Genomic DNA, 144,179 nt, shown 5'->3' on the forward strand with positions numbered 1-144,179 from the left:
CTCTTTTATAGCTCTTAGCAGTTGCCTTATGTATTGAGGTGCTACTATGTTGTGTGCATATATATTTATAATTGTTATATCTTCTTCTTGGATTGATCCCCTGATCACTATTTAGTGTCCTTCCTTGTCTCTTGTAACATTCTTTATTTTAAAGCCTATTTTATCTGATATGAGAATTGCTACTCCAGCTTTCTTTTGATTTCCATTTGCATGGAATATCTTTTTCCATCCCCTCACTTTCAGTCTGTATGTGTCCCTAGGTCTGAAGTGGGTCTCTTGTAGACAGCATATATATGCGTCTTGTTTTTGTATCCATTCAGTGAGCCTGTGTCTTTTGGTTGGAGCATTTAATCCATTCACGTTTAAGGTAATTATCGATATGTATGTTCCTTTGACCATTTTCTTAATTGTTTTGGGTTTGTTTTTGTAGGTCACTTTCTTCTCTTGTGTTTCCCACTTAGAAAAGTTCCTTTAGCATTTGTTGTACATCTGGTTTCGTGGTGCTGAATTCCCTTAGCTTTTGCTTGTCTGTAAAGCTTTTGATTTCTCCATCGAATCTGAATGAGATCCTTGCCATGTAGAGTAATCTTGGTTGTAGTTTCTTTCCTTTCATCACTTTAAGTATATCATGCCACTCCCTTCTGGCTTGTAGAGTTTCTGCTGAGAAATCAGCTCTTAACCTTATTGGAGTTCCCTTGTATGTTATTTGTCATTTTTCCCTGCTGCTTTCAGTAATTTTTCTTTGTCTTAATTTTTGTCAATTTGATTACTATGTGTTTCGGCATGTTTCTCCTTGGGTTTATCCTGTATGGGACTTGCTGCGCTTCCTGGACTGGGTGGCTATTTCCTTTCCATGTTAGGGAAGTTTTTGACTATAATCTCTTCAAATATTTTCTTGGATCCTTTCTCTCTCTCTTCTCCTTCTGGGACCCATATAATGCGAATGTTCTTGCATTTAATGTTGTCCCAGAGGTCTCTTAGGCGGTCTTCATTTCTTTCCATTCTTTTTTCTTTATTCTGTTCCGCAGCATTGAATTCCACCATTGTGTCTTCCAGGTCACTTATCCATTCTTCTGCTTCAGTTATTCTGCTATTGATTCCTTCTAGTGTAGTTTTCATTTCAATTATTGTATTGTTCATCTGTTTTTTTGTTCTTTAATTCTTCTAGATCTTTGTTAAACATTTCTTGCATCTTCTCGATCTTTGCCTCCATTCTTTTTCTGAGGTCCTGGATCATCTTCATTATCATTATTCTGAATTCTCTTTCTGGAAGGTTACCTATCTCCACTTCATTTAGTTGTTTTTCTGGGGTTTTATCTTGTTCCTTCATCTGGTACATAGCTCTCTGCCTTTTCATATTGTCTGTCTTTCTGTGAATGTGGATTTTGTTCCACAGGCTGCAGGATTGTATTTCTTGCTTCTGTTGTCTGCCCTCTGGTGGATGAGGCTATCTAATAGGCTTGTGCAAGTTTCCTGATCGGAGGGACTGGCGGTGGTTAGAGCTGACTGTTGCTCTTCTGGGCAGAGCTCAGTAGAACTTTAATCCCCTTGACTGCTGATGGGTGGGGCTGGGTTCCCTGCCTCTTGGTTTTTTGGCCTGAGGCAACCCAACACTGGAGCCTACCTGGGCTCTTTGGTGGGGCTAGTGGCAGACTCTGGGAGGGCTCACGACAAGGAGTACTTCCCAGAACTTCTGCTGTCAGTGTCCTTGTCCCCGCCATGAGCCACAGCCACCCCCTGCCTCTGTGGGACACCCTCCAACACTAGCTGGTAGGTCTGGTTCAGTTTCCCCTGGGGTCACTGCTCCTTTCCCTGGGTCGTGATTCACACATTACTTTGTGTGTGCCCTCCAAGAGTGGAGTCTCTGTTTCCCCCAGTCCTGTCAAAGTCCTGCAATCAAATCCCACTAGCCTTCAAAGTCTGATTCTCTAGGAATTCCTCCTCTTGTTGCCGGACCCCCGGACCCCAGGTTGGGAAACCTGATGTGAGGCTCAGAACCTTCACTCCAGTGGGTGGACTTTTGTGGTATAAGTGTTCTCCAGTCTGTGAGTCACCCACCCAGGAGTTATGGGATTTGATTTTACTGTGATTGTGCCCCTCCTACTGTCTCACTGTAGCTTCTTTGTCTTTGGATGTGGGTATGTTTTTTGGTGAGTTCCAGTGTCTTCCTGTCGATGATTGTCCAGCAGCTAGTTATGATTCTGGTGTTCTCACAAGAGGGAGTGAGAGCACGTCCTTCTACTCTGCCATCTTGGTTCAGGGCTGATATCAACTTCATTGTGGTTTTGATTTGCATTTCGCTAGTGATGTTTGATTTCCCTAGTAATATTGAGCATCTTTGCATGTGCTAATTGGTCATTTGTATATCTTCTTTGGAGAAATGTCCATTCAAGTCCTTTGCCCATTTTTAAAATTGAGTTGGTTGGTTTTTATCTTTTACTGTTGTTTAGTTGTAGGCATTCTTTATATATTCTAGAAACTAACAACTTATCAGATATATGCTTTGAAAATATTTTCTCCTATTCTGTGGATTACTAATTCATAATCACGATAGTATACTTTGATGCACAAAATTTTTGATTGTTATGGCATCTAATGCATTTTTCCTTTTGTTCCCTGTACCTTTGGTGTTATATCCAAGAAACTGTTGCCAAAACCGCTATCATGAAGATTTCCCCTATGTTTTTTTCTAAGAGTTATATAGTTTGGGGTCTTATATTTAGGTCTTTGATCCATTTTGAACTAGTTTTTGTATATGGTGTAAAGTAAGGGTCCTACTTTATTCTTTTGTATGTGGACGTCTTATCCAGTTTTCCCAAAACCATTTGTTGAAGAGATTATCCTTTCCCCTATTGAATGGTCTTGGCACCCATTTGGAAAATCAACTGACCATATCAATTAATCTATGACAAAGGAGGCAAGAAAATACAGTGGAGAAAAGATAGTCTTTTCAATAAGTGGTGCTGGGAAAACTGGACAGCTGCATGTAAAAAAATGAAATTAGAACATTCTCTAACACCATATACAAAAATAAACTCAAAATGGATTAAAACTGGGGCTTCCCTGGTGGCGCAGTGGTTGAGAGTCCGCCTGCCGATGCAGGGGACGCGGGTTCGTGCCCCGGTCCGGGAAGATCCCACATGCCGCGGAGCGGCTGGGCCCGTGAGCCATGACCGCTGAGGCTGCGCGTCCGGAGCCTGTGCTCCGCAATGGGAGAGGCCACGGCAGTGAGAGGCCCGCGTACCGCAAAAAAAAAAAAAAAAAAAAAAAAAAAAAATTAAAAAGTACAAATAGTAAATGCTGGAGAGGGTGTGGAGAAATGGGAACCCTCTTGTACTGTTGATGGGAATGTAAGTTGGTGCAGTCACTATGGAGAACAGTATGGGGGTTCCTTTAAAAACTAAAAGTAGAGTTACCATATGATCCAGCAATCCCATTCCTGGATTTATATCCGGAAAAGACAAAAACTCTAATTTGAAAAGATACATGTACCCCTATGTTCATAGCAGCACTATTATAATAGTCAAGACATGGAAGCAACCTAAATGTCCACTGACTGATGAATAGATAAAGAAGATGTGAGAATATATATATATGTATAAAATGGAATATTATATATATAATGGAATGTTACTCAGCCATAAAAAAGAATGAAATAGTGCCATTTGCAGCAACATGGATGGACCTAGAGATTATCATACTAAGTGAAGTCAGAGAAAGATAAATATCTTGATATCACTTATATATGGACTCTAAAAAAAAATACAAAGGAATGTATTTACAAAACAGAAATAGACTCACACACATAGAAAGCAAATTTATAGTTACCAAAGGGCAAAGGGAGGGGGACCGATAAATTAGGAATCTGGGATTAACAGATACACCCTACTGTATGGAAAATAAATAAACAACAAGAAGCTACTGTATAACACAGGGAACTATATTCAATATCTTGTAATAACCTATAATGGAAAAGAAGCTGAAAAAGAATATATATATATATATAGCATAATACCCTCAAGGTCCATCCATGTTGTCACAAATGGCAGGATTTCAATTTTTTTATGAATGAATAGTATTCCATTGTACATATATATAACATCTTCCTTATCCACTCATACATTGGTGGACACTTAAGTTGTTTCCATATCTTGGATACTGTAAATAATGCTGCAATGAACATGGGGGTGCATATATCTTTTTGAATTCGTGTTTTTGTCCTATTTAGAAAATACCCAGAAGTGGAATAGCCGGGTCATATGGTAGTTGTGTTGGTATTTTCTTATATTTTCTATTTCTTTGTTGAGGGTCTTACTGTGTTTCTCCATTCTTTTCCCGAATTTGGTGAGCATCTTTATGTCCATTACTTTGAACTCTTTATCAGGTATATTGTTTATCTCCATTTTGTTTAGTGCTTTTTCTGAGGTTTTGTCATGTTCTTTTGATTGGAACAATCTGTTTCCTCTTTTGCCTAACTCTCTGCATTTGTTTCTGTGTATTAGGTAAATCAGTTACCTCTCCCAGTCTTGAAGGAATGGCCTTATGTAGGAGATGTCTGTGGGGTTTGGAAGTGCAATCCCACCTAGCCACCAGAGCCAGGCACTCAAGGAATGTCCCCTGTGTGGGTTGCTTGCACCCTCCTGTTGTGCCAGGGCTATGGCTGCACATGACCCCTTCAAGAGTGGGTTTTTCTGTTCCCTGTAGTTCTACAGTTTTCCTGGACTATTACTCATTGGTTTTCAAAGCCAGGTGTTTGAGGGTCTTTTATTTTCTGTGAAGGATCTAAGAATTGGGTGCCTGATGTGGAGCTTAAATCCCTTACTCCTCAGGAAAAATAAAGTGTTTCTGCCATTTTGCTACTTGTTTTCTATGTGTCTTATAGTTTTTTCGTCCCTCATTTCCCTTTGTGTTTAGTTGATTTTATGTAGTGACACATTTAGGTTCCCTTCTCATTTCCTTTTGTGTACATTCTATAGATATTTTCTTAGTGGTTACCATGGGGAAGACATTTAATATCCTATAGTTATAACAGTCTATTGGGTTGGCCAAAAAGTGCCTTCAGTTTTTAAGTAAAACTAAAAGACACATTTTTCATTTTCGCCAAGAACTTTATTGAACAATGTATTCACCCTTTTGTTCCACTACATTCTGCCATTTTTCAGGCAACTTCATAATTCCATCTTCCCAAAACTTTTAATTTTTTTTTAGCAAAGAACTCTTCCAGGTGCCTTTTACAGTCTTCCAAGGAATTGAAATCTTTTCCATTAAGAGAGTTTTGTAAAGACTTAAACAAATGGAAATCTGAAGGTGCAATGTCTGGTGAATACGGCAGATGAATCAGAATTTCCCAGCCAGGCTGTAACAGTTTTTTCCTGGTCATCAAAGAAACAAGCGGTCTTGCATTATCCTGATGGACAATTATGCGTTTTCTGCTGACTAATTCTGGACGCTTTTTGTCGAGTGCTGCTTTCAGTTGGTCTAATTGGGAGCCATACTTGTTGGAATTAATTGTTTGGTTTTCTGGAAGGAGCTCATAATAGAGGACTCCCTTCCAATCTGCCATATACACAACATCACCTTCTTTGGATGAAGACTGGCCTTTGGGGTGGTTGGTGGTGGTTCATTTCACTTGCCCCACGATTTCTTCCATTTCACATTATTGTACAATATCCACTTTTCATTGCCCATCACAATTTGTTTTAAAAACGGAACTTTTCAGTAAAAAAAGAACTTTTCAGTAAAAAAAGTAAAACGGAACTTATGTTTCAGTAGAGAATCGCATGTGGAAATATAGTCAAGATTCTTTTCACTTAACTTATGTGGAACCCAAACATCAAAGCTATTGACAAAACCAAGCTGGTGCAAATGATTTTCAGTGCTTGATTTGGATATTTTGAGTATGTTGGCTATCTCCCACGTGGTATAACATTGATTATTCTCAATTAATGTCTTGATTTGATCTCTATCAACTTCAACTGGTCTACCCGACCATGGAGCATCATCCAGCAAGAAATCTCCAGCACAAAACTTCACAAACCACTTTTGACACGTTTGATCAGTTACGGCACCTTCTCCATATACTGCACAAATCGTTTTTTGAGTTTCAATTGCATTTTTACCTTTCTTGAAATAATAAAGCATAACATGCTGAGAATGTTGCTTTTTCCCTTCCATCTTCAATATTAAAATGGCTACACAAAAATTCACCAATTTTGATAAGTCTTTTTTCAAATGCATGCTGATATGACAGCTGTCACATACAATCTAGCAAAATTGTTTCTAACGAAGTTAAGGACAACTAAGTGCTACTAGAGCCATCTAACAGAATAAAACCAAATGAAAATTTTGGCCAACCCAATAATTTGAATTGATATCAATAATTTAAATGGCATACAATAACCCTATGCCTGTGTAGCCCTTTCCCCCACTCTTTATGTTATTAATGTCACAAATTACACCTTTATATATTGTGTGTCCATTAACATAGATTTATAATTATTTTTAGGTATTTGTCTTTTAAATACTGTAGGAAAAGAAAAGAGGAGTTACAAACAAAAAATGCAGTAATACTGGCCTATACATTTACCTATGTAGCTATCTTTGTGTTGTTCATTATTTCTTCATATGGCTTTGAGTTATTGTCTAGTGTCCTTTCATTTCAGCCTGAAGGACCCCCTTTAACATTTCTTGCAGGGCAGGTCTACTAGTAACAAACTCCCTCAGTTTTTGTTTATCTGGGAATATCTTAATTTCTACTTTGTTTTTGAAGCATAGTTTTACTACATATAGGATTCTTGCTTGACAGTTTTTTTCTTTCAGCACTTTGAATATGTGACCCCATTGTCTTCTGGCCTCCATGGCTTCTGAAGAGAAATAGGCTGTTAATCTTATTGAGGCTCTCGTGTACATGATGAGTCACTTCTTCATTATTTCAAAATTCTCTCTTTGGCTTTGTATTTTGACCATTTGACTATAATGTGTCTCAGTGTGGATCTCTTGAATTTACACTGCTTGGAGGTTGTTAGCTTCTTCGTGTATACATAGGTTCATGTCTTTCATCAAATTTGGGAAGTTATCAGTTATTATTTCTTTAAATATTTTTTTTATTTTTTTATTTTGCGGTATGTGGGCCTCTCACTGTTGTGGCCTCTCCCGTTGCGGAGCACAGGCTCTGGATGCAGCCATGGCCCACAGGCCCAGCCGCTCCGCGGCATGTGGGATCTTCCCGGACTGGGACATGAACCCGCGTCCCCTGCATAGGCAGGCGGACTCTCAACCACTGCGCCACCAGGGAAGCCCCTATTTCTTTAAATATTTTTTATTCCCTTTTCTCTCTCTTCCATCCCTCCAGGAATCCCATTTGCATATGTTAGTATGATTGATAGTGTCTTATCAGTCTCTTAGGCTCTATTAATTTTTCTTTATTCCTTTTTCTTCCTGCTCCTCAGACCAGATAATATGGATTAATCTATCTTCAAGTTCATTGATTCTTTCCTCTCCTTGCTCAAACCTTGCTCAAAACTCTCTCCTCTAGTGAATTTTTTATTTCAGTTATTATACTTTTCAACCCCAGAATTTCTTTTTCATTCCTTTTTATAATTTATATCTCTTTATTGATATTCTCTGCTTGGTGTGATATTGTTCTACTCTCCTTTAGTTCTTTGTTCTTGGTTTCCTTTAGCTCTTTGGGCATATTTAAGACAGTTGATTTAAACTCTTTGTCTAGTAAAAACAATGTCTCAGCTTCTTTAGGGACAGTTTCTATTAATTTCTTTTTTTCCTGTGAATGTGCCATTCTTTCTCCTTTCTTTGGCTTCCTTTAATTTTTGTTGAAAACTGGATATTTTGAATGTTATAACATGGCAGCTTTTGAAATACGATTGTTCCTCTTCCTCAGGTTGTGTTTTGCTTCCTATTGTGGACTGTATTTGTTTAATAACTTTTCTAAACTATTTTTATAAAATCTCTACGGTAGTTCCCCCTTATTCTCAGTTTCACTTTCCATGGTTTCAGTTACCCACAGTCAACCATGGTCTGAAAATATTAAATGGAAAATTCCAGAAATAAATAATTCATAGGTTTTAAATTGTGTACTGTTCTGAGTAGCATGATGAAATCTCATTGTTCCACTCTGTCCCACTTGAGACATGAATCATCCCTTTGTCCAGCATATCCTGCCTGTTAGTCACTTAGTAGCCATCCTGCTTATTAGATCAACTGTCACAGTATTGCAGTGCTTGTGTTCAAATAACCCTTATTTTACTTAATAATGGCCCCAAAGCATAAGAGTAGTGATGCTAGCAATTCACATATGCCAAAGAGAAGCTTTAAAGTGCTTCCTTTAAATGAAAAGGTGAAAGTTCTTGACTTAATAAGGGAAGAAAAAAATTGTTTGCTGAGGTTGCTAAGATCTACAGTAAGAAAGAATCTTCTATCTGTGAAATCAGGAAGAAGGAAAAAGAAATTCATGATAGTTTTCCTGTTGCACCTCAAACTACAAGAGTTATGGCCACAGTGCATGATAAGTGTTTGGTTAGGATGGAAAAGGCATTAAGTTTGTACAATATGATATTTTGAGAGGGGGAGTGAAAGAGAGAGACCACATTCACGTTACTTTTATTACAGTATACTGTTATAATTGTTCAGTGTTATTGTTATTACTATTGTTAGTCTCTCACTGTGCCTAATTTATAAATTAAACTTTATCATAAGTATGTATGTATAGGAAAAAACACAGTATTCATATATATAGAATTTGGTACTATCTTCAGTTTCAGGTATCCACTGGAGGTCTTGGAACGTATCCCTCATAGATAAGGGGAGACTACTGTATTGTGTAATGTGGCCAGTTAGGTTTGTATTCCATTAGATTAGTGGTCAACTAGTATTTTGATGGAATTTTCTTAAATGCTTAGAGCCAAGAAAAGAAATACAGAAAGGAAAAAAGAGAAAGAGAAAAGTACTCTCCCAATGTTTGTAGATTGCCTCTGCGTTGGGGGACTCTGTAAATGCTTAGCCAGTTCCTTTACAACTCTGCCTTAACCTTCAGTTCCTGCTTGGACAAATCCTGAAGATCAGGCAGAGGTGAAAGCTTAAATCTTCTCAGGCCTTTTCTGAACATGAGTCTAGCTCTTGGCATGCATGTAGCTTTCTCAATTCCCTGGTATACATGAGAGCTGTTGGAAGGCTTCCTTTCCCAACTCCCTTTTTCCAGGGCTTTTCAGGCTGTCTATTTCTTGTCTCTACTGTTATCCCTTCCCCCAGGGTGCTCCAGACAATACTTTTGCTTTTAAATGCTTTTGGCAAAAGCCACTGAGGAAGCCCTGAGATTCCTCTAATTCAGGTGAAATAAAGGCAGGCCCTTATACCACTCCTTGAGGGAGCCACTAGTCAGTTTGAAAGAAACAATCACAATCCTTGGGAACAAGGTCTGTATTGCTCACTCTGGCAATATCAACCTGTGCCAGGAGTGCAGGATGTCATCTTCATGGCTGCCACTGACCTGGGGAGTGAGGAGTTGGTAGGTAGGTGATTAAAAACACCACAGCAGGGCTTCCCTGGTGGCGCAGTGGTTGAGAGTCCGCCTGCCGATGCAGGGGACGCGGGTTCGTGCCCCGGTCCGGGAAGATCCCACATGCCGCGCAGCAGCTGGGCCCGTGAGCCATGGCCACTGAGCCTGCGCGTCCGGAGTCTGTGCTCTGCAACGGGAGACACCACAACAGTGAGAGGCCCCAGTACCGCAAAAAAAAAAAAAACATCACAGCACTGCACTCTTTTACTTCAGTGTAGCCAATTTTTTCCTCATTAAACTTTCCACTGCTTGTATTTTTTAATTAGATTCCAGAATTCTGAAAAAATTGACAGTTTTTGACCACTTATTAGTTGTTTTCATGGAGATGGAACCCTGGAGTTCCCTACTCTGCCATTTTTGGTGATGTCACTCAACAAGTATAGTTGCTATAAACTTTTGATTTGTTTCCAGAGTTCTTATAAAGTTGATTTTGACAGTGTTTTCTTCATGGATCACAGACAGGTTTAGAATAAGCCAACAAGCATTCAGGGTTTCTCTTTTTCCCAGATATTTTCAGTAAAACCTCATTTCCGCCCATAATTACATGCACACTCACATACACAGTTACATAAGCATAGATACATATTTACTTACTTTTATATAATAAAAAATTATCTCAAGAGTATATTTCTGTCTCTGCCCTACATTCACATCCATTTCTGTGTGGCTAAGCAAAAGCAAATTTAACTTCAGCTCCTGTTGCCTTGGCCTAGAGTTACAGTTGAGTCTCACTTCTCAAGGCCTGCACTATAAGGAAGCAACTTCTTTTAAGGAAGGGAGGGAGGAAGTAAAAGAGAGATCTGTCCCAGTCTTTGCAGATGGGCTCTATGTTGGGGATGAAGCAACTTCGCTAGGAAAATTATCCAAATGATGGTGGCATCCTGGGAACAAATAACGTAAGGAGATGAGGATAAAGTTGATGTCAGATTCCAGAAATTGAGGCTGTCTGTGAGCTTTTCAATAAAATCCTGCCTTTTCGGTCTTCTGTTCTGGCAGAAGCACAGTTTTCTTAATCACAGTAAAATATAAATCAAATGCTTATCTGCTGCTCATTTCTCTGGAAACATGATGCATTTGCTCCTTATTTACCAGTCATTTGTGCACATTTACTGATACTTTAGTGGGTCATAACGTATTAGAAACTATCAACTTAAAAAAAAAACTATCAGGGGCTTCCCTGGTGGTGCAGTGGTTGAGAGTTCGCCTGCCGATGCAGGGGACACGGATTCGTGCCCCGGTCCGGGAAGATCCCACATGCCACAGAGCGGCTGGGCCCGTGAGCCTTGGCCACTGAGCCTGCGCGTCTGGAGCCTGTGCTCCGCAACGGGAGAGGCCACAACAGTGAGAGGCCCGCGTATCGCAACAAAAAACAAAAAACTATCAACCTTGGCTCACTGGAATAATGATAAAAATTACTAGGGCATCAGTAAGAACTGTCTTGTTTTATAGCTGCTGTGGGATTTATTTAGTCATGAGAAAAGGTAGTGCTGAACTGGAATTTGGTAGAAGTTCAGAGTTTATACAGCACAGTGGATGTATAAGAGCTTTTGATTCTTTACGTGGGCCGGACTTAACTAAGAAGTGTAGTATATGTAAAAATTAGTACAGATATGCCAAGTTTGGTTTATACGTACTCATGTTCCCTCATGTAACCATGAACTTTGTGTCTCCTTTGAAGTGGGAGTCAGAGAAGCTGCCAATTCTGTAGCCTGTGTCTTTGCCCTAGCAACCCTTGGGTGCATTGAAGGTATTAGGTAGGCAGAATGAAGGTGCTTTATCTGGGATGTCCATTGGTATCATCATAATTTTTACTCTATCTTTCTCATTTTTAATTGTTATACTCCCAAATTAGTTCTGATAGTATTTTACTTCTGCCAAAGATGGTCTTTTATTTCACTTGTCTCTTTATTTGGTAGAAGTTTTAATTTTTAGAGTATTTAGAAGATACTATATATTTCAGTGAATATTTGCCTGTATATAAAGCACACCAACTGTAACTTGGCTTAAATTGTTACTTCTGCAATCATTTTCTTTAGTTTAATTTATCTGTCTTACATGCCCCTTGCTGCCTCTTTACTTTGTTCCTGGGAACTGCCCACTAGATTTAAATTAATCAGCCAGTTTTTATTCCTATTGATACACTAGAAAAAAATCTATGTGGTAAAAGGAATAGTAATCAACTTGGTCATTTTTACCATTTTCCCAAGAACTGCCTAGTCTAAGTCTAGAGAAGGAATTTTAGGTTTATTTACCTTTTATCTGTTTTCCCCTAGTCCAATTCTATCTTCTTACCTTTTGAATAAGTAATTGAATATGCATGTGAAGATGGGCTGCATCCTAGGTGATCTGAGCTCTACAGAAATGGTGATCTATGCCCAACAGGGGGAGCATAGTTCTACCTTGTCACGGCGGAGAAACAGAAAGATCTAGGTACTCTTGAAGAAAATAGAGCTACTGTAGAGCACAGGGAACTCTGCTCAATATTCTGTAATAACCTAAATGGGAAAACAATCTGAAAAAGAATGGATATATGTACATGTATAACTGAATCACTTTTCTGTACACCTGAAACTAACACAACATTGTTAATCAACTATACTCCAATATAAAATAAAAATTTTAAAAAGAAATAACATAATTTCTAGTTAAAATCACATTAAATTTTTATTTTAAAATCATTTAATAACAAATTAGACTATGACTAAATATGGGTTATTCCAGGAATGAGAGTGGTTAGACATAAGAAAATCTATCATCATAATCCATTATACCACTAAGTTAAAGGAAAAAGCCCTATGATCACATAAATAAATAGTAAAAGTAATTTGATAAAATTCAGCAGGAATTCCTAATAAAAACTCTAAGTAAAATAAGAATAGAAAAAAGCCCTAAATATAACAGCCTGTTTACCAAAAACCAAGACAAAGAGTATCCTAAGTAGCAAAAGTTAAAACCATTTTGATTAAAAGCAGGGACTATAAAGACATACCTACTATTGTTATTATTTAACATTATTTTAGATAATATAGACCTGTGCTGTTTGATATGGTAGCTACTAGTCACGTGTAGCTATTTACATTTAAGTTAATTAAGATTAAATAAAAACTTAAATGTAGTTAATCTTAAGTGTTCTCACACACACACAAAAATAATAACTATGTGAAGTGAGGGATATGTTAATTAGTTTAATTGTGGTAATAATTTAACAATATATAGGTATATCAAAACATCACGTTGTATACCTTAAATATATACAATTTTTATTTATCAAGTATATATACCTCAATAAAGCTGGAAAAAACTTTTTCAAGAACCTATAAAATACTTTGGAATATATTTAGCCAGAAAGTCACAGGACCTATATGAAGAAACCTATAAAATTTCATTATAAATATTTTATAAATATAAGACAATCTCGTGAGCTAATGAAAAGGCACATGCAGTGTTCTTGAATGGGGAGACCTAATGGAAAAATGTCAGTTATCCCAGAATTAATATATAAATGTAAAGCAATTCCAAATAGAATCCCAACAAGATTTTTTAGGGAGAATTGGATAAAATGAGTAGTCAAGAAAAGTCTGAAAAATAAGAACACTGAAGGAGGATTTGTCTTGCTAGGTATTAGGAAATGCTATTAAGCCATTGTGATCAAATCAACATAATATTAATATAAGATTAGACAAAAAGATCAGTGTAACAGAAAAGTAAATCCAAAATGAGACACCAGGATATGTGAAAAGTTAATGTATGACCAAGACAATAGTTCAGTTCAGTGGGAAAAGTATAGATTATTTGATAATTGATACTGGCACAATTGGCTATCCATTTGGAAGAAAATAAAAATGTATTCTTATCTTATACATTTTTGAAAAATAAATTCCAGATAGTTTAATACTTAATATAAAAGTAAAATGGTAAACATGGAAAGTCTGGTAGACTGTGAGTACAGTGCAGGGGCAGAAGAAATCTTTCTAATAAAGGCTATATATCTGGAAGTTATATAAAAGAAGAGATAGATGTATTCAACTATAAAAACATTAAAAGTATATTTTTAGAAAGAGAAAAATAAATCAGTTCATCCTGATATTTTCAGCTCAAAATTGAAATTATAGAATTTGTTCTCAACTACTTTGATTTTATATTTGTGTCCCTTTTCTCATGCTGAAATCTCAGTTGCTAATGACATTAACATAATTATTTATTTACCCTATTCTACAATACATATCTTATAGTTTTAAAATAACAATTCCAGTACTATTGCTAACAAATACGGTTATTGAAAGTAATTTGATTTCTTTGTGATTTTTTTTCTCTTTTGGGTCTATCCCACCAGTTGAGTCAAATTACTGTGCCTTAAAGAAACGTGGAATAATTCTGTGTTGCTCTGCCAACAACTGATATATATGTAATTTGTTGTATTTATTTTGTTTTCAAATGTTAGGGAGTTTTTTGTTTAATTTTTATTGTAATTGTGAAAAACATTTACATGATTCCAAAGTCAAAACTAGTGACAGTCTATCTTTCATTCCTGACCCCCAATAGACTGTTCCTTCTTCTTCTTAGAGGTAACAATCTTTATTAGCTCTTAGTTTATACTTCCATTGTTTATTTTTGAAAACATAAACAAGCATGTATATGTTCTTATTTTCCCACTTTCTTTCATAATACTGTTGTGCGCCTTGCTTTTTCACTTAATGGAGATCACTCCATAGCAGTATATAGAAACTTTCTAATTTCTTTTAACAGCTGCATGGTATTCCATTGTTCCAGTGTGCCATATTTTACCCAGCAAATCTCCTATGATGGACATTTGGGTGGTTTATGAGCGGCAAAAATTTATTGCTGGTGGATATGGGGGAAAAAGAATATTGTGAAATAATAGAAAAATATATATATTGGTCTCTGTTCCCAGTTCCTGGCACAGAGCTCCTGAAACCCTTGTAAATTTCCTAAGTGATAAGAGCACCAGTAGCATCTTTTGTTCTAATATTTGGTCTTTGCCCCTGGTTGCTGACACAGAGCTCCTAAAGCCCCTGTAATTTCCTGGGCAATAGGAATGTCTTTTGTTCTAATGAGGCAACTCTTAGTGGGCTCCTGAATAACTTCAGGATGGGAACTCATCACCAGAAAGACCAAACCATGATTAGAAGTTTGGGAGGGTGCCGCATCCCAAATCCATGAGGACAGAAGCCCCTGGGCTCAGTGCCCTTCTGGACCATGCCCTATGTATCTCTTCATCTGGCTGTACATTCATATCCTTTATTATATCCTTTATCATAAACTGGTAAACATAAAGTTATCGATATTAAACCCAAGGAGGGGTCATCAGAACCCCGATTTTTAGCTGGTCAGTGAGAAGTACAGGTGACAAGCTGGGACTTTCAACTTGTGTCTGAAGTAGGGGGAGTCTTGTGGGACTGAACCCTTAATTTGTGAGATCTGATGCTAAGTAGATAGCGTTAGGACTGAATTGAATTGTAGGACACCCATCTGGTGTCAGAGAATTGCTTGATGTGTGGAAAAACCACACATCTGGTGTCAGAGATATTGTGTGGTAGTAGTGTGAGAGTAAAGGAGAAACACAGGAGAAAGAGTGCTTTTTCCCATACAGGTGTTCTTACACATTGATGGTAGAAATATTTAGTATTATAGTCATGGTAAACAATCTGGAAATATCTACTGATGTATATAATATGACTCCATTTTAAAAAATCAGTGACTGCTGCATAGCACAGGGAGATCAGCTCGATGCCTTGTGACCACCTAGAAGGGTAGGATAGGGAGGGTGGGAGAGAGGCTCAGGAGGAAGGGGATATGGGGATATACATATACATATAGCTGATTCACTTTGTTATACAGCAGCAACTAACACAACATTGTAAAGCAATTATACTCCAATCAAGATGTTAAAAATAAATAAAAGTACACAAAAAATCAATGACCAGAAAACATATTTACCTATCTATCATCTATCATCTACCTATCTATCTATCTATCTATCTATCTATCATCTATCATCTATCTATATCTATCTGTATAGATTTCTCTAAGTATGGGGAAAAGGGAAAGGTACATATTAGGTTATTAACATGTGTGGCAGGGGTAGAAGTGGAGAAGAGTTGGGGTAGCCAAGCAAAAAACAAAAGAAAAAAAAGGCTGTGATTAATAAATAAAGCATGTGTATAATTCACATTTATGCATTTAGGTAAAATTGAGTGGATATACATAAAAATATCTTTTAAATTATTTAGAAAATATAATGGAGGAAAAAGGATCCCATTTAATATAGCAGTATAAAATTTTAGATTGCCTAGGAATGAAATGTATGTAAGGGCCTATATGAAAACAACTTTGAATCTTTGATAAGAAACATGCAAGAAGACTTGAAAGAGGCATTCCATATTGCATGAGAAGACTCAATATTGCAAAAATGTCTGTCCTCAAATTATTTGTAACTGTAATGCAATCCCACTAGAATTTTTATTTTGGGATTTGGTAAAATACTCTGAATTTCATCTAGAAGGAGAAACAATCAATTTTTGGAGAGAACAGTGAGGGGTACTTGCTCTATTAGATATGAAGATGTATTATAAAGCAACAGTAAATAAGACAGCATAGCAATGGCACAAGAAAAGACAGTGGATATGTTGACCAACCACTCTATCCAATGGGGGGTTTGCCCAGGACTGAGGGGCTGCCCAGGACATGGGACTTTTGGTGCTAAAACTGAGACGGTCCTGAGCAAACTGGGATGATTGGTCATCCTAACAGTGGAAAAGAATAGACAGCCCAGAAACAAACCTTAATAGGTAATAGAGAATCACAAATCAGTGGGAAAAGAAAGGAATTTATAAGAGATGGTGCTCAGAGAAATGGTAACTATTTGGGAAAAAGTAAATTAGACTGCCTCCTTCATACCATATACCAAAATAAATTCCATGTGGACTAGTGAGTTAGATATAAATATAAAAGTGAAAGTATGAAACAATAAGAAATTATATAGGTAAACATTTTCCTCAATCTGATATGGGGAAGAACTTCCTAAGTATAAATACAGGAGAAGATATCACAGAAGAAAATACTGATATATTTGAATATACAATTTACTTTTTATATGCATCAGAAAAAAAACACATACATGAGAAAGGCAAATTATAAATTGGAAGTAAAAGATTTGCAAAAAAAAGTTTAACAGGCAAAAAAAGCCATAGCAAAAGGAGCCTAAGAAGACATGATGACTAAATGTACTGTGGTATCCTGGATGATAAAGGACATTAGGTTAAAAAAAAATAAGGAAACCTGAATAAAGTATGAACTTTAGTTAATAATGTATTGGTTCATTAGTTGTGACAACTGTACCATACTAATGTAAGGTGTAACAATAGAGGAAACTGGATGTGGAGTATATGAAAACTCTGTACTGTCTTCACAACTTTTCTGAAAGTCTAAAGCTATTCTACAATAAAAAGTTTATTAAAAATTTATATGATAAAACTGGCTAATATCCATACTATATAACTATAAAACATATAACTTAATATATATTATATATAACATGTAAATATATACATATAACATAAATGTATATACCATAACATAATATGTAACTATTTAGCATACAAACAAATTAGAAGAATGAACGTCTTTGAAGAAACATGGTCAAAGCATATAAATAGGTGGTCAATATATGAAAACATATTTAACCTTATTCTCATAAACTACCAAAGTTCTGGAAAGCAGTTTGCCAGCTTATGTTAAGAGCCTTAAAATGTTCATACTTAGTCTAAGTCCACTTCAGAATAACTACCCTAAGGGGTTTTTCTGAAGTTCACACAATATTTTATGGACAAAGATGTTCTTCACTGGGTTATTTGTAATAGGAAATGAGTGGAAAATATCTAAATGTGCAACATTTGGGGAATATTGTGATGAGCTTTATGATCTCTACATAGCATGAAGCCATTCAAATATATTGAAGAAGAAAGAGTGTAGCATGACAATCAAGAGTATAGGTTTTGGAGACATCTGAATTCAAGTTGAAGCACCATCACTGGCTATGTGATTTTGGGCAAATCACTTAATCTTTCTAAGCCCCACTTTTCTCATCTGTAAAATAGGTGCAATAACAGTTTTAACCCACAGGGATTTTGTGAGGATTAAATGAGATTATTCATGCATCTAGCACAGTGCCTGGCAGATAGCTTAGTTAATAGTAACTCGCAATAACTCTAGGATGTAGGTTCTTACAGATGAGAAAATGGGACCAGAGAGAGGATGAGTCACTTACCCAAGGTCACACAGCTAGTAAGTGGTGAGCTGGGATTCAAACACAGAAAGTTTGACTTCAAAACCCATGTTCATAACCACGACACTAAAATGTTAGCTGTTATTTGTGCCTTTGTTGCTGCTGCTGCTGCTTAATGACATAGGAAAATGCTTATGGAAAGATGTTGAGTAAAAAAATAGAATACAAAATTATATGTGTAGTATTATTCTTATTTGTCTTTGAAATTTTTGTATATGTACATAAACATGCATGGATAAAAGACTGGAAGAAAAATATACCAATATATTAAAATGATTATCTTTTGAGTAAAGTGTTGAGAACAATCCTGGCACACAGGAAATGTTAAGTATTATCATTATGATCATTTGTTTTGATGTTCTGAAGATACACCAAAATGGTCTAAATGTGAATTTAATTTGTATTTTTCCTGCTCAGGACTCATACTTCCTGAATCTGAGTATTCACATCTCTAATTCTTCAGTCCTGGAACATTCTCAGCCATTAGTTCTTTGAATATTACTTTTTTTTAATTTGTCCTCTATGTCTCTTTACCTCTCTTTCATATTTTAAATTCTTTATCTATCTCTCTGTGTTATATTTTGTATATGTATTCCAGTTTACCACTTTTTAGCTGTGCCCAATCTATGGTTTAATCTACCCATTGAGTTTTTAACATTAAAACTGTGTTTTTTAATTTCTAGAATTATCTTTCAAAACTACTTGGTCTCTTTAAAACAAATAGTGTCTTCTTTTTTTCTCATGTTTCACTTATGTCTTTAATCTTAAGCATAGTTATTTTACAGTGTGCATGAGATGATTCTATTATCTGAAGATTTGGGGTCTAATCCTGCTGTTGTATCTTGAGACACTGGCTTATGGTGGGGTGTTTCTTCATGTGTTTTATAATTTTTTATTGTAAGTCATGTTCAGTGTAGCTTTACCTGTGGGGATCTTGTGGAGGATTTGTCCCTTTAGAGCTGTTTTATGTTGCTTCTGCCAAGTAGTCTGAGGGATATCAACAGCTAGGACCCACTTTGTGCTAATTTTTAGATCTGGAGGATTCTTGGACTTTGCAAGAAGTATACATTTTGAATCTCAAACCCATGTGAAAGAAGGCTTGAGGATACAAATCCTCGTGGGAAGAACTTTTTTCCACCTTCCCAGATCCCAGGTTGTTTCTTGATACTAGTGAATGGATTTTTTTGTCTAGTTCACCCTTACTGAAGATGTAGTCCTTTGAAAGTTCCAACTTTCTACAGGTGTCCCAGCTCCAATTCTCTGCCTTACTTAGGCCCAAGGCTCTGTCTCCTGCCTCTACATGGGCATCAGAATCTAAGCACCCTACTTTGTGAGATAACCAAGCCACTTGCACCACACCATCAGAGCGGCTAAAACTTCAACATTCACTAAATGTTCTTGTGTTCGGTTTTCCACTTTGTGTTTCGACCCCTAGTGATTTCCTTTACTTACCTGTAAACTCAGCTATACATTTAAAAGGATGTTATACTTTATTCTGTATTTCCAAGTGTTTTGTAATGTGGTTGGACTTTCAGGTTATTTTGGCCACCGCATTACTGAAAATGGATATCAAAGATTATTTTTAAAGGTAAGTAATCCTAGGATGGCAGGCAGCATTGTCTTAGATGTTAGATACAAACTACTATGCATAAAATAGATAAGTAACAAGGATATATTGTACCACACAGGGAATTACAGCCTTTATCTTGTACTAACTTTTAATGGAGTATAATCTGTAAAAATACTGAATCACTGTGCTGTACACCTGAAACTAGTATAATATTGTAAATCAACTATACTTCAATTTTAAAAATTCTTATTTAAAAGGTCATCCTCCTTTCTTTCATGGAAGAATGTAAATGGATTTTTCTGCCCTATTTCATCATCTTTAAATATTTCTGCTTGCCTAAAAAAGAAAACAAAACTGTCAACCTACCAGTTATCTGAGGCCTGCTGCTTTTTTTCTTTTATCCTAATCTTGGCATATTTGGTAGAATACCAGATTTTGTGCCAGTTTCTTGAAAAGAACTTTGTTGAAAAGGACTATAGTGAGGGTGAGAAGGATACATTTCACATATGTCATATATATATATTATGGATGGGTCATTTGTAATATGAGAAAATTGACCAGATTAATGATCCTCAACTTTTTTGGTGAGTTCAGCTACAAAAATAAAAGGTGCTTGGCATGCTTCTTAGAAAGGAGAGAGTAATATATTTCCTTTCACACATTTCAAGAACAAATGTGTAATACGGATACACAACAGGTGGTAAATGGGCGAATCTTGAATGGTGGGTCATCCTCATTTTTTCCCTTTTGCTCCTCTTTTTTTTTTTTTGGCCACACCGCGCGGCATGTGGGATCTTAGTTCCCCGACCAGGGATCAAACCCGCGTCCCCTACGTGGAGTCTTAACCACTGGACCACCAGGGAAGTCCCTTGCTCCTCTTATTTAGTCATCAAAACTTACCCTAGCGGGCTTCCCTGGTGGCGCAGTGGTTGAGAGTCCGCCTGCCGATGCAGGGGACATGGGTTCGTGCCCCGGTCCGGGAAGAAAAAAAAAAAAAACTTACCCTATCTACCTTGGAATTACATTTCTGACTTAAAAATCTATCAGGTACCTACTGCCAGTCTTGTCCTTTTTCAGTCCTTGGCACTGGTGTGATTGTAATCTTCCTAAAACATGTGCTTGAAATACTTTAGAGGTTCACCATCACCTTCAAAATAAAATCTAAACTCCTTAACATGGCGTAACTAAATAGTACATGTCTACCTTGTGATCCTTATTTCCAGAGATTCTCCAATATCCACCTTGTATTATTTATTTATTTATTTTTATAAATTTATTTAATTTATTTTTAAAAAATTTTTGGCTGCGTTGGGTCTTGGTGCTGCGCGCGGGTTTCCTCTAGTTGCGGCAAGCGGGGGCTACTCTTCGTTGCTGTGCGCAGGCTTCTCATTGCGGTGGCTTCTCTTATTGCAGAGCATGGGCTCTAGGCACGCGGGCTTCAGTAGCTGTGGCACATGGGCTCAGCAGTTGTGGCTCGCGGGCTCCAGAGCGCAGGCTCAGCAGTCGTGGTGCACGGGCCCAGTTGCTCTGCTGCATGTGGGATCTTCCCCGACCAGGGCTCGAACCTGTGTCCCCTGCACTGGCGGGCGGATTCCCAACCACTGCACCAGGGAAGCCCCTACATTGCATATAAATCCCACTAGATTACTAGCACTTCCCCCAAATTCTATATATTCTTATTAGGCCTAAGAAAATATTTAATGAGACTATTATTGGTTTTAATGAAAATATTATTGATGAATTTGCTTCCATTAAAGGCAGGAAAGTAAAATTTAATTCTGCTTTTAATGTTGATAAAATATTTAAACTTAATGCTGTGAGTTGTAATGTGTCTACTTTTCAATTTTTCCAACATTTTTTCAACTGCTTTAATGTTCGGGAAAAAAATTAACCATTCAAGAATACACAAAAACACATATATGGGGCCCACATTTTTCCTTTTTCCTCACACTCCAGTATGGCTCAGTATGGCATTGTCTTTATTTAAAATTTTGACGTTTTGTTCATCATGAATTTTTGCACTAATTTTGATTTTTAAAATATTGCATTAAAGTATTTATCTTGATCACTGAGTTTTTTGGCATCCCCTTAAATTTTGCACACAAGGTGAATGCCTTACTCACTACCCCCCACTTATCCCATCCCTACTTGAGGTCCTTAGATATATAAATAATCTATTTGCAACTAGTGGGCATCTGAAATTACTGTAGCTGAGATATAGGATTTTTATTCCTGGAAGTGGTTTCCATCACCTCTCTGCTTCTTAGTACAGAGCTCAGAGTTCTGAAGTGGGGAGAAATTTTATTTTTAACATAATATTAATTTTTTAGAAGAGCGAATAGAAGAGTCAGGAAGATGACAAGGATGCTGACCAGCACTGCTTCTACTCACTATTGTACTGGAAGCCCGTGAATAAAGCAAAACAAACCAAAAAGTGTAAGGCTTAGAAAGAAACAAAAGCAATGTTGTTATAGATGATATGTTTTTTTTATTTTCTACTAGAAAAATCCAAGAGGATCTACAAACTACTGGGTACAAGAATATATAAAAATGAGAGTTTGATTTTTCTTCCAAAAAATAATATTAATTTTTGGATAAGTAATATAGTCACATGATTCAAAATTCAAAAGGCATAGAGAAAAGATATATAGTAAAAAGTCTTCCTCTCACTCCTACTCTCTAACCACCCAGTTCCTCTCCCTGCAATCAATGTTAACAATATCCTTCAAGAGATAATTTATGCTTATTCAAGCAAATGTGTACATGTATTTTAATCCCCCCCTTTTGCACAAATGGTAGCATATTGTGTCTTAAATACTGCTGTTTTAATTTAATTTAATATGTATTGGAGCTCATTCCATATCAGCATATAAAGAGGTTCCTCATTTTGTACATGTGAGTATATCTGCAGGATGAGTTTCTAGAAGTCAGATTTCTGGAATAGGTTTATACATCTATCAATTTGGTAGATATTGCTAAACTGCTGTCCATGGAGGTGGTACCAATTTACATTCTGACCAGTAAAGAGTACCTGCTTCCTTGCACCCACAAAGATGATATCTCAGTGCAGGTTTTAAAAATTTCTCTTAAATATAAACATCTTTTCATATGTTCAAGAGACATTTGCATTTCTATTTCTTTGTGCTGTCTCCTTATATCCTTTGCCCATCTATCGAGTGACTGTTCTTTTATTATTGACTTGTAGGAGCCCTTTATATAAGAAGTAAATTAGGTCCTTTGTAGAAAAGTTCCAAATATTTGTTCCCCATTTGTTTTTCTTTTAACTTTGCTTATGGAAGTTTTTGCTGTTCATAATTTTTTATGTAGACAAAATTAATAACCCTTTCTTTTTTCACTTCTGAGTTTTGTGTGAAGTGGGGAAGCTGAAAGCCCACTAAAGAATAAAGACCGAAGGAGATCTTGGTAATCACTGTATCAGTAAGGAAGGGAATATGAATCAGAGTTGATTGTTAGAAATTTGTAAAATTCTGTAACCTTTGTAACTTCCCTGTATTTATTCTGCATGTTGTCCCATGTCTATTCTCCCATGGTGATTCAAAGCAAAACCCTTACTATGCTAAGAGCCTATATGTTTGTCTTGTGGAGAATGGAGTGATTAGGAATTATAGTTAATCTGCTGGGAAGAACCTCAAAGTGTTGGCAGCTTCAAGAAAAGAAGAAAATAAAGCATCCCTGGGACCTGCCTAAGGGAAAGAAAAAAAAGAAAATGCTTGAAAAATGGGGATCAGCTCTTTCAACCTGGTGGTGTATGCTGCCACATAATGATGGATAGCTGTTGCAACTAAGCCGTGTTGATGTTTCCTTTGTAGTGACAAGGTACATCTAGCAATATCATGACCACCTGAGATTTTTAATTTGAACAATACTGGTTTAATATACAGGTCAGTCATGTTATGTAGCAAATGGTTTAAGCTTTAAGGAAATAACTATAGGTCTGAAGGACAGTTTAACAAATACAGTAGGCCCTCTGTATCCACAGGTTCCACATCTGTGGATTTAACCAACCGCATATTGAAAATATTTGGAAGAAAATCCAGAAAGTTCCAAAGAGCAAAACTTTTAATTTCCTGAACTCTGGCAACTATTTACATGGCACTTACATTATATTGTATTGGGCATTATATGTAATCTAGAGGTGATTTAAAATATACATACAGCAGGATGTAAGTTATATGCAAATACTACATTTTATATAAGGGACTCAAGCACCTGCATATTTTGGTATCTGCAGGGGTGGGGGGGATGTCCTGGAACCAATCCCCCTGTAGGGATGACTGTACTGCTGACTCCCTGCCTCCCCACTTTTTTTCCTTTTTGTCTTTCTACTCATTCCTCCTTGCTTCATCAGAATACAGTGTTAAAACTCAAATAATATTTTATCTTTTTTTTCCTCTTGGCTTGTTTCTAACTTTTCCCATGAAAAGTTAGAAACAAAGTTAGAAAAGTTTATAGAACATTGTGAGTAATCTTTTGACTTTGGTGATATGCTTATGTTCCTCAAATTGGAGGGCAGCAATAAATTCCAGGGGTTACCCATGGGGATGGCCATTTGTGTAACTTCCTCTCTGAAGCCTGTTCAACGTTATCAGTTGTGTTATCTCCCTCTCTTCCCAGTCACTTCTGCTGCCCTTTGAGTCCCAAGGCATGGTCTCACTGGCACATTATTCTATCCCCTACCTCTTTCCCTATAATGTCTTACTCCCTCTCCATTTTACTCCAGATTTCTCTCACAGCTCCCTCATATTCCTAACATGTCCCCTCCTGTCCATCCCCACTTCCACTGTCTGAATTCAATCCTCCACAGTCTCTTGCCTGAACTAACAAAATACCCTTACTATTCTCCTAGTCTTAATCAACTACCATATAGCTGTGAAAATGATCTTTCTAAATGCATATATGAGGGTAAGGGGAGGACTTTCATTTATCGTAAGCAATTCTATATTGTTTGAAAGTTTTAAAACATGCAGGTAGTACTTTTGTCATGAAACAAGTACAAATATTATATTATTCCACTTTAAAATTCTCCAACAGCTATCCATTGATTGCAACATAAAACTCAAACTTCTTAACATTACATGCTCCTTTAGCTCTGCCACTTTATCAACTAGTTAGCTTCATGAAGTGACTTCTTGCTTTTTTCTTGTTCTCCCAGACAACAACTCTGCCAGGATGATCAAAGATGCTCAGTTCTGAAAAATAATAATAAATGATAGCTACATTAAAGTACCTACAGTGTGCCAAGCACTTTACATGCACTCTCATTTTTCAACCCTGTGAGGCAGGCATTACCATCTAAGTTTTTTATAAAGAAACTGAGGATCAGAGGTTAAGTGACTTCCCTAATGTCACGCAGGTACTGGCCGAGTCAAGATTTGAACCCAGTTCTGCCTAACTCTAAAACTCCGGTTCTTTCCACTCTACGATGGCATCTCTAGAATGAAATGTTCCCATCATTCTGGCCCCACCTTCTAGAGTAACATTACTTCCTATCTTTAAACACTTTAGGAGGCAGTTTAGTATAGTATTTCAGCCCATGAGCTCTGGAGTCAAACTGCCTGGGCTCAAATCCTATTCCTATAACTTATTAGCTGTGTAACCTTGAATAATTTCTCCGAGCTTCAGCTTATCCATCTGTAAAATGAATATAATAGCTCCTCTCACACAGAATTGTTAATTTTTAAAGATGATCCAATGTAAAATACTTAGTACATTGTGTGGCAAGCAGTATGCATACCCTCAATAAAGCATAGCTATTATTATTATATTGCAGATACATCTCAAAATTCTGTTGGCCCATTTGCTCATCTGGAATTCCTGGTCAGTACCTCTGAATCCTGGTTTGCCATATCCTAATTATCCCTTCTATGTATTTCTGTGTAGCACAATTATATTGTATAGGCTTTGCCTTTTTGAGGGATTTTTCCAAGACATAGCTTTAGATGCACAACTTTTAATTCATAGATTAAACAGCTAATTGCTCAAATGCTGCTCACTTGTTAAGGTGTTAAGAATGTAATGATTTAATTGTCAAATAGCTTTAGCATTTCTTATATGAGCGCTAAAAATAGTAATTCAATTCTTTTATTGCAGGATTCATCTTTTTTGCCCTGTGTATTGTGATCAGTTCCACTTACTTGTCTTCATAGTGGGACCTTGGGATGACCACAGTAACCTCGGGTGTATATTCTCATCTGCTCTTCTGTTGGCTCACGTTCTGTGTCAGGTATCAAGTTTGGACACTGCCTTGAGCAGCTGTTTTAGGGAAGCCAATCACAAAACCAGCCCTGGGCTGGATACTCTTGATTTGCCTTGTGATTTGTGTAAGCATTCAGATAAACTATCTGAACAGGGCCTTGGATATTTTCAGTACTTATGCAGTCATTCCCATGTAGTATTTCCTTTTCCCTACTGCTGTCATGACCTGCTCTGCCATTCTTTTCAAGAAATGGCAGCATATGGCCCTCAACAATTTTAGTGGTACCTCCTGTGGTTTCCTTTCCATAGCTCTTGGCCATTTTTCCTCTATAGCTTTTGAGATATCCCTTTTGGTCCATACCTACTGTCATTTAACTTAAGATCAATAAATGTAAACAATACCCTTACTCCTCCATGGAATGAAAATGAAGGTTACCAGACTTTTCTCTATCAACCTCTTTTGAGTCCAGAAGATGCCAAAAACAAAAAAATGAGGCTGAGAGGGAGCATGAGGACTCTGAGCTAAAATCTCCCTAGGCCAAAATTTTGTACTAAGGTATTGATACAAGGAAAAATTGGTTTAAAAAGGACCATCAATTGTTTTCCATGTAAAGGCTATTTTACATGGGGTTTATTGACTTATGTTTTTTAATTCACACTCCTCTTGGAGATTTGTTAGCATAAATAAATATCAAGTTCTTGATTTCCTTGTATGCGTTACCCCTAATGTTCATTCATGGGCGGGGGCCTTAGGGATAGTCTGGTTCCAGTTTTCACAGTATGCTTGCATAAACCCTAGAGGTCCTGAGACAGTGCCTTAGGAACCAGGGGAGGTGGTGCATAGGGATGGGCAGGAGACAATAGCAAGCAGGCCTCCAGACACCTCCACCACCAGAGCAGCTTTGTATTTATATTTTATATCTTAGGCTTCTTTTCATTTCAGGAAGAGTCTGCTAATCCAATCCTTTCGTTTTATATTGAGTCTTGAATTTTCTACCCTGAATATTTGAAATGAGGACTTTGAATGTCATTAGGGCTGACAGTACCCTTTCTATCAAGGTTCTGAAAATAAATTTCTTAGGCTGACAAAACAAACGAGCTCAAATTGTTGCTCTGGTACGTAACCTCCAAGGGGATGCAGGCAAATGGTCTACCTTTTCATTCCCCTTGTCCTGTGTCTAGTAGAGTCGAAAATATACTTGGTGCTCAAGCGTATTACATGAATCTGACAGATCCTCTTTCTTATTATGTACGTTAGCTAAGCAAGCAATAATACTTTGTAAAACAGACATATCAGTTTGTGTCTAAAGGTAATGAGAATACTTTAACAGGTAATGAAGAATAAGAAATAATGATACAGTAAAAAATATAATAAGTAATATATAATAAAAAGGAATAAGTAAGAATATGGAAAAGACTAAAGGATCCTTCCTCTATGACTTGAGGTGTTACATGAACTCTTAAATTTTATAGGGGGGGCGGGAATCAACATGGACATATAGACACAAGGTATACACCAGATACTCATCCTAAAAGCCTGATTTCTCCTGGACTTCGAATGCCATTATTCCTACTACCCTGATGCTTCTACTACTACTTCTTTACCATGTACATGTTATCCAAACAGCAGCCAGGCACTGCTAAAACTTAAGTTATATCATGTCATATCACATCACTGTCTGCTAAAAACCCTCAAATGGCTCCCCATCTTGCTTGGTAAAAGCCAAGTCCTCACAATGGCCTATAACGCCCTACATGATCAGCACATCCCCACCCACCATCCCCCCATCTGTCTCTGACCATATTTCTTACTATTCTCCTACTCATTTTACTCCAGCCATACTGACCTTCGACTTTTCTTCTACACTGGTGTCACAGCATGCAGTTCCACCTTAGGGCCTTTGGACTTTGTGTCACCCCTACCTGAAACATTCTTCTTTCAGATACCTACATGACTTGGTCACTTAGTTCTTTCAGGTCTCTGCTGAAATGCCACCTCCCCAAAGAGACCTTCTCCAATCATCTTTAGCTAAAATAACAATGCCCCACAAACTTTCCCTGACACCCTTACTCTGCTTCTTCTCCTCGGCACTCATTATATTGACATATGGATGTGTTTGTTGCCTGTCTCCCCGTACTAAAACAGAAGCTCCACACAGGCAGGGACTGTTTCTGTGCACTGCTGAAATCCTGGCACCAAAAACAGTGTCCGGCAGAGTAGGTACTTAAATGTTTGGTGAATTGTGTTTTCATCAGGAGTTTTAAAAATTTCCTTGTAATGCCTATATGGTGGGAAGTTAAACAGGGACTTGAGGCTTCTAGAAATGTGTATTTCTCAACTTTCATGGGTTTGCACTAGAGGCTCCCAACAAGTAATTCCACTTTAGGTCTATACTCCAGTCCACTAGGATCTGAAGTAAGAGGAGGGGAATCCAGTCACTATAATCTCTTCTACTACACTCAGGGAACTAACCATCAGCACTGAATTCCTTCCCTCTCCATCTCATCTCTAGGTTCTCTTTTCTAACAAAAAGGTCAGCAGTCCCTGGAATACTGTACCATAATTTTCACAGAACAGGTACCCAGGCTGACTACATTTCAGCCTTGGAACCAGCCCACACCAAATCTCTCCTGGGTGTAGGTGATAACCAGAATAGAAAGCCTTCTCAATCAGACTTGAATCTTGTAGAAGCTTTTATTTCAGTGATTAAAAGAACGCAGTAAATGGAAACTATGCTGATTTACATTAGGCATGCACCTCTACCTGAAACTGCTGTTAGTTTTTGACTGGCCTAAATCTTTATAACTTATTTTTTCATTTAGGCACATCTTTAAATGTTTTTGGACTCTGACATACAGGGTAAGTTAACTTGTTCCTTGTGGCAGTTTAGTGTGAGAATTATGTTCGCTGGCTAGATTCCTTTAACTAAAGGCCTCTAGACTCTCAGGCTACCTGTACTAGCTCAAGACTGTACTTTACATATAGATATTTAAGTGAATCACAGTATAAGGGAGGGAGATAACCTAGAAAGGTGAAATGTACTGTATGAATAATCCATACATTTTTTTTCCAGCACTGATAATCAAACATTAGATAAGGAGGCCTACAGTCAAGTACCAAGTTACTCTTTCCCCCACTGCTGCCCTTTCTGAGAGACACAAAGATGTATATCGATCTCTCCAGAAATCTGAAAGGAATCCACACAAATAACAGATTATTACCTATGTGGTCCCACTATCAAATTATAGAGCAGTTCCACTATTAAAATTGTAGGAAGCAGTTAATGGGACTATGAGGAAAGCATCGTCCCACATACAGTAATATACATCTAGTAGAGTTTTCCATTCATCTGTCAATTGTTCTCCCAAGATTAGCATTAAAAAACACAACCCCAAACATATTTGACCCTCAAACCACCCCCACACACAAAAATTGGTCTTTGTTCATTCTCAGATGACAGGATGTCCCAAGAGTGACAAAGGTGGGAGCCGATCCCCCCACAGCCTTTTCTTCAACCATCCCATCAACTGCTCTTCATTTCTTGAACTACCTTCCTTTTCCAAAGAGGTAATACTCAGGTCAGTCAGAAAGGCTTTCTGAGAAGACTGGCTTGGATTTCTGGGTCTGTTCCAGTCGATTCAAGATGAATTGGCTTGTATCAATGAAGCGCTCAACGCAGTTCACAAAACAGGCCTCAGCCCGACTGTCCAACTTTGGCCCAGGCTTGTCCATGCACTTTTCCTGCTCAGGACAAGATACAGAATCACAAAGGGAACTTGGCAAAAAAAGGAAGGGGAGCTTCTTGTTGCTTAGAGGAAAAACTTCACCTAAAAACAGTATCTGATATGTTAATAATAGTTCACATTTGGCAGCTTACTTTGTGGCAATTTTCTACAGCCTTACATTAAATTCTCACAACCACCCTATGGAATAGATACTATTATTAATCTTCATTTTACAAAGACGGAAGTTGTGGCACAGAGATACTTTGTCCTAAGTCATGGGGCCAGAAAATGGTGGAGCTGAGATGTTACAAAGCAAGATAGGTAGCAAAATACAAGGGAAGTTAACCCTTCGCTGAATTTGGTTAGAACTCTACAATGCTGCTTGCATTAAATGCCTTTAAGACACACTAAAACCTACCAAAGGAAAAAAGAATATCTATGACTGTAGATTCTTTAACGTCTACGTAAGCCAGAGGCTCTTGAATCCTCTCTCAAGATGAATGGAAAATTGTATGAATTTTCCTAAAGGGCCCACAACTTTCAGATTCTTAAAGGAGTCCTTAACCACACCACCTGCTGGTCCAAACGTAATGAATCAGATTTTTAAAAAGAATCAAAGCACTCTGGTTCAAGGCAGACAGGAGTTTAGTAAGCATTTTTTAAGGGTCAGAGTCCAGCAATACCATAAGTTTATGGTTCAAATGAATTTCGTTCATTATTCTCTGTTGTGTACACAAGCCTCAGACTCTCCACTTCCAAGGAAAATTATCCCTGGCCTCTGAATTCTGTGAATTTTGTATGTCAAGGCAGGGCAGTTATGCTGTCTTTGGCTGCCAGAGAACACTTTGATCCCAAGCTGCAAATAAATGCCTTCTACCCTTTTGCCAAAGTCCCCTCACTGGGCATACTCAATTCCTCAACCTTCAGACCTGAAACGGCTTGGTATTACACAACAATCCAACAAGAAGGCAAAAAAGTGTGTATGTTGATAGAGATTACCCCACTTTTATAGTTAGTGGGCTAGAGCCACTCACTTCTCAGGAGGGACGCTTAGAGCAACTGAGTAATCAAGGCAAACTCTGAAGAGTGCAGGGACAGGAGATTCACTGATTCTCTGGGACTCAGGGTGCCAAAAATGAAATCCCAGTACTTGGGGCTCTCATCAGTCTTGGTGACCAGCACTGGCAGCTTCAACCTTAGGTGCCTAAAGTACTGGTTGGGACAACGGCATAAGTCTTCTATGATCTCCAATCCTCTGCACTAACAAAGCCGAGGTCCGGCGTGACAGCCCTCTGAGAAGCGGAGTCACTCTTTTTCCCTTCCGGCTCGACCTGAGGAACCTAAGGAAACCAAGGGATGCTGCTGGGTCCTCTCCCTTCCCCGAATCCCAGGCGTCGTGGCGAGTTGCGCGAGGCAAGGGCAGGAAAGTAGGTACAGTGGCCAGGTCCCAGCCCCAGGCTCCTCACCCAACAAAGTTCCGTCATCTGGTGCACCAGCTGCTGGAAGCGCTGCTTCTGAGTCTCCACCTCGATGAAATGCTGCAGCTGCGGGTCGACCGAGCCCAAACCCGCTGCGGAGGAAGACGAGGAGGACTCCATCCCAGCGCGGCCACGCGTGCCGAGACAAACTCCGCACCAACTCACCGACCTTCACGTGTCTCCGCGGCGGAACCGGAACCACAATCCACTGCCTCCGGGACTGCGCGGGGAGCGCACTGCGCCGGCGCGCGGCCCTACGCGCGGGCCCGCCCCCCGCTCTGGGCGCTCCTCCCAGCCGCCCGCGCGCCTCGCGCCTTCCCGCGCGCGACCCCGCGGCGGCGCCACAACTGACCCCTGAGGTCACAGGACTCGTCGCCCAGCGCCGTGGCGCTGTTGAGACCTTATTTCAAAAAGACAAGAAAGAAAGAAGGTAAAAAAAGGAAGTTACTTCAGACCATGTGGCCCGTTCCTGGCCGGCCCAACAGCCCCGCCCCTGCCGGCTTCCAAATTGACCCGCGCTTTCCCCACTGCCAAGCTAGTGCTCGGCCCGGACTGCTGGGCCCGTCACTTAGCTGTCCTGGGCCCCTGGCTGTAGTTCTTTAATGGAGTTTACCCCGCCTGAGGTAGGGGAAAGAGGATCTGGCAGAATTTGTCTCCAACTGTCAGATTCATTCCAATAGTATCTAATGCCTACCGAGTGTCAGGCAGTGTGCTTTGGTTTGTGATCACTGTCTCTGATTCAGAAGCAGAATTTTCCAAGAGCCAGAGGGGTTAAATGCGGAGAATCCTGTGGAGTTCTCCAAGTAGGAATATGACAGACGAGTGCCACACAGCAGTTTTATAGGGCGCTTCAGAGAGGCTGCATGATTAATCGAAAAAGCAAGAAACTTTCATGCTTTCCAGTAATTTTATTTTATCAAAACACCCTCCCATCCCATTTTTATGACACCATTTTATTCCTGCCAAATTCTCCCTCCCTCCCCGCAAGCTCTATTGCCTACCCAAAGAGCAGTTGGACCCACTGTGAGGCTATTTACATTCCCTCCCTCCCCAAAAATGTTTCCATCCCAAATTCAGTCTGTTTTAATACTCTTGGGAAATTTCCTCTCTGGGGGAAAATACCAGGCACAATAATTCCTTGGCCTTTGCTCGGAAGGTACTATCCAAGGGAAGAGATAGAAAGGCATTCCTAGATGTGGAGAGGGGCCTTTGTGTATTCAGCAAGAGCACAAAGGCTCCAGGGCCTGTAAGCCTGGGATTTCCTCAAAGAAAGTGAAATTGGGGCTTGTGGAGTAGAGGAGTAGAACCAAGAAGCTTATTGGTGAGCTCAGGATTCTTCATCCATGACATCTAGAATGTTGCTCAGAAGAATTTTGAAGGTGGGACGTTCATCTGCTTTCTAAAACCAAAGAAAAAATAGAGTGTTACAGTGGACTAGAGTCCAAAATTCAAGGGAAGCACAGTGAGTAAACAGCAAATGTTTATGAAGTTTATGCTATATGCCCAGTAGCATACCCTGTGGATTACCAAAAGAAAAAAAGGGGTGGGGGGAGAAATAGAAGTGCTCCATAAAGTCCTTGTGCACTTTAAATCTTTAGTAATTCGGGTGGTTAATGTGGTGAGGACAATGTGAAAATTCCACTGACAAACACTGATTAAAACTAAGGGCAAAATTCATTACATAATTGTGCACCAATGCATTCTTATTTTGGAACCTCAAGTGGCAACCAAAGAAGTTTAAGTGGTTGACAGAGCTGAAATCCTATAAGCTGTGATAATTTTTAGTTTGGTTTCAAACACTTGTTTTTACCATCCTGTAGCCAAAGTTAACAAAAGAATTAACATTTCAAGACCATGGGCTGCATCACTGGGTAGGGATCCTAAGCACCTGGGACCTCTTATTACCACCATCTGGCCTCCAGACTAAGGCCCTCTGTGATAGCCATTGGTCCATAAGCCCCTGAGGTATTTAGTGACTCAGGGCATATTCATGCAAGAAAGGTCTCAATCCATCAGAACCAAAAAGTCATCAATTTCTTGTTCCTTTGAATTTTCAAACCTAGCTGAGTATCAGAATTTCCTGGGAAGTTTAAAAAGACATACCCAAGTCCCACTCTAGACATACCTAATCAGAATCTCTGGAAATAAGGCCCAGTCATCTGCAGTTTCAAGAATTTCCCAGGGATTCTGATGTGAATCCAGTTTCATGACTACTGCTTTAAACAGGCTGTGGAGAAAGTGCCTGTCTGAAATACTTGACTAGCAGAGTGAGGATGTCCTAGTTGGGAGGGAGCATAGTCAATCACCCTTAATCCTGCTTGGCATGGGAGAGAGAAGGGAAATGGCTCCTAGGGGTTTTCCCTTTCTCCAAACTTTCTTTGTGACCTCAGTGATGTGTTAAGGGAAAGGAGCCATGTTCTGATCCAAATGCCCACTTTTCACCCCGCAGAGATGGCTCCAGGTTCACATATATGCTTGTTGGACACTGTCTGTCTTTCCCTGTTTCTAGTGGGGCAGAACTAAGAGCTGAGCACTTATTTCCTACTAGACATTTAGGTTGCCAAATTAAGGTTGCCAAGGATCTACTGAAAGTGGAGAAGGCACCCCTGGAAGAACCCAAGGTGAGAGCAGCAAAGCATTTTAATAGTGGGACAGGCTGTTTATTTTCAAAATACCACATCTACCCACATATCCCGTAATGCACTGTATTTAAAAAAAAAAACATGAGCACTACCCATTTTAGTTTCCTTTCAGGCCTTAGGGTTTTAAAAAAAAATCTCATTTAGGACCACAGCCAGAAAAGTTGTGCAGTTAGTAAAGTAGAAGAAATGACTCCCAAAGGAATGAACACAGATTTTAATGACTTTTCTTTTTTAATGTCCATACACTTGTCTGAGTGCCTTTGGCTGCCTGCTTATGCTAGGTGACATGGCCCTACAACACCCCTCTCCCTAAAGCCAAGTTGGTATTGGGGTCTGCTAATGATACTCTAGTGAGAATTGGAATGGGCCTGGAAAACCTTCTGGCCATGAAATGATTGGGATGTAGGCCAGGATCCAAGAATGTGCACAGCTGTCTGTCTGTGCCCAGCTGCTATGTGGCCCAGGAGAGTGGGGCTGGGGTGCTTGGCCAGCTAAATGGGAAAGTAGGTTCAAGGAAATAATTTGAGGTCCCAATAAAACACTTACCTCATGCCAGCAGCTGTACATTATGGTATATACCCTCTCGGAAGCAAGATGAGGCCGGTAGAGACGTAGGCCTTGGGCAATGTGTTCAGCTGTTTCACTGTTAGTAAATCTTTCATATGGCATCTTCCCCAGAGAGTAAATTTCCCACATCAGCACCCCTAGAAAATGAAAAAAAAATGTGTTGTTTCTGGGTAGTAGGGATCCTAGTCTTCCTAAATCAACCTCAAACATTACAATCTGGTTTCCCCCTCTGTGCTTTTTTTCATTTTGTTCAAACTTCTGCTATAGTACTGAGTACACTGGAGGGTTATCAGGGTTGCCCTTGACTATTAGTCCTTTAGGAGAGAGACAGCATCTTATTTGTCTTTATAGTTATAGGATCTGGCAGAGTCCCTGGTACATAATCAGTATTCAGAAGCTGTGGCATACTGAATGAATTGTTTGTTTCCCTCAATATATTCTAAGTTCTAAGAAGGCAGGGATCATGTCTAGTTTACTGTTTTTAATCCCCAGAAACCTCTGTGGTGCCTGACTCCCTAAGAATTAGATGAATGAAAACAAGAACAAATAACAGTCTCTCTGTGCAGGTTACAGAGTGTGAATTTCCTCCATTGCATTCCTTTTCCTTTGAGCTGTATAATCCATGTGATCTTATCCACTCACCAAAAGCCCAAATGTCAGATTTGCTGCTGAACTTGCTATACATAAGAACTTCTGGTGGAGACCACCGGACTGGAAATTTGGAGCCTACTGAGCTTGTGTATTCATCATCCAGAACATACCTGCAAAGGATTCAGGACTTGTTACTGTTAGAATTTGGAGAGCTTGATATTTGCTTAAATTTTCTTGGCACAGCCACAAGAGTTGCACAAATATACGCCTACAGGCCAACCAGTATCTTTTACAAATGTTATTTCTAACAGATTCCTGTTTTCATATCTGATTTAGCTTTCCTGGTTGACAATATGGTTACAGCAAGGATGAAGTGAAATAAGATCTAATAGGTACTCCCTTCCTCTTCTCTAGCCTTCTTTCCTTTCTCTTTTCTCATCCTTCCCTTCCTTCTATTCTGCAGTTGTCAGTGGGAATTAGACTGATTAGGAAAGAATGAGACATGGAGTAAAGTCAACAGGATTAACAGATCAACATAAAGTATTGGAGAAATTAGCTTTTAAAAAAAGAGCAAAGGAGAAAGGAGAAGAGAGGGATATAACAATAAAACAAGAGGTGGAAAGTGACTTAAACCATTCAGAGAAAGAAAAGGTATAGAAAGATGGTGGAAAAGACTAGAATTAGGGGGAAAAGGGAGAGGATTAAAAATTACAGTGTCACCTCATGTTTGTACCGTGCCATTTTTACTTTTAGAGGGAAAAATGAAAAAGGCACACTCACCTGGACAGGCCGAAGTCAGATACTTTAACAACTCCTTGATCGTTTACCAAACAGTTTCGGGCCGCCTGCAGTGCAACACATACCAGTGAGACTCTGTCCCTGGCACAGAGGTTAAAGGCACAAAACTTCTGCCCACCAAGGGAGTGAAGCCAGGGAAGCCTCATCTTCACATAGAGACACCTTCCCACCTAACAGGAGTCAGTTGATGCCACTGAGAAATTTTGATGCACTTCCACCACATATAGAGCAACCCCCGTAGTCATAAGTAAAGCACTGAGGACTTGCAGAATGATTTCACTCACATTGACAATTCCGCGACAACCCTTCCTGCATTGAAATGCTGAGAGTTAAGGGAGAACAGAAGGCAAGTGTGTTTTGTTTTCTGCTTTTCTACCAGTGGGACTAAGGCGATTTGAGCCTTGGCCTGGCTGAAATAAACAGGGGCCCAAACTCGGATGCCTCCAGAGGCCAGGCAGGTGAAGTGACAGAGTGAAGTGGGTGGGTGGAGGTGTCAGGAAAGTGTCTGGTCTAAAGGAGGCCAGCCACTTTCCTGTAATCAGTTAGACCATATTATAACACCAGGCCCACATTTTCATAGGTGTCAGCTCCAGCCAACTGTTAGCATGGCCTATGAGAATGTGGGCCTGGTGTTACAAGACGGTCTAGATTTTCAAGAGAAGCTGGAAATTCAGTTATTTAATGTGAAATGTTTTTAAGTGTTTGCTAACTAATATATAACATTAAAAAAAAACAAATGTACCAACAGACCCCCAGTTTGTGACTCTGATATAACCAAAATGATGCTTCTGTGCTAAGAGCAGTCCCATCAGGAAGCAGGGCTGCCCTTCTGCCCCTGAAGGACCCCACCATTTACTTGTCATGGTAGTGGGCTGGGAGTGAGTGCTCTAGCTCCCACCATGACAGAACCTGTGGTGTTGAGGCCAGAGATCTTTGACTGGCTGACCACTGGGGAAGAGGCTCACCAAACTTATAGTGTTTTCTAGATAAAACTGAAATGATGGCTCCAGCCACCCTCTTCAGCCATGTGTGATAGGTCTTCCTTTGCTACTTCCACCCCCTCAGCCCTTGGACCCAGGCCAATCCTTCTGAGGTCCTACCAGGTCTCGGTGGAGGAACTGCTTTGACTCCAGGTATTCCATGGCTTCACAGACATCCTTGCACATCTCCAGCAGCTGCTGAGTCTGGAAGCGGTGGCGCATCTCCCTCAGGTAGTTCAGGAGGCAGCCATTGGCCATGTACTCAGTGATGATGAAGATGGGGCGCTGTTTAGTGCAGACGCCGTACAACTGCACCAGTTTCTCATGGGACAGATTCCTACAGGAAAGGCAATGAACCAGTCCTCCCTTTCTGGCTCTGAATACTATTCAGAAAGGAGCTGAGGAGGAAAGGAGTTGGCCTGGGAGTAGAGTGTCAGATTAGGGACCAAAATAACAAGTTGATGCTCCTCCTTCCTACCCTAAACTCCAGAAGTGCCTAATATATGAGGGTGAGCCAGGATTTCGAGTCCATCAGTAGAACAGGAAACAAGCCCAGGGCTGAATGAACACTAAGGCTACATCAGAATGTCTTCCTTTTGAAAGTCTCATTTTCTACATTTACCCCCAAATGCTACTGAGATGGTACACGCCTATGATCAATACTACTCTCCACCAATATCTAAGAGAAATGACTACCTTAGCAGTTACTCCCACCAATCAAATTTTGACCTCAGGCCATGGTCCCAAATCTCTCTTACTATAAATCACCTTAAAACCCAGTGGGAACCATCCTGGTAATTCCTAGACTGGATGGAGAGTTGAGTTTGGACTGTAACTCACATCATGACTTTGGCTTCTTCAATGAACTCATCCTCAGACATGGAGCCTTCTTTGATCATCTTGACGGCCACGTCATACTGGCCCCTCCATTTCCCATACTTCACTACTCCAAATTGTCCAGTCCCCAGCTCCTTCAAGAAGGTCAGGTCCTTTGGATCAATTTCCCATGATCCTATAACAACAAAGCCTTGATGTGATTATTTGGGAGTCATGTATGTATAATTTCTACAATAGATAAGAATCCCTACTGGGGGTAGAAATAGACAAGCAGTAAAAGGGAAATTCTCAGGGGTACTAATCCATCTTTCCTCAGGTAAATCTCAGGGACAGGGGATTACTGATTGGAGGAGTCTGGGAATTTAAGTACAAGTCAGGCATAAAACAAGAAGATAAACTAGACATCCTCTTAAAATCCCTTTATGATTTTTTTCCCACAATTAAAAAATAAATCCCTTTATGAATCTGTGTTTTTGCAGTCCCAGTAGGAGCCACCAGAGGGAGGAAAATCATTAGATAACTTTGGTCTGGCTCCTTCTTAACCTTCCTCGCAGCAGCTGGGATAGAACAGTGTGCTGCAAGGATGATTGAGAGGCAAGGTCTGGTTGCGTCTGCCAGACGTAGTCCTTCCAACTGGCCGGTCCACCCTACCCTAGAGAAATAATCAGTTACCATAGCCAAGGCCTGCAGTGGAAGGTGCATTCTTGTTTTGTTGAGACACTGGATATTTGAGCCTAGATATGAGTCCTGAAACATACAAAGAGAGTCATGCTGCTGGTGCGGAGCAGGGGGTGAGATGCCTCACACACCCTCACTTAAAGCCTCATGCTTCCAGTGTTCATCTTTCTAGTACATTTTGAATCCCAGAAGATCTCCATCAACCCGAATTTTTCTGGAAGTTTCTCCTCTTACAGATGTTTTTCAGGGACAAGAAAGAGAGAATGCTAACTGAAATATACAACCCAGCTAAATATATCCCCACCTCCCAGCCTAGCCTTAACTCACATCCTACTTCTGCTTTTGATACTGAAAAGTGTATTTGGGACCACATAAAATGACAGCCTTGATACTGCCTTGCCTGGACATGGTAGACAGCAGCAAGCCTTCTTGATGAAGTTTTTCCCATGTATTCGTGCTCTCACCAATCTCCCAGTTTTTAGAATGTCTACACTGCTTAGAAACTCTTCTGATGTTTTTGAGCCTGTATGTCCTTTGAGGGCAGGGACTTCAACTAATAGTTTTCATGTGTTCTCTAGTAACAAGAAAATTGCTGAGTACACACCAGGAACACAATGAATATTGCTGATTGATTAATTACCAGTCCCCTTTATGTCTTTCCTTAGCACTGAGCATCAATCACCAAATAAGGAGTCAGTCCCTACTGGGCATAAGTTCTGCCTTTGACCACCTCTTCACTTGACCTCGACCCAGCATCACAGGGGTTTATTTTCACAGCTAATTCCCATTACCCTGTGAGGCTTATTCTTCCCCTAACCACCTTGTCCTAAATTGCTTCTCCTGGTACTTGTCACACCCTTCTTCTCTGGTTCCCCTGGTACTTACCTGCAGAGTTATGCTGATGGTAGTTAATGAGCTCAGGGATGGTGCTGAAAAGGTGCTTCTCAGCCAGGTAATACTGGCTCTGAGGTGTGGAACACACAACATAATGGCGTATCACCCCTTGAGGTTCCCTGAAGAAGTGGATGCTGAGTCAGCAACTTGGGAACAAGGGTCCAAAGGGCCCAAGAAGTGAAGTGAGATGAGTTTTGAGTTTAAGTGACAGAGGATGTGAGAGGAGCACTTCATTAAGGAACTGTTGGTTGGGCACCCCTGTCCTTTGTCCCCAGGGCCTTGAAACAGTAACACTTACCCTGTAGATTTGGCAAACACAGACACTGTATATTTTCCAGCTTTGCTGGAGTCTCTAACAATGAAGCCTCCTTCTTTCCCCTGAAACGATGAAAAAGAAGCTGACCGTCAGGAGGAAGTGGTGCTCACACCTGCATCCCACCTGCCCAAACCCGAGAGAAAATATTATAGAAGCCTTGATTTCACTGCCAAGTTCCATGTTTGAGCTGCAGCCTCATTGCTTTTGACAGCGAAAAGTATAATTGCGACCCCATAAAATGACAGCGTTGACACTGCTTTGCCTGGAGATTGCGGACAGCAGCAAGCCTGCAATTCAGGATCCTTGTTTGCTGTGCAAGGAGAATGCTATTTGCTTGTGGTCACATACTTACCTCTTGCTTTAGCAGTTGCTCAGCTTGACTCCGAGTCATGTGTTTGGAATACCACCTGTAAAGAGAGAGTGCTTGTGTGGCTCCTAGGCCATGGTGTAAGTGGCTATCTGTGGCTCATCCATGCCAGTGAGTCAGTCAATTCACTGAACCTCTATTTACTGAGTGTCTTATCATGTGCGTAGCATACTACATCCCTTTCCCAAAACGTGCTTGGCACTGAAGAATCATGGAAATGGAGAGTAGAGGGCAAAGGCAGGTGGCAGAAGGTTGCAGGGGAGGGATCAGGGACAGGGCCTTCAAGGACAACCCACTTCCATGATTAGGGAGAAAGCACATCCACAGAAGTTTGCCATTTTCACCTTTCAAATGTTTCCTATCAGGTTGTCTTAGTGTGGTTCTTCTGGATTTGGGGGGAGGAGGGGGTGTGGTGACCTCTCCAGCTTTCATCAACAGGGTGTTTGGGATGAGGGTAAGACAGAGGCACTAACTTGAGTGGCATCATTTGACCCAGTTGACACTGATTTTAATAGGTATCTTGAAATCAAAATTTTGTTGAAACTATAAAAAAGTTTATACTATATTTAGTTCCTCTGGGAAGATTGTGCGCTAGGAACATAAGCATACTCACTCATACATTTCTATGGAGTCCTCTGCCTCGGTTACATAGTTACTAGGGATGTAGCCTTCCTGCCTGTAGAGGAGACAACGTGATAGATCATCCAGCACTTCCCATCCTGGGTGAGAGAAAGATTTGGATGCCCTGTATCCTTGGGCTCAGAATCAATCTTGAATGGAGGTATATAAAATGCCCCTCCCTCAAAGAGAATCATGTTGCCAATGCATGGCTAGGCCAGTGAAGTGTGTAGCTTCTGCACATGTGGCATTGATTACATGTGCTCGGCAACATGTGGGCCAGACTCTACAGGCTCAGAGAGGTAGCCACGTGTAGAGCTGCCCTCTGAGAAGTACTTGGAGGGAGAGCATATTCCTTTTGGTGTGGGAAGAACAATTTCTGATCAGGATACTGAGTAGGGGAATTATGCCGCAGGATTTTGCGTGTGTATAGAGTAGGTGGGCACAAGGCTCGGGAAGGGCAGGCGTGGACTCACCCATTTTTATCCTGGGCTCGCCACCAGGGTAAGTTGCTCTCCTCCAGGATAAAATACTCGTCACCCTTCCGCAGCTGTAGATCATTTGCATTCATTGGCATGTAGTCATAAAGGGCTACAACTTTTTTCAGCTCACTTGTGGAGACAGGTGCTGCTGTTGGCTCAGGGGGCAGTGGCTTTTTTAAGATCTGTGTTGTTAAGAGGAAAAAGTAGGGGTGGGGTTGGCTAGATGTTGGCTAGATATGAAGCACTCTCCTGTTCTTCCCCAACTCTCTGGCTTACTGGAGACACTGTTCTAACCCAAATCAGGCAAAATAAAAGGTTTATTCAGCATTCATTCAACAACCAGTTTTAAGCACCCATGCAGGGGCTCTCAGCCTGGAATGTACATCAGAACCATCTAGCAGGAGGTTAACAATCCTGACACCTAAGCAGTTTCAAAGACCAATTATGTCAAAACCTCTGAGGGCTGGACCCAGGCATCAGTATTTTTAAACTTTCTGGACAAAAACCATGTACAGCCATAATCGGGAAAGCTTCTTGGCACTAAACTAGTACATGGACCTACTAAGTGGCTCTGAATCTTCTTTTCTTAGTTTGTAAAATGAGTATAATAATTCCTGCCTTGCTTACTTACAATATATGAGAAAGGGCTTTCTAGACCTCAAAAAATAACCCCCAAAATCAAGTTTTAAAGTAATATAATAGTGATAAAATCAAGATGTTGGGTATATGGGTATTCACTGTTAAAAATTTTCAGCTTTATGTTTGAAAATATTTTTCATTAAAAAAAATCAGGCTTTGTTTTGTTTTAAACAGGTGATTTGATTAAATGGTTGCCAAGAGCTTCCTACTAGCCCTCTATCTCTCCACTGAAGAGGAAGTCCTAATTAGAAGCACAAAGCCCCTGTCTCAGCAAGAATACCAATTTACACTGCCAAATCCCAGGGAGAATTCTAAGACTTTGGTCTGTTTTCAGGGTGTGATTGTAAGTTTCAATTTAAACAGTAGCAGCACCCAATTTCCCTGTATACCTGGTCCTCCTCAGGCGTGGGAGGAAGAGGCTTTTTTGTCTTTCTGTGCGAACTCCCAGGTTTTAAGCCTGCAAAGTGAGAAACCAGTGACGATGGATACAGAGTGCATCTTCAGAAAGGGCCCAAGGACAGGTTTGGTCAGGAAATTTACTCTTGTACTCATTGACGTTACGTAAGTTAGGAAAAGTCCGGAATGATACAGCCCAATGCTAGGTCACCCAGCTGGAAGAGCAGAGCACCAGCTGAATTTTGGCCCCCACTAATCTCCTCTCCCACCCTCCTTTGTGCACTGGCCAAAATGTACAAACCTGGGTTTGATAGAGCCCTGAGAAAGTGATGGATAGTCAAAGGAGGGAGAAATTATATTGATCAGATCTCTTACTTCCATTCCTGTTCTCCAAAATTTGGCAGCCCATAGCATTTTTGGCTGTCTGAGAGCAGCAGAGATACTGCCCATCGATCCAGAAGCAAGGGTGGTATTTCTGTACCAGATCACTGTTGTACCGGATTACTGTAACAGGAGAGAAGAGAGAGAGAGAGAGAGAGAGAGAGAGAAAGAGGTCACATCTGACATGTGGGAGAAGCCACCATAGGCATGTTTTCCTCCTTGAGTTTAGTAGTGAGCTTCAAACAACTGCCCCTTCCTCAGCCACCCTGAAGGGAAGCAGACACAGGACCAGTTGGCTCACATGTGAGCTTCAAACAACTGCCCCTTCCTCAGCCACCCTGAAGGGAAGCAGACACAGGACCAGTTGGCTCACATGCTTGGCCCCAGAGAGTTCCTGTGCAGTTCTCTTCAGTGGTCTGTTATGATGACTATCTCCCAACCGCTGACCAAAGTGATAAGAATATCTGATTCTCCAGAGCCCCAGAACAAAAATATGTTATCTATGTTTTTCCAGTAGCCATTACAATCTTCCTGTAAGGCAGGTGTTGACTATGGTGGTCTTTTCCAGATAAGGGAAACAACGTGACAAGCCAGACTTTCACTCTGGCTCTCAATATACCAATGTCCCAGCTCCTGGAGTGATCTTTTAGAGATATTTGTCTTTGTGAGAACTTCTGCCTCATGCTTTCTGTGTTCACAGAACAGTTAACAGAGCAGAGCTCAGGATCAAATGAAGGTGATTCTGCCTCTAGAATAAACAGTTCAGTCTTCCTAGGGCCCCTGAGGTAGGTTGAGCTCATTGTGGGAGACAAACACAGCAGTTCCATTTCCCTCACAGGGTTGTGAGGCCCAAAAGATCTCTCAGGATGAGAGATTTGCAGATAAGAGGAATTAGTTTTACAGTTTTTAATACTGTGGCATTGCAAGAATCTTAACCGGAAGTCAATTAGACAAGTCATCCTGGGATCATGTTGCCAGTTAACAGAAAAGCAAAGACAAATGAAATAATTGACAATAGCTAGCACTGGGGCAAAGACCTAGGCTGGTCTAAGAATATGCATATTTGAGGACATACACATTTCAGCATTTGATGCTAAAAAGAAACTCTGCATAAATTTTTTTAAAAGATAAAAACAAAAACAAAATAAAACCTTCCTCTGTAGAGACCAACTTAAGTCCTTAAGAGCTTGCTAGTCACACTCCACTCACTTAAGACCTTGGGGGAGGCCTAGAAGCTACTGGTGGCCAGATGTATTTTATAGGCAAATGAACAAAAAGTGCCATCTTTTTTTAAAGTGCTATCTTGATGCTTTTCTAAACATGGATTTGAAGGCTTCTAACCAGTCTATCCTGCCCACCCTCACCCCTCACTTTTTCAGCATACCCCTTCACCATTGCACCAAATGCAGGGCGGTGGGAGCTGTTCAGATGGGGTGCAGGCTATAGGTGGCTACATCGTCTGTAGAGAACTTTAAAATAATAAAAACCAAGCAAAAGTCTGTCTGACTTTTATTATTACCAGGCACTGGCAATTCTGAACAATGTGCCAGGTACTCCACCCAGCCAGAACTCATTGCTCCCACCCTCTGCCCTTCCCCCCCCCATGCCACTACCATCACCCAGGGATTTGAAGATTCTTGGGTGCAGGCTTGGGCACCAGTAGACATTTAAAAAATTCTTAATCAACAACTAGCTGCTCTGATAAATTAAGCTATGCTAATGAGAGACTATAGGGCTTCCTGCCCCCCTACCTCCAGCACACTCATTATGAACCCACCCTACATTCCCAAATAATTAAGAGGTCCCTCGAAGATGGCACCCCTTCTTTTGTTGGTTAACACAGCGCTGGTATTTCCAGCTACTTAGGAGAGAATTGCAAAATCAGAGTGTCTGTTACAAACTGAATGTTTGTGTCCCCCAAAATTCATATAATGAAGCCCCCGCAGTGCGATGATATTAGGAAGTGGGGCCTTAGGGAGGTAATTAGGTCATGAGAGTGGAGCCCTCATGATGGGATTAGTGCCCTTAGAAGAAGAGACTGGAGAGAAATTCTTTCTCTCTGCCATGTGAGAACACAGTGAGAAAGTGACCGGTCTGCAAGCCAGGTAGAGTGTTCTCACCAGGAACTAAATTGGCCAACACCCTGATCTTGGACTCCCCAGCTTCCAGAACTGTGAGAAATAAATGTTTGTTGTTTAAGTCATCTGGTCTATGATGTTTTGTTATGGTAGCCCAAGCTGACTATGACAGCGTCCTAGTGGGAGGACTAGGAGAAAACTGCTTACTTCACCAATGCATGGGGCCAGCCCTATCTGGGAATCACTAATGGTTGATGCACATTCCAAGTACTTGATGGGTTGATCTCTCATATTCATTTTATTCAGGATAATGGCTAAAATTCTGTTTGGGGAATGAATGAATGATTACTCTTCACATATGTCATTGGAGTTTCACCAATGCCACTCTTTCATTCATTTGGGTGAGGTCAGGTCATTTGCTTATTTTTGAAGCTGCAGTTAGGATAGGCTCTGTTGAGCTTGACCAAATGAAGAGTCTAGAGTGAATGTAGACAAATATCTGTGCTGCTGTAACATTAAAGTGCCCACTGCCATGTTCAAGGAAGTGGAAGGAGAGAGCCCAGGGCTAAGTCCTCAGGAATATAAACTTTGCATGGAAAGTACCACTGAAAAAAGATGGCAGCTCAATATGAGGTACCTGAGGCCCTACTTTTTAAATTGAAGTATAACTTACATATAATAAAATGTACAATCTAAGATATCCAGCTAACCACATTTGTGTACAACCATTTAACCACCACTCAGATCCAGCACCTCAGAAGGCTCCCTCATGCCTCTTCACAGCCAATACCACTACAGAGGTAGCCAGTATACCATGAGGTCCCCTTTCCATGTTAGTGATTTCCAATTGGTGCATTTTACCTCAGAGTGGGATAACATCACTAGAGTGGGCACTCAATAAATATTTGTTGGGCTAACCTACAACTGGTTTCTCCCTCAGCTAGTATGTCCCACCTTCCCCTATTTCCAAACTAAATCCTAGCTGTCCATCAGTGTGGATCCCAAGTTGGTGGTAGTTGTTTACTCTTGCAGAAAAATCAATTAACACACCTATTTGTTGGTCCCTTTCTGTGTGCAGGGCAATTTATGAGGCACAGTGGAGAGAACCAAAGAAGTACAAATATATATGCCCTCTAGAGCTCTGTGTATATTTCTCGGCCTTGGAGGTAGCATCTTGATTTAGAGCACAGACTCTAGAGCCTGAGTTCAAAGCCTGACCCTGCCACTTACTAAATGAGTGCCTTTGGGCCAGTTATTTAACCTCTCTATACCTCTGTTTTCTCATCTCTAAAATGGGGATGGTGAAAATAACTGCCTCATATGGTTGATATGAAGAAGAAATGAGCTAATATATGTAAAGAATTTAGAGAAGATCCTGGATCATAATAAGCATTACTGAAGTGTTTGCTCATTTTGTACCCCCAGGGCTAAAGCCAACCTCTTACTTCAAAACATGTCAAGAACTGAACTGTGTGGTGCAAGAGATCACCTATTTGTAATCTTCACATGGCCTTACTCTAAAATATCTTGCAGACAACTACAGGTGCAGTTTCTGGGCTTGAGAACCAAGCAGCACAAAAATATGCAATGAGTTTAGGCTTTGGGGTCAAACAGACCTAGGGGTGTAGTAAGAACCCAGGCTCCACCACTCACTAGCTATGTGCCCTTGAGCAACTTACTAAACCTCTTTGAGCTTCAGTTCCCTCATCTGTAAATAGGGGAATAATGCATCCTTAATAAGCTTATTGTGAGGATTAAATGTGCTAGTCCGTTTGAAGCACTTGGCACAGAGCCTGGTACAGAGTTAGTGCTCATTAAGTGTTAGTTGCTGTTTTTAGCCCAAGGTTGCTGTAAGAATTAAATGAGATAATAAATACAAGGTGTCTAGCTTGGTGTCTGGCACATAGAAAGAACTAAGTAAATGACACTTCTCTTTCTTTCTCCTCTCCTCTTTCAGCTTGAAAGATTTGATGATTTTTATGTTAGCCAGACTTACATTCAAGGGAGTGAACAAAGCTGGTGTAGTCAGCCACTGCATATCAGAGTCTAAATGTTTATTAAGACAAAGGGCTGTCACGCAATAACCCAACCATGCCATTATCAGTCTGCCATCCTTCCTGTTTCTCTAGGCAGCCTTTCCTGATGTCAACTCAACCAGTTAATCTCTCAGTCACTTGACATGTGGCTATATATACACACAAATATGTGCGCATGCATCCTGTGCTGTAAGCATTTACAGTCAAGTTTATCTGAGCACACTGTATGGTCTGTGTGAAATACTGAACTATATTCAAGTTGAGGTCCTCACAAAGCAAGGAACATGAAATAGTTCCTTGGAAAATATCCACAATGAAAAGATGTACAGTGCTTTACAGTTTTCCATGTGCTTTCACATACCTTACCTCATTTGATCCTTAGGACAACCCTGGAGGTAGGTACTGTAGGCACCATTATTATTCCTCTTTCAGAAGAAAAACCTGAGCCTCAAAGAAGCTTGTTGGCCTACTTGCCAGAGGTCACCCAGCTTATTAGTGGTAGAAGAGGACTTGGAACCAGGTTCTTTACTCTGACCCCAAGCACTCTCATAATCATGTATTTAATTTTTTTGGAACTACATATTTCATACCTAGGATTCAAAATATTGAAATAACCATTGAATGCCACACCATACCCCCCTTGTAATTGGTGTAAAGAATGGGACCTCTTTTATAATGGAAGGGCCTACAATTACAAAATTGCATTAGAGAGACAGTGGTAGAACTGAGTTGAAACTCTTAGTCTAGCATGTGATCTTTTATTCATATGATGGAATATTGAACACAATTGTATCATTAATATTGAAGAAAATGCAATATTTCTCCCCCCATTCTCTCTCTCTCCTCCCTTCTCTCTCTCCCTCCTTCCCTTCTCCCTCTCTTTCTTCTTTCTTTCACCTCCCTTCTTCCATCCGTTCTGTTTTCCTCTCTCCCTTTCTTCTTCTCTCCTTCCCTCCCTTTCCCTTTTTCTTTACTTCTTTCTTCCCTTTCTTTCCTTTTTCTTTCTCTTTCTTTCTTTCTCTTTTCTTTCTCTCTCCTTTCTCTTTTTCTCCCTCTCTCCCAACTTTTCTCTTTCCTTCCTCCTTCCTTCCTTTCCTTCTTTCTTTGGAAACTAGTTTATTTTCCAAATAATTCTCACCATTTTTGAGCTGGTGAATCCAACGCTTCCTCAGTTCTTCAGTTGGGGAGAAGACATAGAGAGGCCCTTCATCATATACAACCTGGGGCAATGGACACAGACTTCAGCAGTTAGGAGTCAGAAAATAAAAAGACCTTGAAGGAACTAATCTTAAGCTACAAATTTGTATAATGATACTGGAAAACAAAAACAAGGCAGGGTCTTCAGTGAGCAGTGGAGCTGGGGTTATGTGAACCATCTGAAGAATTCCTGAACAATTCATATCCAGGGATGTAGGACTTAGAAACTCTTTGCTTTGTGAATACTCCTGTGTCCTCTTGACTTGTATTTCAATTTGTGTGTAAACTTAGTTCATAATCTTCAGCCCTTGGTGGAGTCAAGATTTTTGTTTATCCAATGAAGGATATTTTATGATCTTATTAAACCTTGAGTTTGTATAGAATATAATTGAAGTAATGATTTATGTAACAAATCTTGATTAGTACATGTGGATTATACACTTCATCAATATGGAGCAAATTTTTAACTCTTGGATGATTTTCCCCCCACTGCCTAGTGGCCTCCCCTTGCCAATATTAGCCCAAATAAACCAAGTTTGGAACTACATACCTACTTCAAAAGAGTGAAATATATATTAAGCATTGTCATCAAATCAGTCAGTATTTTTTGAACACCACACATGTACAAGGCATTGTGCTAGGTGTTATTGAGATGTACAAAACATGTAAGATGTGGTTCCAACCCTTACAGACTTGAGAGACATCACAGTGGATTCTAAAGTCAAATATAAATTAATTTTGAATTATCTACTATTTACCAGTATTCACTAGCCCAGTCAAACATCAACTTATTGAAAGACAGTGGTAGTAAAAACTGTGTCTAAAACACCCCTCCTTCACAGGTTTTGTAAACTTTGTTACAGTCAGGGACATGAATAAGATCCTTTTACATTTTTCTTTTTGCTTGTTAGTCTTGCTGTGCTCATATATCCATGACAGAAAGCCCCCTCCCCTGAGACTTTCCACTTCCTTTTCTGGCTTTCACTGTTGCAGAGGCTGCTATATTCATGACATGTGGCCTCAGAGTTCTCAGGACATAAGCAAACCAAATCAGAGATTGAATCTGAAGCTCTTGCTCTCTTTTATGACTTACATTGCATCTACCAAACAGATGTCTATGTGGCTCTTCAGTTATTCCAGACTAGAATAGAATTTAAGTTTATATGTAAGTCTAATAAGCCTTCCCTACACCGAACTTCCTAATACTACTCCTTCCCTCCCCTCTTCTGTCTTTTCAACCCACATGACTGACCACCATTAGACAGATAGGCAGAACCAGAAGGAAGTGAAATGCTCACTTAACAAACAGAGCATCTTTCTCAATGCCATTGCCATAGACAAGACACACCATAATAGGATTAGTGCCATTATGGATTCTCTTTGAGGTGTAGAGACTAAAAGAAACTATGTTTGATTGGAAAAACAGAAAAGCAAACACTCACAGCCCATGCCATCCCTAACGATTATATTACAGGTCCCTTTGTGAGCTAGTGAGAGAAAATACCTTACCTGGAAGGGGTAAGGGAACCTTTCAATAATTGAAATCTGCTCCATTTCACTGCACTCTTCTCCCCTTCTCTGCAGTGACAGAAGAAATCATAGTTATTGGTTGATGCATTGCTCTTTTCTGGATTTCCCTAGGTACTGGGAGTCTTTTTCAGTGGTTCCAGAAGACTCTCCTGCATGGACAATGCTAATCCTTAGTGATTGCTTCCTATATCCCAGTAGGGAAACATATCCATAGGATCCAGCACATACTCATTCCAAAAAAAATCTCAGGTATCTCAAACTATTGAGAAAAGGGAGGTTAATCAATAAATGATGCTGGGACAAACATTTAACCACTAATATTGTCAGAGGTGGGGGGCGAGTAGTTAAGGTAGCTATTTCACACCATACACCAACGTAAGTTCTGGATGGATTCAAGAGCTTTATATAAAAAAATGAAACTATGACTAACAGAAAAAAACATAACTATTTACATAATTTTGTGAGAGGCAAGGCCTTTCTAATATAATGCTAAAAGTTAGAACCATTAAGAGAAAGATGAGCTAATTTGATGACATAGACTTTAAAACCCACTATGGTTAAAAAAGACAAGTATAAACAAAATTCAAAGATAAATGAAAAACTGGAAAAATATTTTCAACATATATTATAGTTAAAGTTAACATATCTAGATCTCTTAAAAAGTACTAGGAGTAAGGTAAACATTTCAATAGAAAAACCGGCCAAAAAATTAACAGGAATTCACAAATGGAAAAATATAAATGAGCTGTAGCCATATAATTGTCCAACGTTATGAGTAACAAAAAAATTGCAAAATAAGTCAGCAATGAAGTATCATTTTTCTTGGCTTTCAAATTAACAAATATTTAAAATATCTGGCGTTGGAAAGAATGTAGAGGAATAGATACTGTCATACAGAGCTTGTAGGTGTATATGATATTCAAATTCTACTTCTACAAAATTAAATAGAATAAAACTATAAAAATAATCAAAGCATACATATTTCATAAAGAAAAGAACAAAATATTACTCCTAGGAAGTTATTATAAAGAAAAGAATAACAGAAGTACGTAAAGATGTAAGCAAGAATGTTCCTTTCAACATGATTTATGATATCAAATAAATTGGAAACAAATGTCTAGTAATAGGAGATTGGTTAAACAAATTACAATATATCCATGATAGGGTATACTATACAGTCATTAAAATCATTTTATTAAAGAGTATCTATTGTTATGGGGAAAAGTTTATATTGTTAAATTGAAAATGTAGGTTGCAAAGTAAGATGTGTAGTATAATATGATTCTATGTTTTAAATATATAACATATATATTAGTGTGAGTGTATGTGTTGTTAATGGAGAAAAACATCTGTTAAGTCCACACACGAACATGTTAATAGTTGTTTCAGCTGAATAATGAGATTATGCATGATTTTATCTTTTTTGTGCTTTTTTGTATTTTGCAAAGTTTCTATAATAAATACGCATTACTCTTGACATCAGGAAAAAAATGATATTTAAAAAAATCAACTAGGAAATCAGTAGACGTTATGTCCTCGAGAGGCTCTGGGAAATGAGAGAAGAAACAGTGAGCTACTAAAGAATCTCATGACTCAGAGCCCTAGAGTTCTGGCTTTCAGACTAACTCAAGCTTGTAAATCTGATCCTGGTGACTGAGGGAGTAAAACGAATCATCTCTGATCAGTTTGAAAACTTGATGTGATATCATTTGAAGATTGGCGTTACAAGTTTTCCAGATTAAGTGAGTTGTTCTGCATCTGGGGAAAAGACGCTGAGACTCAGCATAACCAATATGTGGCAGAGTGAAGAACATATATGGGAGCTTTATGTGTCCCACACTGCACAGCATCACAGGTTTATTTACAGAGAATTGAAGTGTTCCAAGTTTCTTAACTGCAACCCTCCTGCCCCCCCCCCGCCCCCGTGCCCAGTTCTAACAATGGCCTCTTCTCACCGGAATCTGTCTTTCGGGGGGAGGATTTTTCTCAGGAACCACTGTTTCAACACAGGTGATCTTCTCAACATCTATTGAACCCTTCTTACTGCCTCTTCTCTGAGAAAGAGAATGAGGAAGAAAATGGAGAAAGATTAAGAGCGATTAAGCAACCAGATGATTAGATTTCGCTATCTCATCATTCAACACAGAGAGGTGACACCCACACTCTATATCAGGACCTGTCATTTTGAGAAAACGAACAAACAAACAAAACCCAAACAACTTCCAGATCTATTAACCTAACCTTTTTTGACTACCAGATGGAGGGCAAACACTATAGAAGAGTGGATGGCTTTGTGTTCCTTTAACATAAAAAATAAGGAAGCAATTTCCAAGTCTTGGATTTCATTCTCAACAATCATTTAATGAGTGCTCACCAACTGCAAGAATCCATGGTGAGATTTTCCCCATAGCTTCTTAGCACCTTTGAATTTTTGCTCCAGTATGTCTGTAGCTAGTTCTCGGCTAGGAAACATTTTGCTGAGTTTGAAGTATACTTGGGTCCCTTCCACCTACCCCCTCAAACCAAAAAGGATCTACCTCCCCCCAAGGCATATCTAAGGCCAAGTCCTTAAAACTCAGGTTTCACAGCACAGAAACTCACCCCACGTTCAAAGTCATACTCATAGTAGGAAAGTTTTTGCACGGTCAAGAGAAAGAGGCGCTTCTTGAAGTTTAAAGGTGATGTTTTCTTTTTCTGCTGGGATCGCTTCAGAAAGATGCTCTCCAATATCACTGCAGCCATAGCTTCTTCTTTCTGGAGCTCACTGGGTGCTGTTGATAATAAAAGTTCTTGAGGACCCAGCACATTGAACCTCATCCCTCCTGGTTCCCCCTCAGCCTAGCCACCTAGTTTCAAATGGAACAGAAATGTTCAAAGCTAACAAAGAACCTTCTTACTTTGACGTCCTCCTTCCATAGCACCCATTTCTGCCAGTTTTCAGGTATAATGGATGCACATCGAAGTGGGGTGATTGATTCTACATCATGAGTTCATATAAACTGTGTTCTTGTATAAGGCAATGGAATGCTCTGGATATCAAGTGGTATGTACCCATGTGCTTGGTAATGTCTAGAGGCAGCTCTACACTAACCACCCTTTTATGATACGTGCAGAATCTGTGAACAGTAAAAGTCTCTGCGCAGCTGTTGACCCTTATATCCCCAGAAGGGATAATGCAGGTGCCAGAACTCCACTGAGGCAGATATTGGACTTTCAGTTCCCAGTTTCCTAGACAGTGAGTGTAATTTTTCATACGTTGTCCCACTGGGGTCTGTAACCAAGGGGTCTAATAAGGATACAGAGGCTGCACCTGCAGTTATGGACATTTACTAACTGCCACCCAACTAATTTTGCCCATCACCCTCTGGCTGAGCTACAAAGGATAGAAGCTTTGTTCTAAAATTGAAAAACAATTTTTGAGAGGTAATTGTTTTATTTTGTTTTTGGTTTTCCCTTCCTTTTTGCTTAGATTAGTTCTTTCAGACAGCATCATGCAAAAGTGATGCAACTGTCTTAATCTTATAGATGCTCTCTCTGATCATTTATGAAAAGTAACTTGTTTAGCCTCTCCAAACTTACAGTACTTCAGAAAGATTCAGTTTAGGTAACTGAAATACAGAAAGGCAAAGAAAGTTACAAAAAGTCACCGTTGGTTTTTTTATTCACACAAAACACACAGTTATTCACTTAAATACACTATATTTTATTACCAACCCAAACCTTCGTTAGAAAGATAAAGTGAAAATATAAATACTGCCACAGAAATAGAGCACTAAAAAAAATACGAAAAAAATCACCAAATCACCAGCCCCTTCTCCCTCAAGTTTTGTTGGAGGTAAGTTTTTTCCTGAAGGGTGTAGGTTTTTTTTTTTTAACTAAATTCCTTATGGTTTTGGTGGCACCATGGAAGCAGAATAAAGTAAGTCGTTTTTTGTACTTGTCAAGCATAGGTTACTTCTCACACCAGGAAAGCAAGGGAATGGTTTCTTATCGAAGCCTGAGGCTATCCACACCATTATTTTGCTCTTTCCTGTGGTGTAAAATGTTCTATTATTGTACTGAGGAGACAAAAATAGGTTACAGGAACACCAGGGATGTTCAGAATGATCACTTTGTTATTTATTCATCATGTGGATGCCACTGTTTTCTGGTGGTAGACTTGTTCAATTTTTTATAAATGATCTTTTGAGAAAATTGGGCAAAGGAACAAACTTTTCCCTACACTCTCCACACTTAGCCTCTCCAAACTTACAGTACTTCAGAAAGATTCAGTTTAGGTAACTGAAAAAATTGGGCAAAGGAGCAAACTTTTCCCTACACTCTCCACACAGCTGCTCTCTTCCCTGACTCCCCAGTTTAAAAAGAGTCTCTCACAGGAGTGACAAACTGATAAGAGTTTGCAACCAACTAGAGTTCTATCTAGCATTCAGATTCAGCTCAAACCCCAAAAAGATTTCTTTTAACATTAAGGTTTTTCATTTACTCAGAAGTAGTGGTAACCAGGTAATAATAGTCTATTCTCAGGAACTGCCAACTCATCGAGATCCCTGTACTAATATCACATTTGTTCCCATGGTGAATTCCAATTAAGTACCTATTCACAACCAAAGACTCAACTTAGAGAAGACAAAATAATACCCTAAAGAAATTGAGTAGCATGACCAGTAAATTGGATCAGAAGCATCCAAACAAACCACGTCCAGTTGTTCCTCTTTTAGCTGAGTAAAGCACACCCATCGTTTTACCTTTAGTTTTGTTGCAAGCTCTTGGTGGATACACTCCCCTGTTCAGATCCAGCATCTGCTTCAGTCTTGGCGTCTGCTCTTATTTCCTATAAGACAGGTCCTTCTGGAAGCTGCCTCTGTTCTTTTTCTTTTTTAGAACAAATCCAGTTTGTACAGGAGGAAGCCTTCCTCTCTTTTAAGTGTCTGTGTTGGGGTAGGGTTTAGTGCTGGTCTAAGTATGAGGAAGTAAATAAGCCTCTCACTAGCCATTGCCCCTCTGAGCATGGGGTGAAATGGCCTCTACTTCTAGATCATTGAGCTGGAGGACTGCTGGGACTTCCATGGCCTGGTTGCTCCCTCTTTGATTGCTTTCCCCCATTCCTTGTGATCCACTCCAGGCACACACAGCCTGAAAATGTGGTAGTTCTTCCTTAGTCACCATTAGTCCATCCACCACTAATGTGAAAGGAGAGGCATCTGCTTTTATGTCTTCCTGAAGGTTGGTGTGTAATGGACACTCTGCTTTAGAGGATAGTTGCAGCTTCTTTGGGTACTTATTGTGAAAGGTCCTAATTTTTTTCTAACAATTTCAGCAGCCCACAGAGTCAATTTGACCACAAAAGATGCACAGTGAGGGCTGACCCTGCACCTCACTCAAGTGGTGGGGTTGGGGGTGGAAACGGAAGTGACATGAATATTACACACACACACACACACACACACACACACACACACACACACACACTTCACACAGAGAAAGAAAGAGGAGGAGAAAAAAGACTAGAGAGACACACACAGAGCTCTTCATTTAAAATATAAAGTTCCAGTGTTATAATGTTCTCTTTATTAAACTACAAATGCAAAGATTTTCACACGGCCACCTTTTGCAGCCTCACAGCTCTTTGTGGAGCAGTAGAATTCCAAAAAAGAATGCTTAGTAGTAAGAGTTCAGCCACTTTACAAACTGCACTATGTCAAGGAGTTAATGTAAATAGCACTTGCAGAATTGGTAAACTAAACCACCTTTGGCTCCTATCTTTGCTCATGCTAAGATAAAACACTATTAGGGGGACTTCCCTACTGGTGCAGTGGTTAAGAATCTGCCTGCCAATGCAGGGGACACAAGTTCGAGCCCTGGTCTGGGAAGATCCCACATGCCGTGGAGCAACTAAGCCCATGCGCCACAACTACAGAGCCTGCGAGTCACAACTACTGAGCCCGTGTGCCACAACTACTGAAGCCCGTGCGCCTAGAGCCCGTGCTCCACAACAAGGGAAGCCACCACAATGAGAAGCCTACGCACCGCAACAAAGAGTAGCCCCCACTCGCCGCAACTAAAGAAAGCCCGCATGCAGCAACAAAGACCCAACGCAGCCATAAATAAATAAATAAATAAATTTATTTTTAAAAAAATTAGCTATTATTAATAAAACAAAACAAAACACTATTAGGGACAACACCAGAGAAAAATCAGAAAATGACACAGCCTGTCTATGACTGGGAAGGGTCCAGGAGAAGCTAGTTAGAAATAGTCAGTCATGGTTCAAATAACTATTAAGCCAAAATATCCAATAAGCTGCGTTTTGTGTTTATTTCTCCTTTAAAGCATTACATAATTGTCCAGCAAGATTCTAGCCATTCCCAGGGGAATGGAAGGGAACTCATGCTTCTCCCAGTGCAGTCCATCCATCAGACATTTTACACACATTCTTTCATTTATTCCTCACGGCAAACAGATGAGGAAAATGAGACTCATGGAGGCTATGTGACTGGCCCAACCTTATCCATTTGTGACCTCACACCCTTGTTGTTTCTGTTGTACCTCATTGCCTCCCAGAGGGATTTTTTTTTTTTTTTTGCCTTCAACGAAGTGTGATGCCATCCACCTCAGCACCCTGTTATTCCCCATGGCTATCAGCAAAGAGCACTGGGGACAGACCCCTCTCCATCTTCTAAGAACATTTGGCAAAGGAGGAAATGGTGGTTAAGTACAGGGGCTAAGTGAGAGAGAATTCAGGATCCAGGGGCACTTTCCTCTGCAATATTCCTCTGGCTAGAAAGGATGATATGTCTCTCTTAACTGACAACAGTACTTTTTCCCACATGAGGATTCTTCTCAGTTCTGCCAATGTTTTATTACATTTTCCTTTAAATCCTTTATAAGGAGATCTTGTTTAACTGGTCGACTTCTAGAGTTGCCAGCTGCTTTTTCCTTCAGGATTTTTCGTTGTTAATGGGATGAAAGCAAAGTGTTTAGGTGGAACACCAACTCTTTATTCTAGGGTTGTTATTGCTTACTGTGAATATAAAAGTTTGCTTGAATGTACTGTCTTTTATATTGTGAAATATTGCAAATAGGCAGAAAGTAAAGAGAATAACATTACACTCATGTGCTCACCACTTAACTCTATAGAATCCTAACGTTGTGCCATTTTGTTTCTGGTGTTTTGTTAGAAATGAAATACTATCCATACAGTCAAAACACCCTTGTGTACTCTTCCACAATCTTAGTTCCCTCCCTCCATAGAGGTTACCAATATCTGGAATTTGGCATTTATCATTCCTAGGCATGTTTTTATATAATTACTACATATGTAAGTATCCAAAAAAGACATTTAGTATTGGTTTACATGTTTCACATTTTAATATGTGTTACATACTCTTCAGCATCTTACTTTTTTTCTCAATTTTTCTCATTTCTTATGATTTATTTATCTTGGCAGCTCTAGTTCATACATTTTAATTCATTTTGATATGTATCAGTATTCTATATGATGAATACATCACAATTTATTTATCCATTCTCCTACTGATGGATATTTAGGTTGTTTGTTTTCAATTATAAATAATGCTACCATGAACAATCTTGTACATGTGTTCATAGTTTTCCACTCTCAGAATGAATTCTCAGTTACTTAGACAACGTGGCAAACCCAGGTCCGGCTTATGTGTTGGACTATGCACTTCGTGTAATCCCTTGTTCCTTTTTTAGTCCCATCTTCCTGAGGCTTTACTATGAAATCTGGTAGACTTATCAGTGATCTCTCATTAGAGTAGAGTATAACTGATAGGCCTACTAAAAATCTCTTCTCAAGCCCAAGAAGCATCTCTCAGGTTTTGATTGAGATTTTGATTGAGAATTCCCCAGTCTTGGAATCAGAAGAGAAGTCGTCATTAAAATATCGTACCCATAGCAACAAAGAGCCATAATTACTCTTGCTAAGTTCCCAAAAGCTCTGTTCAGGCCCTAATGAAAGCTAATTATTTCATGATAAGTTTCAGGTTCAGTGCTACAGGTGCCCAAATTTGTGGTGAAGACTTCCAGCAAAATCAGTTTTCTGGCTGCTGGCTAACCAGGGAAATTCTCATCTACTGTAATCATTTCTAAGAGGTCTTGGTGCTCTGGTCTTCTTCAGCATTTCATGTTGTTAACATTTTACAATTTTCTTCTGTGGTTTTGGAAACTTCTGGGTCTGTCATCTCTTCTGCCCTGCACTAGAGACAATAGATTCTGGCCAAGTAATGATGAAAGGAGTGCCAGATAGCGAATCTGCAAGTTTACACTGAGCATCAGGTTGGTGATAATACTTTCAGCATTGTTCCTCTGCTCTGAGGGTGACTGCTGGGTTGTCCGTCTTTCACTCTGGACTTGTGTGACCCTTTGGCCTTCTTTTTCAATTTAGTTTTTGTTTTCCCTGGCTTAAACTTTTTATTTTTTTCCGTCAATATCACAATAACACATGTTCATTATAGAAAATGTTTTAAGTACAGGGATATTAAAAAGAAAACATCAATTATAAGCTCATTATCCAGAGACATTAATATTAGGCATATTTCCTTCCATTCATTTTCTCTGCATTTTTCTGACTATATTTGAGATCATATTGCACATACTATTTGTAGTTTGCTTATTTTTCTTAACATTATCTGTCTAAGTATCCATCTATCCATCCATCCATCCATCCAACACATATTGTCCTCAAAATATCTAAAGTTCTTGTTTAATGTTACTCCTGATTATTTTCCCATGATATTAGGATCTCTATATAAGCATCATTTACCAAGTCAAAAAGTTTGTACATTTTGAATTTTGAAATATATTGACAAAATAGTTTCCAGAAACACTGTAACCAATTTCCACTCCAAATAGCAGTTTTGGAGAGCCTGCTTTTCCCACACTTTTGTCTCTTTTCTGCTCCACTTCTAATCAGTTTTTTTTTTTACTGTTTCTATTACAGACAGATATGTAAGGATGAGTTAATAGACTATAGTTCATTTTCATTTCTGGGAGTCAAGGCAGTGAGTAGAGCTTCTCCTTGAAGTTCAGCTAACTGATGCTAACCCTAAGGCATGTGGCGATGGCTCTCCGAGAGGGAGGTGGAAAGCCTGGGATCAAGGCTTTTGTGTTTCGAATGCTCTCCCAACACCCTCAGTCAGTGCACAGGAATCTCCAGAGAAACTGAAAGTGACACGTGGCCCATTTGTTTCAGGGTCCTCAGAGGAGTTCTCTATCCCCCTCCCCTGATGGCTTCATTTGCATAACCCAGCAGCTTTAGAGTGAATTAGGTCAAGGTCTGTCTCTAGCTTCTTACTGAGCACTGCCTCACTGAAAATTCTAGCTCTCCCTTATTCGCAGGAGATAGAAATCGGATATCGGCATGGCATCCATGGGCAAAAAGCAGCAGGCATCTGATGACTCTTTGGAGAACACCCAAACTGGTTTTCAAAAGCCATATCTTCCCCTTATACCTAAGTCACTTCCTGGTATGGGTCTAGTCCACCGAAAGGAAACTCTCTATAGGAAATTTGCTCGAATGGAAATAGTAAATCATACTGATGATAATTTTACATTGCACCAAGACCCTAGAAGTGGATGGAAAGTTGCACTAGTTCTCAACATGAGGCGTTTACGAAAGATTCTAAACAAATACATCACTAGCCATAAGCCACAGGAATTTGGACTTTAATGCAAGCAGATAGTTTAAATATTCTGAATATAAAAGGGGTCAGAATAGACCAGACAGGGCTAACACTAAGGGATCCTGTTTCAGTAGAATGCATTAGATTGTTTAGGGTATTTGCATTTTGTGGCTTATTTGGTAGGTGACATGGTTTTATCAAATATCTGAGGCTCCAAGCAGCTGTAGCACCCTTGGTCAGGGGCTTGGCATGCAAAATGGGGGAAGGAGCAGAACCAGCACACAACTAACAGCACAGAAGATAACCCCTGAGCTGTATAGACCCCTGCCTCTGGGCTTTGCTGCTGCCCTGCCTCTGGAAACAAACAGCATGAGATAGAGACTTTGAGCTTGGAAAGCTGAGTGGCCAGGAAACTGGACAAGGATTCCATTTGGAGGTCCAGCAGCTCACCCAAGGATGTCTTGGTCAGGCCCAGCAATCCCTTTTATTTTAAATGCCACACTATTTATTCTAGGCAGGTCCTCTGGGGACCTTGGCAGGTCTCAGGCAGAATAATAATAATAGCAAACAGTGAGATAGGAGCACTGACTATTGCTGGGCCCTATTTTAACTACTTTACATAGATTAACACACTTACTGCTCACAACAATACTATGAGGAAGGCACTAGGCAAGTAGGGGGAAAGGGAAAAGGGAAAACAGGAGGGGAAGAAAGGGGCAAGAATAATTCAATGCAATTCCACAATTATTTATTAAGCACTGACTCTGTTTCAGGGATGGTAATGAACAAAATAAAGGAGGGGATAAAGAAGAGGGGATACAGGTAGAGGAAGGAGGAGGATAGAGAGGAGGAGAGGAGAGCAAAGGAGAGAAGAAAATGATGAAGCCTAGAGAAAAGAGAGCCGTGCACATGGCAGGCAATGGTAATAGGAAAAAGCTTCCCCGCGACCTCAGGGGTTGGCCACACTGTCTGGGCTGAGGCTGAAGCTGCTTTTTTCTGGCCCAGCCTCTTACCCACTGTTACCACGAGGTTGGCGTACACAGTCCTTCCAACAAGCCAGCTCTGATCCCAGCAATGTTGGCTCGATGCAGCCTGAGGCTTTACACCCTGGTTTCGCCTTTCCTTAGCTTACAGAGCTCAAAAGCCTATTGTGGCACGTGAGCTTTGACCATTTTCTCAGACAATCTACCTCTTAAAAATTCCTTCTTCTAAGGGTCTCATTGACACACATATCCATTTTGGGTCTTCCGGCAATATTTGACCAAAGGGCTTATTTTTATCCTGGCTTATTTTGCCACCGGCAATAAATCTTACTTTTCTGCCAAATTGTGCAGAGGTGCCTCTTTCCAACATCTGCTACCTGTTCAGATGGTCACCTCATAGCGCTTTTTTCTCTTCTAGTTCCCCCCACAACCTCCTCAGAGAGGACCCTTCCAGCCCCTTCTGATCATCTGAAGAGACTGTCAGGGCCTTGTGCTGATGACACTCCCACCCTCTGTCAGCCTCCTCCTCCAGCAGACTACATGGCACCAGCCACGCTTTCTATCTGGCCTTCAAGGGTCCCAAGGTCCCACGAAAGGTACTTGCTGCTGCTGCCCAGCCCTTGCCATGCCCCAGACCCACCTCAGTCCTGACTTTAATGCAGGTAGCTTCCCGGATGCATTGAGATGCCAGGACTTTGAAGGTGGGACTCGATCTCAGAAGACACTGGCCCTGGAGACATATTCTTACAGTCCAGAGAGGAAGGACAGTCTGAGCAAACCCCACCCTTTCACAGCCACTCAGTTCCCTTTTTTTGTTTCCTGACTTAAACCAATGTCTTTTTTTTTCTTCTTCTCAGCAGCATGGTATCTGGTTCCCTGCTGCTGTCCCTATTCCACTCCCCGCCCCAGCTGTCCCCGCCCTTCATTTGCTTGGGACTTCTTGAGTCTGCTCTGAACGAACCCTCCTCAACATTACTGGGGCCACTGAGACTCTAGACTGGGCTGGGTTGAGCAGACACGTCCTCAGGCCGACCTCCCCGAGGTAAAGGGCTAGCATCCCTAAAGGACAGTGGAGACTTACAGAAAAGAGGAGAAATGCAAACATGTGGAGACAAAACAAAGGGACTGGCGAGGAAGGGCGTCTTTAGCTTCTCATATCCTCTAAGGCAGAGACTCAAGGCCACACGGTTGAACTTGCTAGTGAAGGATGGAGAGTGTTCACGAAGGGACCCCAAAGTACAGATCCTGACAGAGGTAGAGACAAGACTTCCCCCTGCTGAGTCATTTTCTAAGAAAGCATTTTTTCTACAGATAAAAATGTCCGAATGTAAGCCCACATACTGACTTGTGTCCTTCCCGTTTTCTGTGGATGTTGATTTTCTCCATTTTAGATTCGGCCTCAAGGATTCACTCTTAATTTACAACTTTCTCTTTAATCTTGTAAAATAATAAACTAGACTAGGTGTGTTACTTGAAACCTAAATGTTTCATCAGCCACCTCCTAGCCTATGTTCTAGCAGCGATCTTCTCCCAGAGGACTCTCCTAGGAAATGCAGACAGTACTGGATGTAGACCAGGATGGCCACAGAGCCCCTGGTGACTGATCTGCTTGCCCATCTTGACACATCAGCCACGGCCATATTTACTTGCCCCAGGCGCTGTATGTAGGAACAGATCATAAATCCCACTAGAAGAAGTCCGTCAGAATTTTTAAGGGAACAGGATATATTTTTTAAAGTATTTTGTAGGATAGTAGACTAGTTAATCCTCACGTCCACACAAGATAAAGGGGCAGCAAGTGTTGTATGATCTCTCTATTTTATTGACAATTTATATCCTTTCACTAGTCACCTCTGAATAGCTGCTCCAGTGGCCTGCCTGAGAGTTGGTCACAGACATTTGCCTTCCCTCCCCTTTTCATCAGTCAGATGCTACTTTTTGTCACATGCCCTGTTCCTTCTCAAGGTCCTTCTGGGGGTGGAGACTCGGCGTTGATGGGGGATCTAGACAAGGGAGAGCAGGACAAGGGAGAGGGGAAAGTAAAACTAGGCGAGTCTTCACCCTCTGCCCATGTGCACTCTCCTCACAGACTTGTCCAGGTGATGGAAGGACTGCACCCAAATAGTGCCAATATCTAGACATAGGAAAGTGAACAACCACTTACTCTGCGAGGCCAGGCCACATGTAGAGTCCTGTGTTCAATTCTGAGTTCCTCATCTTAGGGGAAATCAATAAGCAGGAGCATGTCCAAACCAGAGACCAGGATTGGTGAAGGAATCTAAACCAAAGCCATGCCACATAAAGGTGTGATAGAAAGAACTAAGGTTGATTAGACTAAGAGGGGACATGTTCACTGTCTTCATATTTCCATGTTACTAACATCAAAAACCTCTAGAAACTCCTCAAAGCCCAGTAAGACGGTATAACAGCCTGGAGAGAAGAAGGAAATGGTCTGAGCCTACAGCCTGGCTGTTTGGCAAAGAAACTTTTAGGAAATGTAGCAGGCAGTGGTAATGTTTTTATTATCTCATTCCCAGAGACCGTCCAACAAAATAGAGCTGATCAGAGAGTCAGTTCTGAACCTATGGGTGTTTCTGGAGGGTTATGCAAGCAGGAGAGCCCAAGCTGTCATGGTTCCTTAGCCCTAATCCACTGACACCTCCTCCTGAGTCCTTGCCCAATTCTGACTCCTTATCATCCTCAACCCTGCAGATGCTCCTGCTTCCCTTGTGTGATTTGTGGTTAAGTGCAAGGCTGTGGTGTTAAACTACCTGGGATCAAATTCCAGCTCCACAAAATAACCACTGGTGTGACTTTGGGTAAGTGAATTTAAGGCCTCTCATGCCTCAGTTTTCTCGCCTGTTAAACACTAATAAATGTACATACCACTTGGGTTGTTAGGATTAAAAGAGGTAGTATGTAAGGTAGTTAGGAAAATACCTGGCATATAATAATTGTTCAATAATTGTTAGCTATTATAATTACCAGGCCACACAATCATATCATATAATGGTAAAGGAACCCAAGCTGTGGAGTCAGATCACCCGTGTTTGTATCCTGACTCCACTAAATACTAGCAGCATTGGGCAAATCGTTTAACACCCTATGGCCTCAATTTCCTCATCTGTAAAATGGGAATAATAGTATCACCTACCTCTTAGAATTACTGTGAGAATTTTATGGGACAATTCATTTAAAATGCTCAGTACCCTGCAGTCTTTCTCTGCTGGACTCTCTTGAAACCTAGCACATGCCTTCTGCCAGGTATGCAGGGAAGTGAAGAAATGCTGGATACTTCCTATCTTTTGGCCTGGTTATTGCTATTGTTGGAGCTGAACAATTTCATCCTCACTTTTCAGAACCTAGGTCAGCCAACTTGCTCCCTCAACAAAAGGGGGCTGTTTAATGCTGAGCATTGTTCCTTTCTGACAAAGTATTTAGTCTGTAATTATACATTTATGACATTGATTATTTAATTACTGTGTCCCTCCCCTAGAACAGTGGCCAACACAGAATAGGCATTCAATAAACATCTGTGGAATGCAACAACTAGCCATGTGATAGATAAACTAGAGCACTGGCTCCCTCCAAGCCTTCAGTGAACCAGCAGTTCACTGTGAAAGATGTTGTTCCCAGAGTCCTTGAAGTAGAACGGGAATGGGATATGGAGGTGGAGGGCTCCTCCACTTGACCGACCCTAGTCCTGGCTTCCCTCGGGAGGCACACGGAGGCCAGATGGTCTGGGAAGAGCACTGCTTCCTTCACTTAACGGTGCTACGCAGCAGTATCCACCAAAAGTGATGAAGTGAGGAAAAGTTGCAAAACTGGAGGGAGGCGGGTGGAAGTTGAAGAGAGTGGATCAGCCTCAGCCGGAGCCCTTCCTTAAGCCTGCGCCCACGATCCTGAATCGAGTCCTCTCAGCCGCCAGAGGGCGCGGCGCACAGAGCCTTAAACTCTATGGTCGTTCCCACCGACTCCCATGAGGAAGCGCGACCAGAAACCTCCTATATACTTCCGTTTCCGGCCAGGCCTCTCTCTTTCCGTGCCGATAGCGCTCTCGCAAACATGGTAGGAGCTTGGGGTGGCGGCCAGGCAACATCCAGTTTAATCTTTACTTCCCGGTTGATGGTTCCTTCCCGGGATGCGTCCAGGCTCCTACGTGGACTCGTTGTACCAAAGAAACTCAGTGTTGCCGCGGTCGAGCCCAAAGGGGCCGGGCTTCGGGGCCAGGAACTGAAGTGATGGGGTCAAAGAGGTAGACTTAGCCAGCGGTAGAGTGAATATGTTCTCGTTTTAGTTTGGGCTCGGCGGAGGCCGCTGTATTTGAAGCACATGGGGCCGGACCACCTTCCAGTCAACGTTGTGTGTTAGCGAGTTTGAGAGTTTAGTCCTCGTGGGATGCCTTAGCTTTAGCTGGGTCGGGTCGGGCGTTTTGTGCGGCTGGTCTGATAACGCTGCGCGTTCTGAACGGTTTATTTACTAGGTGAACGTTCCTAAAACCCGCCGGACTTTCTGTAAGAAGTGCGGCAAGCACCAACCCCACAAAGTGACACAGTACAAGAAGGGCAAGGATTCTCTGTATGCCCAGGGTAAGATGGGCATACGTGATTTGGTTTTAATGCGGCATTTGTGTTATATAATACGAGCCCAGTCCTCCCTCCCTTCCCCACTTGGGCATTGATATTTCTGCTGGAAAGCCCAAGATAAAACCGCTGAGAAGACTTTTCCACTTGTCGGTTGTGATTTGTTATGTTTGATAAACCCTGACAAATAATTTTCATTCTCCTAGGAAAACGGCGTTATGACAGGAAGCAGAGTGGCTATGGTGGGCAGACTAAGCCGATTTTCCGGAAAAAGGTTTGTAGTGGTCACTGTTTGATATGCTTCCCACTTACTGTGGCAGAGACTTCCCATTTGTTTTTTAGCCCACACATCTCTACAATATAGGTATGTGTTTTCATAGTTTCAGTGAAGTTATCTCAGTTACCTGCAGAGACATACATCTAGTAGGCAGTGGAGCTGGAAGTGCAATCCAGGTCTCACTCCAGTCTACAATACTGCACTGCCTCATTGTTTTATATTTTTTTGTCCTCTTTTTGAAGAGGCAAACATCAAGGAATGTGCCCTGCCTTCCTCAGGACTGAAGTTTGAGGACACCCGTAAATCCTTTTCACCCTCTTCCTTACCCGTTGCCATGTCCTAACGAATCCTTAGCTCATGCTTGCAGTAAGAATTGTTCTCTTATTTTGCTTCTCAGTTCAGAAGTCTACAGTCAGTCTGCTACCTAACTCATGAAGTCTTAAAGCTCTTTAAAATAGCTATTTAGGTCTTCCACTGGCTTCCTGAATTCCCTGTTGGTCTCAGGCTGAATTTCTGAGTTTCTGTTCTACCTCAGGTGATTTGTCTACCCCCTAAAGTATACAGTGCTTGGAGCATAGCCTTCCCACGAACATAGCATTTCTTTTGGCACTTAGGTCCTCATTCAGCCTGGTTACAGAAAGTATTCAGGAGTGATTTTAGTGTTCATTTAGGTGCAGTAAATGGTTTGATCACTAGGTGGTGATATGCCTTTTCACATTTGGGTAACTTGTTTAGGAGATAGGGACATTGTACTTAGGTTTCTGCTCTTTTGAGAACTTTAAAGAATAGAATTCTAACTACAGGAGCAGGCTTTAGAAGTTGAGTATTTGTGGGGAGTTAAATAATACAGTTGAATGCACATAAAACCTAGATGTAATTGTGGGTAGTCTCTGGAGAATAGATATTAAGTAGTATTTATTAACTCTTATTTAAATGGGTTGTGAAAGTTATGTTTATTTCATAGTTGCATGGACTCAGTTGACCCATTTTTGGGTGTGTGGAATACTTAACTACGTAGAGCTGAAAGGCCAGGGTGGTGTGATGAATGCCTATTTGATAAGAAGCCCTCTAGGATGTTTGATATGAATGGAGAACTTGATTTCAATTAGATAATCTGCCACCATTTTCTCTTAAATACACTGATTTTCACATTTCTGTTTTCTCCCTATAGCTGAAAACAGATTGTCACAACTCTTAAACTTTGCAGAGCTTTGCCTTAAGTAGTACTTGACCCAACAGTCATATTTTTGAAGAAAGATTTTCTGTAGTGATTTATGAATTTGACTTAATTTTATTTTCCAGGCTAAAACTACAAAGAAGATTGTGCTGAGGCTTGAATGTGTTGAGCCGAACTGCAGATCTAAGAGAATGCTGGCTATTAAGAGATGCAAGCATTTTGAGCTGGGAGGAGATAAGAAGAGAAAGGTAGATAATTATGGGGTGGAAGGTGCAATATTTTCTCTATGGCTTTATTATGTTGAGAGAGGTGAACATTTCTGCCTACTCATTTTTGTGGCATCAAGATCAGGGGCAATCCTCTGAAAATAACTAAACTAGATCCATAGCTCAAAGTATTTTGGTGTTGGTTTTGACATGAGTAGGAAGGGGAGAATGAGAAGACTGGCCTTAATAAAGGATGGTGATCCCTTTAGGAATAGACGCTGTTCTTGATGGAGTAAAGGTTCTATGCAAAATACAAAAACTCACCATTTTTCTTCCTGTTCTATTACAGGGCCAAGTGATCCAGTTCTGAGCTTCATATTTTGTTTTGTTATGAAGGCAATAAACATTTGAGATTGTTTACTTCGTTTAGTTTCAATTGTTTATTTTTTTGGAAGGGAAATTAACTAGTGCCATCAATAAAATTCTCCTTGGGAAATTTATGCTTGATGGTTCTAGATACTTATTAAGGGTTGAATCTGACTGGTTGAACTCACATCAGATGCTATGATGGTCTAATTTGCACTTTAATCACTTGGGACTTCATGGGATTCCTTTTGTTAAAAAGCAAAGGCTGTTATTGGTTATCATGGGACATAAGTAGAGACCTGAATTCAGGGCAAATAGAATGAGATCAGTAACTATTATATCCATAGTGAACATGAGGTTCACCAGGAGTGAAATAATTTGTCTCAAATAATGTTTACTACTAAAGTCACTGTATGAGGAATTTCAACCCGGCTCTCTAGGCACAGCATACTATATTATATATGTCATTAGACTTATTTTCATGCCCCCTAAGCATTTTTATATACTTCCTCACATTTTAAAGTAGATATAAATTATTTTCATCATGTTGAAATAATTGCAAAGGATAGAATTTCCAGTGAAATTCCCCAATGGAACCTATGGGGGATAACTGTCCATTTTGTAAAATGCCTAATAGTTGGAATCCTCTTTGTATGCTATTGTATGCTTCATTCTTGTGCTGCAAAACTCTGGATGTGAAGCAAATAAGCTACACATTTTGGTGACTGGAAGCACATCTCAATGAGAGCAGTTTTCTTCCAAGTTTCTGTGGTTGAATTGTCTGGATTTACCAATTCTATTCCAATTTTTATTAACTGACAATGCTTAGCCCTCCAATTTTATTGAAAATAATTGGTAATCACCTGACAGGCAAAGGGATTGTTACAACATGCACTTTGTATTTTGAGTGGGCCTTTTGTGCCCTGTTAGCTTTTGTACTGTCCTGCATTCTGGATGGGTGAGATGAATACACCCTTTTTTGCTTATGTGGGAGAAGGGTGATAGTACAAGGGGAGGTGGGGAAGGAGCAGGCCTGAAGCACTGACTGCAGGTTGGTCCTCAGGTAAACCAATTGGAGGAAAAGCAAGGAATTAGAGTATCTGGAAATTGCCTCAGTAACTCATTCCTCCATATGCCAGTTTGAAGTTCATTGCTTCATCACGGAACCTCAAGAGATAAGGCAATTCATCTTAAAGTGGAGGGGGTCTTCTGGCCAGAGGTTCAGTATTTTAGGTCATAATGTATCAACTATTGTTGGTGAAAGTAAGCCAATTGCACTTGTTGGATCTAGACTGCAAACAACTTGGATTTGGAAACCTAGGTGGTATGTTTCTTGGCAAGATTCTTCCATAAAAATTCAGTAATGTCTGTTGGGTTGCCTCTAAATTGTCCATTTATGAAGGTTATTCCTGTTGGGGTATTCTTTTGCCCTTCAACTGAGGAAGTAGTTTTTATCTTTAGGCCAAGATAATTAGTGCCATCCAATTATTAATACCTCAGTAGGTGGCAGTGTAAGGGTTAAAAGCCTGGGTTTAAATCCTGGCTGTAATTTACAGTGAATAAATACCTACATCAGGGTTGTTGGGAGGATAAAAATGAGTCACTACACCATATGCGTCTAGAATAGTGCCTGGCACATAGTTCCAATACAGGCAACAGATATTGCGGGTTTGGTTCCAATAAAGGTAGTCACCAAATTTTTGGTTTTTGCATATAAAACTTATGTTCAAACTATACTGTAATCTATTAAAGTTTGCGATAGCATTATGTCTAAAAAAAACAATGTATACACATTAATTTAAAAATACTTTATTGCTAGCCATCATCTAAGCCTTCAGAGAAACAATTTCTTTTTGCAGTAGTAACATTGCAATCACCATGATAAATATAATAATAATGAAAAAGTTTGAAATATTGCAGGAATTACCAAAATGTGACACAGAGACAAAATGAACAAATGCTGTTGGAAAAATAGGGCCAAACAGACTTGTGATACACGCAGGGTTGCCACAAACCTTCAATTTGTAAAAAAACCCCAAAACCAAAAAGACCCCACAGTATTTGTGAAGTGCAATGACAATGAGGTATGTCTGTAAATTATTATTTTACTTATTATATTATTAAGCTATTATTTTCTCAGCAGTTTACATTAGGTTCAAAGGCTTTTCCCCAAAAATGTTCTCCAGATAGCTTTAGAAGTGGTAATCATCACAAAGCTCAAGTGTAGGGGGCTTCCCTGGTGGCGCAGTGGTTGAGAGTCCGCCTGCCGATGCAGGGGACACGGGTTCGTGCCCCGGGCCGGGAAGATCCCACATGCCTGCGCGTCCGGAGCCTGTGCTCGGCAACGGGAGAGGCCACAGCAGTGAGAGGCCCGCGTACAGCAACAACAACAACAAAAAAGCTGAAGTGTAGAAACTTTTACTCAAAGAAATAAGAACAGCTGAAGGTGGACAAAAGTGGGGTAGTCACTTTGGCAACAAAATAATACATTTTAAAGGAAGCATTTTAATGCAGTCTAGCTTGCTCTTTCTAGCCTAAGCAAAACAGTACCTGTGGGATTTACTTGAGTTTTTAAACTTGAAGTCCATTCATAAAACCCAAGCTTCCTCTTCACAGGGAGGAGCTGCGTGATCAGACAGTCAGGATTACAGGCCAGTCCTTGACCCAGGGAAGTAACAGAGATGGTGTAAGAACGAGGTCCACCAATCTCCTGCAGGTTTACCATAGCCACAGCCCAGGCTAAGTTAGAGAGAGGGCGTTCCCACACCTCAAAGTTGTCCTCCTGAAAAGTAAGCCAAGAAAATAGGTGTGATAGCTTGGTAACTAGCAATAAGCTGCCTTGTTAGTTGTGGCATTAAGTCTTATAATCAGAACTATCGAGCACTTCTAGGAAAAATTAGCACAAGGGAGCCTCATTACTGATTATGATATCAAGATTAAAAAAAACATTCTCAAAAGATCAGTGCAGATCCTCCAATCCAATGTAACAGATTTAGGTGCAAGACAGACTTGGTACTTGGATATTAAACCATCTTAAAATACACACCCCAGGCTTCCCTGGTAGCGTAGTGGTTAAGAATCCGCCTGCCGATGCAGGGGACACGGGTTTGAGCCCTGGCCCGGGAAGATCCTACATGCCATGGAGCAACTAAGCCCATGTGCCACAACTACTGAGCCTGAGCTCTAGAGCCCGTGAGCCACAACTACTGAGCCCGTGTGCCACAACTACTGAAGCCCACGTGCCTAGAGCTCGTGTTCCACAAGAGAAGCCACTAAAATGAGAAGCCCACACACTGCACCGAAGAGTAACCCCCGCTCACCGCAAATAGAGAAAGCCACGCACAGCAACAAAGAACCAAAGCAGCCAAAAATTAATTAATTAATTAAATAACTTTATAAAAAAATACACACCCCAAATAAACATTTGGATGAATTGTAAACTAAAAGGCAGGAGAAGATGTTCCTGGCCAATTCCTAGTTTGTCCCATAGAACATTATTTACTGTACCTTTCTAAGCCGGTACCCCTGCTTGCCCAAGGGGTCCTGGTTGATGGCAATTACATCCTTATCCTGAAGAAGGGCTTTGGCTTCAAGGCAGATGTGTCGGAGGTCATTGGACATGAGTAATGGAGCTGCCATGATAGCCCAGAGGGCCATCTGAGTTATTTGCTGATCCCGGCTGAGGCCAAAGTTGCCAATCACCAACTGGGACAAAGAATGAAGAATTCAAGTGAGGGACTTCCCTGGTGGCACAGTGGTTAAGACTCCACACTCCCAACGCCGGGGGCCTGGGTTCGATCCCTTGTCAGGGAACTAGATCCCATATGCATGTCACAACTAAGGAGCCAGCCTGCCACAACTAAGGAGCCTGCAAGCCGCAACTAAGGAGCCCACCTGCTGCAACTAAGACCTGGCTCAACCAAATAAATAATAAATAGATTTTTAAAAACAGAATTCAAGTGAGATAAGACAAAACATTCTTAAAGTTGCCTAGACATACAGACAAGTCACCTTCCAGGGCACCCTGCTCTGAGTACTCTCACATAAAGCCTGCTCCCAGGAACTTCTCCCTTCTGATTTATCTTGAGTGTCAAGTAGGAAACAGGTCCACTGCAGGAGCTTGAACAGGAGGGCTCAGTTTCTTACCATATCTGGATCATTCCAACCTCCTGGTCCTGCGACAGGAACAATGCTCTCCTGGTTAGAAGTTGTCCAGTCCAAGATACTCCTTATACTTTGCCAAGAATCATAAACATCAGCAAAATTTCTCCAGTGATTGCAGTACTCTCGGATTTCTGTGTAATTGGGCTGTGAAAACAGAGATAACTCCTCTGTTTACTTTCTACTAATATTCTTGTGATAGGAAAACAATCATGTTTAAAAAAGGCTCTCGTAGCCTCTTTAGTTTACAGATTAAAGGTCTCCATGAGGAGAGCTAAATCCTTATTATAATGGAATTTCGTTGTAAGAAGTTTGCTTCAGAAGTAGGCTATATAACTTAAAATCTTACTTAAAATGGCTTTAACACTGTTCTTGCTGGAAATTTACCAAACGGTAACTAGGTACAGTAGTCCCCCCTTATCTGCGGGAGATACATTCCAAGACTCCCAGTGGTTGCCTGAAACCGCGGATAGTACCAAACTGTATATATACTACATTTTTTCCTATACAGATATTAACCAGTGGGTAGCGTACACAGCATGCATACGCTGGACAAAAGGATGATTCACGTCCCAGGCGGGATGGAGTGGGATGGTGCGAGATTTTATCATGCTACTCAGAATGGTGTGCAATTTAAAACTTATGAATTGTTTATTTGTGGAATTTTCCATTTAATATTTTCAGATTGCAGTTGACTGTGGGTAACTGAAACTGCAGAAAGCAAAACCATGGATGGGGGGACTACTGTACTGGGATTATGGAAGATTTTAATTTTTGTCACACTTCACTGTATTTTCAAACTTTTCCAAAATGAACATGTATCTCCTTTTATAATCAGAAATAAATACAACGATCTCCTAATATAATATTGTAAGTCAACTATACTTCAATAAAAAAATAACTAAAATGATTTTAATAAGTAAAACCTGCAAATTACACAGGACTTAGCAAGCATATGATAAGGCAATTTGAATCCTAGGCATATAATTTGTTGAAGGAATGAATAAAAGTTTGTAGATAGGCAGGTGGGATATCTGAGGTTTAAGATGTTGAGAAAGAGGTGAGAGAATTTTGCAGAGATTAGAAGGAGACAACAGGGATTCATTCCATAAATAATTATTCAACACTTACCATATGGTAGGGATACAGTGATAAAGTCAGACAAGGTCCCTGCCCTCCTGGAGCTTACATTCTAATGGAGGAGACAGACAATAGGCAAATCAACAAATAATTCCATATAGTGCTAAGCCCTTAGAAGGAAACTGAATAGGTTAACATGATAATGAAGTGGGCTGATTCAGGATATAGTTTGTAGATAGTACTAAGAGGATTGCTGGTGGATAGGTTGGGAACCATGAGACAAAAGGAAGAATCAAAGATGACTGGCTTCCCAATTGATGGTAGCTTAGTCTCCAATTATAGCAGTGGGGATGGTGAGAAGTGGGTGGATCCTGGGAGAGATGGTAGGATGAGAGTGTTAAGTAAGGTTGGGCTTTGACAGGGACCTTCGTCTCCTTTGTTCTTGAGTTCTGAAAATCAGCAAGGCTCTATTGGATTCTGTGCTCACTAGCTCACCTTAAAAATGGGCCACATATAAAGGGGCCACTCACAGGAGTACACAATGCTTCTGCCAGTCCTGTTCAGGGCCAAGGACATGTGCTTATAACCTGTATGAGAAAACAATGTGTAAAATAAGGGAAAGAAGGGAATTTCCAGCTGGGGCTGTATATTTTTAAAAGAGGCTGCCTGGAAGGGCCATGTTTATATTTTAAACCAGCAGCAGAGACAGGTGACTGCTCTGTGCTTACACTGTGCGTAGTACTGCACAGACTGCTGGGATTGTTCCAAGGAGACAGTGTGGGATGGTGCATATATTGAGGAGAGGGAGGAATGAAGATGCTCCTCTCTCTGTGACTGTTTGACATTCTGGATGCTTTTCCAAGTGATGGATGGAGAGTTACAATTACTATTTGTAATTAACTCAGAGCCCTCTTGAATTAAAAGTGCACGGTATTAGCTGTGGTTAGGCACATGTGGATTTTACATGCGTGAATGAACAAATGCATGGACAAACTGCAAGAAGAGAAGAGGCAGGAGCTCTGGCACATTGAGAATAATTATTTCCAGTATTGTGACTGGGTATTTCCAACGTGAGGATTAGTACTTTGGATGCTCAGCTACCTTGGCCTCAAAGTTCTGCCCTTTGCTCATGGCTAACTAATAAATCTTTTGAATGAAACATACCATCTGCCAAATTTTTTATACTGTCACAGTAACAACCGTCAAATTTTAGCAGATCTACTCCCCAGTCAGCAAAGGTCTTGGCATCAATGTCATAGTATCCAAAACTCCCAGGGAAGCCTGCACAGGTTTTATTTCCAACATCTGCATAAATCCCTAGCTTCAGTCCTTTGCTATGGACCTGAAATGAGAGAAAAGAGTCACCTCAGTAGAAGGGCAATCATGAAGTAGAGAGAACCACTCCAGGCTGGAGGCAGAGACCAGTACACTTCACCAGGTACTGGGGGGCTTTGCCCCCATCCCAAAACCCCCAAAATTATCCAGATGAGTTTGTTGGAAGATAAAGAGCAAAGTCTCCAATTCTGCTGAGTTCAAACTATACATGTAACTATAGCATAGAACTGAAGGGAAAGTTTTCAGTTGCTCTAATCTTCCTCTGATGGGATCTTTTTTTTTATAAATTTATTTATTTTTGGCTGTGTTGGGTCTTTGTTGCTGTGCATGGGCTTTCTCTAGTTGTGGCGAGCAGGGGCTACTCTTTGTTGTGGTGTGCGGGCTCTGATGGGATCTTAAAAGTTACCTTTTCAGGTCAATGATAGATTTATCTGGACAAAGACTCTCCTTAACCAAACCTTAGGCCCCTCTGAAACCTCTTCTCACGTAGGCCTCTACCTTGGTCTTCCGTGTCCAGTTTTAGCAAGAATCCTGTGAAGTCATCTCCCCACCTTTTGATATCTGATCAAATTCCTTATGCCCCACCCTTGATGTCCAAGTCCTCGGCCTGCCTTTAGCAAGAATTCCCCTCCTCCTGATGTCTCATCTTAGTAATTTTCCATCCACTGACCCCCACAATCTGCTCGTTGGCTATAAAACCCCACTCCTCTTTGGTGTATTTGGGACTGAGCTTGGCTCTTCCCCCCATTGCAGTAGTACTGAATTGTACTCATTATCACTCTTCACTGCCTTTAACTAGTGTCCAGCTCTATTACTCTTTAACAATCTCCAGAATATATCCCTTCTATCTTCTAAAACTCTAGTTTATAGTACCACTGTGATAGCTGCTCAAAGCTTATATGGAAATACATGCACACATGTCAAGAACCAAGTTCCTTTTTCCTCCTAGAGAATTCACCTGTTTCCACAAAAGGAGAACTCCTTCAAGATGGGCCTCAAGAACTATTGCAAAACATAGATCTGCTGATGGGATGAAAATTCCACCTGATTAGCCTTAGAATCCATTGTTTGGATAACAGCAGCTATTTTACTTTCTAAGTGTTTCTGAGCAAGCTTAGGTACAGAAGTGCTTATAGTCTCCTGAATGAAAAAGAATTATCTATAAACTCACATAATTAGCGAGGCGGCGGATCCCACCAGGAAAGCGTTTAGGGTCTGCCTGAAGTCTGCCTTCTGAATCTCTTTCGGGAGCCATCCAACAGTCATCAATGCAGAGGTACTCATAGCCTACATCCTTCCAGCCATCTGAGGCCATGATCTCAGCTATCTGCAGAAAGAGCTTCTCACTGAAAGAGAAATTCCAAGAATCATTACAATTCATTAAACAAATGCTTGGGTACTCCTATTTGTTAAGCATCTTGGGGTTTTGCAATTTATTTTTCAACCCAGTAATAATTTGGCAGTAATCACAACCAATGCAAGGTAAACTGGACGAGGCCCTTTTTCTTCTCACTCCTTTCCCCTCTACCCTATGAACGCCAAACAATTAAAAGAGGAATGAGAAATACATGAAATTGAAAAGGCTATTAGAATTAAGAAGACAGTTTACTAAAGTAAAACTACAAAGTTAACATAATCAACAGCTTCTTTAGATATCAGCAATGACCTATTCGGAGAAAAAGACACCATTCACAAGAGAAACCAAAAAAGCAACAGATAAAACCTAAAATACCTAGAGGTAATTTTAAAATTATGTGCAGGGCTCATCTGAATAAAACTATGATGTTCCCAAATTATTTGGATAAATGGAGAGACATTCTTTTACTCTTGAATAGGAAAACTCAATACTAAAAAAAAGGTAATTCTCCCTATACACTTCTAGACATTTAATAAAACCCTGGACAAATCCCCAAAGGACTTTTTAAGGAACTTCGCAACATGACTCAAAAAGTTCACCTCAAAGATTAAACAGGTGAACAGTCTACAAAATGTAAATGAAGCTAGTGTAGTACCATTAGCATTAGAATACACAGATCAATGGAATCAAAGAGAAAGTTCAGAAAGAGATCCTTCCAGCCATTTGATACCATGAAATTTAGTATATATTAAATGTAGTACTGCTTACAGGAGAATAAAGTCCAGATGGATTAAAGATTTAAATACTTTAAAAACACATAAAAATACTAGTACAAAATATACATGACTATGTTATCTTCAGGTAGGAAAGAACCTTCTCTGCATGATGCCGGAGCCAGAAATAATAAAGGAAAAACCTGATGTTTGACACATAAATATCAAAACCAAAATACAGCAAGAACCACTGTATTGGGAATTCCCTGGTGGTCCAGTGGTTAGGACTCCACACTTTCACTGCTGAGGGCCCAGGTTCGATCCCTGGTCAGGGAACTAAGATCCCACAAGCCGTGCAGCGTGGCTTAAAAAAAAAAGAAGAACCACTGTATTCACAACATATGATAGACCAAAACCAAAGAAAAACCAAAACGTAAACAAACAAAAAGAACCCCAAACATACCAGATGGAAAATAGGGAACTAACAAATTGCAGAAAAGAAACCATGCAAAGAGTCAATTTAACTTTTAAAGCTCTTATTCTGTGCCAGGCACTCACTCTTTAATTTAGAAAGGGTACTTAGTTTGCCCAAGATCACCTGGCTAAGTAATAATAGGCTAGAATTTGAACCCAGGCAGGTAGACTTCAGTCTTGTGGTTAACTGCTCACAACATAAACGTGATCTCATTTTTATTGAAAATCACTTTAAAAGAAATCTGTTTTTATTTACATAGAAAAAAATTGAAAGGTCATATATTAACATTTTAACCATGATTATTTCTGGGTGGTGGAATGAGGGGAATCTTTATTTTTATTATACTCTTCTTTACCATCTACAATTTTTGCCATGATCATGCATTAATTATACAATCAGATACAAAAATAAGACAACCACCACTTAGGAAAAAAGGAAGAGACAAAAAAAGAAATATGTGATGGCCATAATTTACCCCAGGGTCACGATGGATGGATTTAGTCTGAAACTTAGCAAGCCAATTAATTGTCATGTTTGACCAACATCCTGACTTCATCTGTAAAGACATTCATAGGAATAACTTATGGCCACTGGGATGTTACCATGACCGCTGCTTACAGAGGGGCCTTTGCAACAAGGGTGTCTTTATTATGTTTTAAACAATATCTATCAGTGATTCTTAACTGTTTCTAGGTCACGGATCCCTTTGAGAATGTGAACAAAGCTCAAGATCCTCTCTTCAGAAAAACATACATACTCATATTTGCAGATTTGCATTAATTTTCCCATGGATTCCAGGTTAAGAACATTTCTTCTATATGCCTAATTGAGGAGTCTGGTACTGCATTGTACTTTGTCCTTTAAATGGGTTATCTAATTGAAAGCCAACCTGTGTGAGATAAGAACTATTTTACCTAACCTCAGAGTCGTTCCCTGAGATGAGTTGTTTTCCCAATTTACAGACGAGGGATGTGTGGGTCAGAAAGGATCAATACCTGTCTTATCCACCTTCCACAGATAAAGATCCTCCACTTCAACCTTCCAAGCACATGCCATACCCAAGGGCTACGGGGTGGGGAGATCTCAGAGACTCCGTGGTCACTCTAAATTCCCTCCAGTTACAGCCAAGGAACCCGTGACCCCAAAAGGGGAAGAAACGGCACTCGTCTTAGTCCTCTGTCTCTCCTACTCACCACAGCTGTCCTCACTGCTAGTACCCGGCAGAGACAGAGCAGCAGCTCTCAATAAGGGTCTGAACGGAACTGGATGGTAAATGGAGAAAGTCCTTAGTTGGATGATCAAGCAGAGAGAGGTGGAGAAGCAGAGGTCGCTGGCCGGACTCCCACGCCAAGAGGGGTCACATGGAGAGAATTTAGGACTAGTCCCCATCCAGAGCAGTCTGCTGGGGATAAAAAAGCAGCAGCAACAGGGGAGCTCTCCCTCGGGCTCAAATTTTTTCGCTGAGACCCTCTACCCCTCCAAACACAGCCAGACAAATACACGGAAAGACGAAGGGAAGCGGGTACCCAATATCGCTGATACCTGACACAGGAATCCGGCTCTTCTTGGCAGTTCACGTTGCACATGAAGCGCTCCCAGTGCAGCCAGCCCATGGTAGGGGTCATCGCCAAGCCGTTGTCGAGGGCCCAGGCCCCAGGGAGCCCCCAGAGAAACAGGGCCAGGAAGCAAAAGGCCAGCACGCAGCCCAGCCGCCGGACTCTGCTCACCAGCTTCACCGTCGCTGTCATCATGCAGCACAGATTTCCACGAGTCACCTGGGCTTTTAAATTTAACCTTAAGAGCTAAAAAGGCAGAGGCGGCCCGGGGAACCCACTTTCGTCCTCATCACCAATCACCGGTGAGTTATTAAGCCCTGACCCGATTGTTTCTCCGGCAACTGGGACGGTTATCACCAGAGGCGGACCAATGACCAGTCATAGAAGACGCGACGCCACCAACCACTCTCTCTCTTTCTGGATATCGACCCGCCCTATTTTCGTACCAGAAGGAAGTGCGGCACTTTAATAATCCCGAGTTAGAGCCGAGCGGTGCTCACGTGACCCAGATCTCACATGACGTAGATCCTCACGTGACCAAACGCTTACGTGAGCAGAAGTAGTTCTGGTCGTCGTCTACCGTCTCGCTATAAGCCGTTTGAGGGAAGAAAGAGGAAAATTATCCGGTATCGTTAGAGGTTGGTGTGTGGGTGGGAAACGGGGACCCGGGGGTGGTGATGATGCAGACCAAAGCGGGGTCCGCGGGCCGCCTCCGCCTTTTTCGTTCCCTGCTTTCCCCTCCCCCGCACCCCCCTCCCCCCATCTCAGTGCCGGGAAGCCGCCTTTGCTGCGCCTGGTGGGGAAATGGTGGACGCTCGTGACTGTGTCTGTGTTTTTTGTATATCTATCTGTCTGGGCGGGTCTCAAAGGACCCTTAAGAGAAACCGTAAACTGGAAAGCATTTGAAAACCACGTCCCTGGATTAGGAAAAACAGATCTTGAGTCCAGTGGCCTGAATGCTGGTCCGTCCATTCAGGCACCCAGTCTCCAGTGCCTGATTGTCTGTCTGTCTGTCTGTCTGTAGGGGGAGGCACATCTAGGCAAATGCTGCGTGCCTGACCGAGGCGCCCAATGAATTTTTTTTACTGAATTAAATATTTAAATAACGTTTATTTTTCGGCTTATAACAATCTACGTGTTCAATTTTGGACTTTGGAAAAATAATAGTATGCTATAAATTTTAAAAAATACACGTAATTCATCACTCGGAGATAACTACTCAGCATTTTGGTCTGTAAAACATCTGTATATAACACACACATAAATGCACAAATTCTTAACTCACAAATGGAATCCTGGTTCCTACTTCAGGCAACAGAGTCCTCGTGGCCTTCCCAGGAGACACAGTGATGAAGCAGAACCTCCCTGCCACCACAGAGGGGATGTTAAGGCCTAGAGGGCTGCAGGGACATTAAATGGGATGGGTCGTCCAAGAGATAAGGCAAGCAAAAACCAGGGCGTTAATCTGTCACTCAGACCTAAAAATGGTCTATAGGAAGACTGTTATCACTGCACGTGCAGTGTTCTAGGTACATAATAGGCAATTAGTGAATGTTGACTTGAATCCTCAGTGTAGTTTTAGGGCAGTTAGTACACTTTGTACTTTCTTTCCAAGAGGCCCAGTGTTCCCAGACCATGTCAGATAAGCCATGCACATACAAAATTTGAAAATTTTATCAAATTTGCTATACTAAATCCCAGAAAAGTAAACATTTAAATTTGTTTTCTGTTATTTTTTTGCTGAAATAAAAGTGATTACTCTGTAGAAAATTAAGAATGCACAAAAAATTGAAAAAGAAAGTTGAGAAAGCTATAAACCTACCACCTAGAGTAGCCACTATTAACATGTGACATATTCCCCATGCATGTACTTTTGTAACATTGTCTTTTTAATTCCAATTACAGTGACTTTTAAAAATTAAACTATTTAGAAGTATATAGGATAAACAGTGAAATTCCACTACACTCTTCCTACCTGCCAGTGTTCATTTTCTCAGAAAACAACTTAAATGCTTCCAGAACTTCTGTGAATTTGCATACATATATATGTGCCTGCTTATATTTTAAAATAAGCAGGATCATACTCTACATGTTCCTTCATTTAATATATTTTGGAAATCTTCCTAGGTCAGGGCAGATTTTTTTTAAACAGCTGCACAGCATTCTGTTTTAAGGATAAAATATAATTCACTCAGCCATCCCCCTATTGATGGATAATTAGGTTTCTAATTTTCTGCCATTGCTAACAGTGTGGCAGTGAACATTTGTGAGTATTTCTGTTGACCAGGTTCATGGAAGGAATTCTAGCATGATCAAAGGATATGTGAACATATATCTTTTTCATAGTTGAGATTATAAAACAGTTATGATCTTGGGTCACTTAAGATTATAGCATAAGTAATTTCTCATGTTATTAGTTTTATAATTTTTAAAGTGTGTAATATTTTATCTTTCTTAGTAAAATACCTTTCAAAGAATATATAGCTCCATAAATCTTTGTCTGAATTTCAGATCCTCTCCTTAGGGCACATAACCGGAAGTGGGTTTACTGTATCAAAAGGTGTGATACATATTTCCAAATTGCTTTCCAGAGATACTGTATGAACTTTCACTCCTCTGGGAGTATATTAGTTTGTGAACCCTGAATATCAGTATTGACTTATCCTCCCTGCTTAACTTCACTATGTTGATGGGTGAAAAATGGCAGTTAATTCTGGTTTTAACTTGTATTTCTGATGACTGATGAGGTTTGAACATTTCCCAGACTCTTCTCCTGTATCTTCACATCTGTATTGCTGGTATATTTAATCTGTTAACCAAGTCCCACAGAGTCCACTGCTTTGAATGTGTAGATCATATCTTTCCTCCCCCCTTTTTTTAAACTGCTGTTGCCTTAGGTGAATCCCTTAACATATCTCTAAGAGACAGAGTTCTAACTGCTCTTGCTAGTGTCACCCCAATCCCCTCTGTGACTGCCACACTGTTGCCATGGTGATCTTTCTGAAAGGTTCTGATTACTTCACTCTCCTCCCCTCACTTTCCTTCTTTTTCCTCCCTTCACTTCCCTCTCCTCACTTTTCTCCCCTCAGTCCCCTGTTTAAAACCCTTAAAATGTCCTTAGCCTTTGTCTGTCTCAAAAGAACTCCTGGATCGATCTCTACCTAGTCAGCCTTATCTCTTGCCTTGCCTCCTTCTATTTTATGCTCCATCCATAATTTTAAGAATTTGGAGATCCCTGAACCAGGTAGTCCTTTCATTTAACCATTCTATACTGATAGAATTGACCAACCAGTCCCTGCTTTATAACACCCTTTCACCCTGCACAGAATTATGTCATAGCAGGGATAATGTTTATTTGCCCTTTTTGTCTTTAGTAAAGATGTACAGTGCCTCTGTAGGACCATAAGCCCTTTCTGGGCTTATTGAACCTTGTATGCCAGAGCCAAGTACTGGACCTGGCAACTGAAAAATGTAAAATGAAGGTGTGAATGCTCTATAATGTCTTTTTTCCACTTACCTCTTTGGCTTTAATATTTCCGTGATTTTATTAATTTGTATGAGTTTTTTAATATAATGAGGATAGTATTTGTTGTAGGTATCTTCTGAAGTGTATTGTTTGTCTTTTATGTTTAATCTTTTGATGTAACGAAGTTTTTCATTTTTATGTAATCAGATATAACCATCTTTCTTGACGTCTTCCACTTGCCATTCACTTTGTATATCTTTTCATCTTTTGTATATCTTTTCTGACTATGTGTTTATATATGATCAATGTGGAAAACTTAGAACATACAGAAATGGCCAAAGAAAACATTCTCTGAAACAGAAAGCTCCCATAATCTCACCGTCCAGAAATAGCCACCATTAATGGTATCCAGCACATAATAAGTATCAAATAAATAGTTGTTGAATGAATGACTTAGAAATTTGGTGAAGTCTTTTTGTTTATACAGATGCCTTACAAAAAAGCTATCAGCGTAATTGAGTTACGCTGTTAATAGTTTGGTTTTTTCTCTTACTGTATTGTGAACATTTTTCCATGACAATTAGTCTTAATTTTTTTTCAGCTACACCGAAATTACACTGAACCGAGCCTGCCAGCAAGAGCCCAACAGTCACCATGATGCTGAGCACAGAAGGCAGGGAGGGGTTCGTGGTGAAGGTCAGGGGCCTGCCCTGGTCCTGCTCAGCTGATGAAGTGATGCGCTTCTTCTCCGATTGCAAAATCCAAAATGGCACATCAGGTATTCGTTTCATCTACACCAGAGAAGGCAGACCAAGTGGTGAAGCGTTTGTCGAACTTGAGTCCGAAGATGAAGTGAAATTGGCTCTGAAGAAGGACAGAGAAACCATGGGACACAGATACGTTGAAGTGTTCAAGTCCAACAGTGTTGAAATGGATTGGGTGTTGAAGCATACAGGTCCAAATAGTCCTGATACTGCCAATGATGGCTTCGTCCGGCTTAGAGGACTCCCATTTGGCTGTAGCAAGGAAGAGATTGTTCAGTTCTTTTCTGGGTTGGAAATTGTGCCAAATGGGATGACACTGCCGGTGGACTTTCAGGGGCGGAGCACAGGGGAGGCCTTTGTGCAATTTGCTTCACAGGAGATAGCTGAAAAGGCCTTAAAGAAACACAAGGAAAGAATAGGGCACAGGTACATTGAAATCTTCAAGAGTAGCCGAGCTGAAGTGCGAACCCACTACGATCCCCCTCGAAAGCTCATGGCTATGCAGCGGCCGGGTCCCTATGATAGGCCAGGGGCTGGCAGGGGGTATAATAGCATTGGCAGAGGGGCTGGGTTTGAAAGGATGAGGCGGGGTGCCTATGGTGGAGGGTATGGAGGCTATGATGACTATGGTGGCTATAATGATGGGTATGGCTTTGGGTCTGATAGATTTGGAAGAGACCTCAATTACTGTTTTTCAGGAATGTCTGATCATAGATATGGAGATGGTGGGTCCAGTTTTCAGAGCACCACAGGGCACTGTGTACACATGAGGGGATTACCTTACAGAGCCACTGAGAATGATATTTACAATTTTTTCTCACCTCTTAACCCCATGAGAGTACACATTGAAATTGGACCCGATGGCAGAGTTACTGGTGAGGCAGATGTTGAATTTGCTACTCATGAAGATGCTGTGGCAGCTATGGCAAAAGACAAAGCTAACATGCAACACAGATACGTGGAGCTCTTCTTGAATTCTACCGCAGGCACAAGTGGGGGTGCTTATGATCACAGCTACGTAGAGCTCTTTTTGAATTCTACAGCAGGGGCAAGTGGTGGTGCTTATGGTAGCCAAATGATGGGAGGGATGGGCATATCCAACCAGTCTAGTTACGGAGGTCCTGCTAGCCAGCAGCTGAGTGGTGGTTACGGAGGTGGTTATGGTGGTCAGAGCAGTATGAGTGGATATGACCAAGTTCTGCAGGAAAACTCCAGTGACTATCAATCAAACCTCGCTTAGAGAAGGAGTACTAAACAGCAACAAATAACAGCCGTGCATTTATGGGAGTTGACTAGAATAGGAATGATGTCAGGCATATCCAGTATGATTGGTAGATGGGAAATATCGTTGATTCTGATCACTCTTGGTCAGCTAGCTTCCTTTTCTTTTTCCTCCCTCCCTCCCTCCCTCCCTCTTTCTTTCTTTCTTTCTTTCTTTCTTCCTTTCTTTCTTCCTTCCTTCCTTCCTTCCTTTCTTCCTTTTGCTTTCTCCTTTTTTTTTAAGAAAACAAACAAAAATTAAGTTTAACGGTTTTGCATTACAGGCTTGTGATTCATGCTTACTGTAAAGTGGAAGTCAAGATTGTTTTAAAACTTCAAGCTCAGTAATTTTGAACACTGAAACATTCACCTAGGATGTAATAACAAAGTTCAGTATTGACCATAACTGTTAAAACAACTTTCAGCTTTCCTCAAGTTAGTTATGTTGTAGGAGTGTACCTAAGCAGTAAGCGTATTTAGGTTAAAGCAATTTCACTTATGTTAAATGTTGCTCTTATACCACAATACACTGAAAACTTTGGATGCATGTTGAGAAACATGCTTTTCTGTAAAACTCAAATATAGGAGCTGTGTCTACGATTTAAAGTGAAAACATTTGGCATGTTTGTTAATTCTAGCTTTTCGGTTTAATATCCTATAAGGCACGTGAGTGTACACTTTTACTTTTTTTAAAAAAAACGCTCTGGGACAATTTTGAGATGTAATACCAATACTTAGGAGTTTGGTCATGTCGTTTGTATGAAATTCTGAGGCTTTGGTTTAAATCTTTCCTTGTATTGTGATTTCCATTAGATGTATTGTACTAAGTGAAACTTGTTAAATAAACCTTCCTTTTGAAAACTGGAAAAATCTTGTATAGCTTGATTTTTATTATGTTCTATCATATGAGCCATTTCTTTTATACAGTCCTGTGCTGATGAAATTTAAATTGTTTTTAATTATTATAAATATACCTTAGCATCTTTATAATACATTATTGCACATATCATTAATTATTTCTAAGATATATTCCTAGAAGTGGAATTGCTTAGTCAAAGGTCCACACATTTTTAAGTCTTCTGATTTGTATTGCCAGAAAGATTATGGTACTTTGTGTTTCCACTAGGAGTGTATTTTTTTAAAAAAATTTCCCCCATAGCCTGCTCAATGAAACACATTATTCTGCTTGATCTTGGCCTGTTTGTTAGTTGACAAGTGGCATCCCGTTATTATTTTAATTTGTGTTCCTTAGATTAATATTAAGATGGAGCATTTTTCTGTTTTTTTTCTACGTTTATCCTCACCACATCCACAGGACTATTGAGCTACTCTGGAGACATTGTACTTTATCAAGACAGCACGCTCCAAAATCCAAAGAAGTAAAGGCAAATAAATAATCCTCTTCCTTTCATTTAACCATAAGTTAGAAGATCTAAGACAGCTTTATATGTTTAAAAGAAGTAGGCCTATGTTATAGAAATAATTCAGTTTCCTCCATGAATTCATTAATAGTCTCTAAACACTATTCAAGGTTTTTCAGGGGGCATTTAAAGCTTGTTTTGTTTTCTTTGTTTTTTGTTTTTTTGTGGTAGGTGGGCCTCTCACTGCTGTGGCCTTTCCCGTTGCGGAGCACAGGCTCCGGACGCGCAGGCTCAGCGGCCATGGCTCACGGGCCCAGCCGCGCCGCGGCATGCGGGATCTTCCCGGACCAGGGCACGAACCCGTGTCCCCTACATCGGCAGGCAGACTCTCAACCACTGTGCCACCAGGGAAGCCCTAAAGCTTGTTTTAAACCAATGGTTCTCAGACTTTAGTGTGCACTGGAATCATCTATGGGGCTTGTTAAAACATTGATTACTGGGGCCCACTCCTAGAGTTTCTGAAATTCAGTAGTTCGGGGGTGGTGCTTGAGAATCTGCTGATCCTGCAGGTCTCAAGACCATGTTTTGTGATCCATCATAGTTCTCTAATGGCTACAGGTCTATAAACCCTGAAATGGCAACTCTAAGAAGCCACTTCCTTCATGATCCCCGATTGCCCCTTACTTTCCTGTAACAAGTAGTTTAAGCTTTCTATGAAAGTATAAATTGCATTTGACTATTTATAATACCTTGCACCTCCCATGAGAACTTTGAAAACATGACATCTGGGATTATCTTACACTTCCGCCCATATCATGGTGGCCATTAACAACTCTCAATGACCTTCAGATCTGGACGCCCTCAGGTCAGTACCAGATGCACCTGAACTTTAATAGATCTTTTTGTAGATCTCGTGACTAGCCTGGAAATCCTTGGTCTCTTCAGAGCTTGAGGCCCAGAGAAACGCTCTGAGAAGGGAAGCAAATACCAAATTGGTAGTACCTGACTCCATTTTATTCACGGACACTTTTTTTTTTTTTTGCGGCACACGGGCCTCTCACTGTTGTGTCCTCTCCCGTTGCAGAGCACAGGCTCCGGATGCGCAGGCTCAGCGGCCATGGCTCATGGGCCCAGCTGCTCCCCGGCATGTGGGATCTTCCCGGACCGGGGCACGAACCCGTGTCCCCTGCATCGGCAGGCGGACTCTCAACCTCTGCGCCACCAGGAAAGCCCCTCAAGGACACTTTTTATTGAAAACCATTCATGCTGAGGATACAGTGGGTGGTGATTTGAGATTCATTGATGACTTCTAATTTCTGTCACAGCTGCCAAGAGAGCAAGACATCCATTTCAACTCATGTCATACTGAGCCAGTCATTTACCTTGCCCTCCTAAGGCCTTCAGGAGGGCTTTTGCAGAGGGTTCACAAGTAGGTGTTTTTCTTTCCAGGCTGCTCAGTTAATTTTCCAGAACATTCTCTTAGTGTAAGCAAAGATTCTCCAGTTAGCCACTAGATGTCACCAAACCCCGGGAAAGGATTGGCTGAGCCTGGCCATCAATGGTGTTTGCTTCCTCTGTGCTGGAGAAGAAAACTCAGAGGGGCTCAGGGAAGCAGTTAAAAGAGAGAGACCCTGGAGAAGGCCAGCGGTTAGCACTAGAGGTGTGAAAAGGGATAGCAGTACCTGTGGGGACAGCAGCACAGATGCTCGTGTACACACACACACACACACACACACAAACCACCTCTAACTCTCTTAAATCTAACACTAACACTACCCGGGAGAGTTTGCTGGGAGGTAAAGTGGGCAACCCACCCATACCCTGCAACCAAGTCAGGATTCATTTTAGACTGCCCCCTTGGGCTACTTGGCAGAATCAGGCCGAAAGTTTGCAGTGACAACAATCATGGCCTAAGGGAGTCTCCACTGATAGCTTATGCCAGTGGGAACCGCTCCTGGACCAGCAATCAGCAGACCTGGGAACTTGTTAGAAATGCAAGTTCTCTGGCCCCATCCCAGACTGACTGAATCAGAAACTCTGGGGGTTGGTCCCAAAATCTGTGTTTTAACAAGCCCTACGGGTGATTCTGATGCTCAGAACCACTGGTTTATGTATGGATTCCTTATTCACCCATTCATTTATTTCTACATTTATTCATCCAACCATAAAGGAGGTCAGTAAGCCAGAGACAATCCTATCTGTAAACATGGCACATCTTTTGTACCTGACAGCCCGTACCCCCCACCCCTCGAATTGATATGAAAATGCACTGCAAGTTCATTTACAAATCAAGGTCCTTTTCCTTCAGTGAAAATGCCTAATCTGTCAGCAAAAATGAAGATTTCTCCAAGCTGGGCCTTGAGCACTGTTGCAAAACAGCTGCTGATGGAATGAAATTCCACTTGCTGTGCCTGATACAGGCTGGGACTGTCACAAGGGCCATTTCACAACCTGCTCCCACACTGACCAAAATTCAGTCTTGTGAATACAAAACACGCACGTCTATGGGGTCACCAGTTTAGCGTGGTGCAAGACTCCATTTGGGAGGTGAGGGGGTTAGGCTGTGCCTGGAGTCTGTCTGTGGAAGGACTTTTTCCAAGAGTCCTTTTTCTCCCTCCCTCTCTGCCTCCCTCCCTCCTTCACACAAGACTTGTTTCTCATGCACGCATGTCATTACTTCAGAGATGAGGAAACTCGTCTCAGGGAGGGTAGGAATCAACCCTGCCTTTGGGAAAGAAGCAGAATGCTGGAGAGTGGAGGAAATGACGTCTGGCCAGGGAAAGAGAAGGAAATGTCTCAGATCCTCAGGGGATGGTGGAAGGGTACCCGTGCCCTGATACATGAGGGAGGAGGGTGGCGCTGACCAGCGCTGGGTCGAGCTCTTCTATCGCTCCCCAGACCGAAGTTCCCTTTCCCCACTGCTAGCCCACGAGTGTCGGGGAGAGGGTCAGGTAGGGGCGCCTCAGGAGGACGGAGAAAGAATTTGATAAGAATTCATTATTCCCTCTCCCCTCCCGCTTTCCAGAGACCCTCGACCCTCCCACTCTCCGTCTCCCGTGTATTTCCTTTCCCAAGCAGGATGGGGAAGGAGCCTGGCAATGGCCACCCTGGGACAGGCCGCGGCTGAGGGGGCGTGGTTAGCGTGGTGACTGATGCCCGTGGCTTCCGGGAGGAAGGGGTTTACGGAGTCCTTGCCCAGCTCGGAGAGGGGAGACACCTACTTTGGTAAACACCCAGGGCGTGCTAAGTCTGGCCCCTGTAGGTGAAAAAAATTAATCAATAGTCAATTTAAGAAAGAAATGGAATTTTTTTTTTTTTTGCGGTACGCGGGACTCTCACTGTTGTGGCCTCTCCCCTTGCGGAGCACAGGCTCTGGACGCGCAGGCTCAGCGGCCATGGCTCACGGGCCCAGCCGCTCCGCTGCATGTGAGATCTTCCCAGACCGGGGCACGAACCCGTGTCCCCTGCATCGGCAGGCGGACTCTCAACCACTGCGCCACCAGGGAAGTCCAGAAATGGAAATTTTTATTCAAGCCAACCTGAGGTTTATAACCTGGGCGACCCGTCTCTCAGAGTTTTGAGCACTGTTCCAAAGAGGTGAAGGGGGAGATTTTAGAGAAACGAAAAGTGAGAGCTGTGAGTTTCAGGTTTATTTGGGACTAACAGGACTATAGCTCTGGAAACAGCTTCTCAGAGAGCTCTGAAGAACTGCTCCCAAGAGGTAAGGGGAGAGGTCAGCACGTACGATTTTGGCAGAGGGGCTACCTGCAACCAAGCACACATCTTGGTAGAAGGTTGCAGCTAGTCCCAAGGAATGGATATCTTGGTTAATGGTTACAGTGCTTTTCTAAGTAGGGCAAGATGAAAGAATTCAGGTTCATAAAACATTTCTCCTGAAAATATCTAACTATATGAAGCTCTGTTCTGCTAGTTTTCCCAGAGCACAGAGTTCCTCATTCCTGATCTCTACCCTGACCCCCTTTTAGAGTGTGTTAAAGGTCGGTGACTTCAGTGGCTAATGACTCAATCCTTGTAGAAGTGGATGGTGAGTGACCTTCTTCAGTTGGCAATGCCCCCTTTTTGTCATAAATGTGACCAAAGTTTGGGAGGCGTTTTATGACCATTTTGTCCCACAGTGTTAGGAATGCTAATTCCCAGGTCAGGCCAGGATTTCATTGATAGGCCATTCAATGTGCTATTACTAGACTATACCCTTTTAACAGTAGGAAAAAGTCTCTGGACCACCTGTATTACTAGTCTGTTATGTTCCAGGAAATGATTCCCTCTTGTTGCTTCTTCCCATATCTAGAGTTACACTATTATAATCATTGATTTTATAGAACTATATTTGGTCAGATGTTTCAAGTCGCCTAGTCATCATCATTTTATCGGGGGCTCAGTCATACTTTGGTAATTCCAAAAACAATAATCTTGTAAAATAGGCAGAATACAAGTAATATAGCTAGTAACTTTTTTTTTTTTTTTTGGCCACGCTGTGCAGCTTGTGGAATTTTAGTTCCCCGACCAGGGATTGAACCTGCAACCTCGGCAGTGAAAGCGTGGAGTCCTAACCACTGGACCACCAGGGAATTCCCAGCTAGTAACATTAATAGGGTTATAAGGAAATACTTATGCTAAGAACTTCCATTAGGTGTGGCCCAGTATATCTCCAGGTCATCTGACCTGGTCTGTTCCATACTAATCTCTATCTTTAAGGTAAGGATATATTGTCATTATTCATAAGGCACCCAGCTCAATTACCTACTGTTATTAGGCTGATTATCCTTAGTTATTAGGCTGATTATTAGGCTGATTATCCTTAGTATGATTCAATTGTTCCCAACATTAGGGGGCTTTAAACTTAGATGACTGTAGCCTGATGTTAGTCATATTAATCCATCCCATAACTGAGGAAGGTTATATTCTTTGACTGAAATTTAGCTCATTGCTCTGACTGAGCTTGAGTAACTTTAAAAGAAAAGTCATATTTATGGTCATGGTCAGAGCAAGTATGACTGATTGGCCAAGTGAGGGGACCCAGCTAGTAATATCAATAGTGGCCCAAACAGAGCTATAACTTCTTTCTTCTAGAATAAATTTCCTAAGGGCCATCCAATTAGATCCTTGGAGAGGAGAAATCCACCAAGGTAACCCAGAAGTACTGGATGTAAGTAATTGACCATAAACCCAAAAACTGGATTAATTTTTAAACTCTGCATAGGATTTATGCCTATGATAGGAAAACATTGATTTATGCAAAAATCCAAGAAATTAAGAAAGCACTGTAAATAATCATATGGCTCAGGTCCAGTACCTTGGGATAGCTTTCTGCTTCTGATGTCATCTTCTTCTCATCCTGGTATGGGTGTAGTTTCTCCTCGGTTTGAGCATTGTTTTAAGGTGATTTTGAGGTCAGCAGTCCTCTCTATAGACCAGTCTGATGTAGGAGCACTTTCTAAGTGAGAAATATGAATTCAAGAGTCAATTCACTTCAGTTTTTCTGTGTATGAGCTAGTTAAGAGAACCTGATAAGTGTTCTTCCATCTAGGTTGGAGATAGCCCTTTAAATGATGTCTTTTCCAGTATGCATAATCTCCTAGTTGCACGTCATGGGACATCTGATCTTCATCCAAAGATAGATTACTGTGATAAGCTTCAGAAACAAACTTAGAATGTCCTTTTAATAATTTGTAGTGAGGTGGATGGACCTAGAGACTGTCATACAGAGTGAAGTAAGTCAGAAAGAGAAACACAAATACTGTATGCTAACACATATATATGGAATCTAAAAAAAAGAAAAAGAAAAAAAATGGTTAGAAGAACCTAGGGGCACGACGGGAATTAAGATGCAGACCTACTAGAGAATGGACTTGAGGATACGGGGAAGGGGAAGGGTAAGCTGGGACAAAGTGAGAGAGTGGCATGGACATATATACACTACCAAACGTAAAACAGATAGCTAGTGGGAAGCAGCCGCATAGCACAGGAAGATTAGCTCGGTGCTTTGTGACCACCTAGAGGGGTGGGATAGGGAGGATGGGAGGGAGGAAGACGCAAGAGGGAGGAGATATGGGGACATATGTATATGTATAACTGATTCACTTTGTTAGAAAGCAGAAACTAACACACCATTGTAAAGCAATTATATTCCAATAAAGATGTTAAAAAAATTTTTAAAAATAATTCAATTAAGCTTTATAATAGTGTAACATTGCAACAAGGAGCCATCTAGGAAGTGAGTCTTAGGCAGTGAATACCAAACCTCAGTGCTAGAACTTAATATCCACAAAAGTATATATATTTTTTTAATTTTTAAAAAAAATTTCAAAATTGAAGTATAGTTGATTTACAATGTTGTACCAATCTCTGCTGTACAGCAAAGTGACTCAGTTATACAAATATATACATTCTTTTTTTATATTCTTTTCCATTATGGTTTATCACAGGATGTTCAATATAGTTCCCTGTACATTAGGACCTGGTTATTTATCCATTCTAAATGTAATAGTTTGCATCTACCAACCACAGACTCCCAGTCTACCTCTCTCCCTCCCCACCCCGCCTTGGCAACCACAAGTCTGTTCTCTATGTCTGTGAGTCTGTTTCTGTTTTGTAGATAGGTTCATTTGTGCCTTATTTTAGATTTCACATATAAGTGATATCATATGATATTTGTCTTTCTGACTTACTTCATTTAGTATGATAATCTCTAGTTGCATCCATGTTGCTGCAAATGGCATTGTTTCATTCTTTTTTATGGCTGAGTAGTATTCCATTGTAAATATGTACCACATCTTCTTTATCCATTCATCTGTAGATGGACATTTAGGTTTTTTCCATGTTTTGGCTATTGTGAACAGTGCTGCTATGAACATAGGGGTGCATGTATCTTTTTGAGTTATAGTTTTGTCTGGGTATATTCCCAGTAATGGGATTGCTGGATCATATGGTAATTCTATTTTTAGTTTTCTGAGGAACTGCCATACTGTTTTCCATAGTGGCTGTACCAACTTACATTCCCACCAACAGTGTAGGAGGGTTCCCTTTTCTTCACATCCTCTCCAGCATTTGTTATTTATAGACTTTTAAATGATGGCCATTCTGACCAGTGTGAGCTGGTACCTCATTATAGTTTTGATTTGCATTTCTCTAATAATTAATTAGTGATGTTGAGCATCTTTTCATGTGCCTACTGGCCATCTGTATGTCTTCTTTGGAGAAATGTCTGTTAAGGTCTTCTGCCCATTTTTCAATTGGGTTGTTTGCTTTCTTGTTGTTGAATTGTATGAGTTGTTTGTGTATTTTGGAGATTAAGACCTTGTCTGTCACATCATCTGCAAGTATATTCTCCCATTCTGTAGGTTGTCTTTTCATTTGTTTTTTTTTTAATGGTTTCCTTTGCTGTGCAAAAGCTTATAAGTTTGATTAGGTCCCATTTTTTAATTTTTATTTCTATTGCCTTGGGAGACTGACCTAAGAAACCATTGGTATGATTTATGTCAGAGAATGTTCACAAAGGTTTATTATTGAAACATAATTTTTTCTCTCTAAAATTACCCTTATTTCTACCAAATATAGCCAAATTAAGGCTAATTTGTTTGCAAAATAAGTCTGGTTTCAATAAACTTGGCCTGATTATTTACATATATGTAATTGATCATACAGCTTTTTAAAAAAATTGGCTTTGCTGGAACTTTTCATAAGGAATCTCAGATTCAAGTTTCAAAAGGCCTCTCAAGGCCAGGAAAGCCATGGCAAGGGCTTGCCATCAGATTCTACCTGCAGCATCTATAGATTTGGATGAATTCCTCTCTTCTTGAGGTCCCCAAGATATCTTGAGATTCCTGCACCTGTCAGGAGGTGGCCTTTCTTATTCACCTGGTAAGGCTGTTGGGAACCTAAGAATTTCCAGTTTCTGGAGGGATCAGGTAGAGAGAAAAGATAAATGTTTCAGTTCTGCTTGCAAAGGTATAATTTACCAAATTGCTGTAAGTCATAATTAGCTTAAGGAGAAAGGTTTCCTCATATCTGGAAAACACAGATTAAAACCCAGTAATATTTCAGACAAAAAACCCCATAAAGTTATAACCATATTCATCAGTTCACTCAGTCTTATGTAGCTAATTCTTAATCTCTTGTTAACAGTTTTATGAAGCCATCAGGGTTTCCATTAGAATTATTTAATTTCGTATCCAATTCAGTGGTATGATCTGAAATTTGTCAGAAACATATACTTGTCAATAAGTCCTTTCTATGAATCTTCTTGAAGTTGAAGCATTTTTGCAAAGGTATCAGAGTAAAACAGTAACTGTCTATGAATGACAAAAGGCACAAAGACCTGATTACCTTCAACAAAGGAGGTAAGAATATGCAATGGAGAAAAGACAGTCTCTTCAACAAGTGGTGTTGGGAAACCTGGGCAGCCGCATGTAAATGAATGAAGTTAGAAAACTCCCTCACACCATACACAAAAATAAACTCAAAATGGCTTAAACACTTAAGTATAAGACATGACACCATAAAACTCCTAGAAGAGAACATAGGCAAAACATTCTCTGACGTAAATTGTAGCAATGTTTTCTGAGGTCAGTACCCCAAGCAAAAGAAATAAAAGCAAAAATAAACAAATGGGACCTAATCAAACATAAGATTTTGCACAGCAAAGGAAACCATAAACAAAATGAAAAGGCAACCTACAGATTGGGAGAAAATATTTGCAAAAAATGCAACTGTCAAGGGATTAATTTCCAAAATATACAGACAGTTCATACAGCTCAATATCAAAAAACCAGACAACCCAACAAAAAAATGGGCAAAAGACTTAAGTAGACATTTCTCCAAAGAAGACATCCAGATGGCCAACAAGCCCATGAAAAGATGCTCAACAGCACTAATTATTAGGTAAATGCAAATCACAACTACAATGAAGTATCACCTCACACCAGTTAGAATAGCCATCATCAAAAATCTACAAATAATAAATAAATGCTAGAGAAGGTGTGGAGAAAATGGAACCCTCCTACACTGTTAGTGGGAATGTAAATTGGTACAGCTACTATGGAGAACAGTATGGCAGTTCCTTAAAAAACTAAAAATAGAGTTACCATATGATCCAGCAATCCCACTCCTGTCCAAAAATGACAAAAACTCTAATTCGAAAAGATACATGCACCCCAATGTTCATAGCAGCACTATTTACAATAGCCAAGACATGGAAGTAACATAAATGTCCATCAACAGTGAATGGATAAAGAAGATGTGGGATATATACACAGTGGAATACTACTCAGTCAAAAAAAGGATGAAATAATGCCACTTGCAGCAACATGGATGGACCTAGAGATTATCATATTAAGTGAAGTAAGACAGAGAAAGACAAATATATGATATCACTTATATGTGGAGTCTAAAAAAATGATACAAATGAACTCATTTACAAAACAGAAACAGACTCACAGACATAGAAAACAAACTTATGGCTACCAAAGGGGAAAGGAGAAGAGAGGGATAAATTAGGAGTTTGGGATTAACAGATACACACTACTATATATAAAATAGGTAAGCAACAAGATCCTACTGTATAGCACAGGGAGCTATTGATATATTCAATACCTTGTAATAACCTATAATGGCAAAGAATCTGAAAAAGAATATATATATATTATATAAATAATATATATAACTGAATCACTTTGCTGTACACCAGAAACTAACACAACATTGTAAAACAACTATACTTCAGTAAAAAAAAAGACCTGATTACAATGCAATTGACAAAGAAACTTGGTTACTGCTGTGACATACAACATTTTAAGATAATAACTAGAGTTATGAATGATAATATTTTACCAGGACATACCAGATTTTTAGGAATTCCATATAATTTCTAGAATATCTATATTAATAACATTTACCCATACGGTATAACTTAGGAGGCTTATCACTCATTTGACAATGCTTCTTATGTAATTTAACATACCAAATAAGCCTAATTATTTTACTTTTTTTTTTTTTTTTGCTGTACGCGGGCCTCTCACTGCTGCGGCCCCTCCCGCTGCGGAGCACAGGCTCCGGATGCGCAGGCCCAGCGGCCATGGCTCACGGGCCCAGCCGCCCCGCGGCATGCGGGATCCCCCCGGACCGGGGCACGAACCCGCATCCCCTGCATCGACAGGCGGACTCCCAACCACTGTGCCAGCAGGGAAGCCCCTAATTATTTTAATATCTCTTTCTGAGATGTCTCAGGGGACCTCTGAAGTATCCCAAACCTGGCTAGAGGTCAAAAGAACTTCAATTAGAATATGATCTTTGGGAAGTTTGTCAAAAATATCAAAAAGTTATTTATTTATTTATTTTATTTATTTTATTTTTGGCTGCGTTGGGTCTTCATTGCTGCACGCGGACTTTGTCTAGTTTTGGCAAGCAGGGGCTACTCTTCGTTGCACTGTGTGGGCTTCTCATTGTGGTGGCTTCTCTTGTTGCAGAGCACGGGCTCTAGGCACGTGGGCTCAGTAGTTGTGGCTCGCAGGCTCTAGAGCACAGGCTCAGTAGTTTTGGCACACAGGCTTATTTGCTCTATAACACATGGGATCTTCCTGGACCAGGGCTTGAACCCATGTCACCTGCATTGACAGGAGGATCCTTAACCACTGTGACACCAAGGAAGTCCCTCAAAAAGGTTTTAAAACATTTGGACAAGTAGGATCATCGGGCACTGTGAAATAATACTTATTCACCTAATCAAGTGACAATAAAAGATTCCAAAGGTAAATACAGAAAGTACAACAGATTATTTAAAAGGTAAAGTAACTTACAATCTGTTATCAAAAGCAGCTCAATATTTCAAGAAAATTTTGTTCTCTTAACAGAGAGAAAAACCAAATTTGGATTTTGCACTACATTACCTTTAATATTAAAATTCAATTACTCAGTTAAATTTATTCTAATCCTAGTCAGTCCTGACCATAGAGACTTCCTTTCTAAAGGTTCTTTTTTCTCTTTTTTACAAACATCTTACAACTTTCTATTTCCATATTAATTTGTCCCTTATTTTCTTTCCCATTTAGAAATAACCAGCTTTAGGACAAAAACTTTTATCTTAACAGAATGCATTTTTATTTCTTATCCTTTCATTTTTCTTGCATATGAAAATGTTTTCCTTATTAATTTTTAGTAGTTTTAGTTACATATATTAATTAGAATTCTCAACCCTTAAAAACCTTAATTTATATGAAAACTAAGAAGTAAGCAATTATGAACTTTTACATTAGCAACCTGTAGATTGGCAAACTTATAAACACTATTTATAATTTCTAAAAAACATGTGTTTTCTTATAGAAAATGTCTAAGTGGGGCACCAAACATATTTATTAATAGTCCTAAATATCTTTATTTTCTTTGTAAAAGGAAGCCTATGTTCAGTAATTAATGTTCCAATATCGTATTTTATTTGGAAATGACCTCTACAGTTAATAAACTTCCATCATTTAACTTAATTTAGCAAAACTCAAGTTTCAAGTTACCAAAATCTGGAGAGACTATTTTTAACTAGATATTCCTAAAGCATAATTATTCCTAAAGAGTTTACCTAAAAGCTCTTATCTCATTTACATTTAATTTACTTATAAAAATTTTCATCATACCAAGTTATTCTTCTTGCTGACAAATTTTGCAACAGATATATTATTTGACTTCCAGTAAACCTAGGTACAATAAAAGTATTATACTTAATGTCAGTGAATCTAAAGAAATGTCTATATTAATGAAACCAACAAGCTTAAACTAATTTTAATATCAGATATTAATTTAATACTGAATATTTTCCAGATCACATGAACCTCAAATTCATTTAGGTTAATTTCTTTTATATTTCTGATAATTTATATAAGTACTTAATTTCTTTTAAGTCAATTAAATAGAACTCACTTACAAATTAACTTTGGTAATATCATCCACAGGTAGAGACATATATTTTTAATATACACACATAGACATACATACATCCAGAGATCTTACAGTTTTATTTTTAAAACTTAGTCATGAATTGAGTATTCCAATATAAAACTCACTAGTTTATAAATAACAGTTATAGTAAGTTAAGTTTACTCGCTTGAGTTTTTCTCCTTTTTTTTCTCAGTCTCAGGAATTAGAGATGGTCTTGATAAGGTAAGTGTTCCTGAGAGCCCTATAACATTTATATCTCAAGGCACAGGGAGAGAAAAGCAAGTTCTTCTAGGAGGACTTGTTCCCTCAGGGTCAAAATTCTGAGAAGATATTTTACCAAGTCAGCTTTCTCTAACTTAACTGCGCACACAATAAAAGAGCCTCATTTCGGCCATTTTCAGGGTGAGATTTCCATTAATTTCCAATTAAGTAAGTACTTGTAAATATAAGTTTTGTATGTATATTAGCCTGGATGGGGGGTTAGTTGGAGGCTGGCTTTTTGACACACCTTGTTTAGGAAAGACATTAGGCCAACCTCCCACATAATCACCCAGTCCAGACAACTCAGTGTCTTTCAACTGAGTAAATCCTAGCGTCTTTCAACCAGGCTCGCCCAGTATCTTTTAACTGGGGGACACCGTTTTTCCCAGTGTCTTTCAACAGGACTCCCACAGTGTCTTTCAACTGGGGGGGCCAGGTACCTGTTATACACTGCCAAATAAAACTCAATTTGGATCATGAACCAATAATCAGGAGATCCAAGAACCAGGAGAGGCTTACTCAAATTTGTCTGAACTCACTGAAAAGGTGGATGGGCACAAGGGGTCCTGCTGGTATCAAGGTTCCAGATCCTTGTAGAGTTCAAGCTAAGGAGAGAAGTCTGCTCTGGGTCTCTTCATGGTTGCCAAAACTGTCAACTGAACTAAAAACGCACTATGTGAAAGCTGTGAGTTTCAGTTTTATTTGGGGACTTACTGAGAACTATAGCCTGGAAGACAGCCTTTCAGATAGCTTTGAGGAACTGCTCTGAAGAGGTAAGAGAGGAAGTCAGCATATGTGTGATTTTGGCAAAGAGGTTATGTGCAGCCAAGCACACTCTCGGTAGAAGGTTGCTACTAGTCATGAGGAACATATATCTTAGTTAATGGTTATCATGCTTTTCTAAGTAGGGGAAGATGAAAGAATCCAGGTTCATAAAAAATTTCTCCTGAAAATATCTAGCTATGTGAAGACCTGTTCTGCTAGTTTTCCCACAGTACAGAGTGCCTCATTCGTGATCTCTATCCTGAACTCCTTTTAGGGTGTGTGGCTAATGACTGCAGTGGCTAATGGCTCAATCCCTGTACAGCCAGATGGCCATTGACATTTTTTATTTGACAAAGTGTATTTGAAATCAAGCACACATCTTGGTAGAAGGTTACTGCTATTTGAGAGGAAAAGATATCTTAGTTAATGGCTTTTGTGCTTTTCTAAGTATGGGAAGATGCAAGAAACTGGGTTCATAAAATTTTTTCCTGGAAGTATCAAACTATCTGAGGGCCAGTTTTGTCAGTTTTCCCGGGGCACAAAGTGCCTCATCCTGATCTTTGTCCTGAATTCATTTCAGGGTGTACTGTAGGTCAGCGACTGCAGTGGCTTAATAACTTGATTCTTGTAGAACTGGATAGTGGGCAACATTCTTTATTTTATGATGCCCTCCCTTTTGGTCTTAATTTTGACCAAGGTTTGGGAAGCATTTCATGACCATTTTGTCCAATGGTGCTAGGAATGCTCATTCCTAGGTCAGCAAGATTTCATTGATAGGCCACTCAATGTGCTACTATTGAACTAAGCTCTGTTAACAGTAGCCAAAAGTCTCTGGACCACCTGTCTTACTAGACAGCTGTGGTCCAGGAAAAGATTCCTTCTTGTTGCTTCTTCACATATGTAGAGTTACACATTACAATCATTGATCTTACAGAACTATATTTAGTCAATTGTTTCAAGTAGCCTAGTCATCATTATTATTTTTTTAACATCTTTATTGGAGTATAATTGCTTTACAATGGTGTGTTAGTTTCTGCTTTATAACAAAGTTAATCAGCTATACATATACATATGTTCCCATATCTCTAACCTCTTGTGTCTCCCTCCCTCCCACCCTCCCTATCCCACCCCTCTAGGTGGTCACAAAGCACCGAGCTGATCTCCCTGTGCTATGCGGCTGCTTCCCACTAGCTATCTATTTTAAGTTTGTCATACATTTGGTAATGCAAGAAACATTAGTCTTGTAAAATAGGCAGAATACAAGTAATATAGCCAGTAACATTAATAAGGTAATAAGTAAGTATTTAAGTTAATTTCCACTGGGTGTGGCCCAGTAGCTCTCCAGCTCATATGACCAGTCTGTTCTGTACTATCTTTAAGGGAAATGATACATTGGCATATATGTTGTACATAAAGTTCAGCAAAGATGTCTACACATACAAGGTGAGTGGTGGATCATTGTGACCCCTTACAGGATTGATAAAGGAATGTTACCTTCTAAGGAGCTACATGGCTGGCACCAGAAGTAGAAAAATTGGTCTTTATGATTGAGCAGGTATTTCTGCCATTGGGGAGGTCTGGTTAATGCATAAAGCAGATACATGCTAGAGGGGAGGAAGGAGGCCAAAGGGCAGAGAAAAGGTTTTATGTGTAAATTTTTCTTGTCTTAACTTAAAATGTGAATTTTTATTTCGTCACCTGGGAACCTCGCTTGCCCTCCCAAGACCCTCTGGCTCCCTTCAGTCCAGCTGGGCACTAGGAGTAGGAGGCCCAAGGCCAAACCAGGCTACAGGCCAGGGAAGGAATGGCCCTGTAACCTCCCTGGGTACCCCCTCTGTGTGTCTTCTTGGGCTGGCCCCCCAGGGAGTCGTGCTTCTCATGCCCAGTGCTCCCCAACCCCAGGGAAGCCCAGAGAGCAGGGGGCCTCTTGTGAGCTGTGGTGATCGGTTTTTCTCTATGCAGAGCCCCTTGCCTGGGACACGGTGAGTGCTCAATATATGTTTATTTTCAGTTGAGTGTTGATTCAACTTTTATGGCTTGTGATTAATCCTTTTTCTTCTGTTATAAAAGCTCCCATTGTTGACTATCCAACTGTCACAACACCATATTGGAAGTTTAAAAGTTCTGAAAACATCTTGGGTCTTTTGTCTGCTTGAGTATTTATAAACTCATATTATTATCCTTTTTTTTTGCATTTTTTTCCTTGTAGCAAAGCCTTAAAATATTTTACATCTTCCTTGAAACTTTCTCTCATTCCTCAGTTCACACTGATTTGTCCTCTCCTAAATCTTTTTAAGCAAATAATCAGACTGTACAGTTCTTACTTGGTGGTTCTCAAATTATTCACATGTGGTAGTTTTGATTTTTGTTTGATGGTTAGGCTGTATCTTTTTTTTTTTACATCTTTATTGGAGTATAATTGCTTTACAATGGTGTGTTAGTTTCTGCTTTCTAACGAAGTTAATCAGCTATACATATACATATGTTCCCATATCTCTTCCCTCTTGCGTCTCCCTCCCTCCCATCCTCCCTATCCCACCCCTCCAGGCGGTCACAAAGCACCAAGCTGATCTCCCTGTGCTATGCGGCTGCTTCCCACTAGCTATCTACCTTACGTTTGGTAGTGTATATATCTTTTATCCTTAAGCAAATATGAGGGTCTTCAAAAGTGCCTATGGGGTGGGGATGGGAGAGTGACTGCAAATGGGCATGGAAGATCTTTTAGAGATAAATGTCCTAAACTTAGATTATGGTGATGGTTTGTACAACTCTGTAAATTTACTAAAAGCCATTGAATTGTAGACTTAAAATGGGTGAACTTTATGAATATAAATTATACCTCAAAGAAATACTTTAAATGCCTATGGAGTAATAAGTAAAGAATAGTGGAGATATGATATATTTTGTGGGAAGACTAAAAGGAAAGGTAGGTCATAATGATAAAAATACAACAGCCTGAGGAATTGACAAACTCTCTCCTTGACCAAACTTTAGGCAGGCTCTTCTAAGCCCCCTTTACAATTAGGCCTTGTTCTGGGACCCTGTCCTGTGATCGTGTCCTTGGCATGCCTAGCCCAGTTTTAGCAAGGCTCCTGTGAAGTCATCCCCCACCCTTGATATCTGATCACCTTGGCCTGCCTCTAGCAAAAATTCTGTTGTCAATTTAGCAAGAATCTCCCTCCCCTTGATTTCTCCTCTTAGTAATTTTTCCATCTGCTGACTCTCTCACTCTGTTCTTTGGCTATAAATCCCCACTTGTCCTTGTTGTATTCATAATTGAGTCCAGTTCTGTACTGAAGTCTCTTTTCCCCTATTGTAAAAAATCTGTCTTTACTGCTTTTGTCTGGTGTCTGGCTCTGTTTCTCTTTGACAGAAGGCATTCTCAGACAGTGCTTCTAGTAGTGTATATCAGTCTGGCCTGCTGGCAGGAGGGCAATTTTTTTAAAGACCACCTAAAAATGCCTACTCATTCATTCACGAAATACATATTGAGGGCCTACTTGTTGCCAGGCACTGTGCTAGATGCTGAGGAAACAGATGTGAGCAAAAATCATCTACAAGGTCTCTGTCTTCATGGAGCTCATAATCTAGTAGGGGAGCCAAATAGCATGCAGATATCTATACAAGAGTGCACTTGCCAGTGAGGACAAGTACCAGGAAGAAGGGGTCCATGATGCTATGAGGGCCTATAAAATAGGGAGATTTGACTAGTCAAGGTGGTCAGGAATGTTGCTCTGAGAATGGATTATTGAGCTGAGAGATAACAGAAGAATAGAGACTAATTAGGTTGGAGCTGGGGGTTGGGGAGAAGGCTTAAGGCTATGTGTTCAGAGAGAGCATGGTGAGTAAAAGGGACTGAAAGAATGCCAGTATGGCTGGAGGTAAGAGGCAGCGGGAGAGCAGTGTGGCCAAATTTCCATTTACCTATCCATCCATTGTTCATTCATTCAAAAAATACCTATTGAGCACTGATCATGTGCTAAGTCTCATGTGAGGTGTGACTGTTAAACCCAAAATGGAACCATTTATTTTCCACAAATAAATCATGACCCCCATAGGGGCCTGTGTCAGGAGTGAACACCTTTGGGGTTAGGGTAACGACTGGGGATAGAGTCTCAGAAGAAAAGAAAGTCATATTTACTGAGCACAGGTTGTGTCAGTTCCGTGGGATCCTGGGAAGCTCATTAACCCCAAGAGGATTCCTGAAGCTGGTTGTGATCTCATTACCCAGACACTCTCAGAGGCATCCCACTGCCTATCAATAGAAGGACATACTGCTTACCCTGGCTGTCACTTCCCTCCATCTCCTAAGGTCTTGGAATAACATTGTTGTCAGAAAGTTGTGAGTAAAATACAAATGTTATATATGTATACAGCTTCATTTGAGATGAAATTTAGGAGTTAAAATTCTAGAAAATAAGACATGTTGCATATTAACCACAATAAATAAGATCTTGAAATAAGTGGAAAGAGATAAAAGATAACATTTGTATGCCATTATCACTTGAAATAATATTATTATTCTTATGCCAAAGTATTCTCACCCCTGCCCCAACCAACACATTATCCAGGCTGGAGATTCTGACATTATTTGTAGAGTCCTGAGCTGGCATTCAATGCTCCCCACTCCATGGATCCAAACTACATTTCTAGTCCTCTCTTCCAAGCCATCTGTGCTCTTGGAAAACTACACCATTGTCTGTTCCCTCAAGAGACTCCTGCATTCTCCACACCCCTTTAACATGCTAGAGTTCAATTTTCACAGGGTTTGGCTCTCACACACACATGATGTCATTGCATCCTCAGATCATCCCCATGAGGGAGCATAGTTACTCTCATTTCAGAGAAGAATAAACCAAGTCTCAAGGAAGGGGGAGGACCAGCCTTATTTTGGTAAAAAAGCAGGTTGCTGGAAATTAGAGAGGAGTGGAGAAAATGCAGTTGTTTTTAGATTAAATGGCAAAATGAATATAATCGTTAGTTTATACTCATGTTACATGTTTATTATGAAGTCTCATTAGTGGCAGTGACAGGAATTTGCCCCTCCCCTTCTAGCTCTATGTCTAGATTCCTTGCCCCTACTCTTATCTATTTTGTGGAGGAAGAGTATCAAGCAGGGCGAAAAGGAGGGGTGCCAACCCTGGGGAGAGGAGTCTGGTTAAGGCAAGCCACCTTTCCCCATGCAGAGTCCCTTGCCTGGCACATAGTAGGTGCTCAATATATGTTTATTTCCAGTTGACAGTTGGCTTTATTGTTTATGGGCTGTGATGATGCACTTTCCTTCTGTTCTAGAAGGTCTCACTGCTGACTAGATCAAGGACAAATAGTTCCCAAACTGTTACAGCATTATCTTCAAATTTACAGAAGTGTATGTGAGCTGGATAGGAAAATTTGCTACATATAATGTTGGTTCTTCCACTTGTTCCCAATTCAGTATTTCTCAGTTGATGTTAGTTTACTTTTTTTGGTTAGAAAAACAATTTTATTCTCCGCAGAATATACTGAAAATGTTTTACCTCTTCTTTGAAACCACTTTTTACTTCTCCAGCCACCCTGATTTCTTATCTCTTGGTTCTTTTTGAGCAGATTTTAAATCCCCCTTGGTTGGTCTCTTATAGTTTCAGATGTACTCATCTTGTTCATTCAGTGTTACCACTAAACAAATACTATGGCTTCCACAAAAGCTGATTGAGTAATACAAGAAGAAGAGCAGACATGTGATGTCTCTTATGGGGAGAATTGTTAAACAAAACCAGGGGACAGAGAATGGCAACTTTATACATTGTTTCCAGTAGTACATATAAGTCTGCCTTTTGAGGGGAGCAAATTATTTGAAATCTCTTATTAGTTATCTATGGCTGCATAACTACTTACCCCCAAATGCAGCAGCTTAAAACAACAAACATTTATTATTTCACATATTTCTGAGGGTCAGGAATCTGGGAGTGGCTAAGTTGGCTCCAGGTCTCTCATGAGGTTGCAGTCAAGATGTCAGCCAGGGGGTGCTTCCCTGGTGGTGCAGTGGTTAAGAATCCACCTGCTAATGCAGGGGACATGGGTTCGAGCCCTGGTCTGGGAAGATCCCACATGCCACGGAGCAACTGAGCCCATATTCCACAACTACTGAGCCTGCGCTCTAGAGCCTGCGATCCACAACTACTGAGCACGTGTGCCACAACTGCTGAAGCCTGCACACCTAGAGCCCATGCTCCGCAACAAGGGAAACCACCGTAATGAGAAGCCCATGCACTGCAAGGAAGAGTAGCCCTCACTCGCTGCAACTAGAGAAAGCCCACACGCAGCAATGAAGACCCAACGCAGCCAAAAATAAATAAATTTATATTAAAAAAAGAATATACCTATAAAAAAAAGATGTCAGCCAGGACTGCAGGCATTTGAAGGTTTGACTGGAGTTGAAGTAGCCACTTCCAAGATGGGCTCATGGGGCTTGCAAGATGTCTCAGTTCCTCACCATGTAGATCTCTTCATAGGGTTGGTTGAGAGTCCTTATGACACAATTACTGACCTCCTCCAGAGTGAATTAACCTAGAGAGATCAAACAGGAAGCTGTGAGACCTGTGACCTAGACACACACCCTCGCTTATGTCATATTCTTTCAGTTGGAAGTGAGTCCAACCCACACTTAAGGAGAGGGGAAGCTGCTGCTGTCACCATCGTGTTGTTTCCTTACAGCAGAAGCAACAACAAAACCCTGAAAAACTTGCTTTTGGTATTCATAGAGCATGGTGGGAGGTGGGAACAGGGATATCAGAGAACAATCAGATGACAAAACAGATGTAAAGAGAAGAAGCTTTAATGGTGGTGGCCCTGGATTGGGAAAGACTGTGTGGGACCTGGGCTGCCCATCCAATACTCCTCAGTATTTACTCTCTCCTGTCTGTCTAGGCTTGTGTCTCTGTTTTGATAGGTAAAGACACCAGGCCAAAATATGCTTCCCAGAGAGCATGGAAGAATACAACATGCATCTCTGATAGTAACCTAGGAAATCCAAAAACTGAAAGGAAATCCCACGAATTGATTTGAAAAGAATGTAACGGTCTTTCTTTCAACGGTCTTTCTTTCAACGGTCTTTCTTGCACCACACAGAAATGGTATTGAATTTACCACATCATGTACAAAGTAGAATTTATTTTCCTTTTGGCTGTTAAATTTCCAAAGGCTCTCCATGGCATGATTGAGCTGTTTGTTTTATTCTAAATTTAATTTCTTTTCAGAAAGGAGGTTGCAGGGAGAGAGGGAACTTACATTTAATGAGTAACTACCATATGCCAGACATTTTATATATATTTTTGTATTTAATTCTCACCACCACTCTGAAAATAAAATACTATTACTATCTCCATTTTACAGATGAAGAAATGGATATTTAGAAAAGTTAAGTAGTTCTTTCAAGATCATTCTACAAGTGAATGAAATAAGCAGGACTCAAATCCAGGCTTTGTTTAACTCCCAAGCCTGTGGTGTTTATTAGGGTGCTTCTTTTTCAGATGGTGAGCTTTCAAGCTTCAGCGTCATGTTGACTTTAATTGACTAAGTAGTAGAGTTATTTTTTCATTCAATGACAATGAATGTAAATACCTTCATGGTACATAAATAGTATTTATTATTATGAAGTGTCATTAGCATTAACGCCCTAAACTCCAAGGCTCTAACTGCTTGGTTACAGAAAATTCGATGTTCTGTAGATCAGTGCCTTTCAAACTTAAATATGCATTCAGATCACCTGGAGGAATCTGCTGAAAATGCAGACTCTAATCCAATAGATCCAGAGTGGAGCCTAAGATTCTACTTTTCTTTCTTTTATAAATTTATTTATTTAATTTATTGGCTGTGTTGGGTCTGTTGCTGCGCACGCATTTTCTCTAGTTGCGGTGAGCGGGAGCTACTCCTCCTTGCGGTGCACGGGCTTCTCATCGCAGTGGCTTCTCTTGCTGTGGAGCATAGGCTCTAGGCATGTGGGCTTCAGTAGTTGTGGCGCACGGGCTTAGCAGCACGTGATATCTTTCCGGACCAGGAATCGAACCTGTGTCCCCTGCATTGGCAGGCAGATTCTTAACCACTGTGCCACCAAGGAAGTCCCAGATTCTGCTTTTCTAACAATCTCTCAGGTGGTGCTGTTGCTGTTTGATCTCAGATCATACTTTGAGTAGCAGGACTATGGAGTACTCTGCCATAACTATTTTTGGAATCCCCAGGGGTGCTTCTAGCTATCCAGGAATTTGTAGTCACAGATCAAGGATGTCTAGCTGAGTTACAACTCTCAAGCTTCTGGCTGTAGCTATTTTAGAGAGGTTCTCCTCTACACCAGAACTCTGCTTATGGTACCATTTCTATCTCCTTATATGAGTGGATTTGGAAATCTGCTATGCCAGATATTACTGGATCTGCATGCTATTGTAGTCCCTTGATGTTAACTGTAAATGCTGGCTGATGAACAATAGCAGCCAAGAAGAGGATGAATCAGACAGGCAAACACTACAGTCTTCTCTGCTGCTTGAGAGGGAAGAGAGTGAGGGATCCCTGGACCATGGTTAGCATGGTTCATTCTGTAGGACAAACATATACCTGTGGTGTAGACGAAATATCTGCATCAAATCACAGCTTGATGGCACAGGCCATGGAAAGTATCCAGCTCAGTCCCCTTGCTCTGATTCCATGCTTTTCAGGCAAATAAGTGATCACTGAAGATGGTAGTCAAGAACCATCATCTCTGCTAATGGTTCTCCCAGGGTTGGCAAGTGTTTAACAAGCATGCATTCTAGTCATTCATTCAGATAAACAATCTGTCAAAGACTACTAACACTAATTAGTAACTTACATGAACCAAATACTGGCTAAGATTCTAGAGATATAGTATCTCTACTCTCAAGAAAATTTCAGTATGGAGGGAGACACAGACACGTAACCTACAGTACATAGTGATGGGTGTTAGGGTTATTATCAGAGCCCATAGCAGAGCCATCTAACGCAAATTTTGGATGGGTGGGGAGGAGGCAGGGCAGTGGTGTGCTGGTTAATGTTTAACGATCAGTTCTCTGAAAAAAGTAAAAGCCCTGATCTGTTAGTGTTTGGTGATTTTCATGGTGGAAATGCTCCCATCATGACCAGTTTCAAGCTACCAAATTGATGTCACTGAACATAGAATTGTGCATAATAGGCTCTTGAAAGTCAGGATAAGTTAATTCTAGCACACCATTGGGGTAGAGAAGGCTTCCCAAAATGAATTATGTCTAAGAAGAGATTTGAAGGAAAGCTAAAGTTAGTCCATCAAATGTGGAGGACAGACAAAGGGATTCCAATTAGAAGAAACAGCAATACAAATAACTCAGCATGGTCATAGGAAACATGTTGCTTTGGCAATAAGTGTTGATAGTCTGAATTAAAGTGTAGGAGGGAATAGTGTTAAATTTCCCAGTAGGCAGACTAAGCATATATTGATATTTAGGGCACCAGAAGGGTGGAGGAACCAAGGAAAAGAAAAAATTAGTTCTGATGAAATTATTAAGTGTATAATCAATAAATTTGGAAGAAATGTCAAAGAAAAATTATTATAACACTTGTTAAAATGGTAAGGAAGATTTCATTCAAGATTATTGCAACAGGGGAGAGACTATTGCAGCAAGGGAGAGAGACTGAACTCAACTCCAAATACCACAATGACAGCTGGGGATTTATAGTCTATGAGAAGAGTGAGGGGGTCAGTGTATAGAAATTACTAAGAGGAGACATCAAGCGTAGGGATATTCTTGCCAAACTGTCTTAACAGGATTCTTTGCTAAAGGTAGACCAAGGTTGAGTCTTAGTCAAGAAGAGGGCTCAGTGAAGCCTAATTAAAGTTTGGTCAAGGAGGGAGTCTTTGTCAGAAGCTATTTTAATTTTAACATACATGTGAGTTTAGTACTATTGAATTAGAGCAGAAATGAGAGTACCACAATATTTTTAATTCATAGGGCTTCTGGTTCTGGGGATGGGGAAAAGATACTTGGAAAAAGTCAAAAGATATTAATGCTGTAGAAATAGTAGAATTTCGTGGCTGATTAGGGATAGAGGAGAAGAATAAATCAAGAATTACTCTGGGGCTTCCCTGGTGGCGCAGTGGTTGAGAGTCCGCCTGCCGATGTAGGGGACACGGGTTCGTGCCCCGGTCCGGGAAGATCCCACCTGCCGCGGAGCGGCTGGGCCCGTGAGCCATGGCCGCTGAGCCTGCGCATCCGGAGCCTGTGCTCCGCAACGGAAGAGACCACAACAGTGAGAGGCCCGCGTACCGCAAAAAAAAAAAAAAAAAAAAAAAAAAAAAAAAAAAAAAGAATTACTCTCGTTTTCTAGCTTCCGCAAGTGTTTGGATGGTAGTGCCCATGAGATAGGTAACATTGGAAGAGGAGCACATTTAAAATGAAGATGATGACTCTGCTATCAGACATGTTCGAATTTGAAGTACTCGAAGAACATCAAGTGGAGATGTCCATCAGGCAGTCAGGTATATGAATCTGAAGCTCAGCAGAGAGGATTGGTCTGGAGTTATAGTCTTGGGAGTCACCAGTACATAGGCTGTAATTGTAATCATGAGAATGCCTCTTAGGGAAAGGGTATAGAGTGGGAAATGAGAAAAGGGTCAAGAAAAGATCCCTGAGGAACCCCAGCATATGGAAGAATCCAGCAAAGGGGACTGAGAAGGAGTGATTAGTGGAGTAAGAAGAAAATTAGTAGACAGTGGTACCCCAGGATTCAAGAGAGGAAACTGTTTCAAAAAAGGAATTCAACTGTTAAGACATCAAGCAAGAAGACAACAGAAATGTGTCCACTGGATTTGGCACATGGAGGTCTTCAGTGCCCTTGACAAGAGTAGTTTCAGTGATGTGATAGAGATTCCATTTCAGATAGAGAAGCCATTTCAGAGTACACTGAAGAGTGAATGGGAGATTAAGAAGAGGAGCCAATGAGAATAGATAATTCTTTAGAAAAATTTTACTCTCAAGAGCCATTGAGAAATTGAGTGGTAGGTGGAGAGGAATATGGATCAAGTGAGGGCTTTTCAAAGATGAGTGATACTAGAGCAGGCTTAGATGCTACTATGATCTATTAGAATGATCTATAAAGAGAGATAAGGTTGTAGGCAAAGTATCTGAAGATACTGGACAGGAATGGATGCAGAGTACAGGTGGTGAAGTGACCTTAAACAGCAGGCACTCATAATGTATAAACTCATTCTTAGGCACAGGCCTTATTGATAGAATGTCTCACCGTCTGTGGATAGGCGGAACATCAGGACATAAAATATTGTAACATTTAGACTCTTCTGGTGTTTTTTAAACCAGTATTCATTAATAAACATTAATAAAACAGTTGTGTCACCTTCAGAACAGGGAAATCCTCAAAACAACAAGGGACTTATTTGTCTTTCATTTAACAACTATTTTTTGAGTAAACTGTGCCATGCAATGATCTAAATGCTGGAAATAAAATAGTGAACAAGTCATACCTGATTATTTCTCTTATAGAGCTTAAAGTGTACTGGGAGAGAAGTATATTAAACAAATAACTGTAATACGGTGTGATAAGCGCTATGATGGGAGAAGTACTCTGTCAACACTTTACCTTATCTGGGAGTGGAGGAGTTAGGGTCAGAGGACTTCTAGAAACAGATATTAAGTTGGTATCTGAAAGATAAATAGGAGTTATCCAGAAGAATGGGGTCAAGAAATAGGGTGTGAGGAAGAGTTCCAGGCAGAGGTAACCGTATACATGAAGACCTTGACACCGAGGGAGTGTGATGCAGTTGAAGAACATAAATAAGGTCAGTGTGACTGGACTGCAGAGAGTGGGAGGCAAAATGGTGGAAGATGAAGCTGGAGAGGTAGCAGGGACCAGATTACACGGGCCTTATATACTGTGTTTCGGATTCTGGTATTTATCTCAAGACCCAGGGGAAGACATAGCAGGGATTTAGGCAGGGAAATGAGCCTGACAGGATTTACATTTTGAAAACATTCTAGCTGCACTTCTGAGAATTGATTGGAGGGGGCAAGAGTGGAGGGATGACTAAAAGAGTTGAGAGGCTATTGCAGTTGTTTGGATGAGAATTATGGTGACATTTGCTAGGATGGTAGGGGTAGAGATGGAGAGAAGTAGAAGTATTTTAGAAGTATTTGCAAATTAACAGCTCTTGGTAAAGAATTGGATGTGGAGAATGAGGGAGAAGAATGTGTCAATGATTCCTAGGTTTTTGGCTTGAACAACTGGTTGGATGAGGCAATGGCAGCTTTTACTGGGACAGAGAAGGCAGAAGAGGAGGCTGCAGATGATCAGTTTGGTTTTTTAGAAGAAATAACTCACTATCATCATTCTCTTACCAGATGCATCTGGTAAGACTCCAATCAAATAAAATTCCAAGAGTATCTGAAAAGCTCTAATATTACTTTTATCTTCTTAATATCTTGAGTGCCTATGGATGGCTGAAGGGTTTAGCTTATGTTTTTTTGACTTACTGTGTTTGACCTTCATAATTCATTTAATTATACTTCTTTTTCTGACCTCATTATTGCTTTTTCTGAACCACTTCTACCAAACTAGACCAATGGTGCATTTATGTTCATGCTGAGTTCAACTCTTAATAGGGACATGAATTTATAGTAGGGACGCTGTAGATGTATGCTTCTTATATTTTTAATATGGATTTTTTCAAACATATTTACCTAAGTAGATAGTAATAGATTAACATATTCTCACCAACTAACTTCAATAATTATCAATTTATAGTCAATTGTATTTAATCCATCCAAACAGGATGGACTTTAAAGAAATCACTATTATTCATAAAACAATTAACAATATTTCTTAACATTATATTTCCACTTAGTGTTCTAATTTTCCTGAATGCCTTATTTTCCTTTTACAGTTTCTTTGAAACGGGATTCAAATAAGTCCATACATTGTATTTTGTGGATGTCTCCTAAGTCTCTCAATTCATTGGTTCCCTGTCTCTGTTTTTATTTTTAAATTATTATTTCAATTTATTTGTTGAAGAAAACAGGTTGTTTATCCTGTAAAGTTTCTCACATTTTGGATTTTGCTGATCACATCTCTGACGTGTTGGTTACAGTATTCTTTTGTTCCTTATACTTCCTGTAAACTGGCAGATCTAGAGCCTTGATCTGATTCAAGATTGATTTTTTTGGGCAGTAATATTTCATAAATGTTGTGTGTATTTCCATCAAGAGGTACAGAATATCTGGCTGAATCTCTTCTTTGTGATATTAGCGATCATTGATAGTCATTACCTAGATTCATTATTTCATTAGGGGTTTATAAGATGGTGATATTCCAATTCTATAATTCTTCCTTCATTTACTAGTTGCAATATGTCTATAAAGGAAAAATTCCTCTCGAAAGCTATTTCATCACTCTGAGGGACAGCTTGGATTCCCTTAGCACCATCCTCCAAAGGTGACCAATGAATATATTTTTCAGAGTCATTATTACTCATGGGTTTTTAACATTTTTGATGTGTTTCAATTCATAAGTTCATTGCAGTTATTATTCTTAATGATATTCAAATTGGCATTGTAGCCCTTCTCAAGTTGGTTCCTGAGTGCTTTTGACACTACCCCAATCGTCTTTGATAGCTTTCTTGCTTTCTGATATGATAATTAATAAAACCATATGAATAAATAATTTTAAATATTTATGACATGTTAAGTGCATGATTGTGGCTCTAAATTACCATTTAGTTATGCTTTGTATAACAGGATATAAACACTACCCTCGTCTCCAGTCTACGGAATGCTAAGTTGACACACAAGACAGTCAAAGCTTCCTTTCATTCAATATCTGACTAATTTATGGCTTTACAGAAAAATAAACAGCCAGCACATGATTTCATTTCCTAAACAAAGCATTTACACTTATCTAAATATGTTTTTTAAATGAGGTGGAATTTCTTCCTTCTTAAAAATATGTTTCTGGAACTACTAAAAAATTTGCATTTTCTAAATAGCTGATAAAAAACATTCCTCCATATTGTTGAAGAAGGGAGGCACTGGGACCACCAGTAAGACTTGGTTTAAGTATGCCAGTCAGACTTGACTTCTTTCCGTCCTGCTGCATCAGAGGCCATGCTCTCCTTTTTTGTCTCTTCTTTTTTGCAGCCTTTAGTGTCTTGGTTAGCCACCCCAGCCCCAGTGGATTTCCCTTTTGCTCCTCCTTTCCCTCTTGTTTGCACATTTTTCCTGAAGGTTTATTCTTTCTTGTTGCCTTTTGTTTTTGGCTTAGTCTCAACTTTGGAAGGAAAAGGTTTGGCTACAACCTGTGAATCTCCCTTGGGCTCTTTCTTTACTGCCTCTTTAGCTGAATTGACCTTCTTCTTAGAAATCTTGGTGGTGGCTTCAGTGAGGAAGATGCGTGCCTGGGTGCCTAGGAGTCTTCACAAAGCTGGGCTACTTTGCTGCTGCCAATCCCATAGCCTGAACTCCTGGGGCCCAAGATGGTAGTGGATCAGATGTCTGCCCATTATTTTGATTTAATATCAGGAGTCTCTCTCTCTCTCTCTCTCTCTCATCATCCTCTATCACTATCATCTGTGTACTCATCCCTCTCTCTCTCCCTTTTTAGGTAAGTGGTAGCATACTATACGTGCTTTTCTCCACCTTGTCTTTTTCACCTTAACAATATACCAGGAGATCATTCCAAAGTAGTATATAGAGTATATATTCCTCATTCTTTTTACAGCTACATAATACTCCTTAATGTGGATGTATTGCAATTGATTCAAACAGTCCTTTATTGATGGACATTTGTTTTTTTTAACCTTCTGCTATTACATATAGGACTGCAGTGAATAATCTACTGCATATGCTTTACTGTTATTTTTGCCAGTGTATCCTTGGGATACATTCCTAGAAGTGGGATTACAGGGTCAAAGGGAAAAAGCTTTATGTAATTTTGCAAGATTCGACAACTTCCCCTCCATTGGGGTGGTACTATTTTACATTCCCACCATCAAAGCATGAGAATGTCTGTTCACAGCCTCACCAAAAACTATGTGGTCAAACCTTTGACTTTTTGCCAATCTGATAAGTGAGAAATTATATCTTATTTTAGTTTTAATTTATACTTCTCTTATGAGTAAGGTTGAATATTATTTCATATATTTAAGAGTCATTTATATATCCTTTTCTGAGAACTGTCTTGACAGTTTAAAAAACATGTTCAATGTGTTTCAATCTGTTATAGTCTTTTTTTTTTTGGTATAGTCTTTTTTTATGCTCAAGTTCTATCTTAGGCCAGTGGAAGACTCTTCAGGCTATCTCCTGTGTCCTTTTGACATGACCTCAGCATTCCTTTATTTTTTTACCCTAGTAATCTTTGACCGCTTCTTTGCTAAATGATATGACAAGATATTCTAGACTTATCTTGTACATTAAATGCCTGAGAATTGGCATCAGCCATTTCTCTAAGCTGCTGGAGGAATAATAATTCTATTTGCTAAGCCTCATATCCACATGCACATTCATAGCACTTATCATTACCTGACATTACAGTGTGTATTGTCTGATTCTTCCTCTATATTCTAAGAATTTAGAATGTAAGCTACATGGAGGGTTAACACTTTGTTTTGTTCACTAATGTATCTCGAACACCTAGAACAAAACCTGATATACAGAGGTTCTCAAAACCTGCTTCTTTCCATTTATCAGAGGTCATGATTGCAGCCCTCTACATGAGGAGATGGGTGATCATCCGGAGACTGAGCCCAGGAGTCACTATCATTCATTCGTTCATTCCCGTGTACTTAGTGGCTGGTATGTAACAGACAGTGTTCTAGGCAAGTTGGTAATGTTTGCATTAGGCCTGAGGCTCAGGCAAAACCTCTAGCCACACTGATCAGGCAGAAATGATTCCTCTTCAGTGTCAAACTTGAGCTAAACTAATAGGGTCAAGTAACCACCTGGAATAAAAGGAAATGGTGGATGGGACTTCCCTGATGGTGCAGTGGTTAAGAATCCACCTGCCAATGCAGGGGACATGGGTTCATTCCCTGGTCTGGGAAGATCCCACATGCCACGGAGCAACTAAGCCCATGTGCCACAACTACTGAGCCTGTGCTCTAGAGCCCACGAGCCACAACTACAGAAGCCCACAACAAGAGAAGCCACCACAATGAGAAGCCCATGCACCGCAATGAAGAGTAGCCCCTGCTTACTGCTACTAAAGAAAGCCCACATACAGCAACGGAGATCCAACGCAGCCAAAAATTAAATAAATAAATCTTAAAAAAAGGACATGGTGGGAGTATTTTCTTCCCTCAGGACTCTTCCTTCACGCAATGAAGACATGGCACCAAAGCTTCATACATTATGCAAATATATGTATATTTTACTTATTGTTTACATTTCCAGATGCTGTCTATGATAGCTGTATTCTATGTAGTTTACATCAAACTCATCTCTTTTATGTGAGAGGGAAATCAGAGTAGGCCAGGACTAATATTTGTTGAAGTCTTATTGTGTGCCAGACGTTTAAAAATAGATTTTCTCACTATATTTTGTATTATAGTCTCCTGGAAGATAAAGTAAGGAGGAAAAGAAAGCACATTTTTAAAAGACTTTATTTTTTTTAGATCAGTTACAGCACTTATTTTTTTAAAAAAGGAAATAGTATAAGGATTTTCTATTCTTTTCCTAGCTCCAGGAGGTAATTCATCTTACAACACAGAAGAGTCAACAGGTACCATTTGCAAAGGATTTCCCATTTATTCCTCACACCACTGTGGTAAAGTGAGGGATTTCGTCACATCCACTGAGAAGACTGAGGCTCAGAGAGGTGATAACATATAAAACTCTATCAGTCATTTCTAGATTAGAGCAGTGGTTCTCAAACTGTCTTGTGTCATCTGTATGACGTGTAAACACTAATTACTGGGCCCCATCTGGGTGAGGCCCAAGAATATGCACTTCCAACAAGTTCCCAGGTGATGCTGATGCTGCTGGTCCAGGGACCACAGCTGGAGAACTACTGATGTGAATAACAAACAAAAATGACATTTACTTTTTACGAGGATCTAGAGAGAGATTCACTGCGAGCTGAGAGGGCTGTTGGAGGTACATGGCCTGGGGTCAAAGCAAAGGGGATTCAGAGTGCAGTGTGCCCAGGCCCATGCTTTGCGCCATTGACTCAGACAGTGGCTGACACTATGTCACTCTCCTAAAGTGTGAGGGGACCAGTCACTGGTCCACAGAACTGTTCATGTGGCATTGTGATTTCATCATGTCTCCCGCCCTGGGGAGCCCTGTGGTTGAGGGATTAAGCACCAGACTCCCAAAAATCTCCCTTGATCTTAAGAGCTATTCAGGTTACTTCCTATTAAATCCCTAATTCAGACCAGGCTATGGGAAGTTAGGAGAGGTGAAGTAAATCAGGGACACTGTCTTGTAAATGCCTGCTCAGTAGTGAAACCTGGAATTACAATAAAGCTTTCTCACTGTGTCCGGAAACTACCAGAGCTCTGAATGCTCTAATCTCCCTGTGCAGTCGATGGTGGCCAGGATATTACTTTTTGATCATTTTTTATAGTGAGCTGTATTACTTGTAAATGATTCTATTACTGAAAAAATTTAAAACGCCCTATGGCAAATAACAAAAGCAATAACATCCCAGCAAAGCTTGTCTGAAATGGTTAGAGTAAATATTTGCAAATTAGGGCTAATTCTCATGATGTATGAAAGCATTCTCAGCAACCAGTATAGAGAGATGGACAAATGATGCCGTGGTAAGCAGCCTCTAAGACGGCTCCAATGAGCCGGAGCCTCCCTTCCTGAGCGGCGCCGGGAAGCCGGGGACCCCTTCCTGGAGCCCGGAGCCTGCGGCCCGAGCGCCCCCAGGGCCTTATTTATACGCAGCGCGCCTTTGTACGGAGAGACTCTGGCGGAGGTGCCGAGCGGTTCAGCAAAGCCAGACCCTGCTCCACTCCCAGGAAGAGGAAATTTCCACCCCTGCAGCTGCCTTGTGACTCACGCTGCCACCCCAACCAGTCGGAAAGAGTGGGAGTATTGAGTGTGTACTGTACACTGAATGTACAACAGGGGGTTAATCACACAAGCGCACCATACACGAAAATGCACTTGTATTTGAACAGTGAAAAGACCCTTAAACAAAGGTTTGATCTTGCCCTTTTACCCAGGCTTTTATGGGTTCCTGGCTGCACTCTTCTCATTCACAATGTGGGCTATGTTTCAGAATCTGAACCATGAGGTTCCAAAATATCGTGACCAGATAGTTCAGGACTTATGGTTTTTCCAAAGTCAGTGACTGTGTTGCAATATTCATTCAATCTGTCTGATCCAGATTCCTATAAAGGGTACATTGAAGACCTAAAGCCATATGACTTAGAAGAACAGAAGAATCTCACAGTCTGTCCTGATGAAGTGCCTTTTGAACACAGAAGTCCAATTTATGGTGCATGTCAGTTTTTTACTGTCTTACTTCAAGCATGTGGTGGTGTGGATGATCCTGAGTTTGGTTATACCAGAGGAAAGCCTTGTATTCATGTGAAAACAGAGTAATTGAATTAAATCCTTAAGGAGAACCAACTATAGAATGTATTTCGAAGGATGAAAGCACAGCTACTCTATCAACTTATCCTCCCAATGGAAGTATAGGAATAAAATATTTTCCATATTATGAGAAAAAACTGCATGTGAGGTATCTACTGCCATTAGTTGACATCTAGGTCACCTTTGACCCTGCAGTACCATAAAAGAAGTAACAGTCAAGTGAAAGGTAGATGGATTACCCAACCGAAAACACCAGGATGTTCTTGACAAGTTTTTAGGACGAGTTGTGTTCAAAATCACAGTGTGTGCATAGTAATGAGTTAGTATATCTCCACAGACTAAATGTTATGTTGTCTGTCTTTATTTTGTATCAGCTGGACCTGCCATTCTAGAATTATGAGACCACCCTGGACAAAGGTAGGGTGGTACATGACACTGGGGTAACATCATAAGGTGCTTCTAGATCATAGTGTTCAATGTCCTTTGAAGTAACTGCCTGTTGCCTCTGCTGCCTTTTGAATCAGTGGACAGTCACCAGATAGGGACTGTGAACACTTGATTTGAAACATGTAGGATGGGGGTCTTGTCCTATTTTGATGTGGTTTAATTGCCAAGTGTATAAACCTTAGTGTCCTGCCCTATATAAATATTTTATAGATTTAACACTGGTTAAGTGCCATATTTTCATGCCAGCAAAGTTTAGGCATAAAATGGTACCTGACCAACATCAAGTGACTTTATAGCTGCAAGAAATGTGATGTATGGAGAAGTTCTGTGAGGAAGAAAAAGGAAAATAAAAGTGAGTTTGAAAGGTTTTCTTGGTGTTTGTGTAAAATTATTTTTTACATGTTGAATTAGTCTGTGGATCTTTTTGATTAAGAGCACAAACTTTTTGTTGTAAAACATGCAAAAAATGTAGTGATGGGATTGTTTTTAGTGGTGGAACTAAATCTCTTATACATTATTTTAGGCCATAGATGAAACAGCAGTTTTAGGGTAGCCAGTATGAATATGCACCTAATTTTTTATGAAATTAAGTTCATAAGATTTAAATTGTATGATACTTTATGAAATATCTTATTACTGCTTTTATTTAGCAGACTGTGAACCCTAATAAAAAATATAAATTGTTAAGAACCTATTTAAAAATGAGCCCTGAGATGAGAGCAGCTATAAAAAGATCATCATTTTGATTCTGTGTGTCATCTCTTTCTACGGACTTGATATGATTGTTTCTTTCAGTCTAAGTTATTTTTCAAAAAGCAAACCTGTGTTTTTTTAATTGAGTTATAATTAACATATAATGTTATATTAGTTTCAGGTGTACAACATAGTGATTCAATAGTTTATACATTATGAAGTGATCACCATAATAAGTCCAGTTACCATCAGTCACCATACAAACTTATAACAATATTATTGAATATATTCCCTATGTGTACATTACATCCAGGTGGCTTATTTATTTTATAGCTACAAGTTTGTACCTCTTAATCCCCTTCACCTATTTCGTCCAGTCCCCCACCCTCTTCCCCTCTAGCTTATGATGTCTGTAGAGGTGAAGCAATATATATCCACTAGTCCAGCACACAGAACCTAGGAATAAGACATATTAAAGGGCCATGAACGTGAGAAAGAACCACTTACTTAGGTCATCCATTTTCAAAATAAAGCGAGATTTGACAGTGACTCTTGATAGAGTCCCATTCCTTAAGTCTGTAATTGAGATAACTAAGTTAGAACATATGGATAGATTAAGTATCCAAGTGAATGAAAAGAAGTAAAGGGAAAATATGTATATAAATTGTAAAAAAAAGAGATGGCTCCAATGAACCACGCTTCCTAGTATTCATGCACGTGCATGCGTAATCCTTGTACTTGAGTGTGGGCTGGGTTAAGAGAGAGAAATAGTGAAGCCTTGAATTTACTCTAAAGCTTTGTCCTTTGTGTCTTGAAGCTGCCTGAGCTCTGAGTGCTCTAATCTCTCTAGGGGCTGGCACTGGATGCTCCCCGGGGTATTGCTCAATTTCTATTACAATGGACTGTATTATTTATTTATTTATAAATATACATAATATTTACCATTATAATCTTTTTAAAGTGCACAGTTCAGTGGTACAGTGCATTCAAATTGTTGTACAACCATCACCACCGTCCATCTCCAGAACTCTTTTCATCTTGTTCCATGCTCATTCAACATTAATTTCCTGTTCCATCAACCCCTGGTAACCACTATTCTACTTTCTGTCTCTATGAATTTGACTACTCCAGGTGCCTCATGTAAGTGTAATCATACAGTATTTAGGGGGTGTGTGTGTGTGTGTGTGTGTCTTCTTTCATTTGGCATGTATCAGAATTTCATTTCTTTTTTTTTCCATTTCTTTTTAAGGCTGAATAATATTCCACTGTATGATAGTCATCCATTGGTGGACATTTGGGTTGTTTCCATCTTTTGGCTTCTGCTATTAAAGAAAACCAGAGCTGTATAGTAGTTAAAGTATTAAGAACAGATTTTATACAGGAACTATTGTAATAAGAGTAAAGAAACCTCAGATTATAACTGAGCTCAGTTCTGAGTACATCATGGGCAAATACAGGTTCATAGCCTAGGAGCAGAGTGGGGAGTCAGTGGATGGAAAATTGAAGCAGGGGAGGGATTCTGGTTAAACCAACCTGGCCAGGGTTCTTGCTGAAGGCAGGCCATGGTGATCAGATATTGGGAGTGGGGATTCTTGCTAAGTAGACTTAGCAGGATTTTTGTCAAAATTGGGCTATGCAAGGATGAACACAAGAGTCCAAAGGTTGAGACCTAGTTGAGAAAAAGGTTCAGAGGAACCCAACTAAAATTTGGTGAAGGAGAAAGTCTTATCAGTGTGAATAATACTGCTATGAATATTGGTGCACAAATATTTGTTTGAATCCCTGCTTTCACTACTTTTGGGTATATACCTATAAGTGGGATTGCTAGATCATATTGTAATTCTATTTTTAATTTTTTGAGGAAACTCCATACTGTTTGTCACAGCAGCTGTACCATTTTACACTCCCACCAGCAATGCACAAAATTCTAATATCTCCACATTCTCACCACTTGTTATTTTCTGCTTTAAAAAATATAATAGCCATCCTAATGGGTGTGACTTCTATTTATTTTAAAAATAAACTTTATTTTGAATAATTTTATATATAACTGTATAATTTTAGTCAATAATATTGGAAAATGTAAAATACTTTGTATGGCAGGAAAAAAGAAAAGTTATGTGAAAAGTAAAGAGAAAATATTTGCAAACTCCATGGGGTTTATATTTCTGCTATGTTAGGCAGACTTACTAACCAACAGGTCAATGATGTCAACAGAAAATTCACTAGAGGACCAATATTTGTGGCTAATAAACATTAGCAAATAATAGAAGTCATATTAGTGAAATAAGCAAGTTGCAGAATTATATGTATAACATGATTATAATTTTGAAGAATATGTGCATTTTAGTATATTTTATGTAAATATCTGATTATATGTAATTATACATTAATAAATTACATAGAGAGAAACACACCTGAAGAATAGACATCTGTCTATTTTCAGTGAATATCTTTGGGTCAAGGACTGACGGTCAGGACTTCCCTGGTGGTCCAGTGGCTAAAAATCCGCGCTCCCAATGCAGAGGTCTGGGTTTGATCTCTGGTCAGGGAACTAGATCCCACATGCCACCACAACTAAGACCCGACACAGCCAAATAAATAAATAAATATTAACAAAAAAGGACTGAGGGTCAGGCAGATGGGATTATAGGATAATTTCAATTTACACATATACATATTTGCCTTGTTTGAAATTTATACTCAGGACAATTTATTAAGATAAAAATTACTAAAGAGCAAAAATATGTGACCCAACTGATGAAAATTATGTACTCATATGTTATGTTTTGGAAATGTGTTCACAATATACTTGTTTGTTGAGAAAAGAGTAGGTTAAAGCAACTGATTTGACAGTGTATCTGTGTATGTGTCTGTTTCTATGTCTCAAATGTCTTCACACATGCAGCTTTCTCTTCAACTCAGGCAGGAGGTTGATGTCTAGTTTTAGGGCTTAGAGACCGCTGAATGTCTTATATTCAGAGAGATTGCTGCCAGCGGGTGGTAAATTCTGCAAAGACCTGGCTGTGAGGCCAAGGCCAAGTCCCTTCTCCATTCTCTCCTCCACTTGCAAAGCCTCTGGTACCGAGACCTTCAGAATTGCAGCTCTGATTCTTATCCCTAGGCAGCATCTGTCTTCATATTTTTCTCTTTTCTAATGAAAAGCCATTTTTTTAGAGTAAACAAAATGTTATTTTTAAAGTTGCTTGTTAAGCAGTACATATACTTATTGTATATGTGCTTGAAATTGTGCTTGAAAGATTTTTTTAATATAAAAAGACTAAAAGGATATCTATTTAGTTTCATATATGCGTTATTCATAGATCTATCAACCTCTCTCTTGCCCCGCCCCTTCCCCCACCCCCAGTTTTCATCAAGGTCTGCTGACTGTCCACACTGTAGAGAAGGCCCCCTGGAAAAAGCAGGTGGTTTAAGCCCCCAAGTATCATACCACTGTAATGGCTTCCCAAACCTTCCACCTGCCTCTCTCCAGGCCACTTTACACACAGCTGCCCATAGTAGTTTCCCTAAAGTGGACCCTGATATAATTACACAAACGCTCTCAGAAGCAATCCACTACCTACCAAGAGAACTTCAAACTCCTTTCCCCAGCTTGCATTCTCTACCCCATGGATCCAGACTACGTTTCCAGTTTTGTCTCCCAAGTGCTCTGTGTTCTGGGCAACCTGCACTGTGGGCTACTCCCTACAGTACTCCTGTGTTTGCTGTGTATCTCTTGAACTGGGTGGGGATCGATTTGCACAGACCTTGGCTCTCGCACCTACATGGTGGCATTACATACTTTGATCAACACTTTGGGGGAGAATTGTTATCCTCATTTTAAAGTTGTGGAAACTGAGTCTTGGGGAGAGTGAGAACCAGCCTTGTCTTTAGGAAAGATACTTGATTTACAGAAGTAAGATACCCACTGATAGCTTGGTAGTGATAATAAACTGTATTATTTTGCTCTATAACAAAGAGGAATGGATATGGTGCTAGTAAGTGCCTGATATGGGTAATATTAATTATATTTTTTCCTAGAATTTAAGTGATACCTCTTTTTCTTTTGTAGAACATTTGGAAAATACATTAAAACAGAAAGAGAATAGGAATAAACACCCTGAATCCTACACCCTGAACAACCCATCCCTTTCTAGGATTTGCTGACATCTAGTGGTAGAGCCAAGAATATCAAGTGACCTATAAATGAAGATAGGTCGAGATGGGGTAAAAACATTTCCAGGTTTCCTGAATCCAGTCTGGGTTCTTACCCTGACTTGACATGCACAACTTCCCAATTTTACCACATTTACCCTTTTAGATGATGGAATTCCAGGGATCAAGATTGACTATGTTATAGTTGCTTGGAAGTGACACATGCATATGGGTGCCAGTTCAACTTCTTTTGATGAGATGAGGAAAGGGAGATAAAAACCCCTACCTTGTGTTAAAGGGCTGAAGTGTAGGACTGACATCATTAGGTTTCCAACGCAGTGATATATAGACAGAAAAGCACAGGCTTCGAAATCACAGATGGAAGTGGGGAATGCAGGTAAGGGATCAAATATTTTAGGAGCACTTTATGTCAGACAGTGTGGTAAAATTATTTGGATTAGAGTTTAATAATGCCTAGGACACATTTCATAATCTCTAGGGTGACCACTGAAATAATAGTAAAAAATGTATAATTAACAAGGTAATAGAGAAGGAAAATAGAATTTAAAAATATTAAGCAATCCAAAAAAGGGCAAGAGAAAAGAGAAAGAACAATATAGAACAGGCAGAACAAATATGGTAGAAATCAAATAGTAAGATGGTAGATTTAAGCCCAAATATACCACAAATTTACAGGTGAACAGCCTAAACATTCCAATCAAAAGACAAAACTTGTCAGACTGGATTAAAAAAATAACTATTTGTTGCTTAGAAAAGATTCACCTTCAATACGAAGCCACAGAAGTTTGAAAGTAAAAGGATGGAAAAAGATATACCATGCAAATATTAACAAAAGAAATCTGATGTAGCCATGGCAACATCAGATAAAGTAGATTTTAAAGCAAGGAGTATCAGTAAAGACAAAAAGGGACATTTCACGTTGTTAACATTTTATTTTATATGTATATATATCCATCTAGAATTTTCCCTGTATGTTTGTATATATGTGTATATACATATGTATTTGAATAAAAAACCCATAATATACATATCATCTTGTTACCTATTTTTACTTAAAAATAATGTATATCATAAATATATTTCCATTGAAAAATTTTAGTTCTGTTATAGTTTTTAAAGACTACACTGTACTCTATTATATGAAAGTATCATGATTTCTTTAACCTATCCCCTACTGGATATTCAAGTTGTTTAGAATCATAGAATTATAAATAACTCTGCAATGAGCATCTTTATGAATACATGTTTGTGCATTTGTTTTCTCATTTCTTTGGGATGCTGTTCCAGAAATTAAATTCTTGGGTTCAAAGGTATACACATTTTAAAAACTTTCTAATACACATATTCATTCAAAAAATTGTACTAGTTTATACTCCAGACAATTATGCAAAGGAGCATTCATTTGTCTACCTGTATACAAATACAGAGAATTATAATTCTGGTGAGAAAACATAATATTTCACTGTTGTTTGAATTTGCAGAATTTAATCACTGGTGAGGTTGACTATTTTTTTTTAAAGTAAGCTTTAGGAGATGTAACAGACAGAAAAGTGCACAAACCATAAATGTACACCTTGATAAATTTTCACAAAATGAAGATATTTGTGTGGCCAGAACCCAGATCAGGAAAGAGAACGTTACCAGCACCCCGGAAGCCGCAATGTTATCCCCCTCTAGTCACTAAACCCTCTCTCCCTACCAAGAATAACCATTATTCAGACTTCTAAAAACATAGAGTAGTTTTGCCTGTTTTTGAATTTTATCTAAATAGAATCATCCACTCCATGCTATGTTGTGTCTGCCTTCTTTTCACTCAACTTTATATTTGTGAGATTCATCCATGTGGTTGCATACAGTTTCAATTTGTTCATTATCATTATTGTATAGTTCCATGGCAGAATTGTCATGGGAGATTTTGAACAGACTTCTCTCAGTATAAAATCAGACAAAAATCAATAAGAATACAAAATATTTGAATAGCACAATTAATAATCTTAACATAATCAACAAATATAGAACCCCATACTCTAATACAGCAGAATACACTTTCTTTCTAGGTACGGATGGAACATCTACAAAATCTGACTATGTGAAGGACATAAAAAAAGTCCTGACAAACTCTAAAGATTGAAATAACACAAAATATGTTCTCTGACCATTGTGAAATTAAGCTAGAAATCAATTAAAAATAAATTGGGAATTGTTACATGTTTTGAAATTAAGTAATACATTTCTAAATAACTATGTGTGTGTCAAAGAAGATATAAAAATGGAAACTAGAAAGTATTTTGAACTGAGCATTAATGAAATTGTGACATATTAGAATTTGTGGGGTGCAAAATCTCAGGAGACCTTTTCTTGGATTAGAAATTGACAAGCTGATTTAAAAATTTATACAGAAAAAACAAAGGGCCTAGGATAGCCAAAACAGCTTAGAAAAAGAACAAAATTGGAGGTCTCACACTACCTGATTTTGAGACTTAAGTATAGTCATCAAAAGAATGTGGTTTTGGTGAAAGGATAGGTTTATAGATCAAAAAAACTGAATAAAGAGTCCAGAAACAGACCCACACATGTGGTCAGTTGATTTTTAGCAAAGGTGCCAAGGTAATTTAGTGGAAAAAGAGTAGTCTTTTTAACAAATGATGCTGAAACAATTGGCAAGCCATATGGAAAAAAAAATAAACCTCACACTTTACACAAAAATTAACTCAAAATGTATCATCTACCTAAATGTAAGGGCTAAAACTATAAAATGTCTAGAAGAAAACGTAATAGAAAACCTTTGTAATCTTGGGTCAGGTAAAAATTCTCTCTAGGACAAAGAGTACAAACCATAATGAAAAAATAAATTGGATTTATCAAAATTAAAAATTACTGCTGTTTGTAAGATGCTGTTAAGAAAATGAAAAGCCAAATCATAGACTGGGATAAAATATTTTCAAGTCAACATAGCTAATATAATTCTGGCTTGTATCCAGAATATATAAAGAACTCTTACATGTCAATAATAAGAAAAAAACAACCCAATTTAAAATTGTGGGCAAAAAATTAGAATAGCCATACCTATTACAATGACTTTAAAAAATTGTAATGGAGCAGGACCCTATGGGGCCTCCCCAGGACATGCCCCACACCTCCATATCTTGTTTGTAGAAAAACTTTAGCCTCCTAGGCCTTCCCCAAGTTCCAAAGAATACATGTAATCAGAAAAGTGAGAAACTTCAGAAACAAAGGAAAACAGTCAAACAAGACAAAATAATAATAGTTTAGCCATTACACAAAGTCAAGGACCTTTAGTTCCTCCTCAAGGAATGTAGATAATATTCTGAGCCACAACCTTTGAGCTGTTTTGCAGATATTGAAACCCCTACCAGGTGGGAGAAAACTGCATGCTGCCTGCAAGCATGTAGACCCCAGATCGGTGGGAACCAGAAGGCTGATGATGTTGACTCCTGATTACCTCATCACCAACCAATAAGAAGAATGTCCACGAGCTGATCGTGCATCCTGCAACCCTCTTCCTCACCCTGTCTTTAAAAATCTTTCCCTGAAATACATCGGGGAGTTTGGGTCTTTCGAGCATTAGCTACCTCGATTCCTTGCTTGGCATCTTGCAATAAACGCTGCACTTTCCTTCACCACAATTGGGAGTGAGTAGATTGACTTTACTGCATGCAGGTGAGTGGACCCAAATTTTGTTCAGTTACAAAATGACAAAACCGAGTACAGGTGAGGATTTGAGCAACTGGAACTGTCACATAATTCTGGTGGGAATGTAAAATAGCACAGTCACTTTGGTAAAACAGTTTTTTAATAGAAAATCAATGATCCCACTCCTAAGTATATACCCAGGGAGGAGTAAACAAAGATTTGTATGAAAACATTTATAGCAGCTTCATTGTTAATGGGCTCAACTTGGAAGCAACTCAAATGTTCATCAACTGGTGAATGGAAAACAGATTGTGCTACATATATACAGTGCAATGCTAAGCCATAGAAAAGACTGAACTATTAATACAAGTAACAACATATATAAAGCTCAAAAGCACTATCTTAGAAACTCAGACACAAAAGGCTTATTTCACTTATATGGCTTTCTGAAGAAAGCAAAACTGCAAGAACAGAAATCAGATCAGTGGTTTCCAGAGGCTGAGGTTGGGGAGAGAGAATTGGCTATAAAGGGCACAAAGGAAATTTTTAGGGTGATGAAAATATTCTATATCTTGATTGTGATGGTAGTTACATGACTGCATACATTTGTCAAAACTCATAAAACTTTACATCTAAAATAACTGAATTTTACTGTGTGTAAATTTTACTTTGATAAACCTGAGCAAACAAACCTGTGAAATTAATAAAGGCTGGAAATAAACCATCAAAACATCTAACTCAAGCAGCTAGGGGAAAAAACTCAATTAAATTAAACTGGGTTAAGCTGGTGATGATATAATTCCTATTTTCTAAAGTTATGTTTTTCCCCTTATGACTGGCATCTGATGATTTAGGCATGTATTGATAATCCTTGCCTAAATCAATTATTTCATTGGGGATTACAAAATGATGATTTTTGAAACCTATCATTCTTATATGCTTATTAGTTAATGTTCTTCTAATCTGAAAGAAAGTGTTTTCCTTCATTAACAGGGCTATTTGGTTACTTGAAATATAGATCTTACTGGAAAGGTAGGCAAATGCTTAATTCCCTTCCTCTAGTGCAACTGATTTCTCCCAAGAATGCTCTGCCTTAGTTTTGCTCAGTCTTAGTTTTGCTCAGTCCAGCAGCTTTAGAAAATTTAAGAAATTCTGTTTCAGTTCAAACTGTTACTTCAGGTGTTATTTTAAAAAAGAACTGGTTTGACTGGATAGTACTAAATTTATAAATTAATTTGAGGAAAAACATAGCACAGAATAGTATGTACAATAATATTCTTGCCTTTAACCAATATACCCTCTTATAGATCCAAGTACATATGGGCATTAAATATATGGTAAAAGTTCTACTTCAAAACAGTGGGAGGAAGGATAGATTCTTCAATAGATGCTTTTGGGAAGTTGGATATCCATTTGGAAAAAAAAATATCAGAGAATTATCTCATGCCAGTTATTAAGTTCCAAATGGATTTTTAAAACTTATAATAGTATTATACTATTTTTCATAAACTTTAGCTGGGGAGGAAAAAATCCATAAATGACTCTCTCACACCACACACAAAAATAAATTCAAAATGGATTAAAAGACTTAAATATAAGATCTGAAACCATAAAACTTCTAGAAGAAAACATAGGCAGTAAGCTCTTTGACATCCATATTAGTAATATTTTTATGGATATGTCTCCTCAGGCAAGGGAAACAAAAGCAAAAATAAACAAATGGGACCAAATCAAATGAAAAAGCTTTCGCAGAGCAAAGGAAACAATCAACAATACAAAAAGGCCACCTACTGAATGGGAGAAGATATTTGCAAATGGTATGTAGACAAGGTGTTCATATCCAAAATTTACAAAGAACCCCTACAACTCAACATCAAACATACAACTTGATTAAAAAATGGGCAGAGGATTTGAATATGCATTCTTTTCCCAAAGAAGACATACAGGTGACCAACGGGCACATTAAATGGTGCTCACCATCACTAATCATCAGGGAAATGCAATCGAAACCACAATGAGATATCACCTTATACTCATTAGGATGGTTATTATCAAAAAGACAGGAAATACCAAGTGTTGAGGAGGATGTGGAGGAAAGGTAACCCTCATGCACTGTTGGTAGGATTGTAAATTGGTGCAGCCACTATGGAAAATATTATGGAGGTTCCTCAAAAAATTAAAAGTAGAACTATCATATGATCCAGCAATTCCACTCCTGGGTATTTATCCAAAGAAAACAAAAACAGTAAAAGACATATGCGCCCCTATGTTCATTGCAGCATTAGTTATAGTAGCCAAGATATGGAAGTAACCTAAGTGATGAATGGAAAAAAGAAGATGTGGCATACATATATATATATATATATATATATATATATATATATATATATATATATATGATGGAATATTACTCAGTCATTAAAAAGAATGAAATCTTGCCATTTGTGACAACATGGATGGACCTAGAGGGTATTATGCTAAGTGAAATAAGTCAGAGAAAAACAAGTACTGTATGATTTCACTTACATGTAGAATCTGAAAAACTAAACAAATGAACAAACATAAGAAAACAGAAACAAAGTTATAGATACAGAGGTTGTTGCCAGAAGAAAGGAGGGTGGGTGGAGGAAAGTAGGTCAGGGAGATTAAGAGGTAAAAACTTCCAGGTGCAAAATAAATGAGTCACAGTTATGAAATGTACAGTGTAGGGAATATAGTCAATAACTATGTAATTATTCATTTTAAAATTAAAAATTCCATAAATGAAAAAAACAGTTCATTTGATCACATCAAAATTGAAAACCTTCAGTACGTGGAAAGACAACATAAACAATATCAAAACAAGCTACAAAGTGGGAGAAAATATTTGTAACATAATAAAGAGAGAAACAAGTTCTATCCACACTAAATACAGCTCTTCTGCAAAGACAATAAGATAAAGATAATACAACAGAAAAATAGAAAAAGGATGTGAGCAGGCAATTCATAGAGCTATGTATGTCCAACACACATGTGATCAAATGCACAACCTCACTACTTAAAAGCAAAATGTAATCTACAACACTGCTATACCACTTCTCAGTTTTCCAATTGGCAAAATTTTCAAAGATAAGTTTTGTAGTATTGTTTAATATTATTCAAAATTAAAGAAAACATAAATGTCCATCAGTAGAGGAATAGGTAAATAACCATGCTATAGCCACACTATGGAATACAATACAACAGTTAAAAAGATCCACATTTACTGACATGTAAAGAGCTCCAAGATACATTGATGAGCAAAACCCATCAAGTTGTGAAACATATGTACAATATGATGCCCCCCAACAGTATTTCTGTAGGTACACATATGTGTACTTAATTCATAGAAAAAGGTCTGTTGTGCTATACCCAAACTAATAAGGCAACCCTCTCTGGGGAAGAAATTGGTGTGTACTGAGGTGTAGTTTATATGCAATATATCACACGTATCTTAAATGTTCAGTTTTTAGAGTTTTAACAATTGTGTATAACCATGTAACTACCACACAAACCAAGATACAGAATATTTCCATCACGCCAGAAAGATCCCTTGTACCTCTTTCCAGTTAATTCCCCTCTATCTCCCAGACAACCACTTTCTCATTTTTATCATCACAGATTAGTTTTGTTTGTTCTCTGTTTCATATAAATGGAACGCTACAGTACTCCTTTGTGTCTGGCTTCTTTCATTCAGCATACTGCTTTTCAGATTTATCCATCTTGTTGCATGTATCGGTATTTCATTACTTTTTATTACTGAGTGGTATTCTATTGTATATACATACAACAATTTGTTTATCCTTTCTCCTGTCGTTTTCTGTTTTAGCCTATTATGAATTAAGCTAATATAAACATTCATGTGCAAGTCTTTGCGTGGACATATGTTTTCATTTTTCTTTACTAAATACTCAGAAGTGAAACTGTTGGTTTGTAGGGTAAGTGAACATTAAACTTTGTAAGAAACTGCAGAAAAGTTCTCCAAAGTGCTCGTACCATTTTACACCCCTAATGGCAATATATTAGAGTTCTGGTTTCTCCATTCTCATCAACATTTGGTGTTGTTAGTCTTTGGCTTTAGCCATTCTAGTGGGTGTGTGGTGATATCTCATTGTGGTTTCAATTTGCATTTCCCTGATTACTAAAGATGTTGAGGATTGGGTATCTTCTTTTGTGAAGTGTCCATTTAAGTTTGTGCCCAATTTTACGTTGGGTTCTCCTTTTGATTGTTCATTTGTATGTCTTTACATATGCTGGATAAAAGTCCTTTGTCAGATATATGAACTGCATATATAATTTTTTCCAAGTCTGTGGCTTGCATATTCATTTTGTTAATAATGTGTACAGATGAACAGAAAATTTATATTTTGATAAAGTCTACCTTTCTCTTTTGTTATTAATGCTTCTTGTATCCTGTCCAAGACATCTTTGCCTACTCCAAGGTAATGAATATGTTCCTCTATGTTTTCTGCTAGAAATCTCACAACTTTGGCTTGTATTTTTAGTGGAAAAGTTTAAAAAGTAAAGCTTTTACTTTTAGCTAGGAACGTGGAAAGAGGCAGTGGTTCCTCTGAAGGAGGCGATGTGGAACAGGCTATCACCTTCATTGGTTATTGAACAGGCTATCACCTTCATTGGTCTATTCAGGTTTTCTACTTCTTCTTGAGCCAATTTTGATAACTTATATGATCCATTTTGTCTGAAATTCAAATTCAGTGGTAAAAAATTATGATTTGCTTTTAGAGGGAATGAATAGTGGAAATCAAGACTTACTTTAGGAGATGAATCCAAAAATATATTGCTGTGATTTATGTCAAAGAGTGTTCTGCTTATGTTTTCCTCTAGGAGTTTTATAGTATCCAGTCTTACATTTAGGTCTTTAATCCATTTTTAGTTTATTTTTGTATATGGTGTTAGAGAATGTTCTAATTTCATTCTTTTACATGTAGCTGTCCAGTTTTTCCAGCACCACTTTTTAAAAAAATTAGTTAGTTAATTAATTTATTTATTTTTGGCTGTGTTGGGTCTGCATTGCTGTGCGTGGGCTTTCTCTAATTGTGGCGAGCGGGGGCTACTCTTCGTTGTGGTGTGCGGGCTTCTCATTGCAGTGGCTTCTCTTGTTAAGGAGCACGGGCTCTAGACACGCGGGCTTCAGTAGTTGTGGCTTGAGGGCTCTAGAGTGCAGGCTCAGTAGTTGTGGCACACGGGCTTAGTTGCTCCGCAGCATGTGGGATCTTCCCGGACCAGGGCTCGAACCCATGTCCCCTGCATTAAAAGGCGGATTCTTAACCACTGTGCCACCAGGCAAGCTCCAGCACCACTTACTGAAGAGACCCATTTATATATTTTAATAAGACATGTATGTGTAATGTATAGAAAAGCATTTAACACAGAAAATTTATAAAAAGGGGAGGTAACTGTGCTTTGATGAGGACAGTGGTGTTAAAGCTGTACTAGTGCTTTTTCTGGGTTTGAATCTTATACTAGAATGTATTCTTGCAGAATTTCCGTGCAATTACAAATAAACAAATAGTTTAATAGAAAATAAGCAAACAGTAAAATACCTTAAGTATCTTTCCATCAGGATACGTAGATCTAAATCTTTTTATCAGCTGTATTGCATAAATTTAACCTAATTTATTTAATGTTTTCCCTATTGATGGACTTTTTATGTTGCTTCGGTTGTTTTAACCTTTGCAAGCACTGCAATAGATATCCTAGTATATGAATCTTTGTGAAACTGTGTAAGTATCAGGCTGGCTAAACTCCTAGGAATAGAATTGCTCAGTCAAAGAATTTGTGGGATATTATATTTATCATATAATAGATTTTGCCAAATAGCTCTCTATAAAACTGTTGCATCACAGTATCTGCTTCCAACAGAGCGTGGGAGTGCCCATTTCCCCATAAACCAGTCAATAACATTATCAAATTTCTAAATTTTGGCACTCCTAGATGAAACATGGCAACACATAGTTGTTTCGATCTGCATTTCTTTGAAGTTGAGCTTTTCTTCATATGTTTATCCGTCATTGGTATTTCTTTTCTGCAAACAAATCCATTTGCATCTTTGGCATGCTTTCTATTGGCTTACCATTTTATTAATGATTTGTAAGAGTTTTTAGATTATTACAAATAAGCTGTTTGACATCCTATCCTCATGAGTTTGTGTTTTTAAGTTTACTAAAATTTTAAATGTCTTCATAATCAATTTCTAAATGTTTCCCTCTGATGGGGAACATAAATTGGTCACAGTCGATTGAGTTCTGAAAAGCCATTAGTAAGGGTCTAAGGCACTCTGGGCTTCCTGTTTCACCTCCTAGAGGGGCCTCCCCCACACAGGGGCCCCTCAGGCAGGGAGCTTCCTGCTGGGGTGTCAGATTTCAACCTAAGAAAGAGGCTGCCTGAAGGGTCTATATTTAGAGTATGACTCCCCAGCAGGGGCAGCTGGATGTCTGGGGACTAAGTTCTGCATACTTTGTCCCTGAGTTCTGGGATTATTCTGAGGGGCTTGTATGGGTGGTGCAGTGAAACTGTAACAGAAGGCAGGGACTTCCCCCTGGCGACTGCTTGGGATCCTGTAAACTGCTTTTTGTGAGAGAATAATGACATGGATTTCAGGAGTATTGCCCACAGATCCATAGTCAGCCACAGACCTTACCCCCTATCTCTACTGAAAGATGCTGAACACTGTATGCCCCCACTGCTAGGGTTAGGGTTAGGTCCCAGCTGCTATGGGGACATACAGTGCATGAATGGCAGATAGTGGAGATATCTCACCAGTGTCATGATCTAATGAAAATCCACCTGTTAAGCTTCATTTCCATTAGTGGGATAGCACAGTTGGTCCTTTCCTGGGTGTGATGAGACTGATTTGATCACACGCTTATGTAAAATCCCAATAAAACTCCTTGAGTGGAAAACAGGTTAATCTGGGAAGTCACTAGTTTTCAGGCGCTGGGTTCATCAGGAGTGGGGTCTCCATTCCATCACCCAGGAGTCATCTATGAAGAAGTTCTCAGACACCTGACACAAGATCATCAATAAATTCAACCAGAACTTCGAAAAGTTGTAAATCGCTTGTGTAAAATTGCCAAGATTGGTCTTTCCAAAGATGAATTTATAGGTCACATTGAAAACCTATTGGTTTTGTTCAGGAAAATTTTATATTTAAAATGTTAATAATTACCAGTCTGTTTTGAAAGCTGTGAAATAATTTATAGCAATTCGAAAACATTCTTAATGTGGCACAAAATAACGTCAACAAATGGATGAGTCTTTTGTTATTTTTACAACCTAATTTGTAAATGTCAAACGAAAATGGCTTGACGCCATTTTCCCATTACAAAAACAATGAATGTGACGTTAAAAGGGAAAAAAAAGGAACATAAAAAAGAAAGTTAAACCTCTCCTTGCACTCTCTGCTCCCCTTCCTGACACCTCTTCCCTAGCCCATTTTGGTGCAGCAACGTATCCAATGGGGACGCTAGTCTTAACAGCGTAAGAGAGAAAGAGAGAGTCCTCAAAGAAGCAGCCGAAAAGGCCGGAGCCAAGGCCTGAGGGTGGATGGGGGACGCAGACCCTCCCTGGTAACAGGAGAAGGGCAAACTCCAACCGCAGGGAGGTGATGCCACTTGTGGGCTCTCAGATTGGAGGGAAAGGAGCTGAGTGACCGGGCCTCGCGCACAGCTGGGTGGAGGGGGAGATCTTGCGCGCGGAGGTGGAGGGGAGGGTCCTGTTGAACTCCCCGCCGGCCCTGGTTGCGGGGGGGGGGGGGAATCGGAGGGCGAGCTAGGCGGTGACGCGGGGCCCTCACGTGACCGGGAGCTGCAGAGCGACGCAGCTTTCGGTGCAGTCGTCACTCGTGTGTGGGTACCAGCTCCCCGCTGCCCTGCGAACGGCGGGCTGGCATTGGGCCCGGGGGAAGCGGAGCAGGTAAGGGCCCCGTGCGCCGAAGCCAGGGCGGCAGCGGACTGCGGATCCCCGGAGCTGGTCGGGGGGTGGCGGACAAAGCGGGCTCAAGTTCCCAGAGCCTTAGCTCAGATTCTCCCGAGCCCTCCTCCTCCTCCCTACGTCTGTGCTGGGGAACCGTGAGCTTTGACAGGGCGAATGGTGGGGGGAGTGTCTCAAGAGGGAAATGCAGAGATTGAGATGCCCCATTCTCTCTGAATCTAATCACAGACCACACACGCCTGCTCTGCTTCCTGCTCATTTCAGTGGAAGGGACACGCCACGGTGGCGTTTGCAGAGAAAATGGTGGGCCTTAGTGACTGGACGGCAGGGTTGGTGAGGGTGGCGTCTTGCAATGTGGGGAGGGACGTTTGATAACTGGGTTCCTGAATCCAGCGTTGGGATCTGTGTCCTGGGTACTGGTCCCAGCACTCAGTGCCTTTACTATCTCCTATCTGAAGACAGTAATTCGGGGTGGCACTGTTCGCGGCAAGGCGAGGGAAGAAGGAAAGGAGACAACTGCACAGGATCTGCGGAGGTTAGTGTGGGCACGGGCACCCGTTGTGAACAGTTGAAGCGCTCTATGAATATTCTCTGTGACAGGAACTTAGGCGCCTCTATTTGGTTGGGATATAGGGTGGGGCTATAGTGGACTTTCCCTAAACTGCGTTTACTTACCGAGCTTGGGCTTTTTAACGTAAAGTGTATGTTGAAGACCAATAAAGACAGCAACTTTTCTAGGGATGCTTTTATTTGTGCCTCAGAAAATACAAATTGTTGTCTCAAAGAATTACTTTTTTTTTTGTGGGGCAGGGCTGGTGATTTTGCAGAAGCAAAAGCCTCCCTCCACCACACACACACCTTGTCTCTTATGCTGGAGATTCCTAGAGATGGGTTTAAAGAGAAGTAGATGGCAGTAGGCTGTGATTCTAGAATATGGGATATGGGGGCCTCTATGTGTCTCCTGGTTTTCCAGTTTTTCAGATTCTCCCACCTGTCTGCACAGGTGAAGGAAAAGATGGACTTTTGGGAGAAGCCCTAGAATCCTACAGGTGGTTTTACAATAATTCGCCTCTGTCTCTCCCCTTTTTCCTGCCTCCCCTTTCCACCCTGCCCATTTCAGTGCTGGAGAAGCCCTAGGTTTTGCTTGCCAGAGAACAGATCTCTAAATCCAGTAAGGCAGGTACTGGGACCCATGTTTCAGATGCTGGGATGTCACAAGCACTCAAGTTTCACCTTCCCTTTTTTCTCTGTTTTTTCCTAGGTCTTCCCATAGGGCGACAGTAGGGCTGTTTACCACTGAAAGCAAGGGAAATTGGGAGACTGGCCTGGGACCGTGGAGGTTGGTGTGAAGATGGGCAGTGCCTGGGGGTAACAAGAGAGGGTGGGCATATGAGGTGGCTGAGACTTGAGACGGTCCTCTCAGTGGAGGGTTCTTCTGCCTCTCCTACACTCTGCCAGATTTCCACAGTGTTGCTACCCCCACTACTGATTTCAGTGCAGGAAATAGTAGAAATATTGGGGTAAGGGTGGGCTGGAGTGTGACGGAGAGAAGACTTGAAAGGATGGATCATATTAGCAAACTGGACATGTGCTCTCACAAGGCAGGGACTGGAGTCAGGGATCAAGGTGCTTGTTTGTTCTGTGAAGGACCTGGTCTCTACTATCTGTTTGTTTACTTGTCCACAGGTTGGTCTACAGGTCTGAAAGGTTTGAGATCACTGGAAGCAAAGAAACAAGAAGGAAATTATCCCTGATCAGTATAGACTGGTAAGAGGCTGGGGACTGGCTGGGTAGACATCAAAGGTGGGTTGCTGGAGACCAGTGCCCATCCAGTAGGGCCAGTGTCCAGTCTGGAGGATCCTCAGTCTCTCCTTTTTCCAGTCACTTTTCCCACTATCTCTTCACTTACCCCACACCTTCACCTTTATTTTGGCACAGGGAGTGGGGCGAATTGAAGGGGATAGAGAGGTAGTTTGCTAATAATATATCTGTCACAACAAGAGCAAAATCTTCACTTCCGCCTGTCTATCTGTCTGTCTCTAGGTCCACAGATCTCATGAGTTTATAGATCTACTTTAGGGTATATCTCCAATCAAGAGAAGGAAAGAGGAGGGAACTGCCTTGATCATTACAGGTTGGTATGAGGGTGGGGACCTGTGGGAGTGGTGACCAGAGTAGGTCCAGTAAAAATCGAAGTCTGAGGGCTTCCCAGTCTTTACCATTCATAGTCAGCCTTACCACCATCCTTTCCACTGTTCATTTGGTATAAGGAAATGTGTACGGAAGTACCTTGGGGGAAATTGTTGGGCACTGGGGAAGATGGAGAGGAGATAAAATAAAAGGGATGGAGAGAGAATTTGCTAATCATCCTTTTCTTCCACCAAGCACACCATTTTTACACTTTCCTGTCCTTCTGTATCTATCTGTGTGATGCACAGAATTAGAAGAGAAATTTTAGTGCATTTCCTTCCTCCACTTCTAGGTCCACCTCCAGTGGCAACTGTAGTGGCCTTTGAGTGGCTGAAGACCAACACCCTCACAGGCCTATGCGCAGACCTACTACCCACTTTTCACAGCCTGATTGAGCCCCTCTGTACCTTGTTCGTGTCTTCAGCAAGGGTGATTACATGGGTCGTGTTCAGGAAGTGGGCTGGGTGACCGCAGGACTGATGATCTGGGCTGGTGCTTGCTACTGCATTTACAGATTAACCAAGGGAAGAGCCCAGAGTGTGAGGAGACTTGCCAGAAATGGGTCCAGAGTCAAAATGGAGACGGTGGTTGGGATACAGAACCAGACCTTGGCGATGTGTGAAGCCATGGTTGGGACAGAGATTGAGACTAGATCCAAGCCCAAGACTGGAGCAGAAACTGGAGCAGGAGGTGGGGCTGGGGCTGAAGTAGAGACTAATACCACTGCTACAGCCAGAATCAAAGCCAACTCTCAAGCCAAGGCATGGGCTGAGGCAGAGACAGAGACCCAATCTGAGGCAAAGACAGTGGTTGGAACAGTGGTCATAACAGAGGCAGTGATTCTGACTGAGGCCAAAGCCAGTGAAGTGGCCATGAAAGAAGCAGTGACCCAAACTGACTCTGAGTCTGGGAGACTAGTCAAGAAAGAGGCAGTGACCCAGACCAAGGCTAAAGCTTGGGCACTTGGTGCTAGGGCAGAGACCAAGAAAGAAGCAATGACCCAGACCAAAGCAGAAACTCGTATATTGGCTGAAAAAGAGACAGAAATGAACAGAGTGATGGTGACACAGAATGAGGCCTTGGCAGTAATCAGGGAAGTGGCCAAGGTGGGTACCATAAACAAGATTGGAAGTGTGGCTGAGACCAAGTTGAGAGCCCTGGAAGAGACTGTGAGTGTGGCCAAGACTCAGTCTGAGGCCAGGTCTGGTACCTCAGTTGATGCTAAGGGAAATCATAACACCAAGTCCAAGGCAGAATCTGGAGCAGACATGAAGTCCTGTGCACTGTCTCAGACTGTAGCCAAGATCCAGGTTGACGACATGCTTGGTACTGGGGTTGAGGCCAAGGGGAATTGCAAAACTGCGCCTCAGGCAGGGTCTGTGGCAGATATGAGGGCTTTTGCTCAGCCTCAGATTGTAGCCAAGACTGAGGCTGTGCCTGGGGCAATGGTTGATGCTGGGGTTAATACCAATGCCATGTGTGAGGCAGGGGTTGGGGCAGGTACAAGTGCTTCTACACAATCTCAGACTGTGACCAAGAAACAGACTGAGACAATGTCTAGTGCCAGGGTTGATGATAGGGGAAATAACAATGTCACACCTAAGGCAATGACTGGAGCTGACACGAGGGCTGCCGCTCAGCCTCAAGCTGTAGCCAGTGCTCAGGCTGAGGCTACGTCTGATGGCAGGGGTAAGGGTAGAGGCAATTCCAATGCCGTATCTAAGGTGGGGGTTGGGACAGACACTGAGTCCTATACACAGCCTCAGCCTAAGGCCAATGTCCAGGCTGATGCCTTGCCTGATGACAGGATTAAGGCTCAGGGCAATGCCAACACCAAGTCTAAAGAAGAGGCTGGGACAGACACAAAGGCACAGTCTCAGACTTCCACTAAGAGCCAGGCTGAGGCTCTACCTAGTACCAGAGGTAAAGCTAGGGGCAAAGCCAAAGGCAAGTGTAAGGCAGGGGTCGGAGCAGACATGAAAACCTGTGCACAGCCTCAAGCTGGGGTCAAGGCCCAAGCTGAAATTTTCCCTGATTCCAGGACTGATGGCAGGGGCGATCCTGATACCATTTCTGGGGCAGGGGCTAGGGCAGAACTAAGGGCCTGTGGTCAGCCTCAGGAAATGGCCAGTTCCCAGGGCGAGGCCTTGCCTGGTGCCAAGAAGAAGGTCCAGGACAATCCCAATGCTGTGTCTAAGTCAGGGGCTGGGCCACATGCGAAGAGCTCTGCACAGCCCCAGGCTATGGCCAATACCCAGGGGGAAGCCTTGCCTGGTGTCAAGAATAAAGTTCGGGGCAATCCCAATACTGTGTCTAAGGCAGGTACTGGGCAAGATACAAAGGGCTCTGCCCAGCCTGAAACAGATACAACAGGCTCTGCTCAGCCCCAGGCTGTGGCCAGTTCTCAGGGTGAGGCCTTGTGTGGTACTAAGAATAAGATCCGGGGCAATCCTAATGCTGTGTCTAAAGCAGGGACTGGACCAGATACAAAGAACTCTGCCCAGCCCCAAGCTGTGGCCAATTCCCAAGGTGAGACTTTGCCTGGTGTCAAGATTAAAGTCAGGAGCAATCTCAATGCTGTGTCTAAGGCGGGGGCTGGGCCAGATACAAAGGGCTTTGCCCAGCCTCAAACAGATACAACAGGCTCTGCTCAGCCCCAGGCTGTGGCCAATTCCTGGGGTGAAGCCTTGTCTGCTACTAAGAATAAGGTCTGGGGCAATCCCAATGCTGTGTCTAAAGCAGGGGCTGGGCCAGATACAAAGTGTTCTGCCCAGCCTCAAACAGATACAGCAAACACTGTCCAGCCCCAATCAGTGGCCAATTCTCAGGGTGAGGTCTTGCCTGGTGCCAAGAATAAGGTCAGGGGTAATCCCAATGATGTGTCTAAGGTAGGGTCTGGGACAGATACAGTGGGCTCTGTTCAGCCCCAAGCTGAGTCTAATTCTCAAGGTGAAGCCTTACCTGGTGCCAGAAATAAGGTCCGGGGCAATCCCAATGCTGTGTCTAAGGTAGGGTCTGGGCCAGATACAAAGGGCTCTGCCCAGCCCCAGGCTGCAGCCAATTCCCAGGGTGAGACCTTATATGGTACTAAGAATAAGGTCCGGGGCAATCCCAATGCTGTGTCTAAGGTAGGGTCTAAGACAGATACAGCAGACTCTGCCCAGACTCAGACAGATACAACAGGCTCTACTCAGCCCCAGGCTGTGGCCAGTTCCCAGGGTGACGCCTTGCTTGGTGCCAGGAGTAAGGTCAAGGGCAATCCCAATGCTGTGTCTAAAGCAGGGACTGGACCAGGTACAACAGGCTCTGCCCCACCCCAGGCTCTGGCCAATTCCCAGGGTGAGGCCTTGCTTGGTGCCAGGAGTAAGGTTAGGGGCAATCATGTTGCTGAGTCTAAGGTAGAGGCTGGAGCATGTATGATGGGCTCTGACCAGCGTCAGTCTGTAGCCCATTCCCAGAGTAAGACCTCGTCTGGGGCAAAGGACAAGGCTATGCGTAAGTCTGAGGCAGAAGCCACAGGAGATGCCTCTGTAAAGCTGAAGGCTAAGGCCACGCCCACTTCTGAGAGTGAGGGTGGGGCAGGCACTCAGGCCTGCAAAAAGTCTCAGCCTAAGGTCCATGACTACTACTGGAATGGGATTGGTGTTGAGGACTGGATTGCTTCTGAGCGGTGGATCAAATTTAGGTTTCAGGCTAGGGATGGATACTGGGAGAATAGCATGTCCTGGGCTGATGATGAGAATGAAGCCAATGTTGAATCCTGGAGTGCAGCTAGGGGTGAGAATGAGGTTGGTATTCAATCCTGGGCTGGAGCTGGGGACCAGGCCAGTGGAGGGCTCTGGGCTGGGAGTCATGCCAGTGAACAGTCCTGGGCTGCAGGCCAGGCCAGTGGGGGTTACTGGGTAGACGCTGGGAACAAGGCTGTTGGAGGGTCCTGGACTGTGGCTGAGAACCAGGCCAGTGGGGCTTCTTGGGCTGGCACTGGCAACCAGGCTGTTGTGGTGCCCTGGACTGGAGCTCAGGCCAGTGAGAGTTCCTGGGCTGGGGGCCAGGCCAGTGGGGTATCCTGGACTGGGGGAGAGACCATTGGAGTGTCCTGGACTGTGGTTGAGAATCAGGCCAATGGAGCATCCTGGGCTGGGGCTGAGGCACAGGCCAGTGGAAGGTCCCAGGATGGGGCTGGGATTCAGGCTAATGGAGGGTCCTGGGCTCAGGCTACAGCTGGGAATGTGGTTAACATTGGGTACTGGGCTGTGGCTGTGGACCAGGCTACTGGAGGGTCCTGGATTCTGACTAGTGATCTGTCTGGCGGTGCATCCTGGGTTGGGACTAGTGATTTGTCTGGTGGTGTATCCAAGCCTAGACTTGAGCATCAGACCAATGAAAATGTGTCCTGGGCTGGAGCTGGGCTGGGGCCTGAAAACCAGTCCAGTGGAAGGGCCTGGGCTGACACTGCAGACCAAGCCAGTGGAGGGTCTGGGCTAGGGCTTGTGGATGAGTCCAGTGGTGGGTCCTGGGTTACAGCTGGAGAACAGCCCAATAGAGGGTCTAGGCCAGGGCTTGCAGACCAGTCCAGTGTTGGGTCCTGGACTGGCACTGGGAACCAGGCCAGTGAAGGATTCTTGGTGGGGGCCGTGGATCAGGCCAGTGGGGGTTCTTGGACTGGGACTGGTGATCAGCCTGGTGGTGGGTCCAAGCCTGGATTTAAGGATCAGGTCAGTGAAGAAGAGTCTTTGGCTGGGGCTGGTAGCCAGGCTGGTGGAGGGACTAGGTCGGGGCCTGAGGACCAGTCCAGTGGAGGGTCTTGGGCTGACTCTGGGGACCAAGCCAGTGGAGGTTTCTTGGTTGGGGCTGTGGACCAGGCCAATGAAGGGTCCTGGGTTGGACCTGGGCATCAGGCTGGTGGTGAGACAAAGCCTAGATATGAGGATCAGGCCAAATCTGGAAGAGTGTCTTGGGCTGACAGTGGGGGCCAGGCTAGTGGAGGCCAGGCTAGTGGAGGGTCTACACTGGGGCCCAGGGACCAGTCCGTTGGAGATTCCTGGGCTGGCATTGGGGACCAGGCCAGTGGAGGATCCAGGCCAGTGCTCAAGGATCAGTTCACTGGATGGTTCTATGCTTACAGTGGGAGTCAGGCCAATACAGGAGGGTCCTGGGGTGGGACTAGTGGCCAGGCCATTGGAGGGCCTGGGCTTGGGCCCATGAACCAGTCCGGTGGTGGGTCCTGGGCTGATAATGGGAGTCAGGTCAGTGGAGGGTCTTGGGCTGGGGTTGGGGATCAGGCTGGTAGCTGTTCCAAACCTGGATTTGAGGATCAGGCCAGTGGAGGAGCGTTCTGGTCAGGTGCTCAGGACCATGCCATGGGAGGGTCTAGTCCAGGGCTTGCAGACCAGGCCAGTGGTGGGTCCTGGGTTGGTACTGGGAGTCAGGCCAGTGGAACGTCCTGGATTGTGGCTGGGAATCAAGCTGGTAGCTGTTCCAAACCTGGGTTTGAGGATCAGGCCAGTGGAGGAGGCTCCTGGGCTGGCACTGGGGATCAGCCTTGTGGAAAATCCTGGGCTGGGTCTAAGCCTGGGAATGAGGCCAGTAGAGGGTCTAGCTTAGGGCCTGAAGAGCAGGAAAGTGGAGGTTCCTGGGCTAGGCCTGGAGACCAGACCAGTAGAAGGTCTCAGGTGAGTGCTGGGACAGAGGCCAATGAAGGATCCTGGTTTGGGGCTGGGAGTGAGGCTAGTACAGGGTCTTGGTTCTGGAGAGGGGAAGAAGCTGGTATTGTGTCTAGCCCTGGAGATAAAAATGAGGCCAGTATTGAATCCAGCTCAGTGGTTAGGGAAGAGGCTATCATTAGTTCTAGATTTGGGGCTGAGAACAAAAACAGTATTGGGTCCTGGATCAGATCTGATGAGGCTGCCTGTATGGATTCCTGTGTGGGGGCTGAGGCTGGGGCTGGGGTTGGGGCTGAGGTCAGGCAGGAGTCTTGGCTCTGGGATGGAGATACAGCCACTACAGGGTCTAGGCTTGGGGTTGGGGAAGAGGCTGGCATGGGGTCCTGGACTTTGGCTGGGGATGTAGATGAGGATGAGCTAAGTAGAGCATCCAGCCCTGATATTGAGGAGATAAGTTTAAGGTCCTTGTTTTGGGCTGAGAGTGAGAACAGTAATGCATTCAGATCTAAGCGTGAGAAAGATGTCAATTTTGAGCGTAGGGCTGGAGATAAGGCCAGCACCAAGGATAAGCTTGAAGCTGCTGGTGGAGTCGATGTAAAGTCTTGTTTCTGGGATAGTAATGAAAACAGAAGTGAGGACAAATCTGCACCTAAGACTAAAGCCAAAAAGTCAGCTGAGTCAAGAGTCACATATCCATCTATGGTCCCTGGGGCAGGAATGGGGTCATGGGCGGGAGCCATGATCTGGACAGAAATGAAATTTCCATATCAAAATGAATCCTGCTTCCCACCTGAAGATGAGCTCAGAAAGCAGATCAGGTCTGGGGAGAAAACTCAGCCTTGGGCCTGCCGCTGTAGACGTGAAACTAATATGGATCCACGAGAGCTTGAAAAACTCATTTGCATGATTGAGATGACTGAAGATCCTTCTATTCATGAAATAGCCAATAATGCTCTGTATAACAGCCGTGATTACCCATTCTCCCATGAAGTCATTCGTAATGCAGGTAGAATCTCAATTATTGAAGGCTTGCTCAATAATCCCTACCCCAGTGTTAGGCAGAAGGCTTTAAATGCACTGAATAACATCTCGGTGGCTGCTGAAAATCACAGGAAGGTTAAAACATACTTAAACCAAGTATGTGAAGACACCATCACCTATCCCTTGAATTCAAATGTGCAGCTGGCTGGATTGAGATTGATAAAGCACCTGACTATTATTAGTGAATATCAGCATATGGTTACAAATTACATTTCAGAATTTCTTCGTTTGTTAACTGTGGGAAGTGGAGAAACTAAAGACCATATTTTGGGAATGCTTTTAAATTTCTCTAAAAATCCATCTATGACAAAAGACTTGCTCATTGCCAATGCACCAGCATCACTGATTAATATCTTTAGCAAGAAAGAGACAAAGGAAAATATTCTTAATGCTCTTTCACTATTTGAAAATATAAATTACCATTTTAAAAAAAGAGCAAAAGTATTTACCCAGGACAAGTTCAGTAAAAATTCCCTTTATTTCATATTCCAACGACCTAAAGCATGTGCCAAGAAACTTCGAGTCTTAGCAGCAGAATACAATGACCCTGAGGTGAAAGAAAGAGTTGAGCTATTATTAAGTAAACTCTGATTAGTTGTAATTTTCCAAACAAATTTGAGTAATATTTTGGTTTTGCAGCCTGGAAGTAATGCACATTGTAAATTGCATTATAATTTCTAAAGTGATGTTGCTTATGATGGTCGTTAGCTGGACCATTTTATGAACACCAAATGAATTCAATTTTGTACTGAAAATACATGTGTTGATTTTTACCTTGTCTGGATTGAGATATTTTTGGTACGCTTCATGAGCAGAAACTGAGCTGATTCTTCATAAGTAAGGTAATCTTTGGTCCTTTGTGTGGACTTATGCTTATACATTTGAGACTTTATTTTTATGTCATCAATAAAGTTGTGTGTTTTAAGCAGAAAAAAAAGACACGTCTTTGTCCTTGAATCTGTGATCTATTTGGAAAGGCAAGATGTATGGAAACAAAAAGATACTAACAAAACCCAAGAGCCTATGATCATAGCCAGCTGTTTCCTATTAGTGCTTAAAGGCAGAAGAAACTTCTGCATGCAACAGTGTTCAGGGAAAGTTTTGCAGAGGAGGGGGCACTTAAGTAAGCTGGGCATGAAAGACAGGATAAAAACAGGGCAGAAGGGCATTGGAGGAGGGAGGAGTGACGGGAAGAAAGGCATGGAGGTGGGAATTTTGCTCCACAGAGGAGACTGGCCTGCCTGGAGTACAAAGTGTGGGGAGGGTAGTGATGGAAAATACAGTCAGGCAGTTGGGTGAGTCCCATTCATGGAGGATCCCTGATTTCTAAACTGAGGTGTCTGTATATTCTACCCACTTCTGGGAGACACGAAAGCCTTTTGTGACCAGAGGAGTGACAAGATGAAAGGAACATTATGTGACTGACTTGCGTGCAGAATGGGTCAGAGTTGGAGTGGGGACAGGATTGGCCACTGGAGATTGGAACACCACTTAGGAAGTTACCACCATAGTTCAGGCATAGTTGCTAAAGGCGTGAAATTTCACTGGTGGCAATGGGAGTGGCAAGGGGAGGAAGGAAGTGAGAGTTGCTTTGAATGAAGAAGTGCTGGAACCTATCCTGGGGACATACAGAGAGGGACAATTTTATTGTAGGGTCCTGAGGGCATTTGATAGGAAAACATCCTCTTTCTTGTCCAACTCTGGTGTCTATGGGAGTGAATATGTTAGTAATTATTTTGGAATTATGAAAAAATATAATAGAAGAAATAATAATTTTTAGTGCTTCTATCAGATTTCTTTTACAAGATTGGTTGGGGCAGGGTCTTTATGGAACCATTGAGAGGGCTGTTGGCATCCATACTGGAGAAGATCCACCTCTCTTCCAACCCAGAGTATGGTGAGGGTGTGGGTGGAGGGACACCTTCAAACTGTACTGGTGGGAGCATACTTGGTACAAGATCCATTTGGATACATGTTTCAGAAGCTTTCAAGATGTGCATGCTCTTTGACCCAGAAATTCCTCTTGTAGAAATTTATCATTAGGAGATAATCAAATAATCAGCTTGTACAAGGCTGTGCATCTGCACCTTTTTGAAGAGTGAAAAATTGTGAATGACCCAAGTGTCTTGAAATAGGCACTTGGCTAAGAAATTAAGGTATGTCTACACATTGAGACATTATGCAGCTCTTGAAAATGTTGATGGGCAACTACAACTATAATAAACCAGGACTTTTTGCATAATTTACTAAAAGGAAACGGATGAATTCAGGCTAAGCGGGCCTGTTAATAGCATTTCAGGGCACTAGAGCAAAAGTATAAATGGAGGTTCACATATTTATGTCTGAATATTTGGAATATAAATAAAATTTTAAAATAAATATTACTTAAATAAAGCCATAAATATAAGTATAAATGTTTGAAATTTTAAATTTCATTAATCGTTTTGAAAGTAAAGCTGTTCTCAATTCTAGCATTTGATGGTCACCAACTTTCCAGTGGAAAAAATGATGTCATACTTGTGGTGAATTCTGCAATCTGCTGCCCTAATCCTCCTTCATGAATAAAGAGTTTATTATTTCAGTTGCTAGGAGTGCTGCCAGCAGACAGCCCTCAGCTGTCAGCCCTCATCGGGAATTGCCTCAGCTAGAAAGCCACCTCCCCCAAGGTCATAACTCCTTTCTGGCGTACTTCACATTCAATGACTGATCTACATGGCCTTCTTGCCCCAAATGGGACAGCTTAACTTCTCCCTCTGTCCAATCCTGCTTCCTTCTTTTCCTTTTCACAGGTTTTAATCCTAAGAGCATTCCCTAATAAAAGCCCTTCATGCTGAACCCTGTCTCTGAGTCTGCTCTCCAGGAAGCCATCCTACAACAGTTGGTACAAGAAGAGGTTCAGAAAAGCATACACTGTGATGAAATTTAGGAGATGGATCATCTGCTGCCCAGCTGCCAATGAGGACCCCATCATTTGTGGTAGGTGGAGTAGATAGACATGTGGAACAGGTAGCAGAGGAGTTAGAGCTTTCACTGGAGTTGAACAAGAATGGCATTCATGGAAGGGAATACATTAACTGGTGCCATGTGGTAGGCATTTGAGAAATATGTGAGGTATATTAAATATAAGGAAGTCCAGAAAATTGGGTGGC

At 40.7% G+C, this 144,179-nt stretch overlaps 6 protein-coding genes, 1 long non-coding RNA gene and 1 pseudogene across 11 annotated transcripts; 5 read left to right on the top strand and 3 right to left on the bottom strand.

The window, feature by feature from the left end:
- Positions 1-23,912: 23,912 nt before the first annotated feature.
- Positions 23,913-31,036, bottom strand: TIMM8A (translocase of inner mitochondrial membrane 8A). 2 transcript variants are annotated; one of them, XM_082864589.1, is made up of 3 exons: positions 30,855-31,036; positions 29,214-29,404; positions 23,913-24,656 (listed from the first exon to the last, which is right to left on the bottom strand). In XM_082864589.1, exons 1-2 carry the CDS (start codon positions 30,984-30,986, stop codon positions 29,243-29,245), a joined length of 294 nt encoding a protein of 97 aa, XP_082720715.1. In that variant the 5' UTR covers positions 30,987-31,036; the 3' UTR covers positions 23,913-24,656; positions 29,214-29,242. The 2 variants fall into 2 exon arrangements, with proteins under 2 accessions (XP_082720715.1, XP_082720714.1); XM_082864588.1 differs by lacking the exon at positions 23,913-24,656 and having other exon boundaries at positions 28,645-29,404.
- A 1,157-nt stretch (positions 31,037-32,193) lies between these two features.
- On the bottom strand, positions 32,194-60,226 carry BTK (Bruton tyrosine kinase; the record flags this gene model as incomplete). The annotated part of the gene is made up of 19 exons (XM_082865316.1): positions 60,161-60,226; positions 51,495-51,664; positions 50,849-50,947; positions 48,873-48,941; positions 47,305-47,386; positions 42,047-42,175; positions 41,665-41,732; positions 40,631-40,818; positions 40,150-40,212; positions 39,522-39,576; positions 39,152-39,231; positions 38,845-38,972; positions 37,954-38,028; positions 37,285-37,456; positions 36,565-36,781; positions 35,447-35,511; positions 34,718-34,836; positions 34,055-34,212; positions 32,194-32,265 (listed from the first exon to the last, which is right to left on the bottom strand). Exons 2-19 carry the CDS (start codon positions 51,633-51,635, stop codon positions 32,194-32,196), a joined length of 1,980 nt encoding a protein of 659 aa, XP_082721442.1. The 5' UTR covers positions 51,636-51,664; positions 60,161-60,226.
- Positions 60,227-63,548: 3,322 nt separating this feature from the next.
- On the top strand, positions 63,549-66,187 carry RPL36A (ribosomal protein L36a). The gene is made up of 5 exons (XM_082864797.1): positions 63,549-63,588; positions 64,004-64,109; positions 64,310-64,377; positions 65,683-65,805; positions 66,113-66,187. Exons 1-5 carry the CDS (start codon positions 63,586-63,588, stop codon positions 66,131-66,133), a joined length of 321 nt encoding a protein of 106 aa, XP_082720923.1. The 5' UTR covers positions 63,549-63,585; the 3' UTR covers positions 66,134-66,187.
- Positions 66,188-67,949: 1,762 nt separating this feature from the next.
- Positions 67,950-77,081, bottom strand: GLA (galactosidase alpha). Its single transcript, XM_082864091.1, has 7 exons — positions 76,793-77,081; positions 73,877-74,051; positions 72,535-72,712; positions 71,866-71,957; positions 70,276-70,437; positions 69,637-69,834; positions 67,950-68,911 (listed from the first exon to the last, which is right to left on the bottom strand). Exons 1-7 carry the CDS (start codon positions 76,999-77,001, stop codon positions 68,645-68,647), a joined length of 1,281 nt encoding a protein of 426 aa, XP_082720217.1. The 5' UTR covers positions 77,002-77,081; the 3' UTR covers positions 67,950-68,644.
- Positions 77,082-77,338: 257 nt separating this feature from the next.
- On the top strand, positions 77,339-83,155 carry HNRNPH2 (heterogeneous nuclear ribonucleoprotein H2). Of its 2 annotated transcripts, none has more exons than XM_082864795.1 (2): positions 77,339-77,444; positions 80,874-83,155. In XM_082864795.1, exon 2 carries the CDS (start codon positions 80,927-80,929, stop codon positions 82,274-82,276), a length of 1,350 nt encoding a protein of 449 aa, XP_082720921.1. In that variant the 5' UTR covers positions 77,339-77,444; positions 80,874-80,926; the 3' UTR covers positions 82,277-83,155. The 2 variants fall into 2 exon arrangements, with proteins under 2 accessions (XP_082720921.1, XP_082720922.1); XM_082864796.1 differs by having other exon boundaries at positions 77,345-77,432.
- Positions 83,156-112,344: 29,189 nt separating this feature from the next.
- LOC309978604 (sodium/potassium-transporting ATPase subunit beta-3-like) lies at positions 112,345-115,371 on the top strand (annotated as a pseudogene). Its single transcript has 2 exons — positions 112,345-112,444; positions 114,778-115,371. The product of its transcript is annotated as a sodium/potassium-transporting ATPase subunit beta-3-like (transcript).
- A 17,223-nt stretch (positions 115,372-132,594) lies between these two features.
- Positions 132,595-133,889, top strand: LOC309978419. Its single transcript, XR_014327123.1, has 3 exons — positions 132,595-132,671; positions 133,398-133,475; positions 133,823-133,889. It is a non-coding gene; the product is annotated as an uncharacterized lncRNA (long non-coding RNA).
- An 874-nt stretch (positions 133,890-134,763) lies between these two features.
- ARMCX4 (armadillo repeat containing X-linked 4) lies at positions 134,764-141,621 on the top strand (the record flags this gene model as incomplete). 2 transcript variants are annotated; one of them, XM_082865469.1, is made up of 2 exons in its annotated part: positions 134,764-138,816; positions 138,961-141,621. In XM_082865469.1, the coding sequence occupies 2 exons, from the start codon at positions 134,764-134,766 to the stop codon at positions 141,619-141,621; spliced, it is 6,714 nt and encodes a 2,237-aa protein (XP_082721595.1). The 2 variants fall into 2 exon arrangements, with proteins under 2 accessions (XP_082721595.1, XP_082721594.1); XM_082865468.1 differs by having other exon boundaries at positions 134,764-141,621.
- Positions 141,622-144,179: the final 2,558 nt, after the last annotated feature.

Source organism: Leucopleurus acutus (genome assembly GCF_964270905.1).
Source record: "Leucopleurus acutus genome assembly, chromosome: X".
In the NCBI taxonomy this organism is placed as follows: Eukaryota; Metazoa; Chordata; class Mammalia; order Artiodactyla; family Delphinidae; genus Leucopleurus; species Leucopleurus acutus.

Coding starts and splice junctions, on each gene's coding strand:
- GLA (XM_082864091.1), bottom strand. CDS start 77,001: ATGATGACAGCGACGGTGAAGCTGGTGAGCAGAGTCCGGCGGCTGGGC. Junction 72,713..73,876: donor TCCGCCGCCTCGCTAATTAT/GTGAGTTTATAG, acceptor CTCTCATTTCAG/GTCCATAGCAAAGGACTGAA. Junction 71,958..72,534: donor TATAAAAAATTTGGCAGATG/GTATGTTTCATT, acceptor TTTCTCATACAG/GTTATAAGCACATGTCCTTG.
- TIMM8A (XM_082864589.1), bottom strand. CDS start 30,986: ATGGAGTCCTCCTCGTCTTCCTCCGCAGCGGGTTTGGGCTCGGTCGAC. Junction 29,405..30,854: donor AGATGACGGAACTTTGTTGG/GTGAGGAGCCTG, acceptor TGTCCTGAGCAG/GAAAAGTGCATGGACAAGCC.
- RPL36A (XM_082864797.1), top strand. Junction 64,110..64,309: donor GGATTCTCTGTATGCCCAGG/GTAAGATGGGCA, acceptor TCATTCTCCTAG/GAAAACGGCGTTATGACAGG. Junction 64,378..65,682: donor AGCCGATTTTCCGGAAAAAG/GTTTGTAGTGGT, acceptor TTTATTTTCCAG/GCTAAAACTACAAAGAAGAT.
- HNRNPH2 (XM_082864795.1), top strand. CDS start 80,927: ATGATGCTGAGCACAGAAGGCAGGGAGGGGTTCGTGGTGAAGGTCAGG.